Genomic DNA, 126,189 nt, shown 5'->3' on the forward strand with positions numbered 1-126,189 from the left:
GTTAAAATAATACACAAGTTTCAACAGAAGAATTAATTATAAAAGCTTTTATTAAATTACAAGATTCACATGTCTGCCTTTAAACCCTCCAAAAATTGGCCCCATTTACTTCCGTTGTAAGTGCCTCATTGTAACATCGATATATTTATTTAGAAAAGGAGGGACGAGTAAAAATAATTTTTGTGGTAATCAGCATTATGCCACAAATCCTTTCCCTTGAGTTGAACTTGTATTGAACCCGGAATATTCCTTTAAGATAGTTTAAGTTGTACTAGCTTTAACCAGCAGGTGCCGTTATGACTTTTTTCATGTGTCAACCACACAATGGGGAATGGGATAACCAGTAAAACTTGTCATATCTGAAAAGTTTATTTTGTTGATTTCCTTTGTTCATATCTGTTTGAAAAAGACAGCGATTCCTTTAAAACAAATTAAGTCACATATTTTACTATCCTATGAAGGGATTCACTATTCATCATTCTTTAAAAAGCGTCCTAAAGTGTCATAAAGTTTTGATTAATCAATTCAAAGCAAGAGCTATGTCCTGAAATAGTTTGTGTAAAGGCATAGGCCCTACTGTATGTGAATAACAAAACACACCTCCTCTTCACTGAAAAGAGAGGGAGAATGAGGAAGAATTTCTTATGTTCATGGCAGCATTTTCTAACACAATTTCCTTGCTCATCCTGATAGAGGATATCAGAAAAGTTTTTCATAATCCCCACCCCCAGTAGCCTACCTGAGGGTCAGCGGTCTTTTGTGTCTGATTGGCGGAGAGCTTTAGAGGCGCAGTGACGTCAGGGGGGCTCTGAGTGTGGTTCCGCCAGAGAAACCAGGCATCAGATCGCAGCGACGGAGGTTAGTACGAGCGCACTGCGTTCATATTACAAAGACAGCACACGAGACGCGCCTCTGCACCTCTCTGATACACAGGTATGAACATCCACCGCATATTAACTTTTACTTAAAAAAAAAAAAAAGACGAGAATATGGATGGCAGGCGTACGTGATTGTAATTGCTGTCGTTCGCAAGTTACGAAGCGATTATAAACTTGCAATAGCCTATAATATTTGCATTATATATGAATGTCCTGTAATGTATGATTAATGTATACGCAACATTTACAGAATAACCTACCGGCATTTAGGAACCTAACTTTTTATTTCTGAATACTGAGTATACACTTCGCAAATGTAGCCTAGTCCCTCAGATTAAGAGATTACAGTCTGTCTTAATTTTGTATTAGAGCTGGTTGTCTGTATTATTAGTGGGAATCCCAGAGGACTTTATGATGGGGTATGAAGAAGAACATTTGCGCGTGCTGTTCGGATGAGATTTTGCGCGAGCGCTGCAGATGAAGTGGGTGAGGGAAATCTCGTGTCAATCAGAGGAGGGTGGATGTGGTTTACCACTCAAAAATCTGTTAGGGACATAGAGGTTAGGATGCACTGAAACTCTGAGACAGTTTATGGGTTGATAGAATCTTGAAAGGGGGAGATTAGATGACGGATATGTATCGTTCCGTAATCAAAACTTCCTCTCCAGTGAAAAAGACAATGTGTTGAAACTAGTTTGTAAAAATGAACTTCTTTCTTAACTTCTGCAACATTTTGACATCAGATAGATAAATACAGTGACACATAACCACCCACATTTGTTCAGAAACGTGGTCAGCCTAGTCACGTTGAGGTTACAAGGAGAAAGCAGGATAGCAACTATTTTTCCTGAACACCAGACTATCCTATGATAAGATTAGGGCTGGGCGATATGGCCAAAAGTATTATCAAAATATTCTTTTTTATTTCCTTCAATATCGATATTTATCACAATATACATTCACATTTGCATATTGCACATATTTTTGAATATCCAAGTTAAGAAGAAAAAATTTAATCTTAAACAGTCAAAATAGTCTCTACTAAACTGCATTGTGTGCCCAGAGACAGCCAAAGCATCGGAGACTGAGGGATCTTCTACCAAAATATGACAATATTTTAGAGTTTATCAATCGAGTGCAGTTGGACATGAATGTTAAAAGATCATCTGTTCATTTTGAAGCATAATGTAAGTAGTCCAGTATTTGTTTGAATATTTTTAAATTTCAAAATATATATTTTTTGTATTTTTTACATTCAAATCCCCAAGTAGGGGCTCATAGAAGCCCTTGTGACTGAGGAATGATACTGTAGGGGGGTTCATGGGTATCCCCTGTGAAAAAGTTTAAAAGTCTGAATAGACCGTTTTTATATTTTCATTAAGTGAGAAACACTAGGCTTTTATTGTCTTTCCATGCCAGAGATGATGACATCTGATTCATTTTCACAAACTTCGAACAGAAATTTGTTTATTATTAAAAGCTCATAACATGCTGATTAATAAAGCTACATTTAGAAGGAAAAAACATTATGGTCTAAAGGCGATTTGGTACCACGTTAAATTATGTGGTGCCTCATGTCAACTCACATGCGTGGAAAATAGATGACACGTGCGGAGCGGGACAGGGCATACATTAAGCCTGTTCAGTGCTAGACAAAAATATTCAAGAATACAGCGCAGAAAGATCACAGCTGGTGTACACAGCACTGTTGTTTTGTCGTGCTGCTCACTAGAGACGATGAGAAGACGATCATCATCATGATGTCTTTCAGTCCAGATGGAATCAATCGACCGCGGTGACCGGCGTGTAGCCTAATCATTAGCAAGACAGCTAACATTAGCAGCTTCATGCATTCTGAGAAAGCCGGCTGCTTGCGTTTTTTGCGACACGTACCTGAACGTCTAGATGTAGAACATGGACAAAATACTCAAAAGCGATATTGCGATAAATATTGAGATTATTTTATCGCCCAGCCCTAGATAAGAGTAAAATAGGGAAAAACGACCAAACATTGTGCTGTCCTGTCTGTGTGTAGCACCTGCCGCTCTGCATATGTGATGATTCCCAACATTAGGTTTCTTTTTTAACAAAACCTCTGATCATTTCAGCCTGATCTTAACAGACTGAGTGGCACATTTTAGCATGAATTGATTTGAGAACCTGTCACATGGTAATGATGACATTTTTCAATTGTGTTAGATTCGATAGGAAACTTGCAGTTTGCGAGTAAAGCACCTCACTAAAGAAAGCTTTGATGGAGCGTTTCACAAATAGCAATGCTTAAGGTTAGTATTGAGGGTGTACACCAAATAGAGCGCAAAAGTCTGTTTCCAGAAGGAAGAATCGAATTTCTTCAATTGACTAATTGGTTTTTAACGCTAACTTATAAACCTTTAAAGGAGTTTATAAGTTAAACAGACCTGTGTTTTATGCTTCCATTGAAGCTACTCAACTGCCTTATTTAAACTTTATTGTTTAAAAAGCATTTTCAATAGTGGAATTCCTGTTGAACAACTACATTGCCCATGGTCCAGCAGAGAAAGCTTCACCAATCAGAGAACTGTGGCCAACAAAGGCTGCAAAATAAGCCTGGAAGCGACCGGCCACTCCCATGACGCACTCTGAATGATGCAAACGAGTCAGTTTCCCTGCACCTTCAAGCTACTTCTATATTAGTGTATATCAGAATATTTAGCAATAAACTTAATCTATATTGTTTCTATACTTATAATCAACAACCTAAAATCAATAGTTTTATATATTTCCATAGTTTTGTATTCGATTACATAATTCACAGTGCTTCATGGGATTGTAGTATGTGCCTTCATGAAAGACTCAGACTTGAACCTTTGTCTTTTTGTCGGATTATTTTTTACCTTAAAACAAAGTCTGTAATGTTGCGATTCACCTTGTAACTGGTTGGTTTGGTTAATGGTTTACAACCCTTTAATTGAATATTTTATGAAAAATCTATGGAAGAAATGAATGGGAAAAATACTTCCGGAACCCAGACGGCTGAAAATGTGGGCGGGCACTGTTGCGTTCTACTGGATTTCCAAAAGCGCAACTGAACCCACCTATCTGAAATTCTCATTGGTTGACAGATGCCTACATCAGAGTGCATTCCAGCAAAAGTTAAAACCCTTGCATTTTCCCTCCATTTCCTTGCAATGCAAACAATATCCCTTTTAAAATCAATGGACAGTATTCTCTGATGCAAAATCAATTCTAGTGTGTACATAAAATATCTTAAAGGCACAGAAGTAGAAAAAAACAGCCTGTTTAATACTATGGGTCTGAGAGAATATGGAAAATGGTCAATGTTATGGTCTCTTTCATGTCTTCTTATCTCGACATAGCATCTGCTTCTTTTTCATCCAGTCAGTTCAGTGGAATGTGGAACAAATGTGTACGTGCGCTCCTTTCTATTAAAATCATTCAGCATTTATTTCTTGCAATCTTGTGCTGTTTCCTACTCTCTTTTTACATGCTAATGGTTTTACATGCAGACAATGTCATAATTTAGTACGCATTGGATGTTTGTTTTTTCTGCATCAATTGTTAGGCATGAGACAGGCTGCCAGTTTTAGCATTTAATAAATTCAGTCATCATGGAATATTATTAGTAACAGGCGATTGTTTGCTCAGTTAAGCTGGTGGACTAGAATAGATCAAGCTGTTATCAGCCGTTGTGAGCTGTTCTGACAGTCAGAATGTGACAGTGATGTGTGGACAGACACAGTAATGTTAGGGCTGGTTATAAGTAGCATGCTTTCTTTCTCATTTGTTTACGATCTGATTTTCACACCTATTTGTGCAATTTTCTGCTCAGCTGAAGATGGAAATAGCGTCGCAGTTAATGCTGAATTATAAGTGTACTAAAACAGCAACAAAGCAGTGACTGAACTTCCTTATGCTTTCCTGTGGCATTCACTTCCCTCTTGAACCATGTTGACTGTGCTGTCGTAGGCTTGAATAGAAGCCATTTGAATTAGCATGCAGATAATTTTCAAAGCTATAAAAATTGAACTAATACAGCATTTTATCAGTAAACAGTATCTGTCAAAGCCATAACGATACTGTTCATAAAGATCTGAACTTTGAACTGTCTGCAAACAGCATGTGGATGATGCACTTGATGGGGTAATTATCACAAGTAACCATAGGGCATTTGTGTTTTTGTAAGCATCTATGCCCATGCTTAAGTGATCACTGCAAAAGTAGCTTACAACACATGCTCTACTGTATATGAAAAAATGCTAGCTGGCATATGTGGCACAATTTCTGATTCCAATGTGAACTCATTAGTATTTGTAGGTAGTCATATGTCAAGTGTCGTTCTTCCACACATACAATTTTGTACATTTGGATAGACGCTGACTGATATGTGCAATATCAATGTAATGACCATAAACTATTATTTTACATATGAACAACTTTAGAGATATACACATTTTTAAAAACCCTTTAAGGTTCATAAAATATCTAATTGATGGAGTTCATAGATTGATTTTATTTATAATGTATACAATTAATTAGAATGAACAAAGTTAACATATTTACCAAATTTGACCTTATGATTTTATTCTGTTCTGTTCTGATTTGGTCAAAAACATTGTGTAAGGCTGACAGCACACATACACAGCTCAGTAAATTAGTGAAAGATGGTAGTGTTACATCAGAAAATGTGTTCCGGCGAGTATTCCTAAGGATTTATTTTGTAAAGATTAAGTCTCTAAAGTTGTATGTATGTAAAGCATTTACATTTTAATTGCGCCAAAGCCAATATGTTGATATTGTATATTTAATTGAAAAACATTGGCCTAACTTTACGTTCAAATACCTACAAGTTTGAATGAGATCACCCTGATGATTTAGTTGTGATGATCATTGTTATTTTTGGAATATCATAAACATTAAGGGTGACATTCAATCATTTTGCCTGTTTTTGCAAAGCCTGTAGTGGAGCCCTTCTTATGGTGAGAAAAGACTTGCTACATATGGTGATGAATTCAAACTCTTTACTTCCTGAGTGAGTTGTGTTATGGTTAAAGTGTTCACCTTAAAAGAGGAAGCACAATTTGTGGTTAACAACGGCCATAGCAAACTTCATAAAAATTAATAGTATTTAGTGTGGAGCTGTTAAAAGTCCAACTTGCTGAAGGTTTAGCTGTCACTCTGTATCTCTTCTGTCCTTTTTTGAGCAGCCATGGGAAACCAGTGAGTATCTCCATCTTTTGTGTGATGAACTCAATCTGTTTTGAATGCTGCATGATGATATAGATGGTAGCATTGTGTATGGGTGTGTCTGTTTTCTATCCCTCAAGCTTGCATTTCATCCTCCTCTGTATGTGAGGTTAGTTTAGAAATCTTCTACTCTATTTCCTGACCTCCATGTGGTTCCACTACAACAAATGATGAATTGAAACCCCTTCTACTGCTGGACCTGCATGCATAGTTATGCAAATACCTAATGTGCCTTTGTAATGATGATATAAAATGCCTATGTATACAACTCTTAAAATGTCTTGCCTGAGATTTGGGATGCCTTTGGATCTTTGATGTATGTTCTATTTTGCTTGCATTGGGAGCAATGGATCATGTTTAGACTAGCTCCTGGATGTGAGATGTTCTGGTGTTGTTCAAACTGAAAATGGTTTTTGTCCATAGACGGCACATAGTGTCTTCCCCGTCCTCTGCATGTGTTCATGTTAGATGTCAGCCCGGGCACTCTTCCTGCACTCTTTCTTGGCTGTTAATAGCTGTCTTGAGCTTGCCAAACTGTCTGGATTGCAGAAGTTTTAAAGAATTATCCCAAACATAAGAAAGAATTCTAGCATTTAATGGGATATTATGAGTAAAATACAAGTTCTGTTGACAGTATATGTGGCATGCTATCGATTACCACAAAAAATGATGTCTACATGAATTGACTTGTGTTTGTGTTTGTAAAAACATCAGAAATCCACTTTACAATAGAAGTCTATGGTGCAACCGCTATCACTGAATGTATGTCTGATTGCAAAGCTTATTGGTTTTTATGGACAGCAGTTTGTAGTCCATTACAATGGAAAGGGAAATGTTGGTAGCTAATCTGAAGTTTCATTAGGCCCACAAAGTGTTACACAGAAAAAGTTTCCATTTGTTTAATGTTAAGGCAGATGGAAGAGTGATTGTAGCATTTATGAACCAATTCTGATTTCAGTTATTGCGGCATTGCAGCTCTGTACTTTGAGAAATCAATTTTTATTGAGTCAATTTTGTTATGCTATGACAGCAAGTATGTACTTATACTCCAACTTCTGTGGTCTAGTTTAATAGTCTGATATAACACCAACAAAACCATAAAGCCTGCACTCTATAATGGTCCAAACAGCTTGGCCACATTAACTGCTCCATCCACTAAAACACTTTAAAATGATCCAGTTTTGGCTATGACATTATTGCAATTAAACTTTGATAGCTACAAACTTTGAAGTCAACATGAAAAAATAATTTGCATCCCATATTGTGTGTACTAAAAGAATGCCTTATTAGCTATTTGGCTATTGATTAATAATAATATTAGTTAATATTAATACTAACCAATTCTAGTATTCTAACCAGTCGTTTTCAAGGCAGAGAAAGTTATTACATTTGATGAAATCAAATATATAATTTATTTTCATTTATAATTTTCTTTTTTATAATGTGAACTGATGAATTATACAAGACCAGAAATGTGTATGAAAAAAGTAAATGGCGTCTACTTTTATTTCAAATTACTTAAAATATTCAGATGTCATTAACATGTTAAAAGTCTCACTGTGACTTTGGAAAGTGTTGCCACTTCATTCAAAAATTTTGTTTTAAAATAAGAGGAAATGTACAAGAACACAAACTTATACCAATGGCAAAGTACTCCCCAAATGCAAATATTGAAACAGTTTAGAGTGTTTACACAAACTGTCCACCTAAACCACCCAAAATCCCCCACAGCTGCTCTGTAAGTTTGCCATTTGGATCTAGACACACTAGAGATCACTGGGTTCCCATGGAAACATTATCAGTAATAGTATCATATAAAAAGAGTACAATAGACCACCAGTTTTGTTTTAGGTAGAATAGAGAGCCAAATGCAACACAGCAGATCATTATGGTCTGTACAGGTGGACACTAGGCAGCAGTGCTTGGCAAAGCACACAGCATCTCTCTGGGTTCAGATACAGGCTGATGCAAAAAGTATAGTTCACGCAACAATGACAACTCTGTCATAATTTACTCACCCTCTTGTTGAGGGTCCCAAACCCATATTACGTTCTTCCATGGAACGCAAAAGCAGATGTTAGGCAGAATATTAGAACCAGTTTTTCCATACAATTAAATTGCATACATATTACGGGTTTGGAACAACATGAGGATGAGTGAACGAAAACCGAATTTTCATTTTTGTGTGAACTATCCCTTTAAGCTGGTTATTTTAGAATGAGAAGCCTTTGATTGTTGTCTACAAGAGACATACAGTGGGGGGATTGACTGTGGCAACTCTAAGCATTAAAACCTCTGCACTCTTTCAAATTAGACACAGTAATCCCCAACACAACAGAGAACAAGTTGTGAGGCTAACCTGAAAGTGATTAGATTTCAGACTTCGAGAGTGATCGAATGTGAAAAGCTGCATAAATGGTATTTTTGTATTGAACTTAGAATATCCCTACAGCTGTGTGGAAGGAAAAATAACATTCACTTTTAACATTTAAAACAGATTGATGGCTTGTGAATTGTGCCATTGAAAATTGAATGGCAACACATTTTTATATAAAAAAAAATCACACATCCTAGCCATGCAATATTTCTCCTTTTACTATTCTAGACATTTTACGGTGTATCGTTCCAGCATAATGTGTATGTGAGGTGGATTATGAACACATATTTAACATTCCCACCGCCTCTCAAAAAAAAGAGTGATTATGCAATGTTACCACTGAAGATCCATTGACTCATTCATTCAATTATCTCTCAGGGAATGTATCACTTACAAAAAAAAAAAAAACAATGCCAAAATGTTATTTGATGAATAGTAGCACAAACATTTTTCAAAACCTTTTGTTTTGTTAGAAAAATTGAGGAATTGAACAGGTAAGTGGGACTACACTTTTGGAGAAATTGTATTTGATAAATCATTGTCAACATGTCCATTTGGCTGGTTAACATAAGAGGTAGTTTCCCCTTTTGTCAGGTCTAATATCTGACAAACTTGTAGATGGATTATAAACCATTTCCTTTTTTCAATATTTGTAATTTTGTACAGTCCATTTGCTATTATTAATTTGTATTATGTACAGTGCCTGTGGAAAATCATCGTACCACTTTGGAATAGTCACTATTTTGTCTTACAGCCTGAAATAAACCCATTAGAATTTTTTTCCAGCTTTATTTACAAATTGTGCCTTACAACATTCAAGTAATGAAAAAAAAAACTGATGGTTATATAATATAATACAGTTCCAAAAAATATATTAAAGTTGAAAAAGTATAATAACAGGGGTTGAAAATGTATCATACCCCTAGATTTATTTCTTTGTAGTGCTACCTTTTGCGTTAATGACAGCCATTTTTCTGTTTAGATATGTCTCTACTAGCTTTGCGCACCTAGATTGGGGAATATTTTCTCATTCTTCCTTCCCTTTGCCTAGTCCCCGCTGAATAGAAACACCCCCACAACATAACGTTGCCACCATCATGCTTCACTGTAGGTTTGGTATGTGTGGTGTGCTGTGTTTGGTTTTCTCCAAATATAGCGCTTAGAGTTCAGTCCAAAAAGTTAAATGTATATGCTCAAAACCAATTAGTTTATGAACATTTTAATTAATGATAATAATATGTCAACATTTATTGCCAGCCTGTAATATAAAGCAGCATAATGTAGTATTTTTGTATAGTTGAAATAGCTGGAAGTGGCTTATACCGGAAGTGGTCCACATTCAAGGTTGATAATGGCGGCTCACTAGTTTAAGTGGGAGAATCAAACATCCGCCGCTCCTTTTACCATGATGATTCAGATTGATCAATAATTATTACTTTGTTCTGTGATGTGTTTCAGATGTACTGCATCTATAGCCAACATTTGGCAAGAGATCATTTTGACAAACTTTGCTAGTTGATTTGTAATGATAAATTATTTCATTTTGCTGTGCTGCTCAGCATGAAGGGTGCGTCTATATCTGCAAGGGGTTTATGAATATGCACACAAATTGTTGGATATTCATTGAGTACTTTCTAGATCTTTCTAGATAAACTTGATATTTTATAGATATTGATTTCTAGATAACTTTCTAGATAGACTGGCTAAGAATTATTTTGCAATTTTTTTATTCTGTTATTTCTGAACATCTGGGTTTATTATATTTAAATTTATTTTACATTTACACTCTGTTGACAACTTCCCCTGTGGCGTATTTGGTGCATTTGTAAATTTTTCTTGCACACCTTTGTTTACTATAATGAAAATAACTTGGATTTCTCTAACCATGTTGCCTTGCATTATAATAAAGAACATACAATTTGAATCATATTGGAGAACATTTAAAAGCTGAAAAAATCGAAACGTGAATCGTCCATATGTTTGATAAATATCAAGATTCAATTTTTTTGCCATATCGCCCAGCCCTATTTTCACATGCACAAACCAATCAATCTCAGCCATAAGGGCTTGTAAAATCCTTAAAAGTTGCCCTTGGCCTCTTAATAGCTTCCATGATCAATATTATTCTGCCATGGTCATCCTGTTTTTGGTGGTGACATGCACTTTCCACATATTAATAATGCTTTGAACGGTACTCTAAACCCTTTGAAATATTTTTGTACCCTTCTCCTAACCTCTGCCTTTCCACAGATTTAATTTATTGAATTTTCTAGGGTGTAGTGTGACAAATTATAAGGATTTTTACAACATAGGATGACTTTGTATAGGCACTGGATATCAGCATTATATGGACCTGCCTGCTCCCTAGATATTGGTATCAGCATCAGCCTCGGCCAAAACATACAGTCAAACACTAGGCATGCTCTGCCCTTGATGGGTACTGGTGAGATTTGTTAAATTTAATAATTCATTAGACATTCACCATGCGTATTTGGCTAAATGAAAAACAATTTACAGTAAATGTATGCAAAGAACCTTCTCCAATTTTCAATTGTACTCATAACTCATTTACTCACAATCATACTTGTTCTTGGATGAACCTATAACCTAAAACATGTTATAAAAAGACATTCTGTCTGGTGAAGATTGCCAGATATAACCTTGTGGCCATGCAGGTGTTGCAACATTCTTTTGGGACGTGCGGTTATGTGACAGCTCAATTTACACTCAGATGTAAATCATTCAGATCATTGAAATGAGCTGAATGACACAGGGTGGACAGATTTCAGATATTGTACATTTGTAGTTGTCACTTTAGAGTTGGGAATCAAGAACCAATTCTTATTCGGAACCTATTCCATTTTATTTTTATGCAAAGTTTAGTAAATGCAATACAAATTGCACGTTTTTTTTTATTTCCAAATATTGGTAATGGAAATGTTTGTGATGAACATTTTATTGATTCATACATTAAACCAAGAAAAGCAAAACATATATACACAGAATCAATATTTAACCCCCACTATTACCCCTCCACCTCCCAATCACACATGATTATAGACACACACAAAAAATATTAATCACACACATTAACAACTACACTTCTCTCTTCACTGCCCCTCCCCAAGAGCCCTCCAAAACGCCAAATATTTGCCCCATTTCAGCACAAACGATTCCAAATTCCCCAGTCTTCTAGATTACCCTTCTTCAAAAGCAGCAACCCTCCCCATCTCCAAGCACCACTCATGAAATTGGGGTGCTCCAGCCAACTTCCATCCCCTTAAAACTATTTATCTGGCGATCAGGACCCATTTTTTCTGTGCTTTTCTCTATATTGATGACCGCCCCATCACCAAAAACTCTGAACGTTCTACCAAAACTCTTGGATTAAGATCACACCACAAAAAAACCAGCAGGTGGGTGTGTCTTTAAGACCAAACCTATATAATCTAGAGGAGGTCCAATAGAATCAATGTAAAATCTTGAATTGCATAAGGCTCACCTTTGCATCTCTATATGACATTATGTAGAATCCTAGTCCACAGTCCCTCCCCCAAAACCAAGTTTAAATATTTCTCCCATAATCTCTTGATAGAAGTTAAAGCTCCATCCCCCAGACTCTGAATTAGCAGGGAGTAATACCCTGATGCCTCATGACCTTTTCGAAAAGAAGTAATCACCACTCCCAGAGCGTCTGCCGTTTTAGGGGAGTGTATGCTACTCCCAAAAATAGTACAGAGCAGGTGGTGCAGTTGTAAATACCTAAAAAAAAAACGAGATCTGGGAATATCAAAATGTTGAACCAAATTTTAAAAGGATCTCAACACCGACTTAAACACTCTGGACACTTTTGTCCATACCGAGGGCAAATGTGAGATAAAGGGGTATAACTTAACTTGTCCAGTTAATTTAATAGAAAGGCTTTGCAATGGCGAAATGGGGGCAAGAAAATCCTGTTCAATACAAAACCAGGGAGGGGCTCTCTCAGGTGGAAGCGACCAATGAGACAAATATCTGAGACCGAATGCATAATAATAAAACTAAATCTTGGGTTGGCCAAGCTCACGTTTGTCAATCGGCCTATGTAATTTATTAAAATGTAATCTGAGACATTTACCAAAATGTCCAAATGAAGGTCTTCGCTATACTCTCAAATTGCTTGAAATAACAGAGGGGGACATCTACAGGGAGAGATTGTAACAAGTAGTTAAATTTTGGAACACAATTCATTTTAATAACATTAAACTTCCCAATCATGTAATGAAGCCCACCTGTCCACATCACTAGAAAACCTTTTAATTAAGGGGTCAAAATGAACTGTAACTAAATCAGACAAATTTGCTGGGAATAAAATGGCCAAATATTTAATGTCCTGTTTGGGCCACTGGAGGGTGCCCAGCTGGAAAGCCGTTACTCGCTGTCAGAGCCAAAGCTTCGGATTTAGACCAATTATCTCTGTATTCTGAGAAATTAATAATTCTGTGGAGGCAAGGTATAGATCTAGAAGGGTCGGAGACAAATAATAAAATATAATCTGCGTAAAGCAAAAGCTTATGCGCCACACCTCCCATCACTACCCATGGAAAATCATCCTCCTTTCTTATTGCGGCTGCTAATGGTTCCAGGGCAAGACTCAACCCTTTTGGGTGACCCTATCCAGATAAAAATATTCAGAAATTAATCCATTTGTTTTTGTACCACTGCTACCTGGTGTATAAAGTAACTTAATCCAACCAAAAAAGTATCCCCGAACACATACATTTCCAAAATCTGAAAAAGATAATCCCACTTGTTAAGGAATTGGAATCGTTAAGAGGAATAGGAACTGGAATCATTAAATTCCATACGACTCCCATTTCTTGTAAACTTTCAATGAAATTCCCAAGGAAAAACTGACAGATGTGTAGAGGTTACTGTAAAATTATGGTAGGTTACTGTGAAATGATGGTGACTTACTAGTTCACACACACTTAAAGGTCTGTGGTTGGAATTCACCAAGAATTAATCGTGGGCATTAATAAGGTTGTTATTTGCACTCACTGTATGTGCACCTGATTAATCAAAACAATTGTGCACATAAAGACACCAACACCCCCCAGATCATTTGTGCTGGATGCAATTTGCATGCCACAATTCCTGATCTTACAAGCTGGTTCAGTAGGTTGTGTGGAGGATGCAGCAGACTACCAAAATCTGGCATATTTTACTGGGACTGTACAACATCACTCCGCTACTGCAGTCCAGACACCTGAATCGGCTCTCTAAAATGCAGAAAAACTTCAGAATTATTTATATAGAAATGTCAGGACTGGCCCGAAAATATCACCAATCTGTAGGATTATTTCACATAACCTTTATTGTACTGCAACTGACTGGTTTTCTTTTCCTCTCCCAGTATCTCCATCATTGATCGTAGCAAAATGCCATTGGGAGAGGATGGACATTCCTGGAAAAAGAAAACATCCAGCGTCAAGGAAAACTATGACTTCAAAGAAGTTTTGGGAACGTAAGTCTAGGAACATTTCACCACAGCTACTGTTTACATTTCATCTGAAGACAGTAATTTCTTCCAGACATTCATCATTACTGTCTGCATTGAATTACATAATTCACATACATTGCTAAGGTGCTAAGAATTTGTTTATGTTGGCCTATTGGCACGTAATCATGATGGTTGATAAATTGAGCTTGTAATGTCAATTTTAATAGGAAATATATATGGATTATACCTGTAAAACATTCATTCTAATGTTCATAGAGAACTGCAGTGGTTTTCACATGCATAGGCCAATTATAACAGAGGTAATTTACTGTACATACTGTATATAAGTCTTAAAGTTACAGAAGCTAAAACAGCCTCTTTAGTTCAATGGTTGTAACAAAAAAAAATTTGGTAGAGCGTAAGTTCCCTTAACAACATACCTGTTGACATTTTGGTTTTCCCATGCCCACAAATACTCAACTGTGGCCGTTATTCCGAAATGAAACTGTCCAGGCAATTGTGCAAAGAGTGTTTGTTGCTAACACAAAGATTATTGCTTTCAAGTCCTCTGTGAGTTTTGGCAGTCCTTCTAAAATACTTCCACATCATTTACTCAGAGCCAGTTTAAAGACTAGGGGCCATTCTCAGTGGTGGGTTTTTTGGCTTGCTTAGAATTTGGGTGTGCGAGTTGACCCTTGGGTACTTCACATACAGTGACAGCAATGGGAATGTTTAGGGCCCATATTTCAGGCCTGTGTTCTGTGAGCACTGCAGAATTAATGGAATCTTCTTTGACTTCATGTCTTGGATAGAGGTAGAAGGAGAAATTATGCTTTCATTTATTTAAACTGGAGCTCATTACGGTTTGGTTTCCTCTGCTCATATTACCTTGGTTAATTGGTAATGCAGAAAGATTTTAGATAGTAGTAGTTCACTACTAGTTAGCTGTAGTGTAAATTAGGGATGCACCGATACAAAATATGTGTGGTGATACGATATCAGATAATTTTTTTTAAACATCTGCCCATACTGGTTGTTTGGTGGTTTTGTTTCTATGCTACCTTGTTTCAAACACTCATGATTAATTACAGAATTTAAATAATAACTTTATTCTCTATGTCTTTAAATATTTTTCATGTTTCAAAGTAACTTGTCTCAGTTATATACAAAACACTAGAACAAAGGCACATTATTAACTCACATTATTAACTTTTTTGTGGTAATTGATTACCACAAAAAATAGTCTGTCCTTTTCTTTAAAAAAAGATAAATCGAGGTTACAGTGAGGCAATTATCATGGAAGTGAATAGGGCCAAACTCATGTAATATTTTAGCTGTAAAGTTGTTTAAATTGTCAAATTTACAGACATTTTACGGTTTTAGGGCGTGTTGACATTACATCGTGATATAATTTTACACAGAAATTGGATATAACTTTACACAGAAAAGTAAGTGATTTTATCACTCTAAAATAATGTTAGCATGCATAAAGTTTATGTTTTGTAGCTTTACATAAAAAAATTGTATTTTAACGTTTACGGATTGACCCATTCACTTTCTTTGTAAGTGCTGCACTGGAACAACGTAATGTCAACAAATCCTAACACGACTGTAAAAATTACAATTTAAACAACTATACAGCTCACATAATACAGAAAAATTACATTTCTGTGTTTAAACCCTCTAAAAACTGGCCTCAATCACTTTCATTGACCCCATTCACTTCCATTGTAAGTGCCTCACTGAAACCCAGATTTTTGCTAATTTTTGTGGTAATCAACATTATGACATAAATGCTGTCAATTCAGCCTAACTTGTATTGAACCCGGAACATTCCTTTAAAGCTACACTATGTATCTTTTGGCCCTCTAGCGGCTGAAGCATAAATCTGTAAGTTACTTGCGGAGAAACATTGTTTTGGTAATTAAGTGAGTTGGGCTTCGACTCTGCACTTCTTCGCAGATGACTCTGATGGTTTGAGGAGTACCGGTGTAACCATGGTTAAAGGTGAATATCTTATCAAAGCGAATGTCACTCACGACAACAAAAATCGCCCCCTCCTCTCAAAAAATAAATAAATAACCAAAGGAAGAAAAGACAGATATCCAAAAATATGTCTTATGAGCAGGTAAGCAGCATATCTTCCGCTAGTGTTTTGACTTATTAAAAAAAGTTGTTTTAAAATAAATAGCATTACAAAAGCTAGGCAACAATGATATTAGACATAACTGTTGGGCCTCATGTATTCAGATACAAGACAAAGGCAGGCCTAACAAAGTCGTAAAGCCTGTCTGAGGCCCACAAACACAAAGTCATAAATCTTACTGATAAAAACCGCGCCAAAATCAAACAAAGGGAGTACAAAACAGACTACAAATCCCAAGAAGCCTTGCTCACTTTACAACTGTGTGAAATTCCAAAAGATCGAACTCTCAACTCCTATTGGATGAGGCGCTCAACAGAATGCCCTTCAACCATGATGTCATTGGTAGTAGAAATACCTCGGAGGTCCTTCTGAGCATTGCTTCCAGCGACTTTGCGTGCCGTATGTAGACACAGCTCATCGCTGTTCTCAGGTGTGAAAGGATGAACACATATTCTACTTGCGTCCTCACGCGGTTCAAGTAAGAGGTTACGTCTGGACAGAGATAGAATATTATAGTGTGTTATTCTTGTGTATCAAGGTTATTGCTTGTACAGTTTATGGACCACAGAGTCCGCTCATTGCTGTTAATAATACTCAATGTATTACTGTAACATACTGTTATCACGAATAAGATTTGCTGTGTTATAATCCAACCACGTTGGACTGTTGCATATTTACGGCATAGCGGATGAGACCGGCTTGCTGTGTTTATCCATTAAAGGACCAAAGTCCGCGGGACGGTTTACGCTCCGCGTCTCTGAGTGATAAACCAACAGTTGCCTTCTCTCCCACGATCGCGAAACCGGCTTTGGTTACTATATCTAATCATGCCACTGTTTAGTTTGTTGTTGGAAGTTTATTGACTGCGTTGTATTGATTATTAATTGATATTACTGCATCAGTATACTTTGTTTCAAAGAGAAGTGTTTTGGTTTGTTTTACATACACATGTGTCAAAGGCTGGCTGAGGATGTCAGTGCTCAGATTCAAGCCTTCATTGTTCCCTTTTTAAAATTGATATTCTCCGGACGCGATTTTCCTAAGAGAACAAGCTAATATTGAGACTGTTATACTGTCTGGTTATTAGTCCATGATTCCAGGGTGGTGCCCCGTCGATATTAATCCTCATTAATATTCTATGGATTTTGATAACCTGACAATTATCTTTGATTAATGTTGAATTTGAAGGATCAATAAGCTAGTGTTAATTCTAATCGATGTTCCATTAATTTTAATAATGAATGATGATCTTTGATCATAATTAATATTCTATTGAATTAGTATATTGATGGTTGTCTTTGATGATTGTTGATTTAAAGGATTATAAAGCTAACATTGATTCTAATTAGTGTTCTATTGATTTTAATAATTTATAATTATCTATGATAATTATTAATTATTGCTAATAACCAACCCCACTCCTAAATGTAGAGCCTTACATAATGATTGCTTGTCATATCAGATAAAATCAAATGGTGGAAACTATTATAACTTATAAATCAAATAGACCAAGGTAGGAACTAGTTTAGAGATAAAAGTACAACTTTTTCCATTGTCCTTCCTCGAAAATGAAATCACTGCAGTACCACAATCCATACAACACTATCTAATGAACTACAGTGCTAAGAGAGCTACCTAGCTATCTGTCTCTGTCGCTTTCTCATTTTGCTTGCAGACTTTTCTCGGTTCGAGGTTTCTTTATTTTGAAAACAGGTGATTCCCCAGAAAGTTGCATTTCTTAATGATGCATGGTCAATGTCGCTCATTTGCTGTGCCTACAAGCTTTGAGCTTCAAACTACTACCACACATCACTGCACATATACATGCGTGTAGTAGCTGAACCTTCTTTTCTTTATTTACGAACATGACGTAAACACTCACGGACGAATGATGAAAGTATGCAATTTCCGCCAAATTCGTCCTGTCAGCTCTACAATATAAATCATTATTATAGGCTTACCATAGTGAATCGGGGTAAGACAAAACATGGTTTGTAAGATGGATTGTTGGCAAACTTGCTCATTAATGGAATTTTGTTCATTTCTAACAAAAAAAATCTTACATAGTGTAGTTTTAACTGAATTCTTAATGATAAAGCTTGTCCCTTTTTTAGCTGATGCAACATCTGCTTTAACATTAACAAACTTGTCATATTCCTTTCTGTGTCAAGGTTTAAGGCTTGTAATAATGTAGTTTTATTGGTATTTCCACCTTGTAAAATTCTTGCAGTGCAAAGCTTACAAATGGCAACTGTCCTGTCACCCAATTCAAATTAATTCTACACAAGAGACATTTTCTATCACATAAAACACGAGTTGTAAGTTAAAATTGTCAAATGCGTTTTTCTGCCCCCTTTTAACAAGAAAAAATGGGCTGTTTTAAAAAAAAATATTTTAGTTGATCAAAGGCTTTATTATCATTGAAACTTGTGTGATAGTATGTGTGAAAAAGTCTCCCTTTTGAATAAATAGAATAAATAAGAAAGCTAAAGCATGTTAGTTTACATGTTAGCATAGCATGTTAAATGAACTACTAAATGAAAAATAACATCAGCTGTGTGAGCTTTAAAGTAATGTCCTATAAATATGAACAATTAACATTTACTGTAGGTGCACAACAGCGAGGCCAGACTGCTCCTGTCTGTACCTTTATCTCAGTGGTTCTCAACTGGTTTTGCTTCAGGACAGATTTTACATTGGAAATCAAGTGGCGACCTGCCATAGTAAAAACGTAACCCGTATTTAATATGCCCTGGGTCGCATATCCTTTTATGTTGCATAGTTTTGTTCATGGATTTCAAGTACAAGGACAAGCATCAAGTGACATTAATTTTGTTGTTGACGTCAACAACAAAAGTGACAGGATGTGTTCTCTCCCCTTTTCAAAAATTGAAGAGCATATTTACTTATATTAGTCCATTATTATCCCGTTTGATTCCTAATTTCATACATAATTCAAACAGAACATACATATTACATAGGAGGAAAGGCTCCTCATTACCATGGTTAGGTCAGTGTAGCTAGTCTTAAATAATAGTAATAATAATAATAAATTATATTATTTATTAAAAAAAAAAGAAACTAGCTGAAACACATATTGACACTTTAACTACAACTGCCACTGTTGATATAAAATTAGGTCTAATTTATTCTACCTTTAGAATATTTAATATACAACTATAACATTTTGTTGAAATATAATAAAATTGTGAAACAATTTTGTAAAGGTGATGATGTATAACGCAAAAAAAAAATAATGTTGCACGCGCGTGCTAGAGAGAAGAGCAGAGCAGAGCAGATCATGATCGCAAGCTGGTTCCGTCACACTTGTGCGAAAGTGCAGATTTTAGCTGATTGTGAGATTATCATTAAATCTGCCTCGGCACTTCACATCACTTGGGGAGCTGCTGAAATATCTTTAATGGGAGAACAATGTAATTGTTCTTTCTCTGCTGTCCACGACCCAATCTGAATAGATCTGCGACCCACTTTTGGGTCAGACCCACCAGTTGAGAAACACTGCTTTAACTCACACACACACACTCACTTATGTCAGACCCCCTCGCCTCGCTTCCCTCTGACATTTTCTCCACTGCATGTGTGTGTGTGTGTGGTGCAAGTTGAAGAGTCTGACAGCCAGACGAGGAGGAAAGGAGATGCGCATGCGCTGGTGAAATTTTAATTTTTTTTTCTCAATACCGTAGATAAGCAAATGTACATGGTATGAATAACTGTCAATTTTCATACTGTGGTATACCGTGAAGCCGGTTTACCGCTGCAACCCTATTTCTTTTCGGCTAATACCTATGTTTGGCCGATACATTGGCGCATCTATAGTGTAGTGTGAGTTGAAACTAACTTTTTGCAACATTTTTGGTGAGACAAGCTATTAGAGGAATAGTTCACTTGACCTTTTTTGTCCTTTTTTGGAGCATGACAGACCCTGGTCCTGATCCACTTTAATTGAATAGAAGAGAGCAGCATGGACATTCTTCAAAACTTAATTGTCATATGGGATTGATTTTTAATTTTTGGACAAACTGTTCCTTTAAAACTGAGTTCTGTTAATCACCACAAGATTCACTTTGTTAAGTCTCAAGATTTCACAAATCATAGTTAAATTCTATTCTTGAGGTTAGTGTTGTATGTTATTCAGGCTTGTTTAGGGATAGATCAACAGCTCTCTACATCGTTCAACTGTGAGTTCATTGTGGGTTGGTTGTCTTGGCAACTGGAGGAGACTTTTTCCATATGGACTATAACTGTTGCTATGGAAACAAAGTTTTTATTTTCTATTAATAATCTGCTGGGTAAATGTGTTAGCATTGAGAGTCTTAATGTTCAATCTAGTGGAAAAGATTTTGGGGAGATTTTGTACAGCTTTGTTGATCTGTTAAAATTCCTCAGGCTTTCCTGGTTCATATCGCAGTGTGTGCATCGCTTTAAGGGACGATTCCTTTATAGTGGTCTACTAATATATCACCACAGCCAGAAAAAAATCTGCCTATATTTTGTAAATAAATACAAATGTAAAAATGTATTGGCATAGGCGGAAACATTTTCCTTTAGTTTAGCAAGCCACGAACACGCAGAGAATCACTCGTTTGCATGTGAAGAAGCTGTCTGAGGCATGTAAATGACCAATCACAGATCGGTTTGTTGTTTTGTGCCATCGTGCTACGATAATAATAAGCTTGCACTTTTATTTTTATTCTCCACAACAGTTCCCTATAACTTCTTGTCTAACTGTCTTGTTTAATGGCAAATATGCAGATCTTTCAAAGGTTTCATTTACGAACCTTACAAAACTTGCACAAATCCAGGGATTTCTTCCTGTGAAGTGCACATTCCTCTGGAGTGTTTATAGATCACTGAAACACACATTATATCAGCCTGGAGCAAAACAGGGTCCCTCTGACTTACTAATTCTGTGTTATGGTCAGCCCATGACAAAAGCAGGTGGTCAGCAGTTGCCCTAAACCTAGCCGGTCAGTTGCTGTCACTGAATTTGCAGGAGAGCAACATGATCACACGGGTAGTCGGCATGTTGTTTCCCAGAGTTCCATTACCCTGGGATCGGCTACATTATGCCGACTCACTGACAAGCACCATCTCCTATCAGACATTTTTGCTTCTGCTCCAGCTTCCCCTGTGGTGCGACCAGAAGCTGATTTTGTGTCAGCAGTGTGGGAGACCTGGGTTCAGATACCGCATTAAGTAATCACAAAATCAGTGACGAGCGGTTTATACAATATGCATTCCTCTTCACTCTATGACACCCTGTACAGCTGAAAACAACTTGCTTTACAACTTGCTTTTGGCACCCCTCCATGGACATTTCTGCTGGAAAATGACTCCCAACAACAGTTACCGCTTTGTACCGCTTTTCTCCGCAATTTGTAATGCCCAATTCCCAATAAGGGAAAAAAATTGGTGAGAAAAGAAGAAGCGAGGTCCTTGTGGTAGCATAGTGACTCACCTCAATCTGGGTGGCGGAGGATGAATCCATCCTGCAGATCTTATCACGTGGCTTGTTGAATGTATTACCGCAGAGACAAAGTGTGTGTGCAGACTTCACGCCAGCCACTGCAGCATCCGCGCACAACTCACCACATGTCCCACTGAGAGAAAACAACATTATATTGACCACAAGGATGTTACTCCATGTGACTCTACCCTCCCTTGCAACCAGGCCAATTTGTTTGCTTAGGAGTCCTGGCTGGAGTCACATAGCACACCCTGGGATTCGAACTCACGAACTCCCGGGGTGGTAGTCAACGTCTTTATTTGCTGAGCTACACAGGCCCCTGAGTGGAGGCTTTGTGGTTTGCAATTTGGTAAGCACAGACTAATTTTAGCAATTAAAAAAGTCAACCTACTGCTTCCGATTTCACTGTGAGATCGAGTGAGAGAGCAAATTTAGGGTCAAAGCTCTTCAAGTATGCTAAATGGCTGCCATTAATGTCATATTTAGGGCTTAATGACTAATCAAAACAAAATCAATATGCAATATCCTGGATGGGAGACATCCTGGGGAAAACCAAGGTTGCTGTTGGAAGTGGTATTAGGGAGGCCAGCAGGGGGTGCTCACCCTGTGGTCTGTGTGGGTCCTAATGCCCCAGTATAGTGACGGGGACACTATACTGTAAAAAGCACCGTCTTTCGGATGAGACGTTAAACCGAGGTCCTGACTCTCTGTGGTCATTAAAAATCCTAGGGCACTTCTCGTAAAGACTAGGGGTGTAACCCAGGTGTCCTAGCCAAATTCCCCCCCATTGGCCCCTATATATCATGGCCTCCTAATAATCTCCATCCCTGAATTGGCTACATGAATCTACCATCTCCTCTCCGCCAATAGCTAGCAGGTCATGTTTGTAAATGAGAAGTGGTTCTCAAACAGTTTACCTGGATAAATAAAGGTTAAATAAAAAAAAAAAAAAAAAAATATGATTTGTGTGACTGTACAGTAGGGCTGGGTATCAATACAGATTTCACGATTTGATTAGATTCCAATTTCAATATGATTTGATTAAATTGTGATTCACTTGGGTATATTTCAGTTAAAATGTCCATTTTTCTTGCATATGAAAGAAATATTCTCTCAGGTACTGCTGTTGATTATGCTGGGAACCTTCTTACCTGCCACGTTAAATTAACAACATGGCCCAAACTTTGCAGTTCAAATGCTGTTTATATAACAAATATACAGGTAATAACACAACTAAAACTGAAGTAAACTTTAAAGTAAAATATCAATTTTGGGCTTTAAAGAATCCACATCAGGATTGTTCAAATAAAGATCATGATAAATCTGAAATTTATATTTTTACCCGTTCCTCCTTTACAGCATTGTCCACACACCACACATCTAGATATAGGCCTATAATTTGATGAATTACTGCTGCCCTGATCAATGGAAAATGTACACAAACTTCTCTTTTTAATAAAACTTTGTGTACCGCCTACTTTCCATGGTATGGAACGTTAATTGCACAAGGCAATGCTATGATTAAGATGAAATGTGTAATAAGACTAATTTACTTAGAAGAAAAGGGTGTTTGCACTGAAAAGAATGACATTAACTTAATTTAAATATTGTGCAGCATTATTTCAGCATGCCTGCATGGATTTGCCCCCTAATCCAGATATAACACGGTTACTATAAACTGTTGATGTGCTTCAATAAAACGTACTATAGATTAATTTAATATATAGTGAAATATGTACAATTGGGAAATGTGTATGGATGCCTCTTTGCAAAACCTAAGTAATTTCCTTTGGCAAGGGGTGATTAACTCAGTCACTTGGAGGCTCACAGTATAGCTGATTCCACACAGCAAGCTGTTCTATCCTTTGTTTTCATTTAGATATTCTGCCAGGTTCAGCAGTAGCACAATGATTCACAGAATATGATTACTGTAATTTCATGCATTTAATTTCTTTTTTGTTTTATGCTGAAGCAGTTAAGATGTGAAAGCTGCATTGATCCGCACATTGGTGTCCTTCATGCAATGTAGCCACTGGATCGGGTGTGGTCTAAACAAAGGGTGAAAGCCCGTCCCAGGAGGTAGTACTGAAGGGTGAGAACCGCCCGACACTCATTCTCAATGGTGCTGTACCTCGCCACTCTTGCCGAAAGTTTCCAGCTAATATAGGGCACCGGGCCCTCCACCACCACCAGCATCAAGATTGGTTCGCAGCGGTAGACCTGAAGGATGCATACTTTCACATCTCAATTTTGCCCCGACAACGACCCTTTCAACGGTTGGTGTTCGAGGGCCAGGCGTGCCAGTACAAGGTCATCCCCTTCGGCCTATCCCTGTCCCATCCCGTTTTCACAAAAGTCGCAGAGGCTGCCCTTGCCCCGCTAAGGGAAGTGGGCATCCGCATACTCAACTACCTCGATGACGGACTGAACTTAGCTCACTCTCAAGAGGTACTATGTGCTCATAGGGGCCAAGTGCTCAGGCACCTCAGCCGTCTAGGGCTTCAGGTCAACTGGGAAAAGAGCAAACTCTCCCCAGTTTAGAGCATCTCTTTTCTCTGCATAGAGTTAGACTCAGTCTCAATGATAGCACACCTCACAAATGAGCACACGCAGTCAGTGCTGAATTGCCTCTCATCGTTCAAAATAGGCACTGCAGTCCCTCTAAAACAGTTCCAGAGGCTCCTGGGGCATATGGCATCCTCAGCCGTGGTCGTGCCACATATGAGACCGCTCCAGCACTGGCTTCAGACTTGAGTCGCGAGATGGGCATGGCACCACAGCACATATCATTTGATCTTCACCCCCCTCTGCCGTCAGTTATTCAACCCCTGGTCAGACCTCTGTTTACTGTGGACAGGAGTCCCCCTACAGCAGGTGTCCAGACGCATCGTGGTCACACCAGATGCTTCCAAACAAGTGCCTAGAGTTGCTGGCTGTATTTCTTGTGTTTCTCCCGCTGATCCGAGGCAAGTATGTCTTGATCCATTCAGACAGCACTGCAATGGTAGCATACATAAATTGCCAAGGCAATGTGCGCTCTCGTCATATGTCACAACTCGCCCAACATCTCCTCCTTTGGAGTCAGCACCGACTGAGGTCACTGCACGCCACTCATATCCCGGGCAGCCTCAAAACGACAGCAGATGCACTGTCGCGACAAGCTCCGCTCAAAGGGGAGTGGAGGCTCCACCCCCTGGTGGTTCAGCTGATCTGGGACCATTGTGGTAAAGCACAGGTAGACTTGTTTGCTTCCCAAGAGAACTCCCATTGCCCACTCTGGTACTTCCTCAGGTCAGAGGCAAGTCCCCTTGGGACAGATGCGCTGGCACACAGCTGGCCCCGGGGGCTGAGCAAGTACCCATTTCCCATTGGGTACTTCATCCTGATCTGAAGATCCGCAGAGGTGCGCAGTCGGGTCAGTGCTCTCATTCCTGCAGTGAAACCTAGAGGGGCAGCTGTCCCCCTCCACCTTGAAGATGTATGTAGCCGCCTACCACGATGCAGTGGATGGTAAGTCCTTAGGGAATCATGACCTGATCATCAGGTTTCTAAAAGGCGCCCGGAGGTTGAATCCTTCCAGGCCATGCCTCTTCCCCTCGTGGGATCTCTCCATGGGCCTTACGGGCCTTCAGATATCCCCCTTCGAGCCGCTAGAGTCAGTCGAGCTAAGTGCCCTCTCTCAGAAGACAGCCCTCCTGATTGCACTCGCTTCCATCAAGAGGGTTGGAGACCTGCAAGCGTTATCTCTCAGCGACACTTGCCTGGAGTTCGGTCCGGCAGATGCTCATGTCATCCTAAGACCTTGACCGGGCTATGTGACCAAGGATCCTACGACCCCTTTCATGGACCAGGTAGTAAACCTGCAAGCTCTGCCCCAGGAGGAGGCAGACCCAGTCTTATCATTGCTGTGTCCGGTACGTGCTTTGCGTACCTATTTGGACCGCACACAGAGCTTTAGACTCTCTGAGCAGCTCTTTGTTTGCTTTGGTGGACAGCGGAAAGGGAACGCTGTCTCCAAACAGAGGCTCGCCCACTGGGTGGTCGACGCCATCGCATTGGCCAATCAGACTCAGGCTGTACCAGCCCTTGCTGGTTCGAGCACAGTCTACAAGGAGTGTGGCACTGGTCAATGGCACATCTCTAGCAGACATCTGTAGAGCAGCAGGTTGGGCAACACCCAATACCATTGTAAGATTCTACAATCTCTGGGTTGAGTCGGTTTCGTCCCTTGTTTTGTCAGGTCCAAGCATGTAGAACTCGGTAACACTGGACGACTGACCGGGTATACCACTTGCGCTAGCTCCTTTCCCCTCACTGAGGCGAACACTTGGACTTTTACTCCCAGGTGAGTCCTCAAACTCACGCTCCCTGGATGTTCTTCCTCCCCAGCCCTCTGGCTCGCGAATTCAGCAGAGGAATTCCCGACCAGACCCACTACGGGTACTAGTTACTCTGTACTGGAATAGGTGCCAGTTATCACAGTAACACCCTGTGATGTATTTTCTGCAGTATTGTCCCCCTGTCGGTGGACCTGCATCTGGAACCTCCATGTCTGGCCCCTGGATGGGAAACAAGCTGTTTTGCTCACCATTTACTTTCCTTATATGGAATATAAAATACCTTCTTTTGGGTTCTACAAAAGAAATTCACATGGATTTGATGGGTCAGCTTTTCTATTAACATTAAAAGTTATAACTATCTGAATAAGACTAGTCATTTTTTATAAGACTATTGTTATACTGCATGTTGCAAAAGTATCTTCATTGCAGATAAGATCAGATAGTATACTCTTTCTTCACTCAGCTATTGTTGTCTATTACTTATTAAGACTTCTCTTTAGTGAAGCCAGGCTGACAACTGTCTTCTCATACAGCTTTTTCCTCCTGTTGCAAACCAATTCTGGTTTTATCTAAAATTTAATGGGTTGATTATGGAAATCCAAACTTTAGAAACTATGCCCGCGAGTTGGGCCATGTTAAGGGCAGGCCTGCACTGCAAAAAGTACATATAACACACAGAGAATTAATGCAAGCCCACATTATATTTATATATTATATATTAATCATCGGTGTTGATCTGTAAGTAGATATCCAACTTGACCAAAAAAACTAACTTGGAGAGCTATACTGTTATTCATTGTGGTTATTTTCCTAAGCTACCGTTAGCTACATAGCTAATATTTCTTTAGCCTAAGAAAATAACCACAATGAATGTTAAACATAAACATTACACTGCATAATTATGTATTCAGCATAAACACTTCAAAGCCTGCAAAAAATATTTTTTTAAATGTCTACTGATGTCTTACCTCAATTTCTGAAACTTGTTTCTATTGAGGTAACACGTGTGCTGCTGAAGGTAATGCTGCTGTGATAAAGAGTACCATAACACACTCGCACTTTCAAGAAGCAGGGAAAAAAATGAGAGTCCAAATAAATAACCAATTACATGTATAGGAAGATTGTATTGTGATGCTGTATAAGCAAACTGGATGAGTAAAAATTACTCACCAAAAACAGATGATTTCCCATAGGGAGTACAGAATGTTAGAGAATACAAAGATGGCAGAACAGTAGCTTCACTGTTGTGACTTCACGAGCAATCTATTTCTATTTTATAGATTAGTGTCTAAATCACACAATGCACACAGAAGATATGAGACACATCCTGTTTTGAATTTTAGCCATTCATTTATTGCCTTGCCATTGTGACACCGTTCAATATATCCAAAATCTGTTCACAATTTAGGATCTTCAATGTCTTGGCATGATGTCGCCCACATTTGGTGCCTGTAACATGAAATCCTAGGAGGAGTATTTCAAATTCCAGAATATGCATTTTTCAAATAATCAAATATGTCTGACTTCCTGTTCCAGCTTATGACTATTAATGCGAAAGATGTCCAGCTTGATGAGATCTATATGTGTTTGGTGATGGTATCTCAAAGGCATGTGCTACAAAGCCCCTGAACATGCCCATCTTCTAGGTGGCGCTACAGAGCCCCCCTGGAACTTTGCCCATCCCTAATGGCAGACGACTCTGATGTGTGCCACATTACCCCAAAAAGTACCAAAACCTTGAAAAGAAGAAGAAGAAATATATAGCTGCAAGCTACGATGATGGGCCCAAGCACCATGGGGCCATTTCCACCCGTTGGCTTTCAGAAAACCAAGCATGATGGACAATGCAACAACTCAACATTCATGTAAACTTTGACCCTAATCTTACAATGCGTAATAGATATATGCCACCATTCCAGTTTGACTACAACACCATGTAATATAATCCATTGCCATGTCAACACTGTTAAAGTTATCAAGGATCCCTTCACAATTTTCTATCAGCAGTGTCTTGACAAAAAATTATTTTTTGATTTTCTCCCCTTTTCTACCCAGTTTGGAATGGCCAATTCCCAATGCACTCTGAGTCCTTGTGGTGGCGTAGTTGCCTCCGTGTCTTAGACCATCAACCTGCGCATCTTATCACGTGGCTTGTTGAGCATGTTACTGCGGAGACATATCACATGTGGAGGCTTTACACTATTCTCCATGGCATCCACGCACAACTCACCACGTGCCCCACTGAGAGCGAACCACATTATAGTGAGCGCGAGGAGGTTACCCCATGTGACTCTACCCTCCCTAGCAACTGGGTCAGTTTGGTTGCTTAGGAGACCTGGCTGGAGTCACTCAGCACACCCTGGGATTCGAACTTGAGAACTCCAGGGGTGGTAGTCAGCGTTTTTACTTACTTTCTTGACATTATTCTAAACAATTTTGAAGTAAATGGGTAAATGTAAGGGGACTATTTCAAAGTCTGTTTTGAGTGCAATACTTTCTTAGTTAGTTGCTGGTGCTATGACCATGACCCACAATAGCCACATCCTTGTGATCATCTCCCATTACCAAACATGCAGCTCAATAGACCTTTTTCATACTATGATGGCGCATTTCTGCCTTATTTATTAGGGTATATCTAAAAAAAATGTATGTGATAATTTTGTTTTAAATATTGAGTGTAAATTTAGAATATTATGCTTTGTGTTATATTACTGGAACACAGTTCAATGGAAAGGAGGCGAGAACTGGCTTAACAATATATTAATATTTTAATAATAAACTTAATCAAAAAGACAAACACACACACACACACACACACACAAGTGTCGGGCAGCTGCCCGTAACTCTCTCTCTGTCACACTGCCATCTCCAGTCAACTTTATCCCTCTCCGGCTTAAGCCTAATTAGGGGCCGGGTGTGCGGAATCACGGCCCCACCCCCCCCTTGGCCCTGCCACAATTATCTTGGAATTCGTTTAAAAAAATCTAATTACCACAGCTGTGGGGGGGGGGGAGAGTGACAGTAAATGATTGAAGACAAAACAGCATGTATTTCATTAGGCTAGTTTGAGATTGGCAAGTTCTGTGCAGAACCGATCATCGGTAGTCACCGACAGGTGTATGCCGGTTAGAAATCTGTCCGACTTGCTGTGATATCAAATATGCTGTCTAAAAACTTGCATCTCTCAATTATGTTGAGAATTGCGTCTCCCATTAAAACCACCACCACTAAAAATATTAACGTTAGTAGTCAACCCCACTAATTGACTAGTCATTTGTTAGACAACTAGTCGATTAGTCGACCACCCTGGCATATTCCTATTGTCTATACATGTGTCTCGGATGGCCCTGTAAAGCATGTTCTCATGATTTCACATACACATGCTTTAATAGAGTACTGTATATTTCAGTATATTACAGATTACTGTACTCTTGTATTCCAATCCAGTGCACACACACTGTTGTTGTATGTTCTGCTTGTATCCAAGAGGGACAGACTGTGTTTTTAGATTTTGAGCAGACAATGTGTGTTCCATTCTGTTTTAACAGTTGTTGATGCACTGAAAACTGTCATGCCTCTTCACCCCCACCCAGTCCACAATCCTCAATTCTGATTCGCTCTTGTGTCGTTATTCCACAAGCAAAGCTTATCAACACTATAATGACTTCCTTGAGTCAATGTTTGGGTAAGTTACTCTTGTGGACGATCTTTAGATAAACAGACTGTTTATTGAGGACATCTTTAAAAGGGCTGTGTAATCTTCATATACATATAATTGCACTGCTTAGCAAATATGCATTAGACTTAAACTTGCAACGGCTATGTATATTCTTAAATTAGACTTGTGTGTGTTTTTTAGTAAGGTTTCTGAATACATTTTATCTCACCGTCAAAAACCAAACGCTTGTCTCTTGGCACTTGCTGTCTCAACGTGTGCGAAATATGCATCAACATTTTTAAAGCATTTCAGTCTTTTAAAATGATACCTATTATTTCTTTAGCTAGCCTAATTGTCGGTGCTTGATCTGTTGAGATTAGTCATGCACAACATCTGTAAGTATAAACATCATATACAGATTAGCATCTATTTTGTTGATCTATTTCTTTTTCTGATAGGAACTTGCACGACTCATGTCACGTCTAAGTGGCCGTTGACTCTGTGATGCAAGTCATGTGGATGACCCTTAACAGAATGGTTTTGAGTACCAAACTGTTACTGTGGTTACCTCCTAATACCAATGCAGCCTTAGTTTGTGAGCATAAATTAAAATGTTGTTCACTGCCCATTTCTCTTCTGTATTGTGACATTTTTAGTTTTTTTCATTTCCAAAATGTTTCCATTTCGGGTAACAACACCAGGAATATGTATTAAGAAAGTAAATGCAGTAAATTTTGATTCCTTGCGCCGTGGACCCTGGAGGGGAGGGTGTGCGGCAGATGGACCCTGTTCATGTATGAGCCATTACATAGACACTACCCTGCCCTTCGCGGAGCCCCGTCTCACCGCAAGGATGCCAGATTCCCCCTTTGTTATGAACACTATTCCCCCTGGACACTTAATTATCCCCTTTATGGACATTTTACTTTTATTATTATTTCCAATAAATGCCTCTCTGAGGCTTGATGCCACACCCAATATCTGTCTCTTGCTCACCCCTCCACAGGGCTCAGAACTCCTCAATAATTTGCACACTAGCCTCTCACTTTTAATCTGCTTGGTTTCTGATCTTGAGGACATTTCCCTATGTAACTAATCATGTAATCAACTCGTAACCATACTTTTATGAACCCTTTTGGGACAAGTGACACAAAAAGTGGTTTTCTTGAGTTTGTATGGTATTGTTCAGCCTTCCGATATTTATGATGTCGGAACTACAAACTACAGTTTGAAATCAGTGTTCCAAAATAAAAGGTGCAAATTGGAAAACTGTGAATTAAGCCATTGTGTGTTACCTGTGAGGGCTGCTGGCCAGTATCTTGTGAGCTATTTTAAGTTAATAAGACAGAGTAGGGTGGGCAGTTTTTGTATGAGTAATCAAAATATTTATTGATGCAGCATTTTTATTTCAAGGGATGCTGTATAGGGCAGATATTTTTATAACAACCTGGGAGCAAAGCAGTAATAACTAGATTTTCACTTGTTTTGAAGAAAATGTTAGCCTGTGCAAAACTCATTACTACTATATTAGGGTGTTGCGTTTGGTTGACAGGGCACTACTATGTGGTTGCTAAGGTGTTCTGGGTGGTTGCTAGGTAGTTGTTTACTGACCTATGTAAAAAAAAAAAAAAGATATTCTGGCCCCTAGATATGACTTGAGTCATCCTCCTTTAATGGAAGTCTATGAGATTTTTCCACCCATTTTATCATACGACGGGTGAAAGTTTTAAACCTGACTGCTTACAAAAATAGTAGCACACCTCTCCTGCACATCATGTAGGCTTTGTTCACATCCCTAACTCTAAATATATGCAAATATAATGGTGTTAGCAAGCACCACTAATTCTATTCTTGTGCTGTTTTCTTCTGTAGCAACAACAGTACAACAGCTTTGTAAAAATAGAATATATCATTCTGTATTTTAGTGGGTTAGATTAATGTATTTGACTTTGTTGGCATGTTTTGTTCAGTGTGTCATTCTGTTCCACAACAAATTACAAGCCCAACCTCATAAAGTGATACTGTGAGAACTATGACTCTTCCCAGCATGCTTTGCTGGGTTGGATGGGTGGTTTAGAAGCACTGGAATAATCTAAAATCAATGCAGAGTATGGATCGCCTGCCCACTGCTGTTTTCACTGCTGACCCATTGTGCTTTCATTTCAGTGATTGATAGACAGCAAAAAGTATTTTGACGCATTTCTGTCAGGTCAGCATTGTTGTCAGTCCTGGTTAGCTTTATAGGTCTCTGGACAAGCAAGTCCTGTAGAGCTGCCCAAAGCTGGAGCTTCTCAGGAAGATGCATGATCCTGATTCCAATAACATAATTTACAACCTAAAAAGTCACTCCAGGGCACAGCAGGAGATGGCCTGTTTATCTCTAGGTCTACAGCTCACAGTTAAGTGTGCTCAAAAGTCTTAAAACATGCTGTGTCCTGCAGCTGGAAGTCCAATCAGCTGCTGTCCAGTGTCAAAGATTATTTTTAGTCATATAATTATTAGATTTAAATGCAGTATTCTCCATCTGTCACTCACTCGATGTTGTGTCGAATTAATCGACACTAGGGGACTTTCTTGAAGGCCTCGGTTACCTCTGAACTTGAGAAAAGGCCAATGAGAATTTGGCAGACAGAATTTGCATGTCCCCCCCCCAGAAATACTGGTATAAAAGGTGGGAATCATGCACACGCCAGTGCAGCTTTGCCCCTGGGCGCTTTGAAAAGAGAATATTTTTTCTAAAATTGTTTATTTTTCTGAAAGAGCACACACAGCAGGTGTTGAACGTCCTTTTCAGGACGTGTCTTTTTAAAGATGCCCTTCCGCCCCTGTGTAGTTCCTGGATGCGGTCAATATCTCTCCGCTCCTGACGGTCATAGACGCTGTCTCGTGTGTCTAGGCCGTGATCAGACTGAGGCGCCATTTTTGGATGGTTCTTGTTCTCACTATGAGAACTTAACCATGCCAACGTTGCGGTCACAGCTTTCCTTCCTAAAAAGGAATGCCACTCCAGCCGCCCCCGCGTCGCTCCTTCTTCCCATGGGATTGAGGACGACCCGGCTGGCGTTGGAGGTGATTTGGGGATGGCAGTGGGCTCCACCGGATAGATCCCCATGAATCACCCGCCCCCTGGCACGCTCGTTGACTTCCGTCCAGGCTCGAGGTGAGAGCGGCTCGCCTCATGGCCAGTCTGACTACTCCTGCGGACCCGCTGAACTGGATGACGAATTCACCTATGTCAGGAAAACACCGCCACCTGGCGGGATCACCCGGTGCTCCCCTCCAAGGCCTGTAGGATGTCGTCGTCACTGACCACCAAAGCCTACAGCACCACCGGACTGGCCGCCTCCGCCCTGCATGCCATGGTCCTCCTGCAAGTACACTAGGCCAAGGCACTTGGCCTAGTTAGTCCTGACCCTGATGTGCTTCAGGAACTTGCGGGCACTCAGGCAGGCGATGGCAACCCTCATGGTCCAGGAACGTCACCTGTGGGTGAACCTGGTCGAGATGCGGGAGGTGGACAGGTCAACTGGGAAAAGAGCAAGCTCGCCCCGGTTCAGAGTATCTCTTTTCTCAGTATGGCGTTAGACTCAGTCTCAATGTTAGTGTGCCTCACAAATGAACACGTGCAGTCAGTGCTGAAATGCCTCACCTTGTTCAAGCCAGGCACAGCAGTTCCTCTAAAAATATCCAGAGGCTTCAGGGACATATGTCATCCTATGCGGCGGTCGCGCAGCTGGGGTTGATGCATATGAGACTGCTTCAGCACTGGCTTCAGACACGAGTCCCAAGATGGGCATGGTGCTGCTGCACATACCGTGTGTTCATCACCCCTGCCGGCTACCAGACTTTCAACCCCTGGACAGACCTCTGTTTTCTGTGGACAGGAGTCCCCCTACAGCAGGTGTCCCGACAAGTTCTGGTCACCACAGATGCCTCCAAACAGGGTTGGGGTTGTGTGCAACGGGCACGCTGCCTCCGGCTCCTGGAAGGGGCCCCGGCTGGGTTGGCACATCAACTGTCTAGAGTTGCTGGCTGTAATTCTTTCCCTGTGGAGGTTTCTCCCCCTACTTCGAGGCAAGCACGTCTTCATTCGTTCAGACAGCACCACCATAAATCGTCAAGGCCGCGTGCGCTCTCGTCAAATGTTGCATCTCGCCCGCCATCTCCTCCTTTGGAACCAGCAACGACTCCACAAATATCCCGGGCAAATATCCACGGCTGTGGATGTGCTGTCGCAACAGGTTACGCTCAGTTGAGAGTGGATGCTCCACCCCAAGGCGGTCCAGCTGATTTGGGAGTGTTCGGCAAAGTACAGGTAGACCTGTTTGCTTCCCAAGAGACCCCCTCTGCCCGCTCTGGTACTTTCTAGAATAGGCTCCCCTCGGGATAGACGCGCTGGCACACAGCAGGCCCCGGAGGCTGCGCAAGTACGCATTTCCCCCTGTGAGCCTACTTGTACGGGTGCTGTTCAAGGTCAGGGTGGACGAGGAACAAGTCGCTCTAGTGGCCCCCTATTGGCCCACCCAGACTTGGTTCTCAGATCTCACGCTCCTCGTGACAGACCCTCCCTGGCAAATTCCCCTGAGGAAGGACCTTCTTTCTCTGCCCTTTTCTCAAGTTCAGAGGTAACTGAGGCCTTCAAGAAAGTCCCCTAGTGTCCCTTCAACGTCTTGTTTCCTCCATCAGGGAACGGAGGTTACAACAGTAACCTAGACGTTATTTTACATGCTATTTTATATTTCAAACATATACAAGATTTGGAGACTGTTTAGGATATTACGTTACATATAGCACATTATTACGACAATGGCATATTCACAACACGTTACATATTCTGTCATGTAACTTAGTTCAAGTTCATTAGTGCATTCTCTTCATTCAATCTAAATGATCAAATCATTCAATTGTTTTTGCCTTTTACCACTTTTGTTTGTAAGGACAGAAAGATAGGACAGGAAATGTTGGTGAGAAAAGGAGCAGACATTACTGGGCAAAGTTATGAGCAGGATTCAAACTTGCTCTGCCTTCCATTACCACTACATCTCAGTGTGTCTAAGCATGTGGTTTTTAGCATGTTTGCAATTCTGAGTGTAGTGTTGTCAAGGTATCAAAATTTCAGTAGTCGGTACAGATACCAGTGAAATTTCATGGTTCTCAATACCAATTTTGATACCACAGATAAAATTAGCTAATATGATAATGTGCTATTGAACACACTACTTTAGCCTATTTAAAGTTAATTTTCAATGTAAATAATAAATTAAAAGATATGCATGTGTTTCTAAAATCTGTTTTATTTTTTTCCCAAATCCTTTTCCCTTTTCTTTATTCTTTTTCCAGAATTCCATGTTTTAAAGTATAATATAATTGTATTATCAAAATGGTGTCTAATCAAAAACATATCGTAAGTAAAAAATAGAACAATTATCAACATACCTTTGCATTTTTTAACAAACTTGTGATATATTGCTTAGTTTTTATTATTATAAAAATTATTTTTCATTTATTTTTATTATTATTATTATTTCTACAGTGGGGGTTACATTTTACTATTCAGTTATAATATGTTTCTGCTACAATTTCTTCAATTTTAGCTGAAGTTTAGCTTTTATTATGAATTGTGCTTTTATTTTGACGTGTATTTTTGACAAAAGTTTAACCTCTCCAGATAAATAGTTTGTTACATGGCCCAGTGTGATCGTTAAAGCGCAAATGCTGTTATTTAATTATATAAATAATATAAAAATAATGCTTCACTGTGGTTTAGTGCTCTGCTCTGTCATCTCTCATACAACATGAGTGATTCTCATAGTCTGTGGAGTATCCAGTGTATGAGTTGTCTGCTTCACACATTTAAAGCTCATGCAGCTCATACAGACAAAGATTGCAGCATTTGGCAGTTTAATAATCACACTAGGACATATCACAATTTTCATTTGATTAGTTTCAGTGTAAAAGGAGGAACAGAGAACACGCTCAAATAAGCCTGTGAGCATTTGAAAGCAGTCGTGTGTCAGTAAGACAGTGTGCAGTTACTAAATTAAGTTGGTGCTCGGTACTACCGGTACTGTAGAATCACTGGTATCATTACATATTTTTTGTTTTAGTACTGACTTGGTATCGAAGTACCGAAGGTATTTTGACAACACTATCTGAGTGGTTGCTAGGCCATTGCTATATGGTTGATAGGGCATTGCTATGTATTTATTTTCTATTGTGTTGCTAGCGAGTTTAAGTCAGATTACTTAGCAAATTAATCAAAAGTAATCAAGCCTCTCCTCAGTCCTCAACAATTTTATGTATTTTCAATGTTTGTTGCACAAATGGTACAAAACAGTAAACTCGTTAAAGTTTAATACTTACACTCTGTCTACACCAGGCACGTCTGTTGATGCTACGTGCCTCAACGCTTGATGCTGTCTACACTGGACATGCCACTCGTGTCTGGTGTAGATAGGGTGTTAGGGTAATGGCTTTGTTATGGCAAATTTGCTGTTGTGTCATACTGGAATATCTATTGTAAAGCACTGTTTACTTTAGGTACGTGATTTGATTATGAAAAAATCATTGTGGTGAACCCTCAGTAGAGCCAACTCTGGACCAAAACCACTGCTGAGATGCCATAGAGATTTAATGGTTTCCCTTTCATTGACGTGAAGCACACTAGGGGAGTTATTATTTGGTAGTTATTAGTGGGTGCTATCACAGACTGTTGTGTTGGTTTAACCCATGGCAAGATGGGCATGGTGTGTCATCCAAAGTGTTGTCAGAGAAGTTTGGGTGGACACTGATGGCAATTGAGTGATATGGATTATTGTTTGTTTTTCTCTGTACCCTGGAAAATCCAGTTTAAGCTGGTAGTGATGTTTTTAAGTGGTGCTTTTTAAACATGGTAGCTGGGTTCTAGTTGACCTAAGCTTTCCATTAGACCATCTTGGACCAGCAAGAAACCAACTACCTGCTGGTCAGACTAGTTTTAGGTGGTTTAGCTATTTTTGAAAAGTTTGTGGCCGGTTAAGCAGCCAATGACCAAATTTGACCAGATAATAACCAGTTGGACCAGCTAGAAACCATCTACCATATACCATGTTCCAAAACACAGCTACCAACTTATACTGGATTTTCCAACAGAGTAAAGACAGAGAGTGAAAATAGTCTAGGATTGTGTTATAATTGATTAGTATTGTGTGAAGTATACCTTTATCTTTTCAATACACTTTAGAAAAGATAAATACATTTTCTAACAAACTGTAGTTCCTTATATAACTGGGGTTTACACATTTGTTATTTGTGATTGAAGGTGTGAGCGGTAGCGGGAAGTTTATGTGTGTGTTTGTGTGTGTGTGTGTGTGTGTGTGTGTGTGTGTGTGAGCAGGTGTCTCTACCAGTCTGGTAAACACCATGAGCTGTCCCTGTGCATTTATTATTCTATCACCAATCCTTGTAAACACACACATACACAAACACAAATTTGCACGCATGTACACCCTCAAACACGCAAACACCCACTAGGGCTGTACAATTTATCATATTTTAACCACGATCACCATTTCTGCCTCTCATGTTTAATTAAGCAGAACCATCTGTGATATTAGCTATTAAGCATACATTATTAGCCAATAGCCAGGTAAATCTGCACATTTTTGTTCATTTTTATTATAGACAGTGTCTACGGATGATAGGCCAAATAACAAGCTCTTTCAAAGTCCATATTCACATCAACAGACCTATCATACTCTCTTCAGATTTTTGCCAATGACCAATCACTGTTTCACTTTTGAGAACACCCTGAAATACATAGCCGGCTAGCCGCATATATTCACGAGTATCGTATGATTTATACTGGATGTGAGCTGCTCTGATCTATAGTGTATTACCCATACTCAGAACACACATGTTTACAATAATGTAGTGTTTCTCAGAATGGTTCTGTGCTCGATACACATGAAATGTATTCCTTCTCGTGCTCTGATTATGTGTTTTATATACAAAACAGCTGTGCTCTGTGTAGGGCTGGGTAAAAATATAGTTTTTTCTGAGGCATTGCGTTCTCGTTTGTTCTCAATATATATTCATAAATCCCAAGATTGATCGTTCACTCTATGTGGTAAACCTCTATAATACAAGTATATCACTCACTTGTGCAACCAAATCTCATGCTATGTGACTAAAAGTGTCTATGATTACCCAGTGGCTAGTAAATGTTCAGAGTTCACTCACCAGTGATTGAGTAGTATAGTGGACCTTTCACTGTGTTTTGAGAGTAAATTTAGGTTTATCTCATTCTCTGTGTCCAAAGACAAGATCCATGGATCTATATGTCACTGAATAATGTCTCTTTTAATACCCTCTCTGTTTTTTACAGTCAGTTGTTGGTTAACAACAAAAAAGAAACATGTAATTGTAATCACACATGTATGCGCTAAATAATTGAAATTTTTCTTCTCTCATTATTTACGCTTCTTATAGATTGAATTTGAAAACATTTTAAAAGCTAAAATTTAGGATTTATTTTATATGTAAGCAAAATGGACATTGTAACAGAAATGTACACATATGGATCGATATCGAATTAAATTGAGATCGGGAATCGAATTATGAGCTTATGAATCAGAATCCTATTGAATTGGGAAACCTGTATCAATACCCAGCCCTAGCTCTGTGTTAGGTTTGGTTGTGTGTGTCGCTTGTGCTGACCATGTTATATTTGAAGTGCACTAATTTACTTCAATTGCACATTTCCATAATTTCAAGTATGTTTGACAATTACAAGTTTCTAAACAAATCTAAAATATGCCGACTGACATCCACAATGACTGTAAGAGTTTACACAGCAGCTAGCCAGGCTGGTTTGGCGCTCCATAGCATGGCAATGCTCCAAGATTTTCAGGCCAAGCTCCTCAAAGATGTGGATGAGCAAGGCTCGAATCTTGATATGGCTAAAGAGCTCCGCACCGCCACAGATCTGGCGCTGCGAGCTACTAAAGTTTCCATGCAGGCCATAGGAAAGGTGATGGGTAATTTGGTGGTTTTGGACTGGCATGTCTGGTTAACGCTCAAGAAAATGCGTGATGCTGAGAAAGACACCCTACCCGACACCCCTGCCTCCCATGACAGCCTTTTCAGACATGCCGTGGAAGGCTTTTCTTTTTTTTTATCCCCACTACTTAGTAGGTCCTTGTGGTGGCGTGGTTACTCACCTCAATCTGGGTGGCGGAGGACAAGTCTCTGTTGCCTCCGCTTCTGAGACGGTCAATCCATGTATCTTATTACGTGGCTCATTGTGCATGACACCGCGGAGACTCCCAGCATGTGGAGGCTCATGCTACTCTCCACGATCCATGCACAATTTACTACACACCCTATTTAGAGTGAGAACCACTAATCTTGACCATGACGAGTTTACCCCACATTACTCTTCCCTCCCTAGCAACCGGGCCAATTTGGTTGCTTAGGAGACCTGGCTGGAGTCACTCAGCACACCCTGGATTCGAACTTGTGACTCCAGTGGTGGTAGTCAGCGCCAATACTCGCTAAGCTATCCAGGCCCCCATGGAAAGCTTTTCTGAACAATTAGTCGCAGCACAAAAGCACTTTTTGATTAAGGAAAGTGTTCCCTCATCTGCCCTGCTCACGCTCTGCTTCGAGCCAGTGCCCGGCGAAAAAGCCCACCCCCCTTCCTCGGTGCCGCCAAACACTCACACATTCACACAAGACGGTCACATAGTATCAAAAAGAGGGCTCAATTTCTCTTCATGTTTCTCACACCCCACACACTATGATCAACTGCTTCTCTATAGCGAGCGGCGCTCTGTCTCTTCTAAAGAGCGAACTGTTGCACCCGCTGTCTCACCATGCAGACTTGTGGTGAACTGTCACAGGTGTATCAGACTGGGTGCAAAAAAACAACTGAGCATGGCTATATTTCATGGCTCCAATTTGTGTGCAGGCCGCCACGATTCAACGGCATTATACCGTCCATATCTCGAAACGCACCGTTGTTACAGGCAGAGATTCACAATCTCCTAACGAAAGACGTGAGAGATATTGTTCCAGACTGCTAAACTCTCAAAGGGTTTTACAGCCGCTAATTTCTCGTTCCAAAAAAAGACGGCGGGCTTCGGTCGATCCTAGATCTGAGACAAGTAATATGTGTTTTAATGCACTTTAAATATGCCCATATTAGAAAATCATTATTTTATATTGATTTCTGTGACACTGAAGACTGCAGCAATGATACTGAAAATTCAGCTTTGATCACAAATTGCATTTTACAATATATTCAAATAGAAAACTGTTCTTTTAAATTGTAAAAATAGTTCAAATTATCTGTATTTTGGATCAAATAAATGCAGTCTTGGTGAGCAGAAGGGACTTCTTTTAAACGGTAGTGTAGGTCTAAAATTAAGTAAAGTCTTTATGTAAAGAAAATGTATAGTCAGATTACTTCTTTTAACTTAAAACGTGATTTTGATCATTAAGTCTCCTCACATTCATTCGCTTTCGGTCACATTCCTCATTGATAGGCCCAAGGGAGGGGTCTTTTGTCTCCTCAGGTGATAATTACAATCAATATTCATGATTGTTCACGCTTCCTCGCATATGACCTTTCTAACACTAAAAGTGTATTATATATAAGTTAAATTACTATATTGTTTTGTATGAATGAGTGATCAGGATGGTTTTCACATCATTTTGTAGCAAAAACTCTAGGCTACACGATCCAGTTCTCAAACGTCTTGTAGACGGGTTTGGTCTCAGTTGATTCAGTTTTAAAATCCACTGCAAACCTTGTTAATTTATAATGAATCTTTTACAAGTTTCAAATTAATTTTAAGACTTTTATAAAAAAAAATATTATTAATAAAAAAACAAAAATTAATAATCAACGTTTTATTACTTTTATTACTTTTTATTGAACATCTGTGTCTTTCATTATTTTGCTGTTGCTTCACTTTGTGTTGTGCCCAAGAACAACACTTTACCATGGTAAAATAACTGTAAAACACTGCCTGTCATGCCTAATGTTTTTATTTTATTTTCTATTTCAGCTAAATATATGCACTATATCAACCTTTCTGTCTTTAGATATCAGCATCAGGCTGAGGAAAATACTGTTTGGCCTCTATTTTGCCAGTTAATAAGGTTAATAAGACTGGTACATGTCTTGGGTCAGTCTGCCTGATTCAAATCCAAACTGTGACCTTTAAAAATACACAAGCCTTTATTCAGATGACTTGATTCACTGTATTCAGTCTGAGTCTGGTCTGCAGCACATGGGCTGCACCTGAATTTTGATTAATTTCAGTAGCGTTATGCAACCCAATCAGCAGAAATGACGGTTCTGTTTCGAGTCTGTGGGACATGCACTGAATTTAGGCTGAGCACTGCCTCAGGTAGCATTATGTCATTTGGCGTCGGTCTCTAGAGAGATTAATTATTAAATTGTTTGTGGTATCTAATTAGATTGGATCCAAATAATGTCACACCCCCATGTCATTTTTTTGCCTGGTGCCATTTTTTCAGTATTCTAACTTGAAATGGTTGAGTTTAAACTTGAAGAGAGTCTAATTTGTGTTGTCTTACTCTTCTGAAGTGAGATGTATGAGTCTTGCAACATTGACTGGAAGCCTCTCTGCCTTGCTCTGGTCTTGACCTCCATTTCCTCTCAGGAAAACGTCTTGGTTACTGTTGTAACCTCCGTTCCCTGATGGAGGGAACAAGATGTTGTGTCGATGTAGTAACACTAGTGGATAAAAGGAGAAGGAATGCCCACACTCATTCAGGTTTTGTGCTGAGGAGCCAAGACAAGGTCCTGGCCATTTCAGCAGCTAGTACAGCATTGTGGCAAGAGGGACACAATGACAGTAATGACAAGTTGCAACAGTAACCCAGACATTCCCCTTCTGTCACTCACTCGACGTTATGTCGATGTAGTGACACTAGGGGTCCCTATAGAAAAACGCCACTACAGCTGAACCGTGTTACGTGAACTGCCAATGCAGGTGCAAGCAAGCTGCTGCGTGCATAATAGCAGGTGCATCATACTGCACGTAACCTCCCCCAATGCCCCAAAAGACGTCATGTAGTTCCCCACATCCCTGAGGGGGGGAAGCGACATAAATAGCATGGGAAAATAAATAGCATTCTCTCTATGTTTTCTCTCCACAAAGTTTTAGATTTGGCCAATGCCATCTAACGCTATTATACAGTGCATCCGGAAAGTGTTCACAGCGCTTCACTTTTTCCACATTTTGTTATGTTACAGCCTTATTCCAAAATTGATTAAATTCATGAATTTAATTTCTACAAACAATACCCCATAATGACAATGTGAAAGAAATTTGTTTGAAATCTTTGCCAATTTAAAAAAAAAAATAAAAACGAAAAAGTCACATGTACATAAGGATTCACTGCCTTTGCTCAATACTTTGTTAAAGCACCTTTGACACCAATTACAGCCTCAAGTCTTTTTGTGATGCTACAAGCTTGGCACACCCATTTTTGGGCAGACCTCTCAAGCTCCATCAGGTTGGATGGGGAACGTCTGTGCACAGCCATTTTCAGATCTCTCCAGAGATGTTCAATCGGGTTCAAGTCTGGGCTCTGGCTGGGCCACTCAAGGACATTCACAGAGTTGTCCCGTAGCCACTCCTTTGTTATCTTGGCTGTGTGCTTAGGGTCGTTGTCCTGTTAGAAGATGAACCTTCGCCCCAGTCTGAGGTCCAGAGTGCTCAGGAGCAGGTTTTCAATAAGGATGTCTCTGTACATTGCTGCATTCATCTTTCCCTTGATCCTGACTAGTCTCCCAGTTCCTGCCGCTGAAAAACATCCCCAGCATGATGCTGCCACCACCATGCTTCACTGTAGGGATGGTATTGGCCAGGTGATGAGCGGTGCCTGGTTTCCTCCTGACATGATGCTTGCTATTCAGGCCAAAGAGTTTAATCTTTGTTTCATCAGACCAGAGAATTTTGTTCTCTCATGGTCTGAGAGTCCTTCAGGTGCCTTTTGGCAGACCCAGGCGGGCTGTCATGTGCCTTTTACTGAGGAGTGGCTTCCGTCTGGCCACTCCACCAAAGAGTCCTGATTGGTGGAGTGCTGCAGAGATGGATTTTCTTCTGGAAGTTTCTCCTCTCTCTACAGAGAAATGCTGAAGCTCTGTCAGAGTGACCATTGGGTTCTTGGTCACCTCCCTGTCTAAGGCAGTTCTCCCCAATCGCTCAGTTTGGCCGGGCGGCCAGCTCTAGGAAGAGTCCTGGTGGTTCCAAACTTCTTCCATTTATGGATCATGGAGGCCACTGTGCTCATTGGGACCTTCAATGCTGCAGAAATGTTCTGTACCCTTCCCCAGATCTGTGCCTTGATACATTCCTGTCTCTGAGGTCTTCAGACAATTCCTTGAACTTCATGGCTTGGTTTGTGCTCTGACATGCACTGTTAACTGAGGGACCTTATACAGACATGTGTGTGCCTTTCCAAATCATGTCCAATCAACTGAATTTACCATTGGTGTACTCCAATCAAGTTGTAGAAACATATCAAGGGTGATCAGTGGAAACAGGATGCACCTGAGCACCTGAGTGTCATGGCAAAGGCTGTGAATACTTATGTACATGCGATTTCATTTTTTATTTTTAATAAATTTGCAAAGATTTCAAACAAACTTCTTTCACTTTGTTATTATGGGGTATTGTTTGTAGAATTTTGAGGAAAATAATGAATTTAATCAATTTTGGAATAAGGCTGTAACATAACAAAATGTGGAAAAAGTGAAGCGCTCTGAATACTTTCCGGATGCACTGTATCGGGGAAGGTGTTCGTTTCCTTTCCTATTCATTTATGGGGAAAAGACCCCGTGGAGACAACATCCTGCCCAAATGGGGAGGTCAACATGTGGCAATACAACACATGGAAGAGGCACTCATCCTGCTCGCGAGCCCCGAAAGCTGGCCATGAGGTGAGCTGGTCTCATCTCGTAACTCAACGGGGGAAAATGAGTGTGCTGGGGAAAGGGAGGTCCGTGGGGATTTAGCTCCCATTGAACTCGTAGGTAGAAGACGCAGCGCAGGGAGTGGCTGGAGTGGCCGCCACTGCAACATTGCCATGGTCATATTCTTGCAATTAAAACATGAACCAACCACGAACGCTGTCTCAGTGTTACCACTGCCCCGACACATGAGGCAGCGCCTGTGGCCATCTGAGGCGGAGAGCTAACGACCGCATCCAGGAATCACACAAAGATGGAAAGGAATCTTTATAAAGATGCGTCTTTAAAAAAACATTAATGTCAGTGTGTTCTTAAAGAGAAAATATACTCTTTTAGCAGAAATATACTCTCTTAGTAGCACTGTCAGAGCACCCACAGGCATAATTTTCACTAGGCGTGCAGAAGGAGAGAAAGCCACTGGAATGCACCGTATATCCAAGAGCATACGCTTCTTCGAGGTGAATGGAACAGCAGTAGTATTCAGCTCGCTGTTACACAACCGCTTGGCTCCAAAGAAAAAATCTGAATGAGAATGGGCATTCCTTCTCCTTTTATACCCATATGTCTGGGGGAGTTGTATGCAAATTCCACTCGCCAATTCCCATTGGCCTTTTCTCAAAGGTTGTGGTGTTTCGGGTCTCTCAAGAGCAACCCCCAGTGTCACTACATCGACACAATATCGAGTGAGTGACAGAAAGGGAACCACAATTTCTCCAAAGCTATCATACCAGCAGCCAAAACACAGCAAAAATCATTACAAAAACCCCAACATTATGTTTTTTATGGGACATGAGAAAAAAAATATTTTATGCTAATAGAGTATGTTAATTGGAAAGAGTGCTTAATGGAGGAAAAGAAAAGATAAAGGAGAGAGGGGGTGACAAGAAATCACAAGTTATAAAAGAGTGAGTGAAATAATAACTTTGTGTGTATCTGTTTCAAAACCTAGCGAGATGCTACCTAAACAGCATTTTAAGGCTTCATTTACGTACACGTTCCCGATACAAAGGCTGTTTCAAATGGTAGCAACATTATGCTGCTACATTGCAATATTGCATATGTATTTCACGGAAAAGGCACTAATTGAACTAATGGACAGTATTCATCCAAGATGGCAGAAAGACGAAATAAACATCAACTATAAATATACCTTTTTTCCATTATCGATAAACTAAATATAGACTGAAAATTTAACGTTTTACCAAATATTGTCTGTGCTATGTATTTGTATGCTTTTTAGAATAACACATTGTTAGCGTAGAACCATGCTAACATCAAAAGTTGATCTCTTATTAGGTTCCATTTCTGTTATGTTGTTGCCTTAACATGTCAGAGCTAGAGGTGTTAATGATTAATCGATTAATTGTTGTTAATAATTTGATCGCTTGTGCATGGCATGTTACGTCTTTTCCGCATCATAGAAGACGCACGGATGAAGATGAAGCAGGCTTAATGTAATCAGTGTTTGAGTATTTCTTTAAAAATTAACATTATGATTTGTGTGTTAAAGTAGAACATGACAGCAAGTACAGTTTATCTGCTGGTCTCCTTGTTTAATCCAACCTACAATTACGTCAGTGATCACTGGGAGAGGGCACATTCAGCTATATCCTCATAATTACCATAGAAGTGGGATGTAATGTACTCTGTTTACTCAGTGTTTAATGATTTGAATTAATTTCATATAAAACAATACAAAGGTCTGAAATATCCCACGATCCACAACGTGAAGTTAAAAGGAACTCAAAGATGTATTTTGTATACAAGTTATTATTAACTGTAATTCATTACCAGTAATTAAACAATGAATAATAAACATGAACATGAACTGAATTAAGAATATTTTAGTTTTTTTTTAAGTGTATTCATTGAAACACAAGGCTACATTCACATATTATTTGGAGTCCTACACATGCATTATTCTGTATTAACGTTAACACTTAATCAATTAATTGATTGTTAATTTCCACAACAATTGATTAAAAACATTTCTGAAAATTGACATCCCTAGTCAGAGCCAGCACACCTATCAACAAAAGCGTTGTGAAGACAATGAAACCAAATGAAAGAGGTAGGCAAAAATGTTAGATAAACTGATATTGATGGGTTTTTTACAACCTATACAGATTGTGATGTTTACTTGTCCGATAACCAATATGAAGAACTGATATTTTATAACTTGTTCCTTTTGCACAATGGTAACTAAATAATCATTACACTACAACAATAAAAACATAATATTATTAGCCTATGCTTATTTTATAATAGTAGTCAAACTTATTACATATACAGTGGCAAGAAAAAGTATGTGAGCCCTTTGGAATTAACTGTTTTCTTTATTAATTGGTTTTAAAATGTGATCTCATCTTCAGCAATGTCACAAGTATAGACCAATACAATGTTGATAAAATAACAACACACAAAAAATGTATAACCTTTCATGTCTTTACTGAACACATTCCATTAAATGGTCACAGTGCTGTGTAAAATGTTAGTGAACCCTTAAATTTAATAACTGGTCGATCCTCCTTTGGCAGCAATAACCTCAACTAAGTGCTTTCGTTAGCTGCGGATTAGACCTGCACAATGTTCAGAAGGAATTTTGGACCATTCCTCAGAACAGTACTGCCTTAGCTCAGCCATATTCTTAGGATGTCTGGTGTGAATGACTCTCTTGAGGTCATTCCACAGCATCTCAATTGGATTAAGGTCTGGGCTCTGACTGGGCTCCAAAAGGTGGATTTTCTATTTTTGAAGCCTTTCTGTAATGGATTTACTTTGATTTTTAGGGTATAGGGCTGTTCCGATACCACAATTTTGGCTTCAGTACAACACCATCCCTGGTACCTCAGTATCGATACTTAATCAATTTTATAATTAACAAATAAAAAGCTTCAGATTTTTTTATGAAATTACACAGAAAACTATTAAAAGAACTGCATAAAGATACAAATGTTGAGTTTTCCCATTTGCATTTTTATGGATTCCATGTTATATGAAACGTTATGATCAAATGGTGTTTAATCAAACTGAAATATACAGTTTTAATAAAATAAAAAATATTATAAATCTATATCTAAATATATATATATATATATTATTTTTATTTATTTACAAAAAAATTTAATTTTATTTTGGGTAAAATAAAATTATGCACAACAGAGCTTCGCAGTTTTAATGAAAAAAATCTGATTACCTGTGGCACAAGGCTGTTTGCGTTTGTGATATTGCTTATAGATAGTAATAATAATAATAATAATAATGCAACCATTTAATACTAAATAATTGTTATTATGAGTATTAATGCTACTTATTGAATATAAATTTTTTATATTTTTCTGTCTTCAATTTCACGCATCCATTTGAATAGAGCTATGTTAGTGGGACTTTTATTTTGACAAACCTTTCAGTTCTTCCTGTTTTTACGAGTTAGTTATATCAAGCTTCCCATTAATGCTGGGATTATCCCAGCACAAATCTCGAGCGGAAATCTACGAGCTGCACCCGAGGAATTCATTTTAGTGTTAACAGCCGTTTATAAAGCCGTTTACATGCGACTCATGTAAAAGGACCTACAGGCAGCTGCCTATGTAGGCCAGCAACACCGCAAACTAGGTTTTGGAAAATATATAGATTCTCATACTAAAAGTGTAACTGATGTCATGGCATGGATTGTGGTTAACGCTAATTAAAATTATGATAGTCGGTCAGGGCTGACAAAAGATGATTCCAGATCAAGTTTTGGAGTTTGTCTATGTCCCCAGTAACCTTTTCTCTGTCCTCTGTGTCACTGGGGAAGTGGAATATAATCAGGAAGCCACAGCAGACAGGCTTGTGTCGTAATCTATTCCACTTTCCCTGCTTCTACCAGATGGCAGTCCTCTTGTGTCTTTGACCGGACAAGAATGTGCTGCTTTGCTATCTTACATCCTACAATCCTCTTCTCCAAACCTTCACTCTCACTGAAGTCGTGTGTCAACATACAGTACTGTGCAAATGACACATAAGATGTTTCACAAAAACATTTGTCTTAAGATGATTTTTTATATCTTCAGCTTTAGTGTGCCAAGAGGAAATACACATTTTAGACTCACAAATATTCCTTTTGCAAATAGAATATAATAGAAGAACAGGGAACCTTGCAACAGGTGGCATGGCCTCCACAGAGCCCCCCACTGAAAATGTATTCAGTTTGGGATTACATGAAGAGATGGAAGCTATTGAGACAGCCTAAATAGATAGAATAATTGTGGTGAATTCTCGAAGCTTGGAAAATCCTATCTGCAAGCAACCAAGTATCTATAAACTGTATCAAGGAGTACTTATAGGAGAATTGGTGCAGTTTTGAAGGCAAAGGTGGTCAAGCCAAATATTGATTTAGCTTTTTTATGTATACTGGACTTTGTATGACGTAAATTGATAAATGAAAACTATTTAAATTTTATTATTTAAAGAAAGCATTGTTTAAAGAAATTCTCACTATGCAACGTTTTTCACAAGTGCCTAAAACTTCTGCACAGTACTGTACATACTCTTTTAGTGGTGTTTTCTAAGGCAAGCATCACTATTAATACTGCTCATACTTAATAATATAACAACACCCTGGCAACCACCCACAACACCCTATCATTATGGTATTTTAACTTGGTCAGTTTGCAACCACTCATAATCCCCAACAACCACATGGCAACACCCTGGCAACCACTCATAACACCCAAGCATTTTGCATGGGCAGGCAATACTCTTATTTTCAAAAAATGTAAAACATCTGTGCATGACATCCGTGCATGAAGTCACTATTTCTTGCGAGATAACACATTTTTGTTTTCACTTCTGTTGTAGTTTTGCACTTCCTGTTGTGGTTCTACATGCTTTGTCGGGCAGATATAATACTAACATCTATCAGTACCTTTACATGTGATGTTATGATCAAGCTACTACCAGTTTTTGCATAGTCGAGCTACAGTCTTAATCTCTCTAAGTATACATGACACAATGCGTAATAGAACATTTAAATCACGGTCATCAGCACCACTGTAAACAGTAAAACGGCTGTGAACGACAAGTTCACGAACAGTAAACATAAACTTTAATGATATAAATGATCTTAAAACAGCATAAAAGATGAGGACACAGACACATATGCAACACGCCCACGTGTCTCTTTCTCTCTAGAACCGGCATCTCCGTCTGACACTTATCTCGCTTTCCCACTGATCATCTGATTCAGCACAGGCCGTGCTCCATCACGGCCCGGCCATATCCTCCTGCTCGCTCACAGGGAAATTTTATTTTGCATTCGTTTTCTGGCTTGTATCTGGCTTGTATTTTGCAAAAGAAATTTTTTATATTGAAACCTGTTTGAGTCGAAAGATAAGAGTCTCTAGTTTCATCCGATATGCCTTTTTGAATTATTTTTTTTTTTTTAACTATTTGAGCAATTTATTGCAAACCCAGTGTACACTTGCGTGCACTTAAGTGCATTTTCTTCTTAGAAATCATATATTTACTGTGCATTTTTTCACATTAAGAATCAATGGGTTCATCCAAAAGCGGAACATTTTTGCTTTCAGAGGTTTGATATAGAGTTAGGATGAACATCAGGTGCATTTTGAACTGTTCTGAGGTCAGTGCAGAGAGAAAGCACACTGGAGGCTAAGTCATTCACTAAATAGGGAGCAGGGGATTATCCTATAGCTCTCTGTGCAGGTAAGTGCATTCGATCCAAACTTCCTATCAAAAGTTTAGTTTCAGGCTGCAGATGATGTTTGGTCCACTCAACATGTTTGGCAGACACAGGACAATGGTAATCAATATGTAGCTGCAGAATTTATAATGTATAATTTTATTTTAACATGATTGGCAGTGATTGGATGATGTTGGCCATTACCTTTGAATCAGAATTAATTATGCTAATTTCTTATGTAATGTCTGTAATGTTTCAAAAACATGAATAACCAATACGCCTGGAAACATAATAAACAATTTGATTAAAAAAAAATAATTAATCTGGCTTTCTATAGCTTGGTATTATTTAAAATTTCACAACTTAGTCCCACTGTCCACATACATATGCTGCCATTAATTTTTAGGAAAAATATTTGCTCTAGATTTGATTTGTTTTTTTTTAAATAAAAAAGGAAATGGACACCGCAGTCATTCTTGGGTCTCAAGAGATTAATGTATGAATTGAACTGTCACATATTCCCTGTTGTCTTTTTTTTGTGCTTTTATGTTGAAGTTCTTGTTTAGTTCCTGTTTCCTGTTAGGTTTTTGTAGTCCTTTGTAGTTTCATTTTATGATTGGTTTTCCCCTGATTGTTTCCCCAGGTATTCCTTGTTTTCCCTTGGTTATTTAAGCCCTTGTTTCCCCCAGTTCATTTGTCAGTTCTTGCATGTTTGATTATGCTCTGTGCTAGGTTCCCTGCATTTTTATTTATTCTGAGCTTTCTAGTTTATTTGAATAACGCTGCATATAGATCCTCATTCCTCACCTGCCTCGTCACATCAACTATCAGGCAGAATCCAATCCAGTCTCTCAATCTCACTATCCTTTGCCAAAAGAATGAAACCCCAGTTTATGGGTAAAGAAAATATTTTTCTGCTAAGCATTTTATTTTCTGAAACTAAGCACGTTAGGCCATTTCTCTTCTGTTTCTTTTTTTTTTTTTTTTTTTATGTTTTAAAGTGCCAAAACACAACTATAAAATACATTTGATGGGCCACTGTCTTAGCAAACATACGTTTTAATGTGTTTTTATGAGAGAGAAAATGTTAATATAATCTAATCAACATTTTAAATACCCAAAGTTTTCCTACACTGTGGATTACAACTGCTGGTGTGGGAGAAAAAAAGGTCAGGCTCAGACATTCGGTTTGCTACACTCTCTGAATGAAAGAGGATTTTATTTATTTTTTCATGTAAATTTTATGATGCTGTAAATGCAGACAATTGTCCCTTTAATTTAATTGGGATTTGCAATGCAAATTTTAATTCCTTTACTTGGATTTGAAGAAAATAATCTGGAAAACAAATTCCTGACTTTATATTCACACAATGAATGAGAAAACGTCAACTTTATGACAACTGTGTTTTTTAAAACCGAGTTATTCCGAGAAAACATTACATCTCTAGTCTGGAAACTTTCTCCTTCACATGATGAATACGTCATCACTGTGACACATATACCCCTTGCGGTATAGGCTCTGCTTTTCACACAGTAACACAACAATAATAATAGGGTCTTATCCCAGAAACAAATTTTCAGACATTCCGGTTCTGGCTTGCGTTCACACAGAAGTAGGGCTGAAACATTTAGTTGACGTTATCGACAAAGTTTACAATAAAAAAAATTGGCGATCAAAATTTTCGTTGTTGAATAGTCGTTTGATCTAATTTAATGTAATATGAGATCACTTTAAACTCAAATGATGAGAGCAGAACTACAGCTCGCACCTGACTGTGGAGAGGAAGAATTACACAGCTCACAGTCCAGATGCTCTCTAAACTTTCCAAACAGCTTCAGGTGATGTAGATCGCAAAGTATGAGGGAAATTATAATGCAAAAATACAAAGTAAATACAGAAGCACTCTTGTTGTGAAATAAGCAGAGCTGGAGCTGCCGCTCTGCTGAAGCAAAACTTGCGTGTCGAGCATCTTTAAAGGAAAGACCCTGACATTACATCTTAAATGCAGTTATATTTAATGTGTTTATTTAATGCTTTATAAGTTCAAATAATATGGAAGCAGATCATGTAATTAACTACAAAATGACCTGAAATTTTTCTGTGCAGTCAGTGCCTTTGCGTTTGTGATATTGCTTATAGATAGTAGTAGTAATAATAATAATAATAATAATAATGATGCAACCATTTAATACTACATAATTGTTATTATGAGTATAAATGCTACTTATTGAATATAAAAATTTTATATTTTTCTGTCTTCAATTTCATGCATCCATTTTAATAGAGCCATGTTAGTGGGACTTTTATTTTGACAGACCTTTGAGTTCTTCCTGTTTGTACGAGTTAGTTATATCAAGCTTCCCATTAATTTAAGTTGTGTGAATGTCCCGATCTGAGGGGGAGAGATTGAAACTGCATCCGGCTGATGCTCACTCTGTCGCAGGGACGCTCATCCCTCGAGTGCGAAAGCTTGCTGCAGCTAAATTAGAACGTATTGGCTCGCGACTTATTGAATCATAATATGTCACTGTGCATTTCTTATCATGAAGAAAATTGGCAATACGCAGCTTTATTAATACGAGAGAGATTGTTTTTTGTGAGTTAAAGATGGATTGAAGTTTGCCCCATTTACACTGCAACAAAATATGTTTTTGATTTGTTTTTGTTTTGGCTTATTTTCCAATATAAATATGTAAAACTCTTTTAAAACAACATGAAACATTTTTGTAACTATACTGCAGAAGAAACAATTGTTATCTGAGAATGTTGAATATAATATAAAAAATACAAATATTTTAAAATGCCTAAAAATCCTTTTAAAAAAGATGCATTCACCTGAGAAGCAGCATATAAGATATTTAGACTTTGTTTTTAGAGAATAGATCTTGAATATAAGTATATTTTGTAAAAATATAAAATACACTTGTATACAAAATACACTTATATTTAAGATACATTATCATAAAGCATATCTAAATATCTTATATGTTGCTTCTCAATTAAATTTATTTTGTTTTAAGGATTTATTGAAATTTTTAAATGGAAAACAAGACAACAATATGTTTTTTTTTGCAGTGAATTTCTTTACTGAATTAAACTACCCCTTTAATTCAGTTAATGTCATTGTTAAAAGATGATTTTTTTCCCCTTTTTATTGTTAGTAAGCATGTTTTATACAACCTTTTAAGTCGGGGCATAAGCAGAATAATAATAAAGTTAATAGCTAATGATTAATCGTTGCAATAATTGCGATTAGTCGAATAATCGTTAGATTAATCGATTTTCTAAATAATTGCTAGTTGCAGCCCTACACAGAAGGCTCCTCTGCAATTTTTCCAGAAAATTCCAGGAATCAAAGCCTAATGTGTATGATGTTCTACTAAAAGCATTTACATGAAACTTTTAAAAGACATATTATAGTTTAAGTCAGATTAAAAAGTGTCTGTAAACATGTGTGTGCATTTGAAATGTGTGTGTGTGTGTGCAATTCTCTGCCATAGAGCAGCTGATTTCAGTTGTCGAAATTAATTTAGCACTGCTTACTACATGACTAAAACATACATGTCTTAAATATGCACTCTCTGCAGTTTTCCAATGTTCATATCAGTATCAGTGTGCTGCTTTAAATGTTGTGCAGGTGTGCGTGTAGGCACTAGTGTGGCATTGCTTTACGTGAATGCATTTTACAACCAGCGTCACTGGTTTAGCCTGCAGTCTTCTCCTGTCCTCTGTTCATGAGGACACACACACAAGCTTAACTATGTATCATATCAGTGTTTGTTCTCCATGCCTGTACAGAGCACTGTAGGATCAGTCTGTCTAGCTGGATCTGTGCCACTGAGGAGCTATGATCACATCCTTTTTAATAATGAGTTTCTCTCTCTCTCTCTGTATATCTTCAGTCCATTTTCAAATATTGAACAGGCTGTGTGGTATACTGATAGGATCAGATCTTTTAGAACTTGTTTTATTAGTCTGATCGTGGCCAGTTCGGTAGATCATCTATGTAACTGTTTTAAAGCGTGTTTGAGCTGTGTTAAATGAAAGTTCTGGGTTCAAAACAAGCTCTATAAACAGCATTTGACGCATAATGCCCATCACCACTAAAAATACAAATGAACAAAGCAGAAATCATGGATATTGTAATGCACTTGCAGCTTAGGAAGCATTTTTGTTAAAACACATATAGTGGTTCCAAAATGTATGTGGACACTTAAGCCACCCTTAAAAGACCTGAAAATCACTGCATTAAATAGAAAAATATCAAACCAAATAGCCTTTATTTTAAAGAAAGAGCAATCATTTTAATTGATAATACAGTAGATATACTATTCAACATGAAGACAAAACGTAGTTGGTCACTTTCTAGTTGTCAAACGTTAGTGTAACATGTCTATAGTTAATCTGATTAACTACAACTTTGGTTACACTGCTTGGGCACCTATGTGAACCTAAGGGGAAGTGATTCATACATCCCCTTGCACTAAGTTTCTCTATGTGAAAAGTTATTTGTATCCTTGGGGTTTACCAGCTTTAGTTAAAATATTGGAAATAACTTATTATTATTAACAAGTTATTTTACTTCCATTGTAATTGGATTACTATAGCCACCATTTTTGCTTTATTATTGCTTTTTATTTTGTGGTAACACTATGCCATAAACAGGATGTTGTCAATAAAGCTCAACCTTTATTGAACTTGCAACATTTCTTCCTCAGAGGGTCAGTGTATAGAGGTGTAAAGCTTTAAAGATTTTGAATGGCTTTTAAAAAGGCTATCAAAGTTGAATCGGCTGCACATAGTTTTTTGCAAACTTGAAATCAAAAGACCAGACACACTGTAGTTTGTCCAACATGAGATTCTTTCAGTACTTGCATGCTCAATTTACTTTCACTTTACTTGTCTTTGTAAAAGTAAAAGTATGCTAATGCTTTTGTTATCCCTATTTGTGACTGTAGAAAGGATGAAGTAGAGTGTTTCTGACTTGTTCGGATGTAGAAATCCTTTGAGCTATATGCTCATAAAACCGCTAGCATTAGACAGTAATGCTTGTGTATGGTATGTATGTATGTTCAGCCTCAACCGGAAAAGTCTTGAAGCTCTTCTTGAGAACTCAGCCTGTGGTGATCTCCCTTCTGAGGAATGCTGAAAACATCTGCTTCCTGTTTTCCTACACTTTCACTGACCCATTAGCTAAATGGTTATATCTTATCTAGAGAATCTAGTGTTCTTCTGAGTTTTTCTTTAGAAGTCTCAAAGTTGACTGTGAATAAAATGCCTCTCTTGCCTGTGGTTGTGGTTTAGTTGGCAATCTGTCCTGATGACAACACTATGGTCATTGGTTCTACTTTTAAAGTGGAGATTTAGAAACAAGGGCTGTTTTTCAATGTGCATTCTTTTGTGATTATACGTTCTCATGGACTCATTCGACTTCATCCACTGCCGAAGTTCAATTCCAGTACTCTTTGATTGCAAGCACCGATGTATAAAATACCCAGGATGTGTTCTTGATCAGGCCGAAGGTCGAGGATGCATCAGATGGTGACTTGTGTGCAAGAAGCCATTTGAAGTCCCAGAAGTCAATGCGGCACTACGTCTTTTCCCTCAAGAGTTTTCCACTGTAAGCTCGTGAAAGTCTGATGGCTCTTGAGAGCTATTTTTCTTAGAAAAAAAAAGAAGCAAAAATCAAGGTTACAGTGTGGCACTTACAATGGATGTGAAGAGGGAAAACCTTTGGAGGGTTTAAAGTCAGAAATGTGAAGCATATAATCTGATAAATGCACTTATATTAATTCTTCTCTCAAACTTGTGCATTATTTAAGCTGTAAAGTTGTTAAAAGCATAGTTTTTACAGTCCCTTTAGGGTTTTAGGGTTTAAAACATTATGTTGTCATGGCAATGAAGGTGGAATAGGTAATAACTACACAGAAAAAGTCAGCTATTTTATCACACTAAATAGCACTTTCTCCCCTTTTCTCCCCAATTTGGAATGCCCTATTCCCAATGCGCTGTAGGTCCTCGTGATGGTGTAGTTACTCGCCTTAGTCCGAGAGGCGGTATCTCAACTGTCTCCGCGTCTGAGACAGTCAATCCACGCATCTCATCCCTTTCTTCAAGTCTTTTGAACATTGTTGGTTTTGGTATTGTGGAGATGGGAATGTGGTCGTGTGTCTGTCAGTGGGGAGAGAGGAAGCAGAAAGAGCCATCTCCTGGTGATTACTGACTCTAAACACCTGTTTTATTTCAGTGATGGCGAGACGGGGAGTCGCACACACATACCCAGACTGGAGCTGAACGCTGAAAAGCTGTATATACTTAGCATCTATCGAGTTTATGCTGACTGTAATCATTGAAGCTGATGTGTACAAACTTGAAGTTCTTGCTGAAAACATATTTTGAGTAAAAACCCTGAGAATAAAAAGAACATTCACATGAACTGCGATGCTGGCTCCCGCTTCCTTGTTTCCCTCAACCTTCAGAACATCTACACTGTTGCCAAAATCCAGGATTTGGGAAGAAGACTGGCTGCCATGGACACATCAACGCTGGCAGAAGTCATCCGCTCCTTGGCTAGCATCCAGGAGACTCACCATAAACTGTCCTTGCCCAGGAGCGCTGCTTCCAGCAGCTCCTTTAGGCACAGGCAGAGGATGGGCAGGTCTTACGGAGTTGGATGGCTGCTGGCGGGTCTTCCGCCACGGCCCTGGAAGCAGTGATGAAGCCACACCTTGTGCTCATGAAGATGGGGCCCCAGGATGATCCAGAGGCGTGGGCAGTGCCTTTGCGCAACATCTCAGCATGCAGTGTTGCAGAGGCATTCTTCAAAATTATCTCCTGGGTGGGAATTCCGAAGGAAATCCTCACTGATCAAGACAACATTTATGTCATGTACACTGTGTGAACTTTATGAGTTGTTGGGGATTAAATAAATTCACACCAGCGTTTATCACCCACAAACTGATGGGCTGGTCCAAACGATTTAATCAGACCCTAAAGATTATAATTCGTATGCGAGGATGCTAGAAACTTGGATAAATGGCTGGACCTTCCCAAAGCAAAAATGTGATTAAATATGTCCTTGATCTTCGAGCAAAGCTACACACAATGTGTAGGTTATCACAGGGAAATTTGCTCCAAGCTCAAGAGAGACAAAGCCGGCTCTATTATAAGGGTGCTCCGCTATGGGAATTTGCACGGGAGACAAATCCCTTGTATTAATGCCCACTTCAAGGTCTAAATTACTCGCCAAGTGTAAAGAACCCTTTGAGGTCACATGGCGAGTCGGGGATCTCGATTATAAGTTCAAATGAATGGATAGAGGCAGAGCACATTGTGGAGAAAGGTGATCTCTGTGTCCATGGTAACGGTAGTTCCAGAGAGGGCGGAGCTCGGTCCGGAGGTTTAAGTTAAATGTCACTCACCCCGTACCTTTGTGGAGACCACCTCTCGCCGTCTCAGCTCACGGAGGTGGCCAAGTTGCAAAAGAAGTTTGTAGACGTGTCGGTCGTACTGCTTGCCCAGACACAACAAAAAAGTGATTCGGAATGAATTAGAGGCAATCCTCAAGATGTAAGTAATAGAAGAATCACACAGTGATTGGGCCAGCAAGTATTTAAATTGATTGAGAGTGAAGGATTTGATTCATCAGTGATGAATGGGTGTGGGCGGTCACTGTTGAACTCTGTAACAGTAGCCAGCTGGTAGGGAGCTGTGCAGTGTGTATACCTCACTCCCTTGGCCTCAAGAGGTGCACTAGAGACTGATGCTAGTGGCTATAGCCTTTAGCCTCCTCATTAGAATGCCTGCCTCCCATGCCAGAGACGCCGGTTTGAATTCTGTTTGGAGCGGGTCCAGCAGGACTGGTTACACCTTTTCTGATTGGTGAATCTTGATGCAGGATTATGGGTAGTGTAGTTCTTTATAAGAAATTTAGTTGGTGAAGAATTTGAAATCACACTTATGCTTATGGCTTGCATATATCATCCATAAAGAATGAAAGGTTTATATATTATTACTATAAATCAATTTGTCTTTGGAGAAAAAAATGATTTTGTTTTACTTCTGGAACCCTACTGTTGCACTCTGTTACTTAATGCCAATTTCCATAACCCCCTTTTTACAGCCAGAAAGAAAAGCAGTGTTTCTAAATTCTGATAGGTTATCTGGATCTTGTGTTTCAGGGGGGCTTTCTCTGAGGTGGTGCTCGCAGAAGAGAAGAGGACAAGAAAACTAGTGGCAATAAAGTGCATCCCAAAAAAAGCTCTGGAGGGAAAGGAAAACAGCATTGAGAATGAAATTGCAGTGCTCCACAAGTGAGTCATTGAAACTCTTCATTTACAGATGTATACCACACACATATTATCAACTCCTACAGTGAAGCTCAGATTTTAAAGTCCACAAAGTTCACAGTATACACTATCTGTAACAGCAGTGTTATCTCAGAGAGAGAGGACAGTAAGTGATTTGTGCATGTGTTAAAAATCTTATATTTTTTTAAATTGAATCAAAAAAGCTCTGTGGGAATGACTGGAGCCTAAGCAGCCAACACTATTTTTAGTATTTAGGTTGCCTGGGTTACCACAGCCAAAGAGGCACAGCATTCACAAAGAGATTTGAGCAGACATGTGAATGAGGAAGCACTCACATGCTGCTATAAAGTCACATTTCTCAATAATGCTGTTGTTACCAGTAGAGGGGATTTAAGGCCTTTGCTCACCAAATGCAAATTTTCCCCTAAATTTCTCATCACAATTAAACAATGAATTTCTATTAAGCTAATTCACATCTGGAGTGAATATTTGTGCATTGACAAAGCAAGGTTTTTTTTTTTACAGTGATTGTGCCGATTTGTTTTCCTGCCTGCCTATGAAATGCCCTGATCAATAAATTATGACTTTGGATCACGTGTCAGGAGCCGCTGAAGTTACCAAAACCAGCACAACTGGTGGCGCTAAAGCAAATAATGCTGTTTTGACCACCGACATTAAATGCTCACGGAAGTATTTCTGAACCAGCAGTGAGGATGTGTATTGCATTTGCAATAAACTTTTTTTTGTTGTTTTTTACACGTATAGGTTCTCTTATCATGTAAATGATATTGATGCATCACTGCCTTGCATCCCCTTTAAAAAAAATCTGATCTTATATGGATTGTCCTCATAATGTATTTTTTGCCTTTGCATTTAATCTTACCTGAGTTCTCTAAAATCTCTAAGATAATATAAATTGCAGTGTATTTGCCTTTGTTTTTCTTAACCATATATTAATATTATTAATACTAGAGCTTTGACTTGCAGTGCGCTCATTGTGCCTTTGTACACCAAAAACAGGGTGGTTTCTCCACAAAATGACGTAATCGTTATTGCTGTGATATCGTTAAGTCGTTAAAAGCTGTGCTGCCTTTAGCAGTACTAAGGTATCTAATAATGGGTCAAACTGAAGTGGGGTTTTGTGTTTAGATGTTGTAATGTTTAATTTGTAACATGCAGGGTTACCTACCATACTGGGCTAAAATTGCTTCTTGATTAACGCCACCTATTTTAAAGGCTTGGACGTGTTAATGGCAACTATTCGCCTCACTTTTAACGTGAAAGGGTGAGTCGTAGGCGATTCGTTTTGCATTTGTTTCAAGCTCTTTGAAAACTTTCTCCCAATTGGATACATTTGAAAACACTGCCTTTGCATTTTAGTGTGGTAAGGGGAATTGAAGATTTCTGAAAATGATGACATATTTGTTGTTGCCTGGACATGAAAGTGTCAGATACGTCATATGAGCCCACAGGGGCCACACATGGAAAGGTGTGGGGGATGAGTTTCTACAAACACAGGGGGCGGGCATGGACTGGACGTGGTATGTTAACGCTATGGCATCCACGATCCAGTGGACAAGCCTCTGTTTGGAGACAGCGTTCCCTTTCCACTGTCCGCAGAAGCAGACGAAGAGCTGCTCTGAGTGTCTAGCTCAGCGTGCTGTCCAAGTAGATGCGCAAAGCAGCGTTCACCACCTGATCCTAAAATGGGTTGTGGGAACCTTGGGCATATAGCCCAGTCGGGGTCTCAGGATCACGTGAGAGTTACCTGGACCGAAGTCTAGGCATTCTTCGCTGACAGAGAGCGCTTGCAGGTCCCCGACCTTCTTGATGAAAGTAAGCGCGGTCAGGAGTGAGGTCTTCAGAGAGGACTTTACCTCGACTGACTCAAGGGACTGGAAGGGAGCTCTCCAAAGGACCGAGGGAAAGAGGCACGGTCTAGGGGTGTTCACCCTCCTGGCACCACTCAGGAACCTGATAATCAGGTTGTGCTTACCGAGGGACTTACCTTGGACGTCATTGTGATATGCTACTTTAGCAGCTACATAAACCTTGAGAGAGGAGGGTGACAGCTGCCCATCCAAACTCTCTTGTAGGAAGGAAAGCACTGACCTGACTGCGCAACTCCGGGGTCTTCGCCATGGGAAGAACACCACCTTACAAAGATACACCACTTCAGGGATTAGAGGTTTCATGTAGAAGGAGCTCTATCCTGAGTGATCGTGTTAACCACAGCAGGACATAATGCAATCACAAGGGTCAGGTCAGAAAAAAATGTGGCTGGATTAAAAATGTCCCTTTGTCTTTCAAAGGAACTGTTTCCAGCAATGACATAATTCCTGATTCTGCTAATGCTCCATTTATTTTTTTAAGGGACTAGTATCTGCAACCGGATGGCCTGAGGATCAGAGGCTGATTTCACATTCTGAGGGATACTGGGGCAACCCAGTCACTTTTGGTTGCAGATTTGTTATTTTGTTACCAGTACCTTTACACACTGTACACATAAAGTCAGACTTAGACACTGGTTTCTCTATAGTTGGGATGCATCCAACTCTGCCTGTAAAGGGGATCGACTTTATTATGGGAAATTACATAGCTCATGGGAAAGTAACGCCAATGCTCGACATATCAGATCGAATAGATCATTGTTGTACAACTGATGAATTGTTTCACAACTTCCCAGATGTCTTTCCTAGTTGTGTCATTACTCATGCTCAGGCACAGAAATTAGAACATGTTTTTTTTTAGGCCCAATGCCGATGAAGGATCTGGGCCATGATAACTTAAATGTGTCTTCCTCTTCAGACTCCGATTTGAAGAGTAAGCCCGTTTCCTCAAAATTGTCTGTAAAGCTTGACCCACTTCAGCTTTCTGTTTCCTGTGATCAGTTGATTGCAGCTCAAATATCTGATCCATCTTTGGTCAAGTATTTTTCATTAGTTGTCCCTTCTGACACCATGAATGGTAGAGAGGCAGTGTACTACCTTGAGGATAAGGTATTAATGCACAGGTGGACCCCTCCTGGTGTGGCAGATTTAGACTGGAGTGCTACCTATCAAGTGGTAATTTCTTCAATTTTGCGAGAGCAAGTGTTGTGTTTGGCTCATGACAGTGTATGGTCTGGACATCTAGGTGTCACAAAAACTTAAAACCGTATTTTGAAAAAATAATTTTGGCCAGATTTGAAATTCGATGTGGCACAGTATTGTAAAACCTGTCATACATGCCAACTGGCTGGTATGCCAAACCAAAAAAATCCCTCCAGCTCATCTTTGTCCAATCCCTGTTGTAGGAGAGCTCTTTGTTATGGTTGATTGTGTGGGTCCTTTGCCCAGGACTAAATCTGGTAATCAGTTCCTGTTGATAGTAATGTGTGTTACTACTAGATTCCCAGAGGCTATTCCCTTATGAAAAACACTGCTACTTCAGTGGTAAAAGCATTGACCAATTTTTTTACAACATTTAATCTTCCTAAAATCCTCCAGACTGATCATGGTTCCAACTTTCTTTCAGAGGTGTCCAATCAAGTTTTGGAGGCATTGGGTATTCAGCCCAGAGTCTCTAGTGCGCACTTGAGCGTTGGTATCAAACGTTAAAGTCTATGCTGCGCAAATATTGTTTGGAAACTGAAATGTGCTGGGATGATGGACTTCCCTTTGTTCTTTTCACTGTGCGTGAGGCTGTGCAGGAGTCCCTTGGATTTACCCCTGCAGAACTTGTCTTTGGACTTACTCTTCGTGGCCGCTTGAGAATATTCAGGGATCAGTTGTTATTGGTTGATTCTACTCCCATGACTAATGTATTAGACTATGTTTGTCAGTTGTGAGAACACCTGTACAATGCTGTTGTTGTAGCAAAAAAACTTTGTCTTCAACACAAAGTGTCATGAAAATCCGTTTTGACAAGAAGGCCATTGTACGATTATTTAAACCTGGTGACAAAGTTTTTGTTTTATTACCCGTCCCTGGTTCTCTCTGTCTGCTAATTTTTCAGGTCCTTACATGGTAATGGAAAAGCTCAGTGATACAGACTATATAATCCATACTCCAGAAAAGAAACGTCAAACTCGTGTCTGTCACATTAACATGCTAAAAGAATACCATGCAAGGCTAAGTCCTGAAACAACTTCTGTCAAGTATATTTCTGTTAGTGAGGATGTAACCTCTAAGCCTTTGGCGATAATTTCAGTATCTGCTGAGCAAGCGATTGTAGATGATCTAGCACTCTCTAATTCGGTTCAAAAGTCAGCTAGACTTTTAAGTTCAGAAATGAACTCTAATTTACCTTGCGATCTTCAGCATTTGTCAGAAGCTGAGCGAGGTGACATTCTGCAACTAGTTGCAGATTTTCTCACTCTTTTTGGAGATGTACCTTCCCAAACCACAGTTCTACAGCGTGACATAGTAGTCACAGATGACAGGATCCCTATAAAGCGACATCATATTAATCCCATGAAGAGAGCCATCATGAAATAGGAGGTTGATTTTCTTCTAGATAATGGGTTGGCAAGACCAAGTTCTAGTCCTGGGAGTTCCCCTGCCTGATTGTTCCTAAGTCATATGGTAATTTTAGGTTCTGTATAGATTACAGGAGGGTGAATGCTGTTACTCTTCAAGACTCTAATCCATTGCCAAGAATCGAGGACCGTATAGATAATGTTGGTTCAGCAAAGTATGTCACTAAACTGGACTTACTGAAGGGATATTGGCACGTTCCTTTAACACCTAGAGCCTCCTGCAGTACTCTGTATGGTATGAGAAATTCACCCGCTATGCTCCAGTGGCTAGTAAATGTGGTCCTAGCTGATGTGCCAAATTGTAATGTCTATCTATATGATTTGGTAATTTACTCTCCTGATTGGTTGCATCATATCAATACTCTTAGGGAAGTATTTACTCGTCTTGCAAGAGCTAATTTGAACCTTGCAAAGTGTGAGTTTGGGATAAGGTAGGGCAAGGGCAAGGGCAAGGGCAGGTACGACCTGATGAGCAAAAAGTTTCTGCGATCACTGCCTTTCCAGCTCCTACTACAAAAAAAGAGCTCCGTAGGTTTCTCTGAATGGTCGGGTACTATCAAGGTGTTTGCAAGAACTTCTCAACTGTTGTCACACCACTTACCAATCTACTGAGCCTTTCTAAAAACTTTGAGTGGACTCTCAAGTGCCAGCAGGCATTTGTTAATGTGAAAGCTTTACTGTGTACTGCCTCTGTTCTTGCTTCTCTTAATTTTTATATACCATTCAAGATTGAGGTAGATGCAAGTGCTTTTGGTGCAGGTGCTTTGCTGTTACAAGAGGATGAGGATGGGGTTGACCATCCTGCTTGTTATTTCTCCTGTAAGTTTAACAAACACTAGTTAAAATATTCTACAATCGTGAAAGAGGCTTTGGCAATGTTATTCTCTCTTCAGCGTTTTGAAGTTTATGTTTATGTTCGTCTCCTGTACTGGTAATTGTTTTCAAAGATCATAATCCACTGACATTACTCTCTCGTATGTATAATCATTACCAGCATTTTATGAGATGGTCTTTATTGGTCCAGGATTATAATTTAGAAATTAGGCATAAGAAGGTCATCAATAATGTTATTGCTGATGCGTTGTCCTGTATCTAGTTTAGTGAATGAAAACCTTGAAAGTTTGCTCTTGTGGAGGGAGGTGTTACGTCCTCTAGGCCTATGTGTTTTGTTTTCTCTCTGTGTGTTTTCTGTCGCAGGAGCCTGCCCCCCATTGGTTCCTCCATTTGCATTTGTTCCAGCCAATCACCGCCTGTCTTGTGTGATCAGCCAATCACACGTGGAGACCCGAGATCACCGAGGTCTATCAAATTCAAGATGGCTGTTATAAGAGAGGACTGTTTTGTATTGCTTGTGGGTTTTATTGACAAGCCTCTCAGTTTGTTTTCTGTGCTTGTTTTTGTAAAGGGAGTTCAATGGAAAGGAGGAGGCGAGAACCGGCTTGAAAATATAAATAATATTTTAATGAAAAACTTAAACAAAAGACACAAACACACACATGACGGACAGCTGCCCATAAACAATCTCTCTCTCTCTATTGCACCACCATCCGCAGTCAGCCTTTATCCCTCTTGGAGGCTTAATTAGCCTGATAAGAGACCGGGTATGTAAAATCACGACCCGGCCCGCCCTCCGCCCTGTCACAGTTTTCTTCTTTCAACTTTGCAAGGTCCTTGGACCTTTCTTTATACTTGTTTTGTGTTTGAATTGGGAACAGGTTAGGGGCCCTGCACATGTTGCAGCATATAGACCGTAACACTGTATCTCTAGTAATACAGGTAAGGAGTGGTTGCCACCAATTGTAAGTTTTTGTTTGAGTAGGCAGATTAGTTTTGTGTTTTTGTTTTCAGTAAGCCTTTTCTGCCTTTAGTTAGTTGTTTTTTGGTTTTCCTTTTTTCTTTTTTTTGGCAACACTCTTGTTCCCTTTTCACCATTTTTGTGTTTTTCTTTTGTTGGATCATGTTTCTGTAAATATATAAATACATTTAATTATTCTCAGTAAAGCCTGCTTCTTGCACTTAAAGCCTTGTTGGTGTTCTACTTAAGCTTCTTTCTGTTTATTTGCACAAGGTTGTTCTGGTAGGTTCTGTTTTGGTTTATGTTGATGTCCCTTCGATACCCCTAGACTAATGGACCAGACATGGAGTTTCCAGAGGTCCTTCCTCAGGGGAACTTGCCAGGGAGGAGCTGTCGCGAGGAGCGTGAGGTCCAAGAACCAGGTCTGAGTGGGCCAGTGCGGGGCCACAAGGGTTACCTGCTCCTCGTCCTCCCTGACTTTGAACAGAACCTGTGCAAGTAGGCTCACTGGGGGGAACGCATACTTGCGTAGCCCTCGGGGCCAGCTGTGTGCCAGCGTGTCTGTACCAAGTGGAGCTCCCGTCAAGCCATACCAGAGTGGGCAGTGGGAGGATTCCAGGGAGGCAAACAGGTTTAACTGTGCCTGGCCAAATCGACTCCAAATCAGCTGGACCATCTGAGGGTGGAATCTCCACTCTCCCCAGAGCGTTACCTGATGTGATAGAGCATCTGCTGTGACAATGAGGTGGTCTGGGATGTGAGTGGCGTGCAGCGACCTGAGTCGCTTCACGTATGCCACCGTTGACATGTTGTGCATTGAATCAACGGCCATAGCCTCAACAGGGCAAGCAATACTGCCAGCAACTCAAGGCAGTTGATATGCCAATGCAGGTGAGGTCCTGTCCGGGAGCCAGCAGCTGCGTGCACCCAGCTGGTTTTGGAGGCTTCCATAGTAACCACGACTCACCTGGACACTTGCTGTATGAGGACTCCTGCTCGCAAGAATGCAAGATTGGTCCAAGGGCTGAAAAAGCGGTGAGTAGTGGGCGTTAGAGTCATGTGATGTGTGCCACGGTGCCATGCGTGCCTTGATTCAGGTCTGGAGCCAGTGCTGTAGTGGTCTCATATGCATCAACCTGAGCAGCTTGACCACCGCTGAGGATGCCATATGCCCCAGGAGCCTTTGAAAATATTTCAGTGTGATCGACATTTGCCGCCTGGATAAGTTCAGGCAGTCCAGCACTGACTGCGCGCGCTTGTTCTTGAGGAATGAGAAACGCATATTCATTGACACAACTCCATACTGAGAAAAGAGATGCTCTGAACCGGGGAGAGCTTGCTCTTTTCCCAGTTGACCCGAAGCCCTAGACGGCTGAGGTGGGTGAGCACCAGGTCCCTGTGTTCTCACAGATACTCTTGAGAGTGTTATAGAATCAGCAAGTCATCGAGGTAGTTCAGTATGCGGATGCCCACTTCCCTGAACAGGGCAAGGGCTGCCTCTGCGACTTTCGTGAAGACACGGAAGGGGAGAACCTTGTACTGAAATGCTCGACCGTCGAACACGAACCGTAGGAAGGGTCTGTGTCGAGGCAAAATCAAGATGTGTAAGTACGCGTCCTTCAGGTCTACCACCGCGAACCAATCTTGATGCCGGATGCACGTCAAAATGTGCTTCTGCGTCAGCATCTTGAACGGGAGTCTCTGAAAGACCAGGTTCAGAACTCACAGGTCCAAGATTGGCCACAGCCCTTCTTGGGAATGATGAAATAAGGGCTGTAAAATCCCTGTCTCACCTTGGCTGGAGGGACAGGCTCTATTGCGTCCTTATGAAGGAGGACCGCGATCTCCGCCCGGAGAACGGTGGTGCTCTCGTCCTTCACTGATGTGAAGAGAACGCCGCAGAATCAGGGCGGATGCCTGCTGAATTGAATTGCATAGCCGAGTCATATGGTTCTGGCCAACCACCGCAATGGGTTGGAAAGCGATAACCAGTAATGACGAGCCGAAAGATCGCGTTTGGGCAGTAAAAGATGCCCTCCACGATTGCTTCAACTCATCATGCACTTCCGGGAAGAATGGGACTGGGGTGGGGGGCATGGCCCCGAACGGCGTGCCAAACCCAGGAACCAGTCATCCAGCCGGGATTGTTGAGGTGCAGGTGGAATATTCCAATCCAGGTCAACACTCGTGGTAGCCCGGGAAAGCATGGTGGTCAGCTCTGCGTTGGCCTCAGACTGGGCTCTCACACCTGTAGACAGCAGCCCTGTGGAGTCCTCGGCATCTGACAGCACCAAGCCGCCCTCCGATGCAGTGATCGACATCTCATCCGGCTTGCGAGCATCTGAAGAGCAAGGCTGACGGTGTCCGCATCATCCTAGTGCTGGACGGAAGCAAATGAGCATATCCGGGAGTGGGTGGTCCATGGGGATTTACCCAGCGGAGCCGTACTCACTGAAGCCCCCAAATCGCCTCCGGTGTCAGCCGAGGCAGACTCATACCCATAGGTAGGAGGAGCCGCAAGAGGGACAGCCGAAGTGGCTTTCTCTTAGAAGAAGAAAAGCCACAACCACAACATTGCCATGGTCATTTTCTCGCAGTGAGAATATGAACCATCGACGAATGCTTCCTCAACGTGCTTATGGCCCAGGCACGTGAGGCAGTGATCATGACAGTCAGAGGCGGAGAGGTAACGACCGCATCCAGGAACAGCACAGAGATGGAAAGGCATCTTTAAAAAGACACGTCTTTAAAAAGACGTTCAACGTCAATGTGCCTTGCTCTAATAGAGAAAACACACTCTTTAGGAAATTGCTCTTTAAAAGTGCTGTCGAAGAGCCCAGGGGTGTAATCTGCAGCGGAGTGCAGAGTGGAGAGAGAACGGCTGGAATGCGACATATATCCAACAGCAGAATGCTCTTGAAGAGTCAGGTGAATGGGATACACCAGTGGTATTCAGCTGGCTGTAATACGACCGCTCGGCTCCGAAGAAAAAGTCTGACTGAATCCGCATCCCGATCTCCCTTTTATACCCGTATGTCGGGGGGAGTGGCATGCAAATCGCCAATTCACCAACTTCTCATTGGCCTTTTCTCAAAGATCTGAAGGTGGATCGGGCTCCCAAAAGCGACCCCTAGTGTCACTATTTGACACAACGTTGAAGTGAGTGACAGAAGGGTAACTAACATTTTACAGTATCAGCAAAACACCTCACTAGCATTTTCACGAATTACAGAGGTGGTGCAGACTCACACCATCAAACCTTGGTGAAAAATACTTTCTGTGCTTCCACACATAATACATTTTTAATTACTCTTCTCATTAGCCTCAATGCAAACTGGAAGTTAAGATACAAAATACAGAAGTGCCGAGTGCTGAAAAGGGGCGGGGCTGAATAAGGTGAATAGGAATTAATTGAAAATGCAATTTAGCTCCTCCCAAAATGCAACAATGGACAATCACCATCAGAAGGCAGCTACACATGTAAGTAGTTTACAGCAAGTCAGTTCTGTTAGAAATTAGAGATATGTTTGATCTCTAATTGTGAGACAACTCAAACTCAATTGAGCAAATCATCTGTCAAAAACAATGATTGACTCCAAAGCAATTTATGATAAATCCACCATTAGAGGAGCCTGGGATTTTGTGTCTTTGTCACAGATGGAGATTATTCAGTATCAATGTGATGTCACAACTGCCAACGTTGTCAAAGCAGCTCAGACTATGTCACTGGCTACGTTTACGTGCATGATTATAATGCAATTATGGCAATACTGCGATTAAAATGTTGTTCATATAAATAGAATATTTTGCGATTATGATATTGTGATTATGCTTATAATCAGAGTAATGTTAATTACAGTAAGATATGTGGAGTACTCCTATTTTAATTGCTTTATACAAGCATGTAAACGCTTTAATCACATGTCTTCTATTCCGGCCAAAGTGCGCCTGCACCAGTGCTGCAGACAGATTATGTTCCACTCAAGCACAGGTTCGAAAACAATGCGAAAAAGGAAGCTATACTTACTTTTCGGCTTCATGTAAAATGGCCATTCCATGCACCGTTTCCAGCAGTGGTACTCCCACATCAACAGCCCCACGGCCAAAGAAAACATATTTTCCCGAGTTGTGAATGTCTGTTTGCAGTCTGAATTGAATGTTGGAGAGATAAAAAAAAAAAACATATGCTGCAAAATAATGGTAAGGAAACATGTTTTTTATACAAAGTATAAACTCTTACAACAACATCTCTTACATTTCCTTACAACAACATCCATAGCATGTATTCCGATTCACACACAAATTACTCTTATGAACCCATTATTTTTGGTGAACCAAAACAGACAGAGCAACCAGTTTAGTCTGACAAACAAATAATTCTTATGAACCCATTATTTTGAGTGAATCAAAACAAACTGCACAGTTGTAGTGTTGTAGAAAATTACTCTTATGAAGTGGTTCTTGTAATAAATCGTTTAAAAAAACTCACAAACTGACTGACTAATTTTCCTTATGCCAAGCTGTATTTAAAGAGACATATCAACAAGTTTTTTTTAAATATAAATATTGATTTATAAAAAAGCATTAAAACGTCACATTTCTCAGCAAACAATCAGAGGAATGGCAAGTAGCATGTAAATGGGATTGAAGTGTTTGGCCCAAATCATATAAACACCTTAATCTAATTATTCCTTATACTCTGAATATTGCAATATTGCATGTAAACGCAGCCACTGTGAATCCTGCAGGCCGTCCTCAAGGAAAGAGATGCTCTCTGAACTTACCGTGCCAACCAGAATGCAGGACACAGGACAGTTTAAGGGCCATGCTAAAATCTGCTGTCAGCAAGTACGAGATCTGTCAGGCAGGATTTCAATGAAGGGGGAGATTGTTCTACATTGGAGTCGTGCCATATCTGACTGTGTGGGTTTAGGTGGCGTGGAGTTTAGAAAAAGGTAAAGACGAGGCCATCCACATGCCTGAAAGGGGAAAGAGAATGTGTGAGAAAGTGAGTGGGTGGGTAGGTGGACATGTCACTGATAAAAGAGAAAGAATGAGAAGGTGTGGAAGAGAGACTCTGTGTACCGATGACTCACTCAGGTGCCTCTGTCGCGTTGTGGTGCCGATGGGAGGCGTGTGGTATTCCACCATTTGGCTCAATTAGAGCCCACGCATGTCACACACACGCACGATCACGCAGCCCTTCTGCAAGTCAGTGTAAATCGGCAGCGCTGTTGATTGCTGTGGGGTCAGTGAAGACCAAGGCTGAGGGGTCACAGAGGAAGATATGTGACTTTATACATTTATCTTTATCTTTAACTCTTCTGTATCATGCAGTGAATTAATACTAAATCCACCCCCTCATAGGTTTTAGTCAGAGACAGCATATTTAATTTGACATGGAGGAAATGAGACTGTGTGGGAGGGAAGTACAGTCTGTACATGTACTGTTGTGTGTCTAAGTTGGAATAGTTGGAAAATAGATATTTTCACAAATTTAAAGTGGTCTAATATCACTGGTTGGGAAAATGATGCTCCTGTTCACACGGATGGTGATGATATCACCAGAGGGCACTAGGTCGCAGTACTGTCAGTCAATAAATAGGCAGTAGGCATCAATATTAATTTTAGAGTATAAAGGCCACCATATACCAACATGAATGCATCATCCCAATGGTGAAGTCCGGTGGAGGCAGCATCACGATTTGGGGCTGTTTGCTTCTTCCAGGCCTGGACTGCTTTCCATCATGGAGGGAAAATCCTAATTACAGGATAATGTCAGGGTGGCTGTGCACCAGCTGAAGCTCAGTAGAAGTTGTGTGATGCAGCAGGACAATGTCACTACAGATTGGCTTCCAAGAAAGAAAATCCACCTTTTGGAGTGGCCCAGTCAGAGCCCAGATCTTAACCCACTAGAGATGGTGTGGAATGAACTCAAGAGAGCCGTTCACACCAGACATCCTAAGAACATGGCTGAGCTGAAGTAGCTCTGTAAGGAACAATGTTCTAAATATTCAGTCTCTTCTTTGTGCTGGTCTAATCCGCAGCTACAGGAAATGCTTGGTTGTGGTCATTGCTGTCAAAGGAGGATCGGTTATTAAAGTTATTAAATCCAAGGGTACACTTGCTTTTTCCACAGCACTGTGAATGTGTTCAATAAGATATGAAAGATTATAATTGTGTGTGTTGTTAGCCTAAGCACATGGTGTTTGTCTATACTTGTGACTTTGATGAAGATGAGATCTCATGTTATGACCAGGGGTGTACTGACAAAGAGTAATGAAAATAATACTCAAGTAAAAGCACTGTTACTTCGTAAAAATGTAGTTTTAGTAGAGTAACAGTACCTGTCCTAAAAACAACTCAAGGAAGAGTAAAAGAGTAGCTCATTTAAAAGTACTCATGAATAGTGCGTATTGAGTACTTGCAAAAGCTATGCCCCTTTATAATAAAAACTGTATGCTGCCATTTTTTAAATGTAGCACACATACTGTAAATTACATTCCCCTTTATGGCTGTTTGCCAGAAAGAATAAAAATTATAGGTATTTTATAGGTGTTTGTGACTGACAAATTTTAAAATACATCACTTATCCACTGTAAACACTACATGAATCTGATGGAAAAAATACATATAAAAGGGCGACATGATTACAGAAATTAAAAGATGAAAAAGTTATTTTCAATACAATGATCCCCATTTGATATCATAATGTATGAAACAATTACATTAAAATCAGTTTATGTGTAATGTACTTGCTCAACAATATTCTCTTCAAACTGTTGCTTCGCTATGACATTAGTTGAGTTAAAACATAAAACTTACCATAGAAGTGGACAGTTCATGCTTAGCTTGCTATAGGTCCCCTTGTGGCATCATTGAGAATGCAATGTGTTGTTGCGTTAAGCAATGAATTGCAGGCCTGATACATTTCAGAATGCAACGATGTGTGAAATCCAGCATGCATTTCAAGATGCTTCTGCATTCATGTACTTGTGTAGAGTATGTTTTGGCCTTATTCTGTTGTGAATTCTTCACGTTTAGACAGCTTAATCTTCAACATACTATAAATGTATTATTTGAATCAATTCTGACAAAAATTTTATTTCTTAAAAAAAAGAAACAGTTCTAGTGCATTGTAATATGTTGCAGTATTATTTTTTTCTCATTTTATTTTCATCAACAGTATTAATTTCAACTGTTTGATTATCATTGTGCTGCGTCATTTTAGTCTCGTATTCATTATTGTTGACAATAAAAATACAATTTGAAAATTTTCCTTAGTAATTTTGTTGGCAAGATTAAAACTGTTCCTCTTAAATTATTGGTTGGCAGCAAGAGATATATAGCTGGTAAAAATTAAATATTTGACAAGGTATATTGTATAGCGGAGGAGGGCGGGGCCAGGCTGGAACAATGCACGCCCAGTCCCCAATAAGCCTGATGGGGGAGCTTGAGGGATAAAGGCTGCCGGGGACGACAGTTCGAGAGAGAGAGAATTACAGGCAGCCACTCTGTGTGTTTATGTTTGTGTGTTTTTGCTTCAGTTTATTATTAAACTATTATTTATATTGCCAAGCCAGTTCTCGCCTCCTCCTTTCCCTTATACCCCCTACATATATATTTCCTTGCCGCTACAAATAAAAATTTTGTTAGTATAACGTGTCTATATAAACTTCAGCAGTGCATAATACATCATATCATATACAAGATGAACAATTATCAACCCATGAATCAAACTTACTCAGAATGCAACAATTCCTGACAGTTTTCCATGTATATTTTTTTTTATTATATCCTTGTATGTGGGACAGATCATATAGAACATTTGAATTGCTCACAGTAACTTTTAATTCTTCCTCCATCTTGTCTGCACTGGACTTGATATTAAACAGTTTTTACAGTTTAGTGTCTCGGCCTGTCATCCTGCTACAAGTGTCTCTCCATTTCAGATGCTCTGCAAATGTCACATTATGTTGTTGTTGGTAACATGTCTCACAGTATGTTTGTAATAGGCATTAGACATTTGATGAAATCCAATGAGAGACAGAAAACACACTCTTTCTTCCTTCTCTTGCTGTATTCTGCAGAATTCAATGCACTCAAACCTGGTTTCATATTTACATTGCATCTCAGGCTATAGGTAGCAGGAAATCTGACTCCAGGTCCACCTCCTTTGTTAATATTTATGAAGCATCTCTGGATCAGTTTAGCAGTGTAGAATATTGTGGCAGAGATTTGTCTGGACCAGGAGAGATCTGGTGTCAGATAAGTGCTCATGGAGACATTAGAGCTCTTAGAATGAGCAGTGAAGTTTCAGTAATACAAACACTAATCTGATGCATCAACACATATATTTGCACATATGTTTGACACTTTTGGCTACACCCAAACAGTTTTGCATGTGCATAATTCTCTAGTGTTTCAGTTCCATGCCTAAACATGCAATAAGATCACAGGCACAATGATTCTCAGAACTGCTGAGCTCAGTGGCAACCCACCACAAAACTGTTACATCTTTGTGTCAAATTAAGATTTGAAATAGCATTCTGGAAATATTTTTTTATTTGGGACAGGATTCATATTGTTTGTTTCTGCAAGATCAATAAGAATGTGCTAAATAGGACTTAAACTTTTGAGGATATTGAAAAGTTACTCTCTATATATACTTTTGGTCTTAAATGATTTAAAGGGTATTATTTTTATCAATCAGAGGAAACAAATTGTTGGCTAAGCAGCAATTGTTGTCATGTAGATTTAAAATGTTTAAAGCAAGAAGTAAAACACAAATAGGCAAGGCATTTTTTCCACCGTTTTTCACCAAATAAACTCATAATTGTCATATGAACCAATATAACAATACATAGTCATTAATATCAATAATTACCTATTGATTGAAATGGACAGTTTCGAACACTCCATTCTTGAGACAAGGAAGGATTTTAAAATGAGTCTATTTATGCAACCTCAAGGAAACTTAATGGCCAAATTTAAAGCACATTATAATCATTGCAATATTCATGATGCTGCTTTATTTTACAATGGACAGCAAAATCATCATAGATGTACAGTGAATATGTGACTTATCACCCAGCCCTATAGTTCTAAGCTTAAATATTTTCCCCTTTTCCTGAGTTGACATCCCCCCTTCTCTCTCTCTCTCTCTCTCTCTCTCAGGATTAAACATGCCAACATAGTTTCCCTGGAGGACATCTTTGAGAGTAAATCACACCTCTACCTTGTCATGCAACTGTGAGTGCTAATTATTTTCTCTCTCTTCTATCTTTTTGTGCTTTCCAAACAGTGCACACAAGCCCAATTCAGCTACTATCGAGTGCAGCTGCCTTGTGCTTGTTGCCTTTTTTAGCCTCTTATCTGAATCTCATTCATTTCCGTCACTTGAAAGCTCTCCAAGTTTAGAATATGGTGTGGCTTTTGCAATGAATGAATCTCCATGTATCAATGCAGGTCAAACATTTTATTTTAGATCAGTTTCATACACTAAACAGGTGTTCCAGGAAGATTGGTGTTGTTGTTACCTTAATGAGCAATTTCTACTTGATCTAATCCATAAAATGTGTTTTGTTGGTGTAATTTAGTTACAGGTTGATACAGTGATGTTAACAATTTTGTATTCAGTAAAACCAGTTAATTTAGTTGTTACCACATGAAGCGATGCAATGATTTATAGTTAAAAAGATTTTCCTAATGTTCCTAGTACTGTCCCTTGATTTTAATCCACAATGGGAGATGTTGATGCATTGATATCCTAAAAATAGATCCAGAGGCAGATGGATGATTGAAAATGTTGCTTGAATTTATTGAAAGAAAATAAAACAAACAGTTAACTTTTTAGCAGTTTGAAGGCTTGTAATAGCATGTGCATAGTCAAATGACTGTGTGCTCTTGCACCAGCACCCCCCAACTGCCAAGGGTGGCATATGCCCTTTTAAACCTCCTCCTCCATACATATAGAGGGCACAAACTCACAGAACATAAACACACACTTAAACCATAAACAATATTACTCATATAAAAAATTTAAATGGATTTGTTTGATAACAATTTAAATGAACAAATAATACATTTTATTATTAAATAAAAATAATATGTGGCTCCTTTTTTTCAAGCGAATGTTTCAATTTAGAAGACATTAATTTCTACTAATCCTTTCTGCTGAAAAAAGAAAGTCATATACAACTGGAATGCCATGAGGGTGAGTAAATGATGAGAGCATTTTCATTTTTGGGTGAACTGTCCCTGTAAGAGGCCCTAGGCAAACTTTATGTTGGAGGCCCACCTCCCTTAACAAAAAATATTTCTGGTTTAAAAACTAAAAGAATGTATTATGTTAGAGAAGTAATGCTAACATCAGGGGTACTTCGTATTAGTTCACACAGTTAACAGTGTGTTCGACTTCCAAAGATCGGTGCCAGACTAAAAGTAATGCATAGTGGTTAGAATTTTTTAGGGCTGGAAAATACATTTTGAATGTTTTTTATTTATTTGTATTATTATTACTGCATGCAACAAAGTGGTAACTCATACAAATATTCACTTAATCACATAATCTGCTTCAAAAAGATTCAATGCCATATTTTAATTTATCTAAATGTAATTAAAAAAATCAAATAGTTTTCCAACATGTTCTTTCGCAAAGGTGCTCATTGTAGCATATTGGTAACTTCTACACAAAACTTTGTTACCTGACGAACTGATAAAAACCTGTACGCCCCTGTCTTACAAGAGTTGCATTACAGCCAGCCAATCAGAATGTTTTTTTCTGCAAGCTCTTGCCATTTTTGCTTCAATGTGCAATTGTGAATGGTCTTTGTGTATTCTCCAGGAATTCTGTCTGAGGCTTTTTAGTATTTTACAAGTACAGAAACTAAAATGGTATAAATTATAAATTATATATCTATGTTTCTAGCCTTATATTCAGCCCAAAAGCAGCACTGCCCAACCTATGGCAACGCTGTGACTAGAATTGCATGTCAAATGTGAGTCAAGATAATGATGCAAGAAGAGTTCTTATCACTTCCTTGGAACTTCAGATCTGCTGACAGACCACTCAGAAAAACACTTGTCAAAAGATTTGAAACACTTGACTGAAATCTTTCTCATGATCTTAAAAATCTATGCATAAATGTTTGAAATTAGTTTTGTAGACAAAAATATTATTGTTCTACCGTATTAATTTATTTCATTATAACACTAAAATGTAATAAAAAAAAGAAAACTAAAATGTTTTGAAATTGATGACTTGGACCAAATAATAAAGAAAAGCAGCCAATAAGTGCCCAACATATATGATGGGAACTCCTTCAATACTGTTTTTAAAAGGGTGATTCCTCAAGAAGTTTGTTGAGAAAATGTGAGAAAAAGAGTACATGGGTACGGAGCCCCCGAAGTGACCTGTGCAAAAAAAAAATCTAAGAGAATTTCGCGTGCGCACGAGAAATTTTCGCGTGCGCATCTCGTGCGCACGAGAAACTATCGCGTGCGCACGAGAAACTTTCGCGTGCGCACGAGAACTATCGCGTGCGCACGAGAAACTATGGCGTGCGCACGAGATACTTCGCGCGCGACGAAACTATCGCGCGCGACGAGAACTTTCGCGTCGCACGAGAACTATCGCGTGCGACGAGATACTTCGCGTGCGCACGAGAACTATCGCGTCGCGACGAGATACTTTCGCGCGCACGCGTTACAGTTCGGTGTGTGTATAGCTCTTTTCCGATTGCGTCATTGCCATCATTCATTTACTCAAAGATACTGAGAGCATGGATGCGCATGAATTTATAGAGATATATTTTAAACTTGGCCTTCAATACAAAGACATTACTGTCTATGACATTTGTAATACTGTCATGGCTGAGACACGCTTTGATCTGCCAAAGGACACTAATCAAGCAATAGACTTGTACTTGTACTTGCATTTAACACGAGAACTACCGAATTATATAACTAGCCTACTAGAATGGCCATAGTGGTCATTCTGACCGCTAGACTGTACCAAATGTCATGTCATATTTACATTCGAAACTTCTATTGAGGTTTTAGAATGAAGCTTCTAATGTCTGTCGTCATATTTTATATCGTCATCACCCTAAAAATGTATTGAATAAAATAGAATAATATGGATCAAATGGAGCTCAAGCTTAACGCAGATAGTCCTACATTATACTGATCTTTTTTGTAATATATAATAGTGCTAGACTATACACAAACATAGGCCTATATATATTATATATTAGCTGCTAGACTGCCCCGGAGGAAGGTGCGTGCCTCGCTTTGTGTACAGCAAGTTTTTTCACTGGAATCAAAATCCATGAATAAATGAATCTGTTATATTAATAATAAACACCAGGACACGAAATTTTAATTCTAATGAATGTGAAAATGTATTAGTTCATCGACAACCACAGAACTTGCTATTGTAGCTGATTACAGATACAAATTTGATTATTTATATTCTATTATTTTCTTTGTAAAATAAAAACAAATCAATGCAATAGCTTATAAAAACATCACCAATGTGTATTTCAATGCATAGTAAAAACCTTAGACATGTATGAATCACATATAGGCCAAACCCAAAATGGCCAAAACAGTTAATAAAGAATATGAACATTAGCTAAACTGTGGGAAAACTGATTTAGAAAGCAATATTTGTTTTACTGTGAGCAAAAATATCATGCTGTAAAACTATAATGAAAATATTATGCTGTAAAATCATTATGAACGAATTCTCCTAAAAGTGGGCTCACTTGAACAAAAAAGGGGCCCCCATTTTAGGAGAATAATTTAATATAAATAATCAAATTTGTATCTGTAATCAGCTACAATAGCAAGTTCTGTGGTTGTCGATGAACTAATACATTTTCACATTCATTAGAATTAAAATTTCGTGTCCTGGTGTTTATTATTAATATAACAGATTCATTTATTCATGGATTTTGATTCCAGTGGCGGCTGCATAGGATTGTTTCCAATTTCCAATAACTCCAGAGCGTTGTAAAGTCCAAAAGTCAACATGTTTTGAAAAAGGATAGATGTAATAATTTCCAAAATTCACAACATGTTTTTATCTAACGAAATATTCCACTCAATCCATGTTTGTTGGCGCTTAGACTTTCAAAACCCTTTTCACTGTGGTGGAAAAAAACTTGCTGTACACAAAGCGAGGCACGCACCTTCCGGGCAGTCTAGCAGCTAATATATAATATATATAGGCCTATGTATGTGTATAGTCTAGCACTATTATATATTACAAAAAAGATCAGTATTATGTAGGACTATCTCATGTCAGCTTACGCTCCATTTGATCCATATTATTCTATTTTATTCAATACATTTTTAGGGTGATGACGATATAAAATATGACGACAGACATTAGAAGCTTCATTCTAAAACCTCAATAGAAGTTTCGAATGTAAATATGACATGACATTTGGTACAGTCTAACGGTCAGAATGACCACTATGGCCATTCTAGTAGGCTAGTTATATAATTCCGTAGTTCTCGTGTTAAATGCAAGTACAAGTACAAGTCTATTGCTTGATTAGTGTCCTTTGGCAGATCAAAGCGTGTCTCAGCCATGACAGTATTACAAATGTCATAGACAGTAATGTCTTTGTATTGAAGGCCAAGTTTAAAATATATCTCTATAAATTCATGCGCATCCATGCTCTCAGTATCTTTGAGTAAATGAATGATGGCAATGACGCAATCGAAAAGAGCTATACACACACCGGAAACTGTAACGCTGCGCGACGCTGAAGTATCTCGTGCGCGACGCTGATAGTTCTCGTGCGCACGCTGAAGTATCTCGTGCGCGACGCGATAGTTCTCGTGCGCGACGCTGAAGTTCTCGTGCGCACGCGATAGTTTCTCGTGCGCACGCTGAAAGTATCTCGTGCGCGACGCCATAGTTTCTCGCGCGCGACGCTGAGTATCTCGTGCGACGCGAAAGTATCTCGTACGACGCTGAAGTTTCTCGTGCGACGCTGAAAGTTTCTCGTGCGCACGCGAAATTCTCTTAGATTTTTTTTTGCACAGGTCACTCGGGGCTCCGTACATGGGTGACTACTTTGATGATGCTAAAATATAACATGGTTTTGATTTATTTTGGATTTTGTTTAATCACAACATAATTCCCATAGTTCCATTTATGTTATTCTATAGTTTTGAAAATGTGAAGAAAAAATTATAATAAAGCTTTTTTACCGGTAGTGTATATGGACGAAAATTCGCAGAAGAGTGGTTAGATTTAAAGGTGAAGAGTGTATTTTCTGCTCCACTTGAGTCACCAAACAGATTCAGACCCCACCCCAAAATCACGTAATTGGTTGAACCAGACTGGTAAGGATGCTCAAACAAACAGAGCTTACTTCTAGTTGACACTGCATATTAAAGGGAAAGTTCACCTAAAACTTATAACTGTTATTATTTACTCACCCTCGTATTGTAACAACCCTGTATGACTTTCTTCTGTGGAACACAAAAGCAGATAATTGAATACAATGAAATGATGAACGGTGACCAGAGGCTGTCAAGCTAAAAAAAAAAACATTAAAAGCATAATAAAAAGAGTCTAAATGACTTGTGGGCATTTTTCCAAGTCTTCTAAAGACATATGATAGCTTTGTGTGAGGAATAGACTAATGACATTTAAATTTAAGTCATTATTCACTAAAAATCCTTCCTTCAGATTCTTGCATGAAAAGATTCATGTTCAATGATGACAAGAATGATGGTCACTTTTCACTTTCATTGTATTGAACAACATTGTTACAGCAGCTTTTTCAGATTTTTGCTATAAATAATTCCTTTTGTGTTTACTGAATTCATACAGGCTTTGAAATGCAATTTTTGTGCCAACTATTCCTTTAAGATGGCATAGAAACACACTTCATCTATAAAGTATGGCAGACTGGTTAAATATCACAGGAACTTGCATAGGAGTTGCATGACACAATAATAGACCCTATAATGTCTCTTTCTAACAGGCCCCATAGAGGTGCATAGTAACAGGTAATGCACAAGTGTGTGTTAGTAGTGTCAACCTCTTTTAATTACATATGTGCCAGAGAGTCTGGCTATTGTCTACTCCATGGAGAAATCAAGGAAAAGGCTATACAACCAACAGACAAACACACAGGAAAGCACTCAAAGCACACTGAGCAGGGTTAGGAAAATATGCTCACACCTGCTTCTTCACACCTACCATCTGAAATGTCAGTACTATATATATATAGAGAGAGAGAGAGAGAGAGAGAGAGAGAGAGAGAGAGATAGTTGCAAAGATAGAGAAGAGAGACAGATTATTTTGCAATTGACCAGAGACTAACGCATAAAAAAACCACAGCAGATGGACAGATTCCACAAGTGCTGTGAAAACAGAGATCGGAATGAGACTAAAGATAAAAGAGATGTTCATTGTTGTTTATTGGTGGTTATTGCAGCTCTGTGCACAGGCAGCAGGGCTTCAAGCCTGGCAGAACTTTCAACTCAGTGAGAGATCAACTCAGCATGCTTGTGTGTGTGTGTGTGTGTGTGTGTGTGTGTGTGTATGTGTTTTCACCCACAATCTCGATGCTTTAAATACCATAGACTGTGAAAGCCCACCCTTAACGTTCCTTCCTTCCTACAGACACACACAAACACAGCCTACTGAAAGAAGATTCATTGTTCATAAGCATACACACAAAAAATTTGTCAGGTAATGAAAAACGTCTCGGTTACTATCATAACCTCCATTCACCGATGGAGGGAACAAGATGTTGTGTTGATGTAGTGACACTAGGGGTCACTCTTGGGAGCCCCAAAATACCTCAGATCTTTGAGAAAAGGCCAATGAAAATTGGTGAGTGGAATATACATCTGGGGTATCGCGGCATAACCCTCGACTGACCCGCCATCGAGGGTGGTGAGAGCGGACGAGCTGAAGGGTCGGTTTCAGCCAGTGGGCTGGCCTGTCTCATCCCAGCACTGGACGGGAACAGACGAGCGTGCTGGGGAAGGAGGATTACCCATGAGACAGCGATCGTGGCGTCAAAGGTGGAGAGATAATCGCTGCATCCAAAAACTACACAAAGATGGACGGGCATCTTTAAAAAGAAACGTCTTTAAAAAGAAGTTCATGTCAATGTGTTTGCTCTAATAGAGGAAAATATACTCTTTTGCTCAGAATATATACACTTTTAGCACTGTCGAAGCGCCCAGGGGCATACTCAGCACTAGGCGTGCAGATGGAGAGAAAGCCGCTGGAATGTGCCGTATATCCAACAGCAAAATGCTTCTGTAGAGGTGAATTGGAACAGCAGTGGGATTCAGATTGCTGATACACAACCGCTCGGCTCCGAAGAAAAAATCTGATTGAAAGTGGGCATTCCAGCTCCTTTTATGCTCGTATGTCTGGGGAAGTGGCATGCAAATTCCACTGGTCAATTTTCATTGGCCTTTTCTCAGATCTGAGGTGTTCTGTGGCTCCCAAGAGTGACCCCTAGTGTCACTACATCGACACAACTTTGAGTGAGTGACAGAAGGGGAACTGCTTCATGTGCTAACATAACATTTTTGACTTGTATAAAACCAGTTAATTTATATTTAATCTGAAAAAATCACCCTGACAATATATGTTACATCAAGGAAAGTCATTTTTATGGGTTAAAACAAGTAGAAATAAATCAAAAAGGTAACAGTTGTAGGGTACCACTTAACACAATGCACTGCCTGTGTGGAAAAGTTAAAAGGTTGTGGTCGAGCAATTTAATATTTTCAATGGCTGACGTAATGCCGATACATACATTATACAATTTAGTGATAGTAAATTAGATGTACACAAAATTTCTAAAAAAGAAATGCTTGTATTTATTAAAAATTCATAAAATATAGAAACAATTATTTTATTATCCAATTAAAATTCTGTGTCAGCCTAGTGGATTCAAAATGATTAAATATTGGCTGATTAATTAATCGGTTATCGGTTTATCACTGTTAGGAGTCAACAGAGATTTCACATAGAGAGATGGCCTCTTGTCCAGCCTGCACATGGGTTAACCTGATCATTATAAACAACTGGGTCATATTTCAACCCAAAATCTAAATAAAAAATATATTTTGCACAAAGAAAACCATGAAGATCTTTTACTTTGTGGCATTATTTTTATATCAATATAAGTGAATTCTTTATATAAGTGAAAAAAATAAATAAAATGTATCAAATTGTAATGGTATCGCATGGTGATGCTATGGTACTTTATTTTTAATAACGTGTGTTGGTGTGTGTGAAAGCGACTCAGACAGCAAACAGTTTTGCGAGTGTCTCTGTTTTTCCACTGGCAGGGTGTCTGGTGGCGAACTCTTTGACAGGATTGTAGAAAAAGGATTTTACACAGAGAAAGACGCCAGTAAGCTCATCCAGCAGATCTTGGACGCTGTGAAATACCTACATGACATGGGCATCGTCCACAGAGATCTAAAGGTGAGAAGGTGGGGGGCCTTCAGGTTGAACGAACAGATTAAAGGAGCTGATTTCAAACAAAAATTGTCACTCTGTGAGAAATCTGAGCTGAAAGTTTCAATTGTTTAATAATAACACAGAGTCTATGATATTAATAGTAGAGTCTGTGTCCCTAGAGCCCAGGAAAGTAGTTATAGGTAAATGGATCAATCAATGGCTCCAGTCCCATTTTTTAAGTTAAAAATAAAACCAAGGTGAAGAGTTTTACTTTGCTTAATATTAGGAATTGTACTTAGGTTTAGTGCTGTGGCCTAGCGGTGAGCGGATATGCACATAGTGTTGAGTCATGGTGTTCATGTCAACAATGTGAGTTCAAGTCTGGCTCTATGTCATTTCCTGGGCCATTATTGCTACTAAATTGGCAACATTTTAGTTTAAAAAAATATTTAATAAAATATAGATATTCTTTTAATAAAAAAAGTTTTAACTGTAAATCGATAATTTTTTTTCAATCAAATTGATTACATGCTATGCCAATTAATTAATCGAATTAATTACAATTAAACCCATATATATATATATAATTATTTAATTGTTTAAGAGACAAAAAGGTTTTGCTTATATGCTGTGATACCGTACACAAGAAGTCATTGCTTACACATACAGCTGAAGTGTGAAGTTTACATATTCTTAGGCTGAAGCTATTAAAACTCGTTTTAACCACTCCACAGATTTAATATTAGCAAACTATAGTTTTGGCAAGTCATTTAGGATATCTACTTTGTGCATGACACAAGTATTTTTTTCCAGCAATTGTTTACGGACAGATTGTTTCACTTTTAATTGACTATATCACAATTCCAGTGGATCAGAAGTTTACATACACTAAGTTAACTGTGCCTTTAAGCAGCTTGGAAAATTCAAAATAATGACGTCAAGCCTCTAAGCAATTATCTTCTGATAGGCTAATTGGAGTCAATCAGAGGTGCACCTATGGATGTATTTTAAGGGCTACCTTCAAACTCAGCGCCTCTTTGCATGACATCATGGGAAAATCAAAAGATAGCCACCTTGTGAAAGGTTAACCAAAACGTTTGACCCAAGTTAAACAATTTAAAGACAATGCTACCAAATACTAATAAAGTGTATGTAAACGTCTTACCATTTGGAAAGTGATGAAAGCAAAAAAAGCTGAAATAAATACTTATCTATTATTCTGACATTTCACATTATTAAATTAAAATAGTGATCCTAACTGACCTAAGACAGACAATGTTTTCTATGATTAAATGTCAGGATTGGTGAAAATCTGAACAGATGTATTTGGCTAAGGTGTATGTTAACTTCTGACTTCAACTGTACATACACACATATTTTAGCCATCCATCAGACCAGTTGATCAGCATGTACAATTGTGCTCTAGAGTCAGTGTAATATTGTACATTAACAAATTGTCTAATAGCTAATTCTGTTAGTCCTTAAGCAAAGTTTGTTTATAGTCAGGATGATCAATCCGATTCTTGATCAGGCTAATTAGGCCTGTCTGCTGACACACAAATAGAGACTATCTATGTGTTTGTGTGTGTGTGTGTTTGTGTTAGGTCACCTAACCCATGTGAAAGTGAATATTTATGGCCATAGACTCATTAGCCTGTTGTTTGTGTCTGTGTATTTGTGCTGCAGCCAGAGAACCTGCTGTATTACAGTATGGATGAAGACTCCAAGATAATGATCAGTGATTTTGGCCTGTCAAAGATCGAAGGTTCAGGCAGTGTGATGAGCACAGCGTGTGGCACACCAGGATACGTTGGTAAGATACGGCTCCATGCACAAATAAAACACATCTGTCCTGCAGTGTGACATGCTATACCACATCTAGAACTATTTTTCTAAATCTAAAGTTGATTCAAATTGGTTGGTCAAATTGTAAAAAATCATAAAAGAAAGGGTGATCAGTCACAGCATCTTAAATAAACCCTTTCTGTTTTACATTAATATTAGGCAAATTTCATGAGACGATATGAAGCATAGCCTCACAATTCGATACAATATAATACAAGCACCCACAAATGTTTCGCACAAACTTGGATTCAACATAAATGCTAAACATCACAACATAACAATACAATGAAATACTTCAAGAACTGACCAATAACTGGACAAAACAAGACAAACATATAACTTATACAAGAAGGTGCTGATGAGGGATTGGAGAACATGTGAGGAGGATTGGAAACAGATGGCAGCGATTAGGGCAGTGCATTGTTGGAAATGTAGTTGTAGAAAACTGAAGACATAGGACAAAAGAAGCATTTCAAAATAGGAGTCCATGGAACAGAATGGCGAATAACTGTGACATAACCCCCCCTTTAAACGGCGACCCCTGGCACCCCAAAGATGGAAGGTGACGCAGAAGTTGAGGAAGGATACAAGGAAGATGATCAGGAGGCCTGGGAGGGGGGCTTCTGTGCTGGTATAGAATTGGGAGGCCTGGGAGGTTACCTCAGGGCTGGGAGAGAATTGGGAGGCCAGGGAAGTGGCCACAGGACAGAGACTGAGACAGAAGGCCTTGGAGGTGGCCACAGAGTAGGGACTGGATCAGGAGGTTTAGGAAGCAGCTCTAGGAAGGGAATGGAGTGTGGCGTTTTGGCCACAGAAGATGGAAACTTAGGGGGTGGAGCCAGGGAAGGCGGAGCCATGGAAGGCTCGAGGGGCAGAGCCATGGGAGGCAGAGGCAGGGAAGGCTTGAGGGGTGGAGCTAAGGGAGACAGAGCCAGGGAAGGCGAAGCCATGGAAGGCTCGAAGGTGTGGAACCATGGAAGGCAGAGCCATGGGAGGATCGGTGGACGAGGCCATGGGAGGCTTGAGAGATGAGGCCGTGGAAGGTTCTAGGAATGAGGCTGTGGAAGGCGGAGCCAAGGGAGGCTCAAGGGGCAGAGCCGTGGAAGGCAGAGCCATGGAGGGCTCAGTAATAAGAGCCGTCGAGGGCCTGGAGCAGGGAGCTATAGACGAGAGCGCAGGGGGAAACTGGGGAACGACCTCAGTGGTCGTGAGCACTGGCATCGACTGCGGAAGGACCTCAGTGGTCGTGAGCATTGGCAGCGACTGGAGAAAGACCTCCGTGGACGTCAGCACAGACTGTGGAGCAGGTGTCCTTTTCAGTCTTTTCTGGACAGCTGGGGATATTGTTACGGGAGCGGTCGAGACTACAGGCATTGTCTCTGGGACGGTCGAGGCTACATGCATTGGCTCTGGGATGGTCAAGGCTGCAGGCATTGGCTCTGGGACGGTCGAGGCTACAGGCATTGGCTCTGGGACGGTCGAGGCTAAAGGTATTGGCTCTGGCTCGTTAACCTTGGTATGCATGGGCTCTGGCTCGTTCACCATGGCAGGCATGGGTACTGGCTCATTCACCGTGACAGGCATGGACACTGGGTCGTTCACAGTGACAGGCATGGGCACTGGCTCGTTCACCATGGCAGGCACGTGAGCTAGTTGTCAAAGTCAACTAGCCATATATACATAAAAAGAATATAATATGTTTTTTAACAGCTATGTTTTATGATTTTCCAACTTTCTTTAGGTGAACGTGTGTATTTTCACAAGCTTTTTGTATACTTGTGGACCCACTCTTTCTTTTCTCTTGGAAGACTTTTATGTATAGCAAAAACTACATCTAAAGTTTAGATATGGGTTATTCTTAAAGAGTGAAGCTTGGGTATAAAAATATCCTAATGTAAATTAATCTGATTTGAATACTCATAGCATGAGTATGTCAGAACATATTTGAATATTCAGTCAGTTTACCATTAATAGAAATAAATAGGATGCAATTGAGAATGGGATAATTATTTATCATCCAACTACTGGAGCCTGTGGAATTTTATTTCTGTGACTTACAGTACCTGATGTTTTGTACTTGATGAAAGTTTGAGATGGTAACCATGTGAATTTAAGTTTATTTGTTTGCTCTGAACTGCAGCTCCTGAGGTTCTGGCACAGAAGCCATACAGTAAAGCAGTGGACTGCTGGTCAATCGGGGTCATCGCATACATCCTGTGAGTATAGCGATCACTGCTGCTTATAGATGTGTGTATATTGTTCCATCTTTCCATGTTCTCTCTGTATACTTTGTCCTTTGTATGCCTGAACTAGGGCTGGGTGAAATAATAATATATACCGTGACAACGAAATAAAGTGTCAATCAATAGAGATTTTGATATATCGGCATATGTAAATATCCACGTGCGTGCATCTATCAGTGGGTCAAGTTAAGTCATATTTATTTGTATAGTGTTTTTCACAAGACACATCGTTTCAAAGCAGCTTTACAGAAAATCATGCTTTAACAGGAAATTAAACTGTAATATATATAAAGTCTTAGTCATCATTGTGTAATTGTAATTTGTGTATACAAATAAATAATTAAACATATAAATACATTTTTTATTTAGAACCACAGTGAGCAAGGACCACAAAACTCTTAAAAGTAATGTTGGTTAAAGGAGAAAAATAACATTGGGAGAAACCACTGTGGGAGCCAGTTACCCTCTAGCTAAACATCATGAATGTAATGCCAATATTAGATATATGTGTGCAGTCCAAGTCATGGTTTAAAATTTGTATACTATGTAAGTGTTAAGGGCCAGTGTTTAAACAAAGAGTTTGTGTGATCTGTAAGATTAATTACTAATATCTTTGAAGTCCATCCTGTATTAACGGCATGATCACATAGATGCATTGTCCTTTGTTAGTAGGCTGATGAAGGCTTTTGTTGGCAATTAATTGATAGTCTAAATATTCCATTTCAAGAGTATAGTCCATCAATAAACAAAAGTGATGCAGGCAGAGATCAATGAGATTGTCATTTCGGTGTGGTTCGGTGGGGTACATCCTAAATTCAAGGTTCAGACAGTGGCATATGAAGTATCCAATGTCTAACAGTTAGAGTCGGCGTACTGCAGTGCTGCTCTTGTGCATCATAATTATAGTTTAATGTGATCTCATGTTACATTAAATTATATCAAACAACTATTCGACAATGAAAAATTTGAAGAAAACGTTTTACTGTTGACGGTGTCGATAAAATCGACATATCGTTTCAGCCCTAATATATTATGAGAAATGTTTCTGAGAAATGGTAAAAAATCTAACACCTAAGTTCTTCACTGTAGAAGATGACGTAACAGTACATCCATCAAGAGTCAAATAAAATTTTAGCAGCTTATGTTTCAAGGTTTTTGGTTCAATAATTCGTACCTCTGTTTTGCTGGAATTGAGTAGAAAGAAATGTCTGTACATCCAATCTTTGATTTAATTGATATACTATGCTAATTTGGAGAATTCTGAAATTTCGTCTGGTTTAGAAGAAATATAAAGTTTGGGTATCGTCGACATAAAAGTGGAAACTTATTCCACAATTCCTGATAATATCTCCTAGGGGAAGCATATATAAGGAGAAAAGCAGAGGCCCTAAAACTTATCCCTGTGGCACTAATGCCAACATAATTCTCCAGCCTATTAAAGAGAATGTCATTATCTATGGTGTCGAAGGCAGCACTAAGATCTAAACGCACTAGAAGAGAAATGCAGTCGTGATCAGATGATAAGAGGAAGTCATTTGTAACTCTGATAACTGAATATCGATAAATGCTAATCCCAATATCTCATTTTAATTATCAATGTGAATGTTGAAGTCACCAACAATTAAAGCTCTATTTACAATAACTACTAGATCTGATTAGCAATGAGCAATAGCAACAGCTATGAGCAATAGCAATGATTCTGAAAATTAGCAAATTCTCCAAGGAAAACAGAATACGGCCCTGGTGTGCATCTGTATTTTATGTGAGTGAGGGAAGTCTGCTGGACTCGAGTGAACTTGCATGCTCCAAAGATAGTGTACAGCAGGCTTCCCGATGTGTGTGCTCTAGATTCAGGAGAGCTCAGAGCGAAATCACTTGAGCTACTCAATCCGGCTTCTCTCACGGCGCAGACCACAAAACTTACATGACTCATTCTGAATTCTAAAGAGCCTAAACATTTTTTACATAATACATCTTATGTATTTTCTTTGTTGTATTGCTTTGAGAAGATGTTGAGTTTCTGTAAGAGAGTTTATAATAATAACAACTTATACTTAAACCCTCCCCTCTACATACACACAAATGATACGGCTGAGAAGGTCATCACAGTGATCGTAATATAACATTTTTCCTATTGTGACAAGATTTTGGTCATATCGCCCACCCCAAGCCTGAAATGAATGAATTCTCAAGAACTCAACTGACATGCATGTTACAACTCACTATTGCTCTGTCTCCTCACAGTCTATGTGGCTATCCTCCATTTTACGATGAAAATGATGCCAAGCTCTTTGAGCAGATTCTAAAGGCAGAGTATGAGTTTGATTCACCGTACTGGGATGATATCTCTGACTCAGGTAAGTTTCCCCCACAAGGAAGTCTTTAATACCTGGAGAAAGCTATCTGTAAACATTTCCATTATCAATGGGAATCCCATTGGCATTCGCATGAGTGAAATTTGGAAGTGGAATTCACAATTTGAATTCTGCCATCTTTGGTCCTAGACATTCAATTCTGGACACCATTATTTTTTTAGCGAGTTACCCTCTTCAAGAATCGGGCACTCGTAAACTATTTACTGTAATATAATTAAATATTTACAATGTATATGTTGCTTTCAAAAAAGTTAAAAAAAATAAATAAATCAGAATACACAGCTACTTTTGAATGGCTGTCGGACACATTTAAAAAATAACGGACACATTTACCTCTTGGTTTCCCTTCTTAACCCAGACTTTCATGAGATCCATCCATGAGTTTCCAAGCTTGTCATTGGTTCTTTATCACTTATAAGGCATACAAAACTTATCAGTGTTTCCTGATCTTTTGTCAAACGGTACTGATCAACAAATATATTTGAAGACTCTATAAAAACATGTTATGTTACACAATGTCTGATCATTTCTTATCAAATCTAGATTTAAGCCAAGTTACTTTCTTTTCTTTCTTTTTGTAATTGTTTTCTAATGACACTATGGAACATGTTACAGTTGAAGTCAGAAGTTTACATACACCTTATGTATTTAAACTCAGTTTTTCACAATTCCTGACATAGAAAATATTCTCTAAGTCAGTTATCACTACTTTAAGAATGTGAAATGTCAGAATAATAGTAGAGATAAGTATTTATTTCAGCTTTTATTTCTTTTATCATATTCCCAGTGCGTCAGAAGTTTGCATACACTTCGTTAGTATTTGGTAGCATTGTCTTTAAATTGTATAACTTGGGTCAAACTTTTTGGGTAGCCTTTCACAAGATTCTCACAATAAGTTGCTGGAATTTTGGCCCATTCCTTCAGACAGAACTGGTGAAACTGTGTCAGGTTTGAAGGCCTTGTTGCTCGCACATGCTTTTTCAGTTCTGCCCACTTAATGTTCTTGTGGATTGAGGTCAGGGCTTTGTGATGGCCACTACAATAACTTGAAGCCAATTTTCCACAACTTTGGAGGTATGCTTGGGGTCATTGTCCATTTGGAAGACCCATTTGCGACTGAGCTTTAATGTCCTGGCCGATGCCTTGAGATTTTGCTTCAATATATCCACATCATTTTCCTTCCTCATGATGCCATTTATTTTGTGAAGTGCAACAGTCCCTCCTGTAGCAAAGCACCCCCACAACATGATGCTGCCATCCCCATGCTTCATCCTTTTTTCCTCCAAACATAACAATGGTCATTATGGCCAAACAGTTCAATTTTTATTTAAACAGACCAAAGGACATTTCTCCAAAAAGTAAGATCTTTGTCTCAACATACACTTGTTAATTGTAGTCTGGCTTTTTTATAGTGGTTTTGGAGCAGTGGCTTCTTCCTTGCTGAGCAGCCTTTCAGGTTATGTCAATAAAGGACTTGCTTTACTGTGTATATAGATACTTGTCAACCTGTTTCCTCCAGCATCTTCACAATGTCCTTTGCTGTTGTTCTGCTATTGATTTGAACTTTTCGAACCAAACTACGTTCACCTCTTGGATACAGAATGTTTCTCTTTCCTGAGCGTTATGATGGCTGCATGGTCCCATGGCGTTTATACTTGTGTACTATTTTTTGTATAGATGAACATGGTACCTTCAGACATTTGGAAATTGCTCCCAAGGATGAATTAGACTTGTGGAGGTCCACAATTTTGTTTCTGATGTCTTGGCTGATTTCTTTTGATTTTCCCATGATGTCAAGCAAAGAGGCACTGAGTATAAAGGTAGGCCTTAAAATAGGTTCACCTCCAATTGACTCAAATTAGCCTATCAGAAGCTAATTGGCTAAATTACCTAAAGGCTTGACATCATTTTCTGGAATTTTCCAAGGTGCTTAAAGGCACAGTTAACTTCTAACCCACTGGAATTGTGAGTCAATTAAAAGTGAAACAACCTGTCCCTAAATAATTGTTGGAAAAATGACTTGTGTCATGCACAAAGTAGATATCCTAAACAACTTGCCAAAACTATAGTTTGCTAATGTGAAATCTGTGGAGTGGTTAAAAATGTGTTTTAATTACTTACACTTAAGTGAATGTAAACTTCTGACTTACACTCTATGTCATGCAACTTTAACAATGTGCTCTTTTTTCAGCCAAAGATTTTATTGTGCATTTAATGGAGAAAGAGCCCAGCCTGCGTTACACATGCGACCAGGCTCTCCAGCACCCATGGTAGGAGTTCAGATGCAAACACTGTGACTGATTTTTATCAGTTATACTGTAAATCTCATATAAAGGAATTTAATGCATTTAGCATTATACTCTTTCATGCCACAATTTAATGCATTAAAGCTCATATTACTATTTGAAAAAGGCAATCTGAAATTGTGTCATAAACCCTGACCTTTTAACTTTTCAAACAGCTATGAAAGGATGTAAGAATATTATGAGCAAGTTTCAGTTTAAGGTGATCTCAAGCTTAAAGGAATAAGTCTGTCATCATTTACGCATCCTTGTGTTCTTCCAAACCCATATTAATTTCTTTCTTCCGTAGAACACAAAATGTAAAATTTTGAAGAATGTTCAAGGGGCCCTTTTCCATACAATGAATATGTACGATGATTTACGCTAGGGCTGCTATTGGAAAAAAACGACATAGCAATATTTTGTTTTTCTGCTATATATATTGCAATTATGAAAAAATACAGGATGACTTCACCAGATGACTTAAATAGCTCTATTTGAGAATAATTGAAAATTACGTTTTACTTTTTGACTTATTTGGGTAGTTAATTTAATTATAATTATTAATAGTGTTTAGTTCACCATGTTTCCATTGTAATCATGTAATACTCTTCTATCAATTCAGGCTGAAGTCAATGATCTAACATGTTATGATATTAATAATGCATGTTGCTTACCCTAAAATAAAGGGGCTCATTTGTGAATGAAGAAGTGTGGTGTCTAGAAGGGATCCAGGAGATTACAGTAGGCTTTATGTCTGTACTCTAACCAGGTTAAAACAGAGCATTACACTGAGGAAGTTTCATTATCACAATAGGAATTAATGTGAATAAATGTTTAGAAAACAAATAACTTACCACTTGTTGTCTGAGTGAATCAACACTACTTGCTGCGGATCAGCTGCAGAAATCTGTGCAGGGCAAGAAATACAGCCAGAAACTCTAGGCAGTTGATGTGCCAACCCAGCCGCGGCCCTATCCAGTAGCCAGAGGCTGCATGCCCGTTGCACATAGCACCCCAGCCTGACTGGGAGGCGTCTGTAGTAACTATGATGCGTCTGAACACCTGCTGTAGGGGGGGACTCCTGCCCGTAGAAAACAGAGATCTGTCCAAGGACTGAATAAGTGACGGCATGAAGGGGTGAGGGTCACATGTTATGTGCTGTGGTGCCACGCCCATCTTGGAACCTGAGTCTGAAGCTAGTGCTGAAGCGGTCTCATATGCATCAACCCGAGCGGCGCGACCGTCACTGAGGATGCCATATGCCCCAGAAGCCTCTGAAATTGTTTCAGTGAAACCGCTGTGCCTGGTCTGAACGTACTCCGGCAGTTCATCACAGACTGCGCACACTCGCTTGTGAGGTGTGCTGTCATTGAGACCGAGTCTATCTCCATGCAGAGAGAAGAGAACCGGGGAGAGCTTGCTCTTTTCCCAGTTGACCCGAAGCCCTAAACGGCTGAGGTGCCTGAGCACCAGGCACCTGTGTGCACAGAGCTACTGTCGAGAGTGTGCTAGGATTAGCCAATCATCAAGGTAGTTGAGTATGCGAATGCCTACTTCCCTTAACGGGGCAAGAGCTGCCTCTGCGACTTCCGTGAAGATGCGGGTAGGTGACTGAGGAGGAGGTTCTGTAGCGGCGACTTCTAGACTCGTCACCACCTGCCGGCCTGAGGTGCAAGTGAGAACATGAACCATCTACAAATGCTCGGCTCCGAAGAAATAATCTGTTTTAACAGACGCATGCTTCTCTCCTTTTATACACGTATGTCCGGGGGAGGGGCATGCAAATTCTGTTTGCCAATTCTCATTGGCCTTTTCTCAAAGATAAGAGGTAAACCGAGGCTAACATCAACACATTGTCGAGTGAGTGACAGAAGGGGAACTACTTTTATGGTGCTATTGTGTCTTGACAGCCCAACAGTGCAAATACTTTGCTAAACCTCTCTTTTTGTGTTCCACGGCAGAAGTCATACATGCTTAAAATGATATGAGAGTAAATAAATGACAGAATTTTAAATTTGGGTGAACTATTCTCTCAAACTGAATACTTTCCAACAGCATCTGAGACTAAAGGAAATAGATTTTGTGACTGAATGTGCTGTTGCTTTTATTGGCCCAGATACAACTAGATGAGACTTAAGAAAATGAAACTTTTTTCCCTGCCTCAGGATCGCTGGAGACACAGCGTTGGACAAGAACATCCATGAATCTGTCAGTGCCCAGATCAAGAAGAACTTTGCCAAAAGCAAGTGGAAGGTAAATCCATGCAAATGAAGCAAATCTGCTGTTTGACATCAGTGAGAAGACTTCAAATAAGAAATGTCATTTTGCTGAGTTTAATTACCTGTTTATTTTTCTCATACACAGCAAGCTTTTAATGCCACAGCAGTAGTTCGTCACATGCGCAGGCTACAGTTGGGAACCAGTCAGGAAGGTCAGATGCAGTCCACCCTACCCAGCCCCTGCCACGGACACCTGCTGCTGCCCGAAGGGGACGAGGATGAGAGCTGTCAGTCTTGAAACATTTCACATTTACATTTCTTTTTGTGATTTTGCATATGCTTTCATTCAGACTCAGAATGATCAGTTATGTTTAAGCAACCAAATACAGTATATACTCTGAATTTGTAACCGCAGTGATGATCATATACTTACATTTACTTTGTGTTCATTTAAAGTACAGTACAGCATTTAGCATAGTGTTGGGTGAATGTTACAATGAAATATGCTGGTCATTTTTCATGACTATAACACTGAAAGATTTTTTAGGTGTACCAAATACAATAGAACACAGGATATTAGAAAGTGTACGTTATAATCAAGTCAAGTCAAGTCAAGTCAAGTGGTTTTTATTGTCGTTTCAACCATATACAGTTAGTACAGTACACAGCAAAACGAGACAACGTTCCTCCAGGAACATGGTGCTACATAAAAACAACAAAGGACCAACACAGGACCACATGAGACAACACAACGAAATAAAATACCTATATAAGAAAAACCTACATATACCTATATAAAGTGCACGTGCAAACATGTGCAAAAAGTACAGGACAGTACAACAAATTACTGACAATGAACAGGACAATAGACAGTGCAGCGCCGACCAGTACTCAGTAGTGCAAAAAGATGACAGTTTCTAAAAATGTAAACATAACATACTATGAGATAATGTTCTATGCACATAGCAGTTATTGAGGTAGCAGACAGTTATAAAGTGACAGTAATTAAAGTGCAACTCAGGACACGTGTGTGTCAAACCAGTCTCTGAGTATTGAGGAGTCTGATGGCTTGGGGAAGAAGCTGTTACACAGTCTGGCCGTGAGGGCCCGAATGCTTCGGTACCTCTTGCCAGACGGGAGGAGGGTAAAGAGTTTGTGTGAGGGGTGTGTGGGGTCGTCCACAATGCTGGTTGCTTTGCGGATACAGTGTTTTTTGTAAATGTCTTTGATGGAGGGAAGAGAGACCCCAATGATCTTCTCAGCTGTCCTCACTATCCTCTGCAGGGCTTTGCGGTCCGAAACGGTGCAAGTCCCAAACCAGGCAGTGATGCAGCTGCTCAGGATGCTCTCAATAGTCCCTCTATAGAATGTAGTGAGGATGGGGGTTGGGAGATGTGCTTTCCTCAGCCTTCGAAGAAAGTAGAGACGCTGCTGGGCTTTCTTGGTGATAGAGCTGGTGTTGAGGGACCAGGTGAGGTTCTCCGCCAAGTGAACACCAAGGAATTTGGTGCTTTTGACGATCTCCACAGAGGAGCCGTCGATGTTCAGCGGAGTGTGTTCACCTTGTGCTCTCCTAAAGTCAACAACCATCTCTTTTGTTTTGTCGACATTCAGGGACAGGTTGTTGGCTCTACACCAGTTCGTCAGCCGCTGCACCTCCTCTCTGTATGCTGACTCGTTGTTCTTGCTGATGAGACCCACCACGGTCGTGTCATCGGCGAACTTGATGATGTGATTCGAGCTGTGCATTGCTGCACAGTCGTGAGTCAGCAGAGTGAACAGCAGTGGACTGAGCACACAGCCCTGGGGGCCCCAGTGCTCAGTGTGGTGGTGGTGGAGATGCTGTTCCCGATCCGGACTGACTGAGGTCTCCCAGTCAGGAAGTCCAGCATCCAGTTGCAGAGGGAGGTGTCCAGGCCCAGCAGGTTCAGCTTTCCAATCAGGTGCTGGGGAATGATTGTGTTGAATGCTGAGCTGAAATCTATGAACAGCATTCGAACGTATGAGTCCTTATTGTCTAGGTGTGTGAGGGCCAGATGGTGGGTTGTGGTGATGGCATCGATCCGTTGAACTGTTTGAACGATCACGCAAACTGCAGTGGGTCTAGTGAGGGGGCAGCTGGGTCTTAATCTGCCTCATGACGAGCCTCTCGAAGCACTTCATGATGATGGGTGTAAGTGCGACGGGACGGTAGTCGTTGAGGCAGGACACTGAAGACTTCTTTGGCATGGGGATGATGGTGGTGGCCTTGAAGCACGTTGGAACAACGGCGCTGCTCATAGAGATGTTGAAGATGTCGGTAAGAACATCTGCTAGCTGGTCTGCACATCCTCTGAGCACTCTGCCAGGAATGTTGTCTGGTCCAGCAGCCTTCCGTGGGTTGACTCTACGTAGAGTTTTCCTCACATCTGCCGTGGTAAGACAGAGCACCTGGTCGTTGGGAGGAGGGGTGGACTTCCTCGCCATCACGTCGTTCTGCACTTCAAACCGAGCTTAGAAGTCGTTCAGCGCATCTGGAAGGGAGGCATCTTTGTCACAGGCAACTGATGTTGTCCTGTAGTTGGTGATGGCCTGGATGCCCTGCCACATGCGCCGCGTGTCACCGCTGTCCTGGAAGTGACTGTGGATTCTCTGGGCGTGTGCGCGCTTTGCCTCTCTGATTGCCCGTGACAGTTTGGCCCTAGCTGTTCTTAGGGCTGCCTTATCGCCTGCTCTGAAGGCGGAGTCTCGGGACCTCAGCAGCGTGCGCACCTCCGCAGTCATCCACGGCTTCTGGTTGGAGCGTGTGGTGATGGTCTTGGAGAAAGTGACATCATCAATGCACTTGCTGATGTAGCTGGTCACTGATGCTGTGTATTCCTCCAAGTTGGTAGAATCGCCATATGTTGCAGCCTCCCTGAACATGTGCCAGTCAAGGTTCATATGTACACATTATAGACAAAATATACAGTATTAGTAACAAATACACCAATTTGAAAAGTTAACATTATAGACAAGAGTAATCATTATATGAAAAACATTATATAAACATTATATTTATACTGTATGTACAGTGATCACAAGAGTATCTGTTGCACTTTTATTATATCTGGTACCAGAACCAGTTGTAATGATATTACACAGAAATGTTAATTGCAAAAATGTATTTCAAAGGTGAGGTTCATCCAAAAATTTAAATCCTCTCATAATGTCCTCATCCTCATGTTATTCCAAACCCATATGACTTCCTTCCTTTGAACGGTTTGAACGATCTTCCGGCTTCGTCCGTTGAACGGTTTGAACGATACACAACTGCAGTGGGTCTAGTGAGGGGGGGCAGCTGGGTCTTAATCTGCCTCATGCAGGGGGGCAGCTGGGTCTTAATCTGCCTCATGCAGTGGGTCTAGTGAGGGGGGCAGCTGGGTCTTAATCTGCCTCATGACGGACAACACAGCATCAGTGACCAGCTCATTCATATGTACACATTATAGACAAAATATACAGTATTAGTAACATAAATACACCAATTTGAAAAGTTAACATTATAGACAAGAGTAATCATTATATGAAAAACATTATATAAACATTATATTTATACTGTATGTACAGTGATCACAAGAGTATCTGTTGCACTTTTATTATATCTGGTACCAGAACCAGTTGTAATGATATTACACAGAAATGTTAATTGCAAAAATGTATTTCAAAGGTGAGGTTCATCCAAAAATTAAAATCCTCTCATAATGTCCTCATCCTCATGTTATTCCAAACCCATATGACTTCCTTCCTTTGAACGGTTTGAACGATCGTCCGGCTTCGTCCGTTGAACGGTTTGAACGATACGCAACTGCAGTGGGTCTAGTGAGGGGGGCAGCTGGGTCTTAATCTGCCTCATGCAGTGGGTCTAGTGGGGGGGGCAGCTGGGTCTTAATCTGCCTCATGACGAGCCTCTCGAAGCACTTCATGATGATGGGTGTAAGTGCGACGGGACGGTAGTCGTTGAGGCAGGACACTGAAGACTTCTTTGGCATGGGGATGATGGTGGTGGCCTTGAAGCACGTTGGAACAACGGCGCTGCTCAGAGAGATGTTGAAGATGTCGGTAAGAACATCTGCTAGCTGGTCTGCACATCCTCTGAGCACTCTGCCAGGAATGTTGTCTGGTCCAGCAGCCTTCCGTGGGTTGACTCTACGTAGAGTTTTCCTCACATATGCCGTGGTAAGACAGAGCACCTGGTCGTTGGGAGGAGGGTGGACTTCCTCGCCATCACGTCGTTCTGCACTTCAAACCGAGCGTAGAAGTCATTCAGCGCATCTGGAAGGGAGGCATCTTTGTCACAGGCAACTGATGTTGTCCTGTAGTTGGTGATGGCCTGGATGCCCTGCCACATGCGCGCGTGTCACCGCTGTCCTGGAAGTGACTGTGGAATCTCTGGGCGTGTGGCGCTTTGCCTCTCTGATTGCCCGTGACAGTTTGGCCCTAGCTGTTCTTAGGGCTGCCTTATCGCCTGCTCTGAAGGCGGAGTCTCGGGACCTCAGCAGCGTGCACACCTCCGCAGTCATCCACGGCTTCTGGTTGGAGCGTGTGGTGATGGTCTTGGAGAAAGTGACATCATCAATGCACTTGCTGATGTAGCTGGTCACTGATGCTGTGTATTCCTCCAAGTTGGTAGAATCGCCATATGTTGCAGCCTCCCTGAACATGTGCCAGTCAAGGTTCATATGTACACATTATAGACAAAATATACAGTATTAGTAACATAAATACACCAATTTGAAAAGTTAACATTATAGACAAGAGTAATCATTATATGAAAAACATTATATAAACATTATATTTATACTGTATGTACAGTGATCACAAGAGTATCTGTTGCACTTTTATTATATCTGGTACCAGAACCAGTTGTAATGATATTACACAGAAATGTTAATTGCAAAAATGTATTTCAAAGGTGAGGTTCATCCAAAAATTAAAATCCTCTCATAATGTCCTCATCCTCATGTTATTCCAAACCCATATGACTTCCTTCCTTCCATGGAACACAAAACAAAATGCAATGAATGTCACTGAGGTGGTCTGTCCCAAACATTCTGCCAAACATTTCCTTTTATGTACTGTGAATGATGACAGAATTTTCATTTTTGGGTGATCTGTGCCATTAAGAATCAAATGAGAAAAGAAAGTACAACAAATATATTGTTATGCATAAATACTTTACAATTTAAATAATATAACTTTGCATTATAGTAATGAGAATAAAATGTGTTCTCATTACAGTAATGAGAACTGGAAGGGGGTGCTTAATTGTTATATAATGACACAATGCAAGGAATAATATTAAAAGTGCATTGAGTAATTCATTTCCCCATTACATTTTGTTTTTTTTACACCTAATGAAATTAATATCATGACAACTCATGTAAGATTGAGACTGCAGTCATATCAGTAACCTTATAAAAGATGTTTAATTCTAAATGGAGAAGGTCCCCAACATGGGGGCTGCCAAGTTTGAATCACAGCTTAATCTCAGTAACCTGTTATTGGACAATTTCACTCTTGGATTACATTAATCATGGATAACTGTTAATAAGTACATTTCTTCATTGGCATATGTAACTGAAAACTATTAATTATGAATGGTGGTGCAGCCATGGCGCTAAATGTCACAAAAAAAGTTACTAATTGTACCTTTAAATACTAAAAATAGGTTTCATTTTGTTTATGCCAAATATAATTAATTTTTTCTTTTGATTTTAGGGTTAAAAATGACTTGATCTTGACAGGTATTGTGAGATGTTACTTATGAAAGAATTCCACAATAATCTCTCTCTCTCTCTCTCTCTCTGTCTCTCTCAGCCCTGCAAAGGGAAAATAGTGGCTGTTCTGAGGATGTCAGTGAAGGTAACGACATCCAGAACTGCACCTACCACATCCATCATACCAGTCTGGTCTGAGTGTCAATCATCCCACAGTAACCAATCAATGACTGTCCTTTTTTAATACTGGAGTCCTGGCACACCCCCAGTCTGGCCAGGAATACTGAGTAACTCCAATTTCCTGCCACTAGGAGGCACTGCAGTGTAAAGAACCCAGGTGGGATCAAGGTTATACTATTCCAGTGGAGGTATTCTGTTTAAAGAGAGGAGAGTTCGAAAAGAAAAGAGACAAGAAGATTGCCACAGATGCTTTATAGGTAATATATGCTATTGTGGAAGTTAGTGATTGGACAGTGTTTTAACTCCTTTTTAAAACAAAATTGTCTTTTTATGTCATTTCTTGAACTAAGAGTTTAGTGGGCCTATATCTGTCTATATCTATCTTGATTAAAAAATGAGAACCAAGTCTCACCTAAAGCTTGTTGTCTATGTCTGATGGTATGTGGCCTAATTCAATTCACATAATCATTTTAAATTTGATAAGATTTTACATGTTAGAATTGCAGAATGTTGATGTTAGGATGTGCTAAGATTGTAAACTTTAACCATAAAATAGGCAATGTGCACCACAAGATACATACTCTTTTGTTTCTTATAAGGGGTATGAGTAAAGGTTTTTCACCCAATATTCTTATCATTTATCATAGTTGGGCCTGTTTTGAGTATGTGGGTCACGTGACTTGGTTCAAAAGTTCTGTGATCATTAAGTCAGCCTGATGTTTAACCTAAAGCCAACATGGCTGCCCATTGTGCAGGACATGCTGACTTTGTGATAATTAATTATATATTAATCATACTTCTGTAAAAACCCCAATACAACTGCTAATAATAAACATTGTATTTAGGTGCGGAAGATAAAAATTAAGTCATATGTTGTTCATGTGCTTATTTAGCACATTTTGAAGTGTGTGTATCCCCTGAGATACGTTGCCAGATTAAGGGACGAAAAAGAGTTAATCTACAATATTACACATACACATTTATTACACTTACACATGTCAAACCTTAAAACTAAACTTTTCTCAGTTTTGTTTCAGACAGACATACACACAATCTCACTCACACACACACACATGTATAATATGTTTTAAAAAAAGAGGGGAAGTCTGAAACTCACATAAATATTGATGACTTTGATTTCAACGTATCCTGGGAGATACAACTCGTTAAATCCAAAATACATAAAAAATTCCAAATTATATAAAAAGTGACATGAAATTATTTTTTTGCTAATCATTTTCCACTCTTGCCTGTTTTAGGGTTAAATGCACATCTTGAATTTATGCAAAAATCATTAAATCAATCATTTTTTTTTCCTCCATGTTTTTCTTTAAAAATAATTAAAAACATCCTTAAAAGATATACAAAATATAAGACTTGTTTGCAGGAAATAGATTTTGAACTAAGTTTATTATTTTTTAAATTATCATTAAGCTTAAGCCGTACTTACATTTTTTTTATTTACACTTAAAACAAGAAAAAAATTTCCAAGGGGTTAGGAAAACTAAACTAAAGATGTATTTAGATGAGGTAAACAAGACATTTTTACAGTGCACACTCCACAACAGGTTTTACAGCCATGAGATTTTACATGTTAACCATGTTGACACATCTCGATTGCTTTACACTTCCATTAGAAGTGCCGAACAAGTCTAAATTACATTTTGATTTGCCTTTGTGTTACACCATGTCTACTCAACTAATTGTTAACTCATCATCAGTATGTTTAGTGGCATTAGATGTTTTCTGTTGTGCCTTCATGGATTCAGTCTCAAAGTTTTCCTTTTTTAATTTGTTCACAAATTGTTTTGTTCTGTTTTTTCTTTTCAGTTTGGGAATGTTGGAAGCTGTACATGTTAAAACAATTGTTTACTTTTATATTCATCTGCAAGGCTACAAGCTGTACTAAGTGATGCACTGTCGGTGGACCCTTTGTAAATGTCTAATGTATGCTGCCATCCTTGTAAATACTACAGAGCTTTTGTTATATCTTCATATTTTTTTCCATATAAAGTACTCAGGGGAGTAATATAAATCAGAGGATTTTGATATATTGAGTGGAGGGAAAAAGGAAAAAGCTATAGGAAACTGAAATACACGTCACCGCAAGGCAATGCTTCAAATTACATTATATAACCATATTTGACATTCTGGACTCTTTTCAATGTTGGAACCTGTATAAAAGTAACCTCCATTAAAGGACGTGAATGTGACTTGACTCAAATTTAATTTTTCTACCAGCCAGAGGTTTTTTTTCTTCAAAATGTTACATAATAGGATTCTCCAGATGTTTGTAAAAAGAGTCAAAGTTTTCCACAAGGTTTTTTTCATTAACGTTGCACACAAAATATATATATATATTTTTTTCTCTCTGTGTGAACTGTAACCACGAATATGTTTGTTTAAAAAAATATAATGCTCTTAAAAGTGAAGTCAGTAACTTTTGTGCCAATATGTCAAATTTCACAAATGTATCTCTGTTTTCAAACAAATTTCCTGAACTCTTCCCCCATCTGCCATTGGTCAGACGAATAGATATGCCCGCCCCCAACTCAAGCCATTTGGGATGCTCAAAAATGCAGAGCAATATTCTGATAGCACTACAGAGACATGTTTACAGTTTTCGAAGACATCAACCTACAAAAATGGCTAATAGTTCTCTGCATATTAAGATCGAATAGGTATTTTAGGTATAAGTATTCTAAAATTAAAAAAAATGACACATAATTTTTAACTGCTTTTTAAAGATGTTTCAAGATACCATAAAAGCACTTTGGAGTTGTTGATGTTGTAAAAGTGCACACAATTATTTAAGTCTCAGTACTACTTAAATTTTTTTATTAGTTTTTTTACAAGCATTTTAATGTGTCACCTAGTCATCACATAGTCCAAAATGGTTGCTGTAAGGTTCTCCCATACAATGCATTATGATGCAGATTGAATCATTGGTGAAACTCTTTAGTAACAAGCAGACTTGAACTGTGTCCCAAATGACATACTATGCACTTACAATATATCCTTTGCACTGTAGTATAGTAATGTAGTGTATGTATTTTCAAAGTGTAGTATCGTCCCAACTTTAATACACGGAAGTGATGTTCCAAATGCATGCGATGTGTTGCCGCTAGCTTTAGCAAATTAGCCAACCTCAGTTCAACACTTGAACCTCAACTTGCATATTCACACAGCATTCAACTTACATTTGAAAGGTACATTATTTACAATTGTTTTGTCAGATCAGCATTAAGGCAAGGTAACTTTGCCCATTCCGCTACGTACGGCATGCTGCGAGCGCTGAGTGAATGAAGTGTCCAACATACCACACTCCACTTTGATGGTTGAAGAAGTGTATCATCTGGGTACTCATAGTACACTTCTTTTTATTGCATTTTCAGTGTTAAGGCCCAGATATACTTCATACAAAATCGAAGAACGAATGGGTATGACGTCGTATAGAACAAAATCTGGCCAAAAATGTTTGCGCTCCTTTCAGTGGTTTGGAACAGCCCGGCTGAGCAAACTTTTAGGAAAACTTCTAACAGGATGCTAAACACCTTGCTGCCATCGGTCCATGTCTTCGGTAGTTGTGACCTGAAGCTCCACCTACTACTTTGTTTACGTTTTTTAAGGACCATGCCATGCAATATTTTTTAAGTTGTCTACAAAAGGAATAAAATCTACACAAATACTCTCAAGTGCCCATTCACTCATGTGCCATCTGCAGCGAAAGCCATTCACACATCTTCCCAAAGTAACATGTCTCTCTTTTCATCATTCTTTTGTCTGTATGTTACTCATTATTACTCTTTTATACACCCATCTTTGCAGTTGTATCAGTGTCATCATAAATTACAATAACAGAATGTAAACAGAACTTATCCGGAAGTAATGTCGGGGCCTTTAACGTACTACTCACACTACATGCATTACAAAATGACAGATAATAGTGCAGAATTGTGCGGGTTGGACGCACCTTTAGCACACAAAGCTAGCTCTACGTAGCGGAACAACACCTTACAAATGTAAGTTCAATGCTGTTGAACTGAGTTTGGCTAAGACTAGCTGCAACGCATTGCATGCGTTTGAAACGTCACTTTCATCAGCTTTTAAATGGCGAATGCTTCTGTGTTGTAAAAACATTAGTGTTCCATTTGGGATGATACTACACTTTGAAAATTCATACACTAGATTGCTGAGTTTAGTGCGTGATTTAAAGGGATAGTTCACCCAAAAATGAATATTCTTTTATCATTTACTCACCCTCATGCCATCCTAGATGTGTATTACTTTCTGACTTCAGCAGAACATATTTGAAGTATAATAGAAATATATCTTAGCTCATTTTTCTCTCAGTTGAGACATCCAGAATGAGCACACAAATGGACCATTGTGAGTAAACAATCAGATACAAATACAGATCCAAACCAAAACCAACAAAGCTTATGTACAGTGTTCCTCCTACTCAGTTGTAAACAGCGCTGCTCTTCCAGGTGTGTTGCACATGCGTCTGTTCTGTCATGAACATGCCAGTCCGATAATGTCACAAGCACACTGTTGCTGATTGGAAGCAATGATTTGTAGTTTGAAATTACTTAAATATTGATCTTTTTCGCACCAAAACCGATTGTTTCTCTTTAGAAGATATTCATTTAACCAGAGGAGTCTGGAGTATGGATAACGTTTAAGTTGACCGTCTGTCCTTTTTTTTTTGGAGCTTCAAAGGTCTGATCATTTTAAGGACCTACTGAGCAAAAATATTTTTTAAATTTTTCTTCAAATGTGTTCTGATGAAGAAAGAAAGTCATACACACCTGTGTAGGCATGAGGGTGCGTAAATGATTAGGTAATTTTCTTTTTTGGGTGAACTAACCCTTTAAGACACAGTATGAAGAGTCTGAGACACAAATAACAGAACAGAAAACGTGAGGTTACAACAAGAATATATATATATATATATATATATATATTATTATTATTATTATTATATATATATTTTTTTCATAACGGTATATGTTCTCATTTTAGATGTGTGGTGGAGAATGATGAAAAGCAATTTAAAAAAGAAAAAGCAAATTTATAGTTAAAGAAAAAGTACTGAACATTTTTCCCTGTCATGTGTAATTATGCTGGCAGTGTTGCTTACACAGGACTTCATGTATTGTTCATGATGTCATGGGTTAATGGGTCAAAGAATAACAAAAATTAAATTGATCAGTTGTTGTTTTGGTAGCCTTCAAATTATTTACTGTAATGTTTTCACAAATATGATTGTATTCTGTGGCAGTTGGCACATGTGTACTGCATCTTGTTTTAAAGTGATACAGTGGTTGCTAGGCTGTGGAAAAAGAGGACTTGCTGTCCATTTATATGCTGATACAGTCAGAATGAAACAATATATATTAACTTACAGGGTGAAGTGTTTCATTCATGATAAATTGTCCCTGTCTCAAAGTCTTCCTTATTGTCTATGGAGTAAAACGTATGATGTTTTATATGGATGCAAGTGTAAGTGCTGCTCTGCATGTACAGTATTTCAGCATGGTGTGGTGATGTATATGTGTATATGTATATATATATATATATGTAAAATAAAGATTATTGTAAATACACTGATATATATATACTGTATGTTTACGGTCATATACTATTGTTAAATGTAAAGTGGAGTAAAAAAATCAAGTTTGAGATTCCCTTATTCCAAACCTCTTAAAGTCTTGATTCCATGTAGCCATTCAGTAAAGCCAACCAATTTACTGAATGGCAACTGGAATCAACTATAAAAGTGGGTAGAGACAGCAGGACACATTTATCATAAAGTTTGGCTATAGTTTACTCCACACTGAACAGTACTATATAGGCTGTAGTTTACAGTATATCAGTTGATATCCTTTAAAAACATGTACATGAGTATGCATTAGGCAACACTGGATGTAATAATGATGAAGTATACTACATCTGACACAAAGTACATGTCACGATTCCCTTGTTGTCTGCCCTGGGTTTCACTTGTCATTGTTAAATGTACTACACTTCCCAGAATCCACCTGCCATCACCACTGCCATTTTGTTCATTGTTCTCACCGGTGTCTAATTCAGTCATCACTCCCTGGTTATTTAAGCCCTGATTTTTGTTCACTCCTTGTCGTTCGCTGAATGTTGTCAAGCCTGATCTGTGTTTCCCTGCCTGAGTTCTTAGTTTTTGTTTGTTTCCCCATTGAGGGTTTTTCCTTTGTGTTTGTTTAATAAATAAAGAAGCCTGCATTTAGATCCTCTCTCCTCGCTGCCTCATTCGTAACAGAGCGAACGACCAACTATGGATCAAGCAGGGCTTAAATAACCAGGGAGTGATGACTGAATTAGATACAGGTGAGAACAATGAACAAAATGGCAGTGGTGATGGCAGGTGGATTCTGGGAAGTGTAGTACATTTAACAATGACAAGTGAAACCCAGGGCAGACAACAAGGGAATCATGACAGTACACATGGCACAAACTGCAGAAATAGAAAAACTACTATGCTATCCTAAACATAGACATTGTATTTTGACTATTCTTGTCCCCTCACACTGGAATAAAGGGCTGAAAGCTACCTCTCAGTCATGTGAATGCTTGCTGCAGAAGTCAAAGTTTGCATTTGTTTATTTCTTTTGGACAGTGTATATTGAGAAATTCTTTGGAAGAGGTTTGGGAATGATATAATGTGAAAATGTACCAATTTAAAAGAAAAATGCTCCGGACAGAAACCACATTGGATTTAGATTTTGTATAAGACAAAAGTGCCCTTTTCTGAAACGTATATTTGCAAATCTAAACATTAGTATACTTGGCCTAAGTAATAGTCAGTATGCAAAATTAATTTCAAGGGCTTGACTCCTTAAAACTAATGTCTTGCCAATTGTAGTCTTTTAGTCAAAAACTAAAGTTAGATATGTTTCTAAACATCTAAACATAGATTTCTTACACAGAATGCATGCATTTCAATTCCCTTTTCAAGTAAATGTTTAAATTATATTTCGGGGTTATCTGTTTTGAATGATTTAATAAATAAAAGGGATGGTATGTTGTATAAATATGTATTACCAAAGAAATATGCATACTCTGTTTTGCCTTCTTTGTAAGACTTGTTTAAGCTGTTTTGAGCAATTACTTGTATGGAGTACATATGTACATCATTTCTTTGACATTTTAAAACATTTGTCACTGTGAAGTGGATTAAATCTTCCTTATATATTAATTGCGTTTCTTTACTCTGTCTAATGTGTGGTAAGACTTACAGAGAGAGCGAGAGAGAGGGGAGAGGGAGGATGTGGTCTAAATAATAATAACAATAATAATGAATAGTGGTGTAAAATACAAACAGAAAGGTTATTAAAAGAGACATTATTCAGTGACAAATGGATTTAGTGGAATTCATCTTAGGTGACAGACATAACACAAACCAAACTTTTACTCAGAAGACAGTGAAAAGATCTCGATGCCCAACTTTGCCTTGAGTAAAAGATGTTCAAACGGTGATTGGAAATTAATTGGAAAATTCTAAATTCTTACCCATACATTTTGTAGGTTCAACATATCAAAATCCTATTATTTTTATCCTCCCACCCCCCTTTTGCTATAGTACACAAAGTACAGTCTGGTTGCAGGACACAGTGATTTTACGGCCTCACACCAGCAATTCTGTTCCGTTTTGCCTCTGTCAACACCTGCTGACAGAGGGTGATGAATACTTTTCTGCCTCGTTTCTTCCAGTCTACTCATTCCCTCTTTCCCCACTCTGTGTCGACCCCAAGAGGCTTCAGACGGTGTTTTCCGAGTTATTTGAGGCTACCAGACCTCTGCACAACCGATTATCTTGTGAGGAGTGAGGACCACTCTGTCTGAATGAGACCACCCTGTAATGACCATACAAGCATTTTCAAGAGCACTGGAACACATTATCATCCCTCTTTATCTTTGTCTTTCTCAATCAATTCTTCTTCCCTCTTGATGCTCCACAGTATGATTTTTATCTTGTTTGGTTTGGGATCTTCCCCATGTCATCACTGTTCATTTCTTAACTATACTATGTTTTCGTCAAAACAAGGTTTTTAACCTTGCTGTTAAAAAATTTAAAAAGATATAAATTAGGGTGACCATACGTCCTCCTTCGGACCTTAAAAAGCATTCGGCCGGGATTTCTAAAGTTGTAATATGATGTGCATCTGGTCTTATCTTTCATTGTGTATGCGCGCGTATTTGCATTGCTTTAACTTGTCTTTGTAAGTCCCGCCTTCTCACACACACCAATATGTTGATTTATAATAGGCTTGCTGTAACTATTGGTCAAATTCCTGCCTGTCAATCTCTCAGAAAGTGCTGTTGTGTTCAGCATCAAACATTTGCTTGATGACAGTAGCAGGAAATGACAGCTGAGTGGAAACAATGCCCAAACAAAAGTGCAAATTTACAGAAAATGTCAGTTGCTAATAAAGGTGCAAATGATTTAGAAGCACACATTTTATATATATATATATATATTTGTTATGCTAATAGAGTGTCTTTTGCACTGTATTCAAGTTTGCATTCATAGTAACACTGTTTTAAACCCTATTAAAACAATCAAGATGGCAGCCCATGTTGTGGTGCCATTGTTGTACCTGCTTTTCACTTTGATACCTCTATTCAAGATAAATGTTACATTGTACAATATTCACTTTTAATTCTTTTAAAGGCAACAGGAATTTTCCTCGAAATGCTTTCTGGAGAGGTGGCACGGAACAGGAGGACAATTGTATTTTAGACCGTACATGGAATGGCAATTAGTGCATGTGCAGTAAGCGGATTAAAGTGTTTTTATACATTTCAATGCGGATGAGAATCTTTTGGAAAACACCTGAAAATGGCAGTGTGGATGGAGAGTGTTTAGAAAATGAAAACGCCATTATCCGGATTCATGTGGACGTAGCCTAAATGCAACAAAATAATCTTTGTTAGCAACTTACACAAAATAATAAAAACATGTAAATGTAATTTTTTTTTTTTACATTTGTTGGGAGAACATTCAGCAAGTTTATAACAGTGCTCCCTCTAATTTTTTTTATGCAGTTTCCTTTCGATTTCTTTCCTTAAATCCCTCTCTCACCGCTCTCTCTCTGAAACCACTGAACTCTTAGCTTCCTGTTAGAATAGACCACACTAATCTGTTCTGTGATGCAAGCAAGACAACCTAAGAGAGGAAAGACTTATAACATGTATTTGGTCTCGAGAGTTCCCATTCATCCATCCATTCAGGCTTTGTCAAGCTAGCATTAAAGTTTATTGTGACCCAGTGTATATACTGGTTTAAAACTGAATCCTAATATAGGAAAAAGCAGGAAACTGGAAACTGTACCGGAAATACAGTTAAGTAATTTATTATAAAAGCATAATTAAGAATGAAACGCAAGTAAATAACATCAATCACTCTAAAATAACATGTACTTGATGTTAAAACAGAGAAGAAAATATTAAAAGCATGCAATTTATTTAATGGAAAATTTTATTGCCGCACCTTTAAGTATTGCCAGATAGAGTTCTAGTACTGACCAATCAAGAGACAGTGCACATAGTTTGTAATTGTGAAGAGAAGAGATGCAGAAAAAACAACTGATAAAATATCAAGCAAAAACTGAGATCTAAGATGAAACTGACTAGTCTGAAGAAAAGGTTGTGTTATTTGATCTTGAAGGTGAGTTGATGGTTATTTTGTTCCCCTTCTGTCGCTCTCTCCACGTTGTGTCAGAGAAGCGACACTAGGGGTCTCTCTTGAGCGCCGATATATGCTTCTGTTCTATGAAAACAGGCCAATGAGAAGTTGGCAGACGGTATTTGGATATCCCGCCCCCGGACATACGGGTATTTAAGCGTGAATAACACACCAGTTCCTGCTATTCCTCTGACGCTCTGCATGCTGTTGGATCTGACGGCACACAACAGCGGCTTTCTCCTTCGTGCACGGCTGTGAATTCTTGCCCCTGGGCGCTTCGACAGCGCAGACAAATTCAGAAAGAGTTTCTTCAAAAAGAGTGATTTTATTAAAAAGAGTAATTTCCTCTAAAAGAGCAAAACACAGCGGCGTTGAACGTCCTTTTTGGACACGTATTTCTCAAGATGCCTTTCCGCCCCTGTGTTGTTTCTGGATGCATTAGAGTGCTCTCCGCTTCAGACGGCCACAGGCATTGTCTCGTGTGTTTGGGCAGCGATCACACCGAGGCTGCATTTGTGGATGGTTCACGTTCTCACTGCGAGAACATGACCATGACAACGTTGTGGTCGCGGCTTGCTTTCAACAGAAGCGCACGCCCCCTGTCTCACGGACCCCCTCGAGGACCCGGAAGGCTCCCAGGCGCTCCGGAGACAGCTGACCCAGAGTCCAAGACGTTGGCTCCGGAGGTGGTAAGACCACTCTGTCCCCCGGTGGAGGGCCGGGAGGAGAATCTTGTGTTTTTTCATTTGCCGCACCCCCTAACAAGGGCTGCGGTACCCAAATTCTCAATAATAGAGCTATTTCCTTTGTCTCTGGGTCATCTGGCCCGCAAATGCCGTTCTCACAGCACTTTGCTTCCAGATCTCAACAGTCCCGGCTTCCTGAACGTGGTACCCCCGCCCTCAGCCCCACGAATGTTCCCTGACTGGCCAATTCAGACGAGTCCAGAGGACACCAACATCGGACCTCCTCCTCAGTCACGAACCCGCCCCCTGCCGGGTGCGCGGAGCAAGGTAAGTGCTTCGAGTTTGTTCTCAGCACCAAAGCCTCGGGATGCACCACTGCCTCCCGATGCCATATTACCTGTTCCGCCCTGCTGCAAAGCCCCGCCTGGTACATCCAAAATACTCGCCCCCTTGGTGCCCCTAGCACGGAGTTTAGAGGCGTGGCTTTCACTGCCCAACCCGTCACGCTGGCTGCACCGGACCATTCGACCATTTGTTTTTCCGCTGTGTACGGCGAACATGCCAAATCCCTGCGCAAGGAAATCACGTCTCTTTTACTCAAAGATGCGATAGAGCCTGTCCCTCCAACCGAAATGAAGAAGTGTTTCTACAGCCCTTCATTGTACCCAAGAAAGGTGGCAGCTTACGACCGATCTTGGACCTGTGAGTTTTCAACCGGGCTCTGTCCAAACTCCCGTTCAAAATGCTCACCCAGAAACAGATTCTGTCTGGTGTCCGGCATCTAGATTGGTTCGCATTGGCACACAGCTGGCCCACGGGGCTGCACAAGTACGCATTTCCCCCAGTGAGCCTTCTTGCACAGGTGCTGTGCAAGGTCAGGGAGGACGAGGAGCAAGTCACCTTGATGGCCCCCTTTTAGCCCACTCGGACTTGGTTCTCGGATATCACGCATCTTGCGACAGCCCCTCCCTGGCGAATTCCCCTGAGGAAGGACCTTCTTTCTCAGGGACGGGGCACACTCTGGTACCCGCACCCAGACCTCTGGAACCTCCACGTCTGGCCCTTGCACGGGATGCGGAAGATCTAGCCGGTCTACCATTGACCGTCGTAGATACAATCAACCAAGCCAGAGCCCCTTCTTTCAGGCATCTTTAAGCCCTAAAGTGGCGCCTGTTCGCAAATTGGTGTTCTTCCTGGGCTGAAGACCCACAGAGGTGCGCAGTTAGGTCAGTGCTCATGTTCCTACAGGAGAGGCTGTAGGGAAGGCTGTCCCCCTCCACCCTCAAGGTGTATGTCGCCGCTCACCACGACACGATAGACGGCAAGTCTCTGGGTAAGCACGACTTAATTATCAGGTTCCTAAAAGGTGCCTGGAGGCTAACTCCCTCCCGGCCAAGCCTGTTCCCCTCCTGGGATCTCTCGGTGGTCCTCACGGGCCTCCGGAGACCCCCCTTCGAGTCGCTAGATTCAGCTGGACTCAGGGCCCACTCTCTCAAAATGGCCCAGCTGATCGCAATCGCCTCCATCAAGAGGGTCGGGGACCTGCAAGCGTTCTCTGTCAGCGACTCTTACCTGGAATTTGGTCCGGCAGATGCATTCGTGATCCTAAGACCGCGAACGGACTACATGCCCAAGGTTCCTACCACACCCTTCAGAGATTAGGTAGTGAACCTGCAAGCTCTGCCCCGGGAGGAGGCCCTTTCGTTGCTGTGTCCGGTACGTGCTTTGCGTATCTATCTGGACCGCACGCAGAGCTCTAGACATTCTGAGCATCTCTTTGTCTGCTTCGGGGGACAGCAGAAAGGGAACGCTGTCTCCAAACAGAGGCTCGCCCACTGGGTTGTCGATGCCATTTCATTGGTTTATCACACACTGGCCGTGCCCCCCCCTTGCGGGTTCGAGTGCACTCAACCAGAAGCGTTGCGTCCTCGTGGGCACTGGCCAGGGGCACCTCCCTAGCAGACATCTGTAGAGCAGCAGGGTGGGCAACACCTAACACTTTCGCGAGATTCTACAATCTCCGAGTTGAGTCAGTATCGTCCCGTGTTTTCTCAGGTCCGAGCCCGTAGAACTCGGTAACACGCTGATGAACTGGCCGGGTGAATCAATTGCTTCTAGCGCCCTTTCCCTCAGATGAGGTAAAATAGTGTGCCTTTGTTCCCAAGAGACCCCATCTCTCGGATCTCTGGTTGATTCCTCCCTATGTAAGGATCTCCCTTTTGGGATGCTATTCTCCTCCAGACCAGCAGAGGGTGCTCATCCTGTACCTTCCATGCCATGTTCCTCTCCCCTCCTGCAGATGGCACTAACACCCCTAACCCAGTTCAACAATCCACTCATTAACCCTTATTCCCTTCACCTGTGCTTAGCCCTATATAAGCCTGTTTGTTTTTCACCAAGGTGTTCAGTCTTGAGCCTTTGTTACCCAGTTTCTCCTGTGACCAGCCCTCAGTTAAGTCTCTCTCAAGTTGTGTCTTTGATCCATGTGTCTCTTTGTTTTTCAGTTTTGTGGAAGCTCGGCTTACCCAGTTTATTTGTATTTTTTGACCCTCGTGTCTCTTTTTGTTTCTCTGTTTTTGTGGAAGCTCGGCTTACCCTGTTTATTTGCACTTTTTGAACCATGGAAGCGAGCCCAGTGGAGGAGCCTTCATCTAACCTTGAACAGATTCTGTCAGCCCTCTCAAGCCAGGCCACGGCCATTCAGAGGCATGACCAGGTTCTGTCAGAGATCCTCCACCTTCTGAGTCACCAGTCACAAGCCTCTTCTTCCCGAGACCCTCCTCCTGATGTTTCACCAAGACCTATGCCTGCCTTACCATCTGAGCCCAGACTACCAGCCCCTGAGCGATTCAATGGCACCCCTGAGAGTTGTAGAGGGTTCATCACTCAGTGTACCCTGGCCTTCCAGCTTCAGCCCAGCAGCTTTCCCACAGAGAGTAGTAGAGTGGTCTACATCATAACCCTTCTCACCGGCAAGGCTTTGGACTGGGCCTCAGCCTTATGGGACCAAAGATCTCCACTTACAACTAATTGTCAAGACTTCATCTCTGAGATGAGGAGAGTTTTCCTCCATCCTGCCAGTAAGGGAGATGTGGACCGTCGCCTGCTTCACCTCTCTCAGGGTGTAACAGTTCTGGACAGGTTACTCTATGCACCCCGCCTCTCCAGCTAAAGGTGGGGCAACACCAGGAACAGATTCAGTTCCTTTTGATACATTCTCCGAAGCTTCCTCTTGTTCTCGGCTTCCCATGGCTGACTGCTCACAACCCTCACATAGACTGGTCTCTAGGGGTTGTTAGGACATGGGGAACCAACTGCCGCGTCTCTGACTCCGCATTCTGCTGTGTCCCAGATCCACTAGGAGCATTCCCTAGACCCTCGCCAGATTTCTCCAGGCAGAATTGTACCTTTGCTCCTGAGTCCCTGTCCACGGAAGTCTTGGCTCCTCTCAAGATGGAGCCAGATAGACCCAGGTCTGTAACCTCCCTTCCCGAGTTATCCCGAGTACCCCCGGAGTATGCAGACCTCCATGAGGTTTTTGTAAAGACAGAGCTGCCTCACTGCCCCCTCATAGACCTTATGATAGCACCATCGAGCTGCTTCCCAGTACCTGCCTGCCCCGTGGAAGACTCTATTCCCTCTCTGGTCCTGAGAGATTGGCCATGGAGAAGTACCTCAAGGAATCTCTGGACAGTGGGTTCATCTGCCCTTCCACCTCACCTGCTGGGGCTGGGTTTTTCTTTGTTGAGAAGAAGGATGGCAGTCTCTGGCCCTGCATTGACTACTGAGGCCTTAACCAGATTACCATCAAGAACCGGTACCCTCTTCCCCTCATGTCCACGGCTTTCGAGATCCTGCAGGGTGCTACCATCTTCACCAAACTGGACCTCCGGAATGCATACCACCTGGTTAGAATCCGTGAGGGAGATGAGTGGAAGACAGCTTTCAACACCCCGACAGGCCACTATGAATATCAGGTGATGCCGTTTGGACTGGTGAATGCCCCAGCCGTCTTCCAGGCCTTCATCAATGATGTGCTCAGAGAGATGCTTTATAAATTCGTGTTTGTCTACCTGGACGACATTCTCATCTTCTCCCACAACACCCAATAGCACGTTCAGCATGTTCGGCAGGTCTTAGAGCAGCTACTCAAACATAGGCTCCTCGTGAAATTGGAGAAGAGTGAATTTCACGTCCCGTCAGCCTCCTTCCTCTGCTTCTGCATGTCCAAAGGCTACCTCCAGATGGATCCTGGCAAGATTCAGGCAGTGTTGGATTGGCCCTGTCCAACCTCTGTCAAGCAGGTACAGTGATTTCTTGGCTTCTCCAACTTTTATAGACGGTTCATCAGGAACTCTCATGCTCTCTCAAGACAGTTTGAGTCACCAGAGGGGGAGTCCTGTCCTGAACCCATCCTCCCCACCTCCAGGGTGGTGGCCCCCATCCAGTGGGATATCGAGACCGCTGTCAAGAAGGCCCAGTTGCAACAACCAGGTCCAGGTAATAGCCCTCAAGGGCGCCTCTTTTTCCCTAACTCTCTCTGTTCTAAAGTTTTGCAGTGGGCTCATGCCTCCCCCTCTGGACACCCGGGAACTACCAGGACTTGCAAGCTCGTCCAGAGGAAGTTCTGGTGGCCCAAATTGCAGGGCGATGTCCACTGCGTCAAAAGAGGTGCAAATGGGAGAATTCGGGCAATGAATACGCCCGCTAAATGTGCTCTTTAGCATGGATCTTTGGAACTTTGTTATGCGTACCTGTAAATGCCTGCAAATGCCCGAAAACAGGAACTTGTCTGACCCCCTGCTGTTAGTTGATGGCTTGGCTTTGTAAATGCTAATTTGTTTTGGGACTGGCAGCTCAAGATTGCCCCTATTCTCCTGCCTCCCTCCTTACTATTCAGGAAAGGTGATTTGGCTGATAAGTGCTTTACATTGTGTCAATCTACAACAAAGACTGTAGTACCTGAAAATAAGTTTGTATCTGGGTGTCCACTGCTCTTCATAACAAAGGAGAAATACTCATTAGGATTATGCAAATTTATTTAGTGTAAAATGCACTCAAACAATACAAAACCTACAAAATAAACAATGTAAAACAATGTAAACAACAAAAATGTTTCACACACAAATGGTCACTTCAGAGATACAACTTTTTTAAATCTCTACCACTGTACACATTGGAATGACCACAGACACTCTCTCCCTAGTGTGACTTAACTGCACAGTTGTGGTACTGAGAACACATCTGCTTGTAATGCGCTCAACAGGGAGGAATGATGAGGCAATGTTAGACTCTATTCCCTTGATACCCCAAACTTCCACAGGCTTTCCAAAGAAATGCCTGTCTGGGTGAGGGTGCAGCCACATTATTTTTGCCACTACATGCTGAATAATGGAAGTTTGTGTTTTCACAGAAATTACAAAGAATTGTTTCACTATTCCAGGACGCACCTCTGCAGTAGGATCAAGGACAGGCTCTTCAAAACTTGAATTGTAAACACACCACTTTGCAGATACACACGCTGACCTTTCAGCCCTGCCTCTTACACAAAAAGTCACCCCAAGGCTTCTTACTCTAAAGCATGTCTTTGCTAACTGACTAACCTTTGAGACGGAGCTGTTAGGATACACTTGTGTGTACATTGACAACAAAGCTTGTCTCTCTGAATCTGTTAATACTACATTCTTAAATGGGGGTAGTGCTTTAACCATCTCCACATCTGGAAAAACAAGTGTTGCAGATGACATACATGAATACTGTTTTATGTACATTACATCAGTGGTGTCATGGATTGACAAGGAACTCACATCTTTTGTAGACAGGATGTTGATGAATTCAGTTGCACAGGCGCTTTGCAGTGGCATCTGGAGCTGTTGACATTGTTGGAAATTTCTCATGACCTGAACCTCAATATTTCTGTTGTTGTTATGATACTGTCCCAACATTCCATTTAACCGCTCAAATGAGAAACACCAAAAGGCATAGACGGGACCATAATCTAACAGGCATTCTTTTAAATGTAAATGTAAGTGCATGTTAGGTGTGCAATGAAGAGATCCATACAGTTCAACAAACTTCGACAAAAACGTTTGCAAGTAACAGTCAGCTACTTCAAGCCTATCATGTGAGATGACCCTTGAATATGGAAGAATTAATTGGACTTTAATATTTGTAACCCACAGAAGACAATCTACAAATGTGTACAATGATGCGCAAATATTTCACTATCTGCAAATGTGTATATTTACATTTGTGATACGTAAAATCATATCCACAAAAATACAGGGTGATGTGTACAACACAAAACTGTTTTTACACATTTGCAGATTACTTCCTGTGAATTTGTGGGTCATGTTACATTTGTAAGTTCCTTTTACACATTTGTGGAATTTTGTCCAATGTGTACCGCGGAGATCTGTAAATAAACATATACACAAATATCTCACGATTTGCAAATACACACAATTAAATCTGTACAAATATCTTTTTATTTCACATACAAATTGTGAGTTACGCATTTGTGGATCCATTTCTACACACAAAACTGTTTTTACGCATTTGTGGATTGCTTCCGCGCAATTTGCAGGTCACGTGACATTTGCAACTCCTTTTTACACATTTGTGGATTTTTGTCCACTCTGTCCCGCTGCGATCTGCAAAAACACATTTGTAAGGCGTACGTGTGAGAGCAGTTAATTAGCCACACCAGCAGGTGGCGGTAGCGACATTTTCTCCCATGAATTGAGAGGATATCGATCGACGACTGCACAGTCTATGCCATAGACATGTATTTATTATGTCTATGGTCTATGCCACTCCAAGGAGATATCAATCATCGACTGTGGGTTGTTTTCAACCAGTAGGTGATGGTGATAAAATGGAGAATCTTCAACCCAACGCTCGTGATCCAGGAGCGGGTTCATCCTCGTCATCTCCAGGTAAATCTGCGATGCCTACAGTTTGCTAACGTTGTGTGGTAAATTAGTTGGGTAACGTAAGCTCGCGTGAAATCATTTTGTTAAATCGAGATATTTTATGTTTCACAGTAATTGGTAGTTCACACTACAACTGTAAATAACTAGACATTAGGCTTTATGCACAGCTTCACTACTTCCTGAACTTCAGCCAGCCCTTTGTTTCTTGTCTGCCATTATTGGACAAACTGATTAATCCAGGTGTGCCTGATTATTGTTACTGAGGCCAGGCACACCTGGATTAATCAGTTTGTCCAATAATGGCAGACAGGAAACAAAGGGCTGGCTGAAGTTCAGGAAGTAGTGAAGCTGCCAGACTCATCCAGCCTGTAAACTATGTCTGCATAATCAACAATTGTTCTTTCCAGTTGAGAAGTTATTATTTTTCTGACTAGTTGTAAAAACAGTTATCGCTGTCAACTGAGCATTATACATTCTGTTTTCATGGTGATAGGATCAGTGGGCCAGGACAGTTGTCCTGATCACTGCAAAATGATCATTCACCTAATAACTCTAAACAATTATGTCTGGTGTGTTTCTGTTAGATGACTATGGCAATGATGTGACAATGATTTTCTCAAAAATTTTACTAAGCCTTCCCTTTTTTTTAGCAGCACCCTGGCCTCATCTCCTGTCCAAGCTGTTAATGGACTCTGAGTCTGACACTTTCTAGGCTACCTCGGCTGACCCACTGGACTCCATTCCATCTAAACTTTTTGTAGGCCTTACAAGTGTATTTAGGTAACTATCGATAATATACTGTATTGCTTTACGTTCATATTTAAATAAATGAGCTGAAAATGTTTGTAGTATTCTATTCAATTTTATTTATATAGCTCCAAATCACAACAACACTTATCTCACAGCACTTTTCATCAAGAGCAGGTCTAGACCGTACTCTCTGATGTTATTTACAGAAACCCAACAATGCAAGCACTAGGCTACAGAGGCAAGGTTCCTTTTAAGAGGCAGAAACCTTGAGCAGAACCATGGCTCAGGGTGGGTGGCCATCTGCCTCAACCGGTTGGGGGCGAGAGAGAGAGAGCCAGAGGGAGAGAGCCAGAGAGAGGGAGGGAGGGAGGGAGGAGCAGCCTACACAATATACACACAGAGGTACAGACAGTAGCGGCAATGTTGCCATAGACAGAGCTGAATAATGGTACAGATATTCATAGCAATGTTTATGATAATAGTTGCAATGATAATAGTAATAGGACTAGTAACAATAATCGTAACAGAGGGTGTCGCACAGGAACATGGGGGCAGCAGGTGACTCGCAACCACAGATCCAGACTCCACAGCTCCAGAGCCAGAAACACCTGCAGAAAGTGATAGGAGGGACAGGAGAGGGACGAGAGAGCAGTCTTCTATAGTCTACATTTTCATGATTTAATACATGAAGTTGTGTGGACTACACAAAATGTTGAACCTTCCTGTCAGTTATATAATGCTTTGTAAAAGTACATTATTACCAGACATTCTTTATTTGATAAATCCCACTCAGGGATATTGGATTTCAATAAGTTGTAACATACTGTGATGTAAAATGACTGAAGCTGCTCTATACAGTATATTTATAGATTCCACCCTCTCCCACCACATTGAAGGTAGAATACAATCAATTCAAATAGTGTTAAAACACCAGTTCCTCCCTCTCCCCATCTTTGTCCATACTAAAAAAGAAGAGATGAAACATTGTGAATAATATGGACAAACTAACAGAGCAAAGTATGCAGTATATTTATTCTCCTTCATAAGTTGCCTTGCATTTTGTCTTTTGTGGGTTACTCAAATGGTGAGTGGTTTACATAATCATACAACTCTACAACCCACTAGTGCCAGCAAACAATTAACAGCCCCGGGCTGAAGGACTGTGGCACAGCTTCATGTCTAAACATGGACATAACAATGAATCTCTATTTTGTAAAAAGGTTACGAAGACTCCTTAACAATTATATAGTATTTGTGCATTCAATATTTTCATATTTTTGAAAAAAAAAATGCAATTTCACATAGCAACATCTACAATTGAAATTGCCTCAGGGCGCTTTATATAGCCCAGACCATGAACCACCTACATTAGAGTAACCACTACATGTACAGTGCTGAGCTAAAGTTATTTTGTATCCACATAGCATTAGTATACAGGTGCTGGTCATATAATTAGAATATCATTAAAAGGTTGATTTATTTCAGCCGAGGTAGCCTAGAAAGTGTCAGACTCGGAGTCCATTAACAGCTTGGACAGGAGATGAGGCCAGGGTGCTGCTAAAAAAAAGGGAAGGCTTAGTAAAATTTTTGAGAAAATCATTGTCACATCATTGCCATAGTCATCTAACAGAAACACACCAGACATAATTGTTTAGAGTTATTAGGTGAATGATCATTTTGCAGTGATCAGGACAACTGTCCTGGCCCACTGATCCTATCACCATGAAAACAGAATGTATAATGCTCAGTTGACAGCGATAACTGTTTTTACAACTAGTCAGAAAAATAATAACTTCTCAACTGGAAAGAACAATTGTTGATTATGCAGACATAGTTTACAGGCTGGATGAGTCTGGCAGCTTCACTACTTCCTGAACTTCAGCCAGCCCTTTGTTTCCTGTCTGCCATTATTGGACAAACTGATTAATCCAGGTGTGCCTGGCCTCAGTAACAATAATCAGGCACACCTGGATTAATCAGTTTGTCCAATAATGGCAGACAAGAAACAAAGGGCTGGCTGAAGTTCAGGAAGTAGTGAAGCTGTGCATAAAGCCTAATGTCTAGTTATTTACAGTTGTAGTGTGAACTACCAATTACTGTGAAACATAAAATATCTCGATTTAACAAAATGATTTCACGCGAGCTTACGTTACCCAACTAATTTACCACACAACGTTAGCAAACTGTAGGCATCGCAGATTTACCTGGAGATGACGAGGATGAACCCGCTCCTGGATCACGAGCGTTGGGTTGAAGATTCTCCATTTTATCACCATCACCTACTGGTTGAAAACAACCCACAGTCGATGATTGATATCTCCTTGGAGTGGCATAGACCATAGACATAATAAATACATGTCTATGGCATAGACTGTGCAGTCGTCGATCGATATCCTCTCAATTCATGGGAGAAAATGTCGCTACCGCCACCTGCTGGTGTGGCTAATTAACTGCTCTCACACGTACGCCTTACAAATGTGTTTTTGCAGATCGCAGCGGGACAGAGTGGACAAAAATCCACAAATGTGTAAAAGGAGTTGCAAATGTCACGTGACCTGCAAATTGCGCGGAAGCAATCCACAAATGCGTAAAAACAGTTTTGTGTGTAGAAATGGATCCACAAATGCGTAACTCACAATTTGTATGTGAAATAAAAAGATATTTGTACAGATTTAATTGTGTGTATTTGCAAATCGTGAGATATTTGTGTATATGTTTATTTACAGATCTCCACGGTACACATTGGACAAAATTCCACAAATGTGTAAAAAGGAACTTACAAATGTAACATGACCCACAAATTCACAGGAAGTAATCTGCAAATGTGTAAAAACAGTTTTGTGTTGTACACATCACCCTGTATTTTTGTGGATATGATTTTACGTATCACAAATGTAAATATACACATTTGCAGATAGTGAAATATTTGCGCATCATTGTACACATTTGTAGATTGTCTTCTGTGGGTTACAAATATTAAAGTCCAATTAATTCTTCCATACTTGAACACATAATAATGCAGGCTTGCACAAAATCAAACCACATATCATAATCTGGATCCTCAATCAAGCCTTTTAAACAAAACAATGAATAGATGGTTGTCCAGTTTTTCCACTGGTCTGCTGTAAACCCGCTAAACCCTGATGCAATTCTGAGAGGAATCCTTCCAACATCCTGTGGCACCTTGAGAGAGTCCATTCTTTTTTGGAGTTCTTCAAGCTTCTGGATACTTAATACCCCACACTCAATCCAGAGTTTGAAAACATGTCTAGCAGTTCCGAGGAGTAAATTGTGCATGGGATCAATGACAACAAACCGGATGGCATCATAGTATGGCAGGAAGAACAGTTCAGACCACCTGGCACCATACTGCGCTTCCAGTTTCTTCTGGGCTGCCTTTGTAGTAGCCTTCTCTGTCATCTTTGCAAATCTTTTGTGTTCCTCAGAGGTGCGCAGAGTCCAGGTTGATCTGTCAAATCCGGAGAAGTCAGTTTTTCCCCCAAAAGATGTTTTCGTGAATTTCTTCAGACACTTGTTACATCCTGAAAAGATAATAATTGTTTTAATGTTGGATGTATTGCACACAATAGGAAAAAGCTGAGCAATAGTGTGAAACATAGCATAATAAATCAGAATTTACCTCTTAGTGCTCCATGGCCAACAAAACCACCACACTTGCGGGAAGCTGGAATATCAGATGAGAGGCAGAGTAATGCTGCTCTGTAAACCTGGCATCCCAAGGGTGAAGAGTCCATTAGAACAACTCCTTCCCACAATTCTCGGAGGTCATCAACCAAGGGCTCAAGATATGCATTCATGTTGAGTTTGGGTTCTTTGGGTCCTGGTATCACTCCAACTAAAATCATGTTTTCATCTTTGAAGCGTTCCTCTCTCGGCAAATTCAAAACGACAAGATATATAACACCGACTGAATATGGGGAGTGCTTATAGGGTTGGTACCAGTCAACATTCATCATCAGTGCAAAATTATTAGGTTCTGATAGAAATGGTTGACCATTTACATATTGAAAGTCCTGCCAGATTTTCCCATCATATACATCTCCCATGACAGAGTCAGGCATGCTGCGGTGTCTCCATTGCTCACATTTCTCCAAAAATCCAGACCTTCTCACCAAAGTCTCCAAAGACTGACTGACCTTTTTGTAACAGTAGACACGGATGGGATACAGGTATTCTTTACCACTTGAGCCAATAAGCTTTCTCATCAAAGGAGTTCCACATTTGCTTCTTAATTTCTTTTGTGGGTGTTTGTGGAAAGGTCTAGAAGAACAAGTGTTGATGATTTTTGCACCGGATCTAGAGGTGGTGTATGATTCCTCAATTGTGTATGTTACCATACACTTTGGGCATACCACAAACTGGCTAAAGCTGTCTCTGCAGATGTTAGTCCATTTCCTGAGTGAATATAAAGTCTTACGGATCTTTCCAGCCAGCCCACAGAGTGTGTTCACACACAGAATATGTCCCATGAGCCAAATTAATTGTCTTATGCACTGCAAGAGTGCAAAAATTGCACGGTCTGATATTTTGAAAACAGCCTGCCATGCCAAAAGCATAAATGCAAGCAGTTTCAACATCAAATGTTCAGGGCTGTCTTCTGTGACCCTGAACCCATCTGCATCCATATTTTCCTCCCCAAAAATGTCAGTCTCTTCAAGCTGATCCTCTTCCATGAAACTGTCTGCCTGGTCATAGTAGCCATCTTCATCTGAAGACTCACTGTCACTGGCACTCAGGAAAAGCTCGAAGTCTTCATCATCATTGTCATCTGTAACCCAAACACAACACCCATTTTAAAACCACCAGAAGTGTCAAGTAACTAAGTACAAATACTTTGTTACCTTACTTAAGTAGAAATTTTGGGTATCTACACTTTATTGGAGTAATTATTTTTCAGCTGACTTTTTACTTCTACTTACATTTTCACGCAATTATCTGTACTTTCTACTCTTACATTTTAAAAATAGCCTTGTTACTTCTTTTTCATTTCGGCTTTTTGTCATTCCGGCTTGTCATCGTCCAAAAAATGACCAATAATACACACGGATAATAGATCTGAGTCCCGCCTCCTGAACACACATCGCTAAACTGATTATCTGTGATAGGTGATTCTATCTTCCGCTTCATGAAACACATGGTAATGCTCAGTACACGTTCTTTAATGTATTTGCATTGTACTAAAATTTAAATAAAACTGAAATTTATTTTCTATGGGCATATATAACAGGTAGTCCCAAATGTTAAACATAAACATTTTAATATAACTTTATAGTCATTATGGCCTTTAGAAAAATGTTTTTTCTAGGAGGTGGGGTAGTGCACTATATGCCCCTGTGGCATGGTCTAAGCTTTTGTCCTTAATGGATTTTTTTTCCTTACATTGATTTTACTTTTATACTTTAAGAAGTTTTTGAAACCAGTACTTTTACACTTTTACTTAGAAAAAAGCTTGAGTTGATGCTTCAACTTCTACAGAAGTCTTTTCTAAACCCTAGTATCTATACTTTTACTTGAGTAAAGAATGTGAATACTTTTGACACCTCTGAAAACCACACACACAAAATCATCACTAAGGAGGACAGGAGTAATCATACATTCAAACTATTGTAAATACAAAAGAAGTAGCACAGACTTCTCTGGGTGCTTTAGCACAGTAACAGTCTCCAAAGAATTATGGTAGGTTATAAGTTACAGGCTTTGAGACTATTGACAGGTGCACAATCTTACCTTGCAAAGTGCAGTCCTCGTACAGTTCTTGGTCTTGTATATCAGTCAGTTTGTCCCCTTGCTGCATACAAAACACAGTTGATGGCAACAGTGGAGCACTGGCAGTATCTGAAGAGTCACTGGCACCCAGGGAAGCTTGAGATCTTCATAATCAAAGTTCTCTATAACAGAAAAACGAGCCATTTTACACAATATTTCTCACAAAATGTAACAAATAAAGAATGTTCTCCAGTAACTTTGGTCAAACGTTTGCGGTATCCCACAAGTAACTTAGTTTGAATGCAACATATTTGTACTTTTACTTGAGTAGATTTTTAGTGAAAAATAATTACTTGTAATGTTACTTTGGATATATTTATCATGTATGCATTCATGATTTGTTAAGAGGTAGGTGGTCAGCTGGTCCCAAGTCTGCTAACGTTGCTTGGTTACCATATGCATTTACGCCTCCACATGGCTTAGTTCAGAGTAAAATAATGACTGAAACTACAGCTGGGTAGTATAACTTTCAAATTTCAAATAGAAATGAACTGGGCATAATTATAATTACTGAAAACAACCTATTCATACCTTGCAGAGTGTTGTCCACATCATTTTCCGGTTGTTGTTCATGTTCGTTGTCCTCTGGTTGCGTGATAAACAAACTTTCTGAAACACGCAGAGTAGGCCTATCGGTAGCGTCTTTTATCCAAACTCCATTTAAAAAATATGTTTTCTTGTGCGAATAAAAAAGCGTATGTGAAACGAAATCGTTACAATGACCACAAAACGGGATTCGCAATCCGGTCCATTCTTCTTCTTCTTTTAAATTTCCGTCAGAGCAGACACTGTTAAACCCATTATCGATCCGGTAGTTTGATGTTTCTGATAAACTGTGGAGTGACTGAGGTTTTTTTTTTTTTTAAATGTTTATTACAAACTCTCGTGGAGACGACAACAACAACAAAAACAGGCAAGGCATCAACACAATACAGATTGACAATGAAAAAATAAATAGGAGTGACTGAGGTTGCTGTGTTTATTTCGCTACAGTGCTTGATTTCCGTATTTCTACTTTCCAAGCGTGCAATTGGATGAAATACAATGACGTCATCCAGTTCCAACCAACGGAATCAGTTTATGTTTTGTGTCAGTGAAAGTAACCAATAGCATTACCTGAAAACTTTAGAGGCGGCACATTTTGTTTGTGGATGGGTGTTACCAGTATGTATAAAACAAAAGATATCTAAAATATACAGGTTAGTAAAGGTACGCCGTATCCTATTTACAACGCGAAGATGGCTTGCAAAAGAACGCTGGAGTTTTACGGAGAGCAGAGTAGAGATGTTACTCCTTTACGCCGGGACAACGTGGCTTTTCAAACTCCGAGTCCGAACGAAAACCGACTGGTGAATATGGTGAATGCAAGTTTGAAGCGGATATTTGAAAAGCTGGAGACGATGGACAAGAGATTGGTTAAGATGGAGGCGGACATCGATGAGCTCAAAGAGGCAAGAGAGGAGCCTGCTTCGAAGAAATTAAAGAGAGCTGGGAATAAATCTGTTGCGGTAAGTTATTTTATTTATTTTAGTTTTTTAAGTCACAAACATTTTGCGGTGTCCGCTTAACTTTGTGTGCTTTATTTATTAACGTATTTGAATTGAGCTCTCATACTATGTTGGATTTTTACAGGAAGCTGTACGCAGATTGCACAATGGGGAAAACAACACAGACAAGGTATATCTTTAAAACTATTGTTTCATAACAGTCCTTTCTTCTAAATTATATTTTTAATCAACCTTCTTTAATTACTGCTCCACAGTCTATCCTCCCCCCACAACCTCTAGGTCACAACCTATCTCTTTAATGGCGTCTCCATGGCTGTACCGGACGTAGATCCTGCTGTTGTTAAAGGTAAGTCACAAGAGAATATACCAAGACTACAACTATTTAACTGTATAGCCTAGTTAGTTATAAATAAACACATTCTCCCTGCTCACTATCTCCTCTCTCTAGCATCCTGCAAGACATATTTTGAAACTGTTCGAAGGGGTTACAGGATGGCCCAAGATGAGAACAAAGAGAAGATGGAGGACAGCAGGATCATTGCTCGCACGAGACAAAGAAAAAGAAGAGCAAGTACAAATAAATATAAATCTCAGTAAAAGACTAAAAGGCTCCCATCCCAACCCATTTGATATTTTCAGTGGTTTAATTTCTTTTTCCCTCCCATTTTGCAGCTGCTGAGCAGCAGGACTGGTGTTCTCCAGACAGAGGAAGAGGCAGCTATCTGGAAGACTGCAACAGTTGACCAAATGTCTGAAGAGGAGGATGCCACCTTGGATGGAAAGACGGTGTGGGTTGTTCGGCCTCCAACCCGTAGTAAAGCTTTGTCTGCGCTGTGTGGGGTGCTACAAAAAAGACTGGAAGCAGACCAGAAGTACTTAGGAACTCATCATCCACGAGTTGGTGCAGATCGAGTCACGGTGGAGACCACAGAAGCTGGCCTGTGAATTATTTTAGCATTACGCATCTAAATATTATTCTATAGTATAATTTGAATATTCTGTTGTTGTTTTTTATATAGTATTTATTTTATATAGTATTATTTATAGATTGTATTATATATAATTCTATTTAGTTTTCTATATATACTGCATTTATATATTTTATACAATTCCACATTGGTATCTCTATATTTATATATTGTATTATTTATATATTGTACTATTTATATATTCTAAAGTATTTGTATATTATATTGTTTTCTAAATATTATACACAGGCCTTACATATTAGATGGGGTTATATATTGTATGACTAATAGTAAAGTGTATTCTATGCTAACATATTTTTTTATTTATAGAATTTTGATTGTGTGTGTGTGTGTGTGTGTGTGTGTGTGTGTGTGTGTGTATGTGTGTATATATATATATATATATATATATAATGTCATGTGCCCAGTGTCATTTACAAATGATAAAAATAACAAACTCAACTTTGTTTATCTGATTGTCTTTACATTATAACCATGAACACCAATGATAATAAATATTAATAATGAGTAACAATAAACCCAAATGAGGCCTTAAACTGGACCAATAGTGTGGGGTTTTAGAGGAGGGGTTTAGGGTTTTAGAGGAGGGGGAAAGCATTCAGCACCCAATCCTATGTAAGATCTTTGACCAATTGAAGGAGGCCACTGCCTTGTGTCCCAAAGGTATGAAATGCTAATATTCCCTGGCATTGACCCCGACCGGGGGATTCACCATGGTAACTGATGGCCCTAGTGGCTCCCTGCTGTGCCCCAAACTTGGTACATATCCAGGAGTATTCGGGATTGTGTGACGGGACAGCAAACTCCCGTACACATCCGTTTATTTGTGGAGTACACAGGAGTACTCAGGAGTTTTACATGCCCGATTACAGCTCTTTTCACGCAGTGGTCCGGGCCCCACAGCGTACCAAACAGCAGAACTGCTGTTGAGCCACGTGTTCAGGATCCATGGGTTCCCACAGGATACAGTTTCCGCCCGAGGCCCGCAGTTCACGTGGAGCGGACCTGGGTCCCCGCTCGGGATATCCTCGATCCATCTCTCATCGCAGTGTTTCACCGGTCCCGAGGGACCTGATTAAAGAACGTCAGGAGCCGTTCCTAGTGGAGGAACTCCCTTTTGGGATGCTATTCTCATCCTGTACCTTCCATGCCATGTTCCTCTCCCCTCCTGCAGATGGCACTAACACCCCTAACCCAGTTCAACAATCATCTCATTAACCCTCATTCCCTTCACCTGTGCTTAGCCCTATATAAGCCTGTTTGTTTTTCACCAAGGTGTTCAGTCTTGAGCCTTTGTTACCCAGTTTCTCCTATGACCAGCCCTCAGTTGTCTCTCTGAAGTTGTGGCTTTGATCCATGTGTCTCTTTGTTTCTCAGTTTTGTGGAAGCTCGGCTTACACAGTTTATTTGTATTTTTTGACCCTCGCGTCTTTTTTTTTATACCCCAGTTTTGATCCCCGCCTACGGCAGCCCCGTTACACCCTAGCCCTCATGTGTCCGCAGTTCAGCGGAGGAACTTGCCGACCCAAGCCACTATGGGTACTC

The 126,189-nt window shown here is 39.8% G+C and overlaps 1 protein-coding gene across 3 annotated transcripts; it reads left to right on the plus strand.

Moving 5' to 3' along the window:
* Window positions 1-737: 737 nt before the first annotated feature.
* Window positions 738-103,983, plus strand: LOC127625788 (calcium/calmodulin-dependent protein kinase type 1-like). 3 transcript variants are annotated; one of them, XM_052101139.1, is made up of 13 exons: window positions 838-933; window positions 6,086-6,098; window positions 13,898-14,008; window positions 57,474-57,605; window positions 73,094-73,168; window positions 81,266-81,404; window positions 83,067-83,193; window positions 85,366-85,441; window positions 87,713-87,825; window positions 90,035-90,113; window positions 92,294-92,381; window positions 92,493-92,634; window positions 98,186-103,983. In XM_052101139.1, exons 2-13 carry the CDS (start codon window positions 6,088-6,090, stop codon window positions 98,281-98,283), a joined length of 1,191 nt encoding a protein of 396 aa, XP_051957099.1. In that variant the 5' UTR covers window positions 838-933; window positions 6,086-6,087; the 3' UTR covers window positions 98,284-103,983. The 3 variants fall into 3 exon arrangements, with proteins under 3 accessions (XP_051957100.1, XP_051957101.1, XP_051957099.1); XM_052101140.1 differs by lacking the exon at window positions 6,086-6,098 and having other exon boundaries at window positions 738-933; XM_052101141.1 differs by lacking the exon at window positions 6,086-6,098 and having other exon boundaries at window positions 740-858.
* The last annotated feature ends 22,206 nt before the right edge of the window (window positions 103,984-126,189 follow it).

This window comes from Xyrauchen texanus, chromosome 32, assembly GCF_025860055.1.
Source record: "Xyrauchen texanus isolate HMW12.3.18 chromosome 32, RBS_HiC_50CHRs, whole genome shotgun sequence".
In the NCBI taxonomy this organism is placed as follows: Eukaryota; Metazoa; Chordata; class Actinopteri; order Cypriniformes; family Catostomidae; genus Xyrauchen; species Xyrauchen texanus.

What these genes read in the sequence shown, in the direction of transcription:
- LOC127625788 (XM_052101139.1), top strand. An exon ending in TGGCACACCAGGATACGTTG is followed by an intron (nt 83,194 to 85,365) that starts GTAAGATACGGC and finishes TCTGAACTGCAG; the next exon opens with CTCCTGAGGTTCTGGCACAG. An exon ending in CAGGCTCTCCAGCACCCATG is followed by an intron (nt 90,114 to 92,293) that starts GTAGGAGTTCAG and finishes TCCCTGCCTCAG; the next exon opens with GATCGCTGGAGACACAGCGT.